General features: G+C 61.4%; 7 protein-coding genes across 20 annotated transcripts; 6 read left to right on the top strand and 1 right to left on the bottom strand.

Annotated features, from left to right (window-relative positions):
• Positions 1-406: 406 nt before the first annotated feature.
• On the top strand, positions 407-17,780 carry ING5 (inhibitor of growth family member 5). Of its 2 annotated transcripts, none has more exons than XM_027966759.2 (8): positions 407-472; positions 2,582-2,653; positions 7,772-7,938; positions 9,273-9,384; positions 9,547-9,640; positions 12,095-12,230; positions 13,004-13,065; positions 14,705-17,780. In XM_027966759.2, the coding sequence occupies exons 1-8, from the start codon at positions 436-438 to the stop codon at positions 14,745-14,747; spliced, it is 723 nt and encodes a 240-aa protein (XP_027822560.1). In that variant the 5' UTR covers positions 407-435; the 3' UTR covers positions 14,748-17,780. The 2 variants fall into 2 exon arrangements, with proteins under 2 accessions (XP_027822560.1, XP_027822568.1); XM_027966767.3 differs by lacking the exon at positions 407-472 and adding an exon at positions 726-1,294.
• On the top strand, positions 9,648-10,554 carry LOC132657729 (serine/arginine repetitive matrix protein 1-like). The gene is made up of 2 exons (XM_060398283.1): positions 9,648-9,741; positions 9,774-10,554. The coding sequence occupies exons 1-2, from the start codon at positions 9,693-9,695 to the stop codon at positions 10,331-10,333; spliced, it is 609 nt and encodes a 202-aa protein (XP_060254266.1). The 5' UTR covers positions 9,648-9,692; the 3' UTR covers positions 10,334-10,554.
• A 967-nt stretch (positions 17,781-18,747) lies between the features above and the next one.
• On the top strand, positions 18,748-45,605 carry D2HGDH (D-2-hydroxyglutarate dehydrogenase). 11 transcript variants are annotated; one of them, XM_042239191.2, is made up of 11 exons: positions 18,748-19,105; positions 19,215-19,815; positions 21,690-22,057; positions 26,292-26,349; positions 27,626-27,765; positions 28,448-28,641; positions 30,045-30,213; positions 31,994-32,137; positions 33,327-33,469; positions 35,536-35,701; positions 44,522-45,605. In XM_042239191.2, exons 3-11 carry the CDS (start codon positions 21,700-21,702, stop codon positions 44,779-44,781), a joined length of 1,632 nt encoding a protein of 543 aa, XP_042095125.1. In that variant the 5' UTR covers positions 18,748-19,105; positions 19,215-19,815; positions 21,690-21,699; the 3' UTR covers positions 44,782-45,605. The 11 variants fall into 11 exon arrangements, with proteins under 11 accessions (XP_042095125.1, XP_042095142.1, XP_060254215.1 ...); XM_042239208.2 differs by lacking the exon at positions 19,215-19,815 and having other exon boundaries at positions 18,748-19,037; XM_060398232.1 differs by lacking the exon at positions 19,215-19,815.
• A 4,740-nt stretch (positions 45,606-50,345) lies between these two features.
• Positions 50,346-72,723, top strand: GAL3ST2 (galactose-3-O-sulfotransferase 2). Its single transcript, XM_042239236.2, has 5 exons — positions 50,346-51,566; positions 52,082-52,457; positions 68,148-68,234; positions 69,295-69,559; positions 70,121-72,723. The coding sequence occupies exons 2-5, from the start codon at positions 52,429-52,431 to the stop codon at positions 70,937-70,939; spliced, it is 1,200 nt and encodes a 399-aa protein (XP_042095170.1). The 5' UTR covers positions 50,346-51,566; positions 52,082-52,428; the 3' UTR covers positions 70,940-72,723.
• A 2,320-nt stretch (positions 72,724-75,043) lies between these two features.
• NEU4 (neuraminidase 4) lies at positions 75,044-79,367 on the top strand. Its single transcript, XM_027964177.2, has 3 exons — positions 75,044-77,197; positions 77,278-77,533; positions 78,330-79,367. Exons 1-3 carry the CDS (start codon positions 76,997-76,999, stop codon positions 79,295-79,297), a joined length of 1,425 nt encoding a protein of 474 aa, XP_027819978.1. The 5' UTR covers positions 75,044-76,996; the 3' UTR covers positions 79,298-79,367.
• Positions 79,368-87,903: 8,536 nt separating this feature from the next.
• On the bottom strand, positions 87,904-97,265 carry PDCD1 (programmed cell death 1). 3 transcript variants are annotated; one of them, XM_027964169.3, is made up of 5 exons: positions 97,146-97,265; positions 90,390-90,752; positions 89,910-90,071; positions 89,121-89,155; positions 87,904-88,922 (listed from the first exon to the last, which is right to left on the bottom strand). In XM_027964169.3, exons 1-5 carry the CDS (start codon positions 97,219-97,221, stop codon positions 88,707-88,709), a joined length of 852 nt encoding a protein of 283 aa, XP_027819970.1. In that variant the 5' UTR covers positions 97,222-97,265; the 3' UTR covers positions 87,904-88,706. The 3 variants fall into 3 exon arrangements, with proteins under 3 accessions (XP_027819970.1, XP_042095112.1, XP_042095108.1); XM_042239178.2 differs by lacking the exon at positions 97,146-97,265 and adding an exon at positions 94,199-96,068 and having other exon boundaries at positions 87,904-88,919; XM_042239174.2 differs by lacking the exon at positions 97,146-97,265 and adding an exon at positions 94,199-96,066.
• A 3,832-nt stretch (positions 97,266-101,097) lies between these two features.
• On the top strand, positions 101,098-108,299 carry RTP5 (receptor transporter protein 5 (putative)). Its single transcript, XM_042239135.2, is given in 6 exon segments — positions 101,098-105,335; positions 106,444-107,116; positions 107,119-107,270; positions 107,272-107,318; positions 107,320-108,013; positions 108,015-108,299. Coding segments are annotated over 6 exon segments (2,043 nt in total). The 5' UTR covers positions 101,098-105,143.
• Positions 108,300-121,896: the final 13,597 nt, after the last annotated feature.

The following is a 121,896-nucleotide window of genomic DNA, read 5'->3' as shown; positions in this document are numbered from 1 at the left end:
AGCAAGACGATCGCAGGCCCGCGCCTCCGGGAGTGGGGGAGCTGTACATCTCCGTACAGCCTGAGTTTGTATAACGCAGGTAAAGCTGGCAAAACAGTGAACGCGTTCCCCCTTTTACATGTCTGCCTGGGGTTTAGCACGCCGGCCCCCGCCCCGGAAGTCGCCCCCCCCCAGGCGCTAGGCGCGCTCCCGGGCCCCCCGGCCGAGCACCAGGCCCCCCGGCCGAGCACCAGGCCCGCCCGCCCGCCAGGGCCGCCCAGCCCGCCCAGCCCCCGCGCGAGGTCGCGCGCGGCCCGGCCGGAAGCCGAGGCGGGGGCCCCGCCCGGCCGGCGCCCAATCAGCGCGCGCGGCTCATTAATAGTGACTAGCCGGCCCCGCCCCCGGCCCTCGCGGCGCCGCCGCCCGCGCAGACCCGGAGCGCGGCCGCGGACGAAGATGGCGACCGCCATGTACTTGGAGCACTACCTGGACAGTAAGCGCCCCGCGCGCCGCCCCAGCCCGCCGCCCGCGCCCCGCCGCCCCTGCCGCGCTTCCCCGAGCGCCGGGCTCCGCGCGCGGGCCCCGGGGCACGCGGGGGCGGCGGGGTGGCCGGGCGGCGGCGGGGGCGGCGGGGGCGCGCGGGGCGGGCGGGGCGGCGAGGGAGGGGCGCGGGGCGGGCGGCGCGGGCCCCGCCGGCACGGCCGCGCCAATTCCAGGTGCGTCACGGCGGGGCGGGGCCGGCGCCAAGGGGCGGGGCCCGCGCGGCCGGCGCCGCCTTCCAGGCGACCACGCCCACCTTCCTGCAGGCCCCGCCCTCCCCGCCCTTGAACACGGCCTCCTGGGCGGGGCCCCGCCCCTTATCGGCTGGGCTCCGCTCTCTTCCCTGTCGGACCCGCCCCCTCTGGTCAGGCCCCGCCCCTCCGAGCCCCGCCCCGCCTTGGGGGCGGGACTGGCCCACCAAGATGGTTGAGTCCCAATCGCCTGGGACTCTGGGTCGGGTTTGGGGGGCCCAGGGCCTCGGAGTTCGGTGTTCTGTGCCTGCTTGTGATGTGACTTAGCTTGTGCCTCAGTTCCAGGCCTCATTTCATGCATTTGCGAGGCATGCAGGCGCAGAGGGTCACTGAGGGTACCGGTCCGAGCCCAGGGGCTGGGGGCGCTACTTACTGGCCGGGGTTAGGGTGTTCAAGGCAGGGGTCATCGTCGTGGCCAGATGTCCCGACGCATTGCACATGTTGCCCTCTCTGCAGAACTCCTGAGCGGGTGGCTTTTTTCCTCCACATTTCACAGAGCAGGTGATGCCGCCTGCAGAAGCCAGGTAGCTTGTTAAGGTCTCTTGCTGGAGAGCGGCGATCCCGCGTGGGAGTCCTTCGTCCTGACTCCTGTCTGGCCTCCGCTGGGGCATGGCCTGGGGAGGGTGGGGCTGGTGGGTGTTGGGCCCCGTGGCTCTAGAGCACTGTGCTGTACTGGGGATCACAGCCCCCAGACCCTCACCTGAGGGTGTTGAGAGTAGGGATTGAACCTCTGCTCTGGGGAAGACTGTGGTGATCCGCAGGGGATCACCTAGTCCTGGCCCAGCCTGAGCACAGGTCCTGGGTGGGAGAGCACCCAGGTGCCTGTAGGGGGGGCACTGTGGCTTGTCCTCTTTCCTGGTGCTTGCCTGGTGGGGCCCAGGAGGAGAGTCCGAGGAATATGATCCTGGCCTTTGCGGGCACCCGTGTGAAGGCTTGGGGACAGAAGCCCCTGCTCACTCCCTAAGCACCTGCTGTGCACCAGGAATTTTCCTGGGACATGCTCTCAGATGGGACACAGGAGTTTAAAGGTCATGAAGGAGTCTAGCATGTCTCAGAGTGCAGGGGTACTGCTGCAGTAGGAACCCCGGGGGGGCGGGGTCCCACAGAGAGGCTCTGAGGGGTCCGCTCGGTGTCTGCTGAGCCAGGGCGCCATGGGGCTTAAGCACCAGCTTTGTTTGATGAGAGGGGCCCATCCTGGCTGCAGGCAGGGGCCGGGCTTGGCCCAGACCAGGAGCCTGGCAGTGGGGACAGGAGACCAGTGTGGTGCAGGGTCCTCCCTGTGCTGTCCTTCCTGGTCTGTTTAATTTTAAATAAACTCTCATAAAATGGGAAACTCAGTCCGTCTGTGGTACTGGCCCCATTTCAGGTGCTCAAGTAGCCCAGAACACGTGGCCAGTGCCTCTGTGTTGGGCAGCTCCATCTTTGCATCACGTTCCCCCACACAGCCCCGGTTGGTACTTCCCCATGCCCCAAGTTCAGAGTAGAGTTGGAGGAGGACCCTGGGGTTTGGGCTGGTTCGCTGTGACGGGGTGTCTGCAAGGGAGGAGTGGCCTGGGGTCTGGGGTGGGAGAGGCGCATGGGCACCCTCTGTCCTCTGTTTGAATCTAACTTCTTGAGTTTCTGACAAGTGCTCAAACACGTCAGCTTGTACCAGGGTGTGTTCAGTGTTTAGAGCACGTCGCTGGGAAAAGATACCCTGATTCTTCTTGTTTCCAAACCCTAGCAAACAGAAGCTAGAGTGGGCTTACCCCTTGTGGCCTTGAGCTGTGAGGCTGGAAAGGTGAGCTTTTGTCCTGCTGTGTCTGTTTCAGGTATCGAGAACCTTCCCTGTGAGCTTCAGAGGAACTTCCAGCTGATGCGAGAGCTGGACCAGAGGACAGAAGGTGGGTGCAGGCCTTTCAGTGCAGCCAGGGTGGGGAGAGCAGCTCCCCAAGGCAGGACCCTGGGGGTGGTGCTGCGCTTCCAGGTACCTGGGGCAGAGGTGCTGCGGGCATGGGGTGACGTCTCAGAGTGCCAAGTCTGTGCAATCAAACTGAGTGCCTGGTGCTCCTGCGTTTCGTCTTTATGACCCTCATCCCCTCCTTGCAGTTAAAGTATTTGTTAGCTTCTCTTTAAAAGATTTTCCCTTTTCACACTCTGTGTGTAGTTTACACCCTGCTTTTGGGTCTTTTGGTGTTAACTCCTTATTTCTGAGCACCTCGTTTTTGCTGCATTTCTTTATTTCCTTTTGGTTTTAGACTTTAGCTGTTCAGTTATTTCAGAAAGTGAAGACTGACGTCTTTGGTTGCGCCCAGCCAGCTCATGTGCACACAGCTCCTTCCCGCCATCTCCTGGGTGTTGTGGGCCAGAGTTCACACTGTCCTGATGTCGTGTCCGTCAGGGCCCCTGTGTCGGTAGCTGGCCGCCTGCTGTGCGCATGTGGCCTGCTTGGCCTGACTTCCTCTCGGCGTCTCTCACTGCTCTGCTGGTTGGTTTGTCTTCCATGCTCCCTGGTGCGCGGCGCCAGGCACCTGCCAGCCCTCTGTGTGCCCTCCGCGGGGGCCGCCGGAGCGCGCCAGCTGGCCTGCCGTGCACACCCCAGGCCTCCCTCTCCCGCGGCTGCTCTTCCGTGTGGGGCCCTGTTTGCTAGGCTGTTAAGCGTGCCGCGTCTTGATTTGCCCTTTGTTTCAGGGGAGCCTTAAAGGGTAGAGGGGAGGGTGAATAATGTTGCGTGTCTGAAACCGCAGCAGTGAGCAGTTGGCTGGGTGTAGAACCCCAGGTTGACCTGCGCTTCCCCCCAAGCGCGGCAGCTGTTCTGCATCGTCCGCCAGCTTCCGCGCTGCTACTGAGAAGGCCGCTAGCATTCGGATTCCGGATCCTTTGAAAATGTGATCTTTATTTCCACTTTCCTATTTAGAAGCTTTTAGGCTTTCTCTTTATCTGTGAGGTTTTACGTTTGATGATGATGTGCTTAGGCGTGGACACTTTTATCACATGTTGTGTTGGGCACATATTTTGTGAGATTGGAATAACTGTGGTTTTTGACTGAGGTACAGCTTTCTGACTAGTGAATACAGAGACCTGTTTTATTGTGAGATAGACCACTTATATTCAGAAATAAGCATTCAGTTCAGCTCAGTCACTCAATCGTGTCAGACTCTTTGCGACCCCATGGACTGCAGCACGCCAGGCCTCCCTGTCCGTCACCAACTGCCGGAGTTTACTCAAACTCACACCCATCGAGTTGGTGATGCCATCCACCCATCTCATCCTCCGTCGTCCCCTTCTCCTCCTGCCTTCAATCTTTCCCAGCAGCAGGGTGTTTTCCAATGAGTCAGCTCTTCCCATCAGGTGGCCAAAGTATTGGAGTTTCACCTTCAACATCAGTCCTTCCAATGAACACTCAGGACTGATCTCCTTTAGAATGGACTGGTTGGATCTCCTTGTAGTCCAAGGAACTCTCAAGAGTCCTCTCCAACACCACAGTTCAGAAGCATCAGTTCTTCTGTGCTCAGCTTTCTTTATAGTCCAACTCTCACATCCATACATGACCACTGGAAAAACCATAGCCTTGACTAGATGGACCTTTGTTGGTGAAGTAATGTCTCTGCTCTTTAATATGCTGTCTAGATTGGTCATAACTTTCCTTCCAAGGAATAAGCGTCTTTTAATTTCATGGCTGCAGTCACCATCCATAATGATTTTGGAGCCCCAAGAAATAAATCTGCCACTGTTTCTCTATCTATTTGCCATGAAGTGATGGGACCAGACGCCATGATCTTGGTTTTCTGAATGTTGAGCTTTAAGCCAACTTTTCCACTCTCCTCTCTCACTTTGATCAACAGGCTTTTTAGTTCCTCTTCACTTTCTACCATAAGGGTGGTATCATCTGCATATATGAGGTTATTGATATTTTTCCGGCAATCTTGATTCCAGCTTGTGTTTCTTCCAGTCCAGCGTTTCTCATGATGCACCCTGCATATCAGTTAAATAAGCAGTGTGACAATATACAGCCTTGACGTACTCCTTTTCCTATTTGGAACCAGTCTGTTGTTCCATGTCCACTTCTAACTGTTGCTTCCTGACCTGCATATAGGTTTCTCAAGAGGCAGGTCAGGTGGTCTGTATTCCCATCTCTTTCAGAATTTTCCAGTTTGTTGTGAGCCACATAGTCAAAGGCTTTGGCATAGTCAATAAAGCAGAAATAGATGTTTTTCTGGAACTCTCTTGCTTTTCTGGTGATCCAGCGGATGCTGCCAAGTTGATCTCTGGTTCCTCTGCCTTTTCTAAAACCAGCTTGAACATCTGGAAGTTCACGGTTCACGTATTGCTGAAGCCTGGCTTGGAGAATTTGGAGCATTACTTTACTAGCGTGTGAGATGAGTGCAATTGTGCGGTAGTTTGAGAATTCTCTAGCATTACCTTTCTTTGGAATTGGAATGAAAACTGACCTTTTCCAGTCCTGTGGCCACTGCTGAGTTTCTAAATTTGCTGGCATATTGAGTGCAGCACTTTCACAGCATCATCTTTCAGGATTTGAAACAGCTCCACTGGAATTCCATCACCTCCACTAGCTTTGTTCATAGTGATGCTTCCTAAGGCCCACTTGACTTCACATTCCAGGATGTCTGGCTCTAGGTGAGTGATCACATCATCATGATTATCTGGGTCATGAAGATCTTTTTCGTACAGTTCTGTGTATTCTTGCCACCTCTTCTTAATATCTTCTGCTTCTGTTAGGTCCATACCATTTTTGTCCTTTATTGACCCCAACTTTGCATGAAATGTTCCCTTGGTATCTCTTATTTTCTTGAAGAGATCTCTCATCTTTCCCATTCTGTTGTTTTCCTCTGTTTCTTTACACTGATCACTGAGGAAGGCTTTCTCATCTCTCCTTGCTTTTCAAAGGAACTCTGCATTCAAATGGGTATATCTTTCCTTTTCTTCTTTATTTTTCACTTCTCTTCTTTTCAAAGCTATTTGTAAGGCCTCCTCAGACAGCCATTTTGCTTTTTTGCATTTCTTTTTCTTGGGGATGGTCTTGATTCCTGTCTCCTGTACAATGTCACGAACCTCCGTCCATAGTTCATCATGCACTCTATCAGATCTAGTCTCTTAAATCTATTTCTCATTTCTACTGTATAATCGTAAGGGATTTGATTTAGGTCATACCTGAATGGTCTAGTGGTTTTCCCACTTTCTTCAATTTAAGTCTGAATTTGACAATAAGGAGTTCATGATCTGAGCCACAGTCAGCTCCCAGTCTTGTTTTTGCTGACTATACAGAGCTTCTCCATTTTTGGCTGCAAAGAATATAATCAGTCTGATTTCGGTGTTGACCATCTGGTGATGTCCATGTGTAGAGTCTTCTCTTGTGTTGTTGGAAGAGGTTATTTGCTATGACCAGTACGTTCTCTTGGAAAAACTCTCTTAGCCTTTGCCCTGCTTCATTCCGCATTCCAAGACCAAATTTGCCCATTACTCAAGGTGTTCCTTGACTTCCTACTTTTGCATTCTAGTCCTCTATAATGAAAAGGACATCTTTTGGGGGTATTAGTTCTAGAAGGTCTTGTGGGTCTTCATAGAACCGTTCAACTTCAGCTTCTTCAGCATTACTGGTTGGGGCATAGACTTGGATTATCGTGATACTGAATGGTTTGCCTTGGAAATGAACAGAGATCATTCTCTCATTTTTGAGATTGCATCCAGGTACTGCATTTCGGACTCTTTTGTTGACCATGATGGCTACTCCATTTTTTCTGAGAGATTCCTGTCCGCAGTAGTAGATATAATGGTCATCTGAGTTAAATTCACCCATTCCAGTCCATTTTAGTTCGCTGATTCCTAGAATGTCGACGTTCACTCTTGCCATCTCCTGTTTGACGGCTTCCAATTTGCCTTGATTCATGGACCTAACGTTCCAGGTTCCTGTACAATATTGCTCTTTACAGCATCCGACCTTGCTTCTATCACCAGTCATATCCACAGCTGGGTATTGTTTTTGCTTTGGCTCCATTTTTTTCGTTCTTTCCAGAGTTATTTCTCCACTGACCTCCAGTAGCATATTGGGCACCTACCGACCTGGGGAGTTCCTCTTTCAGTGTCCTATCATTTTGACTTTTCATACTGTTCATGGGGTTCTCAAGGCAAGAATTCCGAAGTGGTGTAAACATTTATAAATTGCTTAGCAAATAATACCCAGAGACCCTTTCCCCAGAGGGACAAATAGGGCCCCTGGTGCCCAGGGCCTGTGAGACTCCTGAGCAGGCCCCCTTCCGGTGAGGAGTGCACCCTGGATATCACCTGCAAGAGTGGCCTTTTCATCCTTCTAAACTGAAGCATTAACGGCTGCGTCTGTTTCCACCCTTAACGACAATGGGATCGTCACGTGGGGTGTGTTTTCCTTGCGTCAGTGGGGTTGGCTGGTGTCGCCATGTCTTCTTACTGCTGGGTAGCGCTAAGGGTCGGGCACGCTGAGCGACTTCCCTTTCACTTCTTACTTTCATGCATTGGAGAAGGAAATGGCAACCCACCCAGTGTCTTTGCCTGGAGAATTCCAGGGACAGGGGAGCCTAGTGGGCTGCCGTCTGTGGGGTTGCACAGAGTCGGACACGACTGAAGCGACTTAGCAGCAGCAGCGCTCTGTTCTGTGAGTGGGCCGCAGCCTGTTTGTTTTATCTTGGATGTTTGAGTTGCTTCTTGTTATCTGTAGTTATGACTGTTTCCCCGTGTGTATCCAGAGAGTAGCATGCTGGTCATAGGTGAGGTGAGCACGTCATCTATTCAAACGGGGACTCCTGCGAGCCCAGGGAGGCGCAGGGAGCCCCTGCTGGCGCGCGTCGTCCGCGCTGTCCTGGGCACGCTGCCCCGGCGGGGGTGTCTGCCTGTGGCCCGCCACAGGCGGCCAGCTCGAGCCAACCACCTCTTTGCTGGAGCTTGTCATCGTCAGGCTTTATTGGTTGCGGGTCTGGTGAGCTTGTCCCGGATCGCCCGCGGGGAACAGCTCTTCATCCGTTTCTCAGATAAGAAAGCTGAGATTGACATCCTGGCCGCGGAGTACATCTCCACCGTGAAGACGCTTTCCTCGGACCAGCGCGTGGAGCACCTGCAGAAGATCCAGAGCGCCTACAACAAGTGCAAGGAGTACAGCGACGACAAGGTGCAGCTGGCCATGCAGACCTACGAGATGGTGAGCGGGCGCCCCGGCCCGCGCGGCGGGGAGCCGGGGAGCGGGCGGCCCAGGCGGCGGGGAGCCGGGGAGCGGGGCCGCCCCAGGCCCGCGTGGCGGGGAGAGCTGGTGAGTGGGGCCGCCCCACGCGCCGGGGAAGGCTGCCCCGGGCGGCAGGGCAGGCAGAGGCCAGGCTGGGGCGGAGCGGTGCGGCTCGCAAAGGTGCGCCGTGGAGGGGTCCTCCCCCTGGGAGCCTTAGCGCAGCCTCGCGTTCTGTGCCCTTCGGCTTGTTCCCTTACGTGTGTGTATATACATTTGCTGTTCGTTTTTATCAGCTTTCCGTGAGGCCCTAGAGCTCGTTCTGGCCACCTCCCTCTCAGGTCTGCCTCACTTGAGGCTCACGAAGTGGCTCACATGGGGTTCTGTCTGAGGTGCCCCATCCTCACCTCCCGTAGGAAGACAATAGTGATTTATTAAAGCCCGAATTCGGTTGTGTTTGAGAAAGAAGCCTCTCAAAGGAGAGCTTAATGCTTATGTTTGGGGTTTTGATGCTCTAAAGCAGTAAGTCCTTTGAGTAAGCATCCTGTCTTCCTGAGAGTTAGGTGCGATAAGCATCCTTAAGGCAGTCCTGTTTTCTCTTTGATGTATAATGAAGGTGAGGACTCTGGTTCACTCGCAGGAGGGGCCGTGTGGCTCCTGCTTGGGAAGCTGCTGCAGGGGGTGTTGGGTGCCTGTCAGTGCCAGCAGGCGCTTTTCTTGTGATGTCCCTGCAGCTGCTCAGCAAGAGCATCCCCTCCCGTGTTATCCTGTGTGGTCACGGGTGATGTCCCACCTCTTTCTCCTTCCTTCCAGCTCCATCCGGAACCTAAAACTTAAGTCATTTTCTACTTAAGGACCTGTGCGCTCTTCACATTTTACGTTAAGATTCAGTATCTAGTGTACTCAGCCCTTACTCCACGTCTCACAGCTGTTTCTCATCCCTTCAAGCTTTTCTCCCCAGTAGGCTTTATTCTCAGAGAAGGCAGTGGCACCCCACTCCAGTACTCTTGCCTGGAAAATCCCATGGACGGAGGAGTCTGGTGGGCTGCAGTCCATGAGGTCGCACAGAGTTGGACACGACTGAAGTAACTTAGCAGCAGCAGCAGCAGGCTTTATTCTGTTGATGGGTCATATGTGGAGAAAAAAGACCTTTGCATCAACTAGGAAATAGTGGGCCTTGTTCTAGCAGAGCTTCTTTAACTCAGGACTCACCCGAGAGCAGACGGCACTCTCTGGCTGGCGCTGGGAGCGTCTGTGATCCCCAGGGCGTTTGGCCCCGAGAGCCACGTGGACTGTGTGATTGTCCTTCCATGCAGGTGGACAAGCACATCCGGAGGCTGGATGCAGACCTGGCTCGCTTTGAGGCGGACCTGAAGGACAAGCTAGAGGGCAGCGACTTTGAGAGCGCTGGAGGACGGGGGCTAAAAAGCAAGTCCTAATTTTTCTTCGTTTTGTTACTGTTAACCACGGAGTTTTGAAGAAGTCTGTCTGATACATGTGTTAGGAATATCACGGTAAATACCATGTTTGGGTGAACCTTGTCCTGCTTCAGGAAGTCTGTGAACAAAGTTGAGGTCTTTCTTGTTTCAGAAGGCCGAGGTCAGAAAGAAAAGAGGGGCTCCAGGGGTCGCGGCAGGAGGACCTCAGAAGATGACACCCCAAAAAAGAAGAAGCATAAAGGAGGGTGAGAGGTGCTCATTTTCTTTTTCCCCAGAGAACGTTTGTGTTTGCTCAGGATGACAACACCAGTCACTGCTGAGGCTGCAGATGTGCTCACCTGTGCAGGTGCGCCGTGGCCCCTCCCCTCACCTGTGCAGGTGTGCCGTGGCCCCTCCCCCTCACCTGTGCAGGTGCGCCGTGGCCCCTCCCCCTCACCTGCGCAGGTGTGCAGAGGCCCCTCCCCTCACCTGTGCAGGTGTACAGCGGCCCCTCCCCCTCACCTGTGCAGGTGTGCAGCGGCCCCTCCCCCTCACCTGTGCAGGTGCGCCGCGGCCCCTCCCCCTCACCTGTGCAGGTGCGCCGCGGCCCCTCCCCCTCACCTGTGCAGGTGCGCCGCGGCTCCTCCCCCTCACCTGTGCAGGTGCGCCGTGGCCCCTCCCCCTCACCTGTGCAGGTGTGCCGCGGCCCCTCCCCCTCACATGTGCAGGTGTACAGCAGCCCCTCCCCTCACCTGTGCAGGTGCGCCGTGGCCCCTCCCCCTCACCTGTGCAGGTGTGCAGCGGCCCCTCCCATGTGCAGGTGCGCCATGGCCCCTCCCCCTCACCTGTGCAGGTGTGCAGCGGCCCCTCCCCTCACCTGTGCAGGTGTACAGCGGCCCCTCCCCCTCACCTGTGCAGGTGTGCAGCGGCCCCTCCCCTCATGTGTGCAGGTGTGCTGACCTGATATCCTTTTGAATTTGAGGTTACACATCCAAGGGTCACATAATACTGTAGCACGTATTTACTGAAAAAAAATCTACATGTAGGTGAAATCACACAGTTCAAACCCATGTTGCTCAAGGCTCAGCTGTTAATTTCACATACTGTGGTTTTTGTTCTAGAACATCATTTGACTCCTTTTTTTTTTCACAGAATTTAGTTAAACGTCTCCATACATGAACGTCTTAGTTATGCTTCTTTCATAACGTGTTTAAAGCCTTTCTTTGCTCATCGGAACCTCTGGTCTTCTTGCACTTGATGCTTTTTGTACACACCCCTCCTGGTTGGTGGTGTTTAGCCTCTTAAGTCGTGTCTGACTCTGCAACCCCATGGACTCTGCCCGCCAGGCTTTTCTGTCCATGGGGTTTCCCAGGCAAGAGCCTGCCGCCCAGGGGTCAAGCGTGTGTCCGCTGCACTGGCAGGCGGCTTCTTGGCCACTGGCCCAGCAGGAACGCCCTCCTGGCGGCCACTGCTGTGTTCTCGGTCCCTCAGGGCACACGGTTTGCTCCTCGTCTGACCTTGCGGGCGCACGCAGGTCGTGGAGAGGGCAGCGCCTGCGCGTCCCCGAAGGCTCGCCCTCGTGCGGTGCAGGTGGACGGAGCCGGGTGGGGGCTGGCGGGAAGGTGGTGAGGCAGGGAAGCCAGAGCGCCCATCTGCCGCCTGCGGGCGAGGCTCTCCTGCTCCTGCTCCCCTGGTTGGTCACGGGCCCTGGGAGAGGCTGGCTGGTTGGAGTCCAGGGGCTGGGCTCTGCAGCCTCTGTGTGGCGGTGTGCGGTAGATGGACCACGGGTGTGGCTGTGTGCGGGGCCCGTGGTGTCGGAGCGGCCCCGTGGGTGCGGGCCACGTTGAGGGGCTGGGGTGCAGCTGACTGGGGCACGGTGCCCAAGGAAGGGGCGAGCAGTCAGTCCCTCCGGGACCTGGATCCCTCCCGTTTACCCTGTTGGTGTGTTCACGTCGCCCGGTTGGCCGCTGCCTCTTAGCTTTCCCTTTGCTGCGTCCCTTGTGTGATGCGCCGTCTCTTTAGCAGATGAATATCTGAACGTGCCTGTAGTTTTTACCTGGGGGTAGGGGAGGGAGGATTTTCCTTCTGTGCTGATGGGAAGGTACTGTTTCACTCACTGAGCTCATGGGATTCTTTTAGAAGGCTGAAACCCAGGCGAGTCGAGTCCCCCCGAGCCCCTTCCCTCCCTGCAGCTGTGGTGCCGTGGGCAGCGGTCTCGGGGGTGGCCTGGGTGCTGTGGGGGCCTGGGGGTGGTGTGGACGGCCCTGGTCTGGCTGGGCTGCTCGGGGGCCCTGGGGCAACCGCCGGGTGCAGGGTGGTGGGCTACTTCCTGGGGCTGGCAGGTGAAGTGGCCCCGCGCACAGAGGGTGGCTCTGGTGCTGCTTGGTTCCCGAGAGGCAGAGCCCAGGGGAGGCTGGGACAGGGATGCTGCGGTTCTGAGCTGAAGGTGCTGGTGGAGTCAGGCGGTGGGTGGGGCTGCAGGGCTGCACGGATACCGGGTGTCCGCGTGGGCTCGGGGGTGCTCTCGGGTGTTGCTGGGCGCCCACGTGGTGCCGTCGGCCTTGGGGCAGGGGCGGGGCTGGAGCAGGCCTGCTTCTGGGGGACTGCTCTGGACTTGTGGTGAACGCCTGCCCCACACCGGCCTGCGCCGTTGTGCCGCGCCCTTGCCGGGCGCTGTCGCAGGCAGTTTGTCCCCAACCCCCCACCCATCACCCCTGCAGGTCGGAGTTCACCGACACCATCCTGTCTGTGCACCCCTCCGACGTGCTGGACATGCCCGTGGACCCGAATGAGCCCACCTACTGCCTGTGCCACCAGGTGTCCTACGGGGAGATGATCGGCTGTGACAACCCAGACGTGAGTGCGGGCTGGGCTGGGCCGGGCTGGGTGGCGGGCGGGCGGGCGGGCAGCACTGACCGCCGCCTCTGGACAAGAGCGCGGGCCGTGGGCCAGGCTGGGCTGGGCGGCACTGACCGCCTCCTCTGGACGGGAGTGTGGGGCAGGTGGGCAGCAGGTGGGCAGCACTCACCGCCTCCTCTGGACGGGAGTGCGGGGCAGGTGGGCAGCAGGTGGGCAGCGCTCACTGCCTCCTCTGGACAGGAGGGCTGGGCGGCGGGTGGGCAGCGCTCACCACCTCCTCTGGACAGGTGTGTGGGGCAGGTGGGCAGCGGGCGGGCAGCGCTCACCGCCTCCTCTGGACAGGAGTGTGGGGCAGGTGGGCAGCGGGTGGGCAGCGCTCACCGCCTCCTCTGGACGGGAGGGCTGGGCGGTGGGCAGGCAGCGCTCACCGCCTCCTCTGGACGGGAGTGCGGGGCAGGTGGGCAGCGGGCGGGCAGCGCTCACCGCCTCCTCTGGACGGGAGTGCGGGGCAGGTGGGCAGCGGGCGGGCAGCGCTCACCGCCTCCTCTGGACGGGAGGGCTGGGCGGTGGGCAGCGGGCGGGCAGCGCTCACCGCCTCCCTGGACGGGAGTGCGGGGCAGGTGGGCAGTGGGCGGGCAGCGCTCACCGCCTCCTCTGGACGGGAGTGCGGGGCAGGTGGGCAGCGGGCGGGCAGCGCTCACCGCCTCCTCTGGACGGGAGGGCTGGGCGGTGGGCGGGCAGCGCTGACCGCCTGCTCCCTCTCCCTGCAGTGCCCCATCGAGTGGTTCCACTTTGCCTGTGTGGATCTCACCACGAAGCCCAAAGGAAAATGGTCAGTATGGCGCCGGCCTTGCTTGTGGGCTGGGCGGGGGGACTGCCTGCTGCGCCCATCCTGGTGCCCGGGGCTGAGCTGCAGAGGGGCAGCTGCCCACCTCACTGGGTCGTGTCGGTCATCACCCCTGTGTGACAGTGACCTCGAGTCACGTGGGTTTAAGCCGCTTCCACGCGGCTGTTTCTCAGTGGTGAACACCACAGCACCGTGAGCTCCCTGGTGGGCAGAACCCGTGGGTGCGGGACGGGTGTGAGGAGCCGGGGGTGGGGCGGCTGGCTGAAAGTTCCTGTGATTTTCGACTCTTAAATACTGGTGCCCTGATCCCCTCCTTGTGCAAGCTGGGCTTTCCTCCGGCAGCAGCTGCTCTCGTTCTCGAGGGAGGCCGAGGTGACTGTGGGTCTAGACAAGGCACAGAGGACTCTCCCTGGGGAAGCTCTGATGGCAGCTGAGGGCCAGGCTCGGGCTGGGCGCCCCTGGAGCCCGGGTCCTCTGTCCCGGGGAGGTGCGGGCGGCTGCAGCTCTGCTGTGCGAGAGAGCCTGGTCCTGCTGGCTGTGCCGAGCGAAGGCCTAGGGACGCTGTCCTCCGCGCGTCCGCGCATGCCTGCCTCCCTCCAGCAGCACCCTGTGTGGACCCGGAGCGTGGGCCGTCCGAGGGACCGTCCGTGTCATCTGCCTGCAGTGGACGGCCAGGCAGGGGGTGCGGGCGCGCCTCAGAGCCACGTGTGGCGTCCACCCGGCTGGGCCCTGGCAGGCAGAGCCGGTGGAACCTGGTGGCCCGGGGCAGGCTCAGTGTGGGATGGGGTGGGGTCCTGTGCTGAGCTCCCCAGGAAGAAGGGTGAGAGGGCTGGCCCTGGGGCGGGAGGCAGGGAGGGCGACTTGGGTTTGATTTTGCACGTGGTGGGTTTGAGTTGTTTGCAGGACTTTGCTGGTAGGCGCTAGAGTATTGTTCCCTTCTGTGTAGGCGAATGCGCGCCCCACTGGGTGCAGGGAGCAGGACAGGCGGGGCGGGGCGGGGCGGGGCCGGGCCCAGCCACCAACCGCCTGATGCTTGGCCTCCCTGTCTCCCTTCAGAGGGGGCAGAGTGCAGGCTGCTTCCCAGCTGGTCTGTGACCCTCAGTGCAGCGAGGCTCCTGGCCCCCCACCCCGGGGCTGGTGGGCTGTGCTCAGGCCCTGGACCAAGCGCTGGGAGCCGGGGGTCGGGCGGCTGCATCGCAGGTGCATCAGCCGTTCCCTGGGAGGGGCCTCGGGAAGCTGCGTGCCCAGGGCCATGGGGCCGCTGAGCCCACTGGGGAGGGCGGGGGTCTGCGCCTGCCTGGTGGGGCTGCCTGGCACCTGCAGCTTGCTTCCCGTGTGCTCCTGGGGCGACGTCCTCGCACAGGGAGTGCCGGTGCGCTCGGGTGACGGGAGTGCTTGGGTGTGCACGCCGCTGCGCTCGCTGCCTCGGGTCTTCCCCGGCCTCAGCGCGTCGGGCGGACCTTCCCCCACGGCAGGGCTGCGCCGTCTGCGTCTGGGTCTCGTCTGCGTCTGGGTCTCGTGCCGGCACCGGCACCGTGGCTGCAGTGTCCCGCTGTGCCGGGACACTGGGAGGGGCCTGGCCTCCTGCCTCCCGGGGCCCCTGACGGTGCCTTTCTGGTCGCAGGTTCTGTCCGCGCTGTGTTCAGGAGAGGAGGAAGAAGAAGTAAGGCTGGGCGGACACTGGACCGGAAGAGCGAGCTGACGGATTCCCTCGTTCATGTTGCAATATTTTACATTCATTTTAAAACTACCTTGTTCCCCACGATATTTAATAACTCAATGGCCAGTTGTCATTCTGGATGTTTCCTCGAAAAGACGAGACGCCACCTGAGCCCTGTTGCACAGAGAAGCAGTCTTAGGGGACTTGCCTCACGACTGATCTCGTGACTTTCGCACAGACCCCAGGCCCTGCGCGTGGTGGCCAGCCGCCGGCCCCGGGCTCCGTGGGTGCGTGGCTGGTGCGCTGCCGTCACATTGCATCTGGAGCTGTGAGCCCTGGCGTCTGGCTGGCTTCCTGGGGCGGCTCGCCGAGGCCCCGGTGGCCACCGCGGGCACCTCTGAGCCTTGCTGGGAGCCCAGGACGCGCCTGGAAGCGCCAGCTCTCCCCGGGGGCTCCGCCTCGATGTGTACTGCCTTCGCGTTTGAACTGCCTGTTCCCTCCGTGAGGGGTTTTCTTTCCGGAGTAAACGATTCTCCACTAGCAAACGGGCTGTCGGTGCCGTGACCGGTATGGATAAGAGACGGCCCAGCAGAAGGGCCGATGGTCCGTTTCTCCGGGAATTCTGACTGTACTGTGAAGATGAGTTGTGGTAGCATGAAGATGGTGGTCTGTGTGAGTATGAGGTGAGCCCAGGTGCCGGGAGCTGGCCTGAGACCTGCTATCTCGCACGGCAGGCCAGCTGCTTAGACTGGGGAGTGACAATTATGTGATGTGATTTCTGAGCCTCCCGTGCCGCAGGAGCAGTTCTGGGTGAAGCGAGGAAACCTGCATGTCTTTCCTCCCCAATCGGCACATGGTCTTGAACGCGCCTTGCTGGTCACAGTAGGGGTGGTCCAGGCGTGGACGCCTCCCGTGGCTTCTGCAGGCGCCCTCTCCCCTGAGGCCGTCCAGGCGCGCATTGGGAAGGCAGCGGGCACAGCGGCTCTGCCTCAGGCCCGGAGTCCGCGACACAGACTGGAGGCCCAGCTTCCCGGCGTGGACGAAGCGCGTCCTGTCTATGAGGAGGGCCATCGACAGGAACCCACCTGCTCCCCCCTGACGGCCGCCCGTCCTGTGCGCTCCCAAGAGAGGAGACGGTGGGCAGGAGCTGCAGAGGCCGCGTCCTGTGGGGCCGCTGCCCGTGGGTCAGCTACCATCCGGCAGGTGACGGGGGGCTGCCCTGGGTCCGCATCCGAGCGCCCTGCGTCTGACCCTGTCCTCACCAGAGGGAGCTGGGAGACTGCAGGCGGTCTGTGCAGCGTGCGGCCCCTGGGGCTCCCGTGGGCCGGCGCGGGGTCTGGCCGCGGCTGCCCCTCGGCCCCAGGCTCATCCAGGCCATGCGGCGTTCCTGAGGAAGGGGCCGCTGGCACCCTCAGCCTCTGCCTCAGCCAGAAACCCTGGGGGGTTGGTGTTTAGCGACTTAGGTTTTTGTTAGCACGGATGTTTAAAGATTATGGGGAGTAAACTGTGGGAAGGCTTTTGCTTTTCACTCCTTTTTGCGTTTTCGTGGAGAAGATAGGTAAGTATAGGACGTTTGTGGTCATTCCTCACAAGCTCATTTCATCTTCGACCCGTTCACAGCACTGTTCCCACGGGAGGGGGGATTTGTGGACGCAGCTGGACGGCGGTCCTGAGCCTCAGCGGGGTGCCCGCCGCCCCGGCTGCTCCCCAGGAGGGTGACTGGCTTCCCTGCCGGAGGCTTTCGTTTAAAGTTGGATGGTGTCACCCTGCTTGTCACCGGTAACATGCCATCCATGGACCTTTTTTGCAAAGTTTCTGTGCTTATGTTTCCAGCGTTTACTTTTGCTGGTTACAGTAATATCACCAAAACAACATGCACGTAGCTTTGGAGAAAACGGAAAACACGAGCAGAACAGAGAGCATCCCTGGAACGTGTTTGGGCCCTGGCTGAATGCCTCCTGACCATGCGGCTGCCCGCGAGGCGGAAGACGCTGGGGAGGCCCTGTGGCGGGGAGCGCCCGGCCCGCAGGGTCGGCGGGAGCCCGCGCTGCTCGCCCCTCGCCCGCCACCCCCGTCAGGATGAGACGTTCGCTGGTCTTGGGCACCGGCGGCAGGCGGCCACTGCCGTGGCATTGCTGAGCCAGCGAGGGTGCGGGCCCCCAGGGTCCTCTTCCGGGTCTGCCTGTGCGGGAAGGGGCTTCTTGTGCGGAGAAGGGGCGCCGCCCGTTGCCACTGGTGCTCGTATCCGTCAGCAGTGGTTGAAACATCCTTGTTTTCCTGCAGGAGAGCACGCGCTGCGCTAGAAGGGGCAGGTGTTAAGCCGCGCCCCCGCCTCTGCGGCGGAGTTCGAGGGGCTCGCGGCTGGCACACGAGGCCTGTGACCGTTCCTGCCGTGGGCTGGGCCCCTGAGCAGGCGGACACGACCCTGGTGCTGTCGCGGCCTCCTGAGCCGGGCGGCCCCCGTCTACCCCGAGGCGGCAGCCGCCGGGACGCAGCCCCTGGGCAGTTGCGGGGGTGTGTGGGACACTGGCCAGCCGTGCGTCAGTCCTGCCTTCTGTCCCGTCGCCGGCAGCCCTTGGCGAGGACTGCTTCAAGCAATAACACTGTCCAAAGAGCAGCTTCCACGTGTGCCCACAGCCAGGGACTGCCCTGTGCGGGGCTGGCACGCTTAGGGTTTCAGGCTTTCCTCAGCTTTTTGTGAACGGTGAGGTTGATCTTCATTACCTGTGCCGAGAGGGATTTTAAAATGGGAAGTCTAAGAAAAGCGTTCTCATTCAGGAGAGAGTTCTGTGATGTGTCCTCCCCGCTAGTATGTATTTGTGGTATTCATCTTACCACATCTCATCCAAAAAGACGATGCAGCTTTAACCTGAATGTTACATTGTGTTTTCAAGGAATTGTTATTGATGTTCTCTTTGTAAAAGAAAGAAATATTGTAAATCTTTTTATCAAATAATGTAAAGATGTATATCTGTATTTTTGGATCATGTTATAGATGATGGATATATTGTTTAACAAATAAAGTATTTTTTGGAACAAACATTTGAGAACTCATCCTTTCTGGAAATAAGACTTCAGTGTCGTGTCGAGAGCTGGGACTGGATGCTGTGTGGACTCTTGAAGGGGGCGTGCAGTGGGCAGAGTGGGTGAGTCCCACCAGGGGCCTGGGTGGGATCCTGGGTCTCAGCTGTCTCATGGAGTCAGAAGGCGGTCCCAAGCTCACGAGAAAGACATGTTTTTAGTGAGGGCACTGGGGGTCGCTTCCTAGGGGCATAAAGTGCCTCCTCTGGAACAGAAGCTTTGCCTTCTAGACCTGCTTGGGTGCCAAGGCTCTGAGGAAACTAAACCTCTCTGAGGACATCCTTGACGAGTGCTAACAGTTAGTGTCCAGAAAGCCAGCTCCGTCAACCACGGTGAAAGCATGGCTGGGCACCCATTTTCAGATGACGCCCCGTTCCCAGACTTAGCTCCTTGCTGGAAGGGAGACTGGCTCTGGAGGAGGGCCTGTGACCTGCCTCTGCCCACACTGTCCCCCATGTGCCCCAGTGGTGCCTGCCTGGGAGGAGGAGGAGGCCAGGCGCTTTGCCACAGGAGTGGGGAGCTCAGGTGCATTGCTGCGGGTTCCCAGGGGCCAGGATGCCACTGGTCTGTGGTCAGAGTGAGGCCTGTGGCGATCGGGTAATAAGGTGACATTGGATGGCTGTCCAGGTCCCTCTGGTTATCTTCCCAGTGTCTGTGTCATTCAGATAGATGGACTTGACCACTGGCAGGATGGCCACGTCGACCTGTGGAGCGAGGACTGTCACAGTAGGAAGGGCCAGGGGGAAGTCTCTCGAGTGTTCTCTCCCTGCCAGGGCGTAACCCAAAGGCGGGGTGCGTCCTAGCGTGCCCCCACTGACTCACTGTGAAGAGGCAGGCAGATCTTAGGGAAGAAGGTTTACTGGAGGTGGTGAGGCCCCCGCTGCAGCTGCTGTTCCTGATAAGGCATCCTTACCAGAGCGGAAGTCGCACTCCTGGCGGGTGGCAGGTGGCAGGTGGCTGGTTGTGCATCCAGTCCTCGCTTGTACTCTCTGCCAATCTGCAGGGACCACCTGGATCTCTGTTCTACTTGGCAGAACCTGCGGCACGCCTTCCCAACCCGGCCTTGGGCCATGTACACACTCTGTCGTGCCCTCCGCTAGGGGTCATCATCTTAGTGTCCCACAGAACGCCCCTCCTGTCTGCCGCATCGAGGACTCTGGAGCTGGTGAGCCAGACATGTCCTGGAGCTGCCTCGGGAGGACACAGGGGCCAGAAGGTGAGAAGAGAACTCTGCTCTGGGTACCAGTGACTGTGTCAGCCATCAAAGGGTACATGGAAACCACTGTGAGTACTGTAACCATTTAATGGAAGATATCCAAGGGCTGAAGAAGCAAAAAGGGACATTGAGGTAGCAATAATTGGAGGAAGCAAGTTGAGTCTGTGGATTTGACAGCTTGGAGGAGGCGTGCTGACTGGGATTCAGAGGAGGAGGAGGAGGCCAGCTGGCTGCATGGCTGCCTTGGGTACCTCAGCCCTAGGAGCGCTGGGAAGAGGAGCTCCACGGAGCTGGGGCTCAGATGTCTGCGGAGACCTGCTGCTCAGCCTCTGCTGGCGCACCCGGGGGAGGGGGAGGCAGCTGGGAGCTGGCCGCTGGGTGGCTGGGGCGGGGAACACCTGTCAGGCCGGGAGCCCCCCCAGCCTGGTGCCCCAGATGGCAGAGCCCAACGGGCCCACAGAGCAGATACCCTGGAGCCATGGGTGGCAAACTGGCACCGGGCGGGCACGACCTGGAGGGGCTGGAGGAGGCGGCAGTCCCGAGAGGCGGACTCTGCGTCCCCCGGGGCGGAGCGGGTGGGGGTGGTCCGGGCCTTCCTGAAGCGGGATCGCCACCGGGCGCAGATCCTAGGGCCCCTCACTTGGGGCACTGGGGTTCTCAAGCGCTTCGGGGCGCCCTCGGGCTCTGCCTGCAGACTCGCAGGGGTGTCTGCCCTTCTGCCAGGGGCGGGGCGAGGGGACCGGGGCCCTGCGTGCCAGCGTTCCCCGAAGCTGAGAGGGTGAGTCACGGTCCTCTGGGGACCCTTTAGGAGGACAGAGTGACGCCCTGGGTCAGGCGGGATGTACACGCGCGCCCCTTCCTCGTGGAAGGGGTGGGAGGCTGTGCAGGGACCACGCTAGGCAGTGCCAACGCGGCGAAAGGCCCGCGGTGCTCGCGGGGGAAGCGGGAGGAAGCCGGGCCTCACGGCGAAAGGGGCGGGGCCCCGGGTGGGCCGAGTCCGGGCAGGGGGCGGGGCAGTGGGGCGGACGGAGCCGGCAGCAGGGGCGGGGCCCGGGGGCGGGGTCCCCGAGGGCTTCCGGCGCAGGCGCAGTCCCGCTCCGCCCCGCCCTCTCCCCACGGCGGCGCGAAGCCTGCGGCGGGGACGCGGACGTGAGTGCGTGCGGACGTGAGTGCGTGCGCGCGTCCGCGCGGGGTCTCGGCGGAGGGGCTGAGGGCCGCGGGCCGGGGGCGGCGGAGGCGCGCGGTCGCGGGGCGGCGGGCGCCCGCGGGGCCCTCGGATCCCGCCGCCCGGGCCGATCCGGTCACGCGATCGCGCAGGCTGCGCGCCGCGGGCCTTCCGGACGAGCCTGGGTGAGCGCGCGCGCGGGGCGCCGGCGCTTGGTCGTCGCCCCCTGGCTGGGGCGGCCGCTCCTGGCCCCCGGTGGCCCCCTAACGGCCGTGACCCCAGGCGCCCGGCCCCCGGCGGGAGTCCGGCCCCGAGCCGGCTGCTTACCTGCCGTGCGCAGCCCTAAACAGGGGGGAGTTGGCCTCCGCGCCTCCGTTAAGCCTCACCCCCGCTGGTGCGGCGCCTGCTGCCTCCAGGCACCCGGGGCTCTGGTCGTGTCCGCAGGGTCACGCGGACGCGTGGCCCCGCGCGAGGGCGCTGCCCCTCGAGCCGCCCAGGTGGTCTGAGCGCCAGGTGAGCTGGAAGCAACCAGAACACCGGTGCTCCACCCCGCTCCCCTCCCGGGGGGTTTCCTGGCGAGTTGCGCACTCCCGGGTCCCCACGACGGGGGCCCAGAGGAGCTTCTCCTGCCCCGCGCTTTTTGTGAGCTTGTAGCATATCCGCAAACATGAGGTTATCATTTTAACCACTTGTTCCCTGGTGGCTCTGTCGTAAAGAACCCAGCTGCGCATCCAGGAGACCCTGGCTCACTCCCTGGGTCAGGAAGATTCCAGGGAGAAGGAAGTGGCAGCCCTCTCAAGTATTCTTGCCTGGGCGATCCTAGGGACGGAGGAGCCTGGCTGGTCTCAGAGTCGACGCCACTGAGCGAGTAAACCACCACCTTCATGCGCAGGCGCGCTCAGCCGTGTCCAGCTCTGCGACCCCAGTCTGTGAGCTGTAGCCTGCTGGGCTCTTCTGTCCAAGGACTTCTCCAGGCAAGAATACTGGAGCAAGTTGCCATTTCCTTCTCCAAAGGATCTTCCCGACCCAGGGATTGAACCCGCATTTTTTGCATGGCAGGCGGGCTCCTTACTAGCTGAGTTACCAGGGAAATGGCATCTGCCCCTCACAGCACCGTAACTGCTCGTTCCTTGTGAAGGAAGAGGGGCTGAGAGGGAGGCGTGGTTGTTGCAGATGTTAAACCTAACACAGGGGTGGGGGTGGGGTGGCCTAAGCCAGGGGTGTGTGTCTCGTGACTTGTCAGGGGGGGTCACGCCTGCCGGGGGCCATGCTGCGTCAGCTGAAGGCCTCGTGTCCTTGGTGCCCACCCAGCCCGCCTCTTCCGGGTGGTCTGAACCTCACTCTGCCCCTGCAGCCGTGGAAGCCAGTGTGCGTCTCTGGGCCCTTGAGGGGCTGGGGCCCTGCTGAGCTGCCTCCCCCGCTGCAGGTGCTCCCCTTGTGTCTGCTCCGAGCTGTTCCAGAGTCAGGTCCACTCACTTACTTTGTAGGGCAGGAGTGATGATGCCCCCTCTGGTGCCCAGGTGGCCTGCGTGGCTCTTCTGCTGGCGGGCAGCCTGCATTCAAGGAGCCTCCGTGCGACAGAGGATGTGGGTGGGGCCGTCCAGGATCCCTGGGCTGGGCGGCCCGCGAGGGGCCTGGGGCACCAGCCCCCTGGCTCCACGAGGCAGCTGCTTGGCCTCCTCCCGCGCTCCTGAAGTGACGCTGACCCCAGAGCGCTACCCTGTGCGGCGGCTGCCCTTCTCCGTGGTGTCTGAGGACGACCTGGCCGCCCTGGAGCAAGTTGTCCCTGGCAGGGTCATCACAGACCCGGAGGAGCTTGAGGCTCCCAACTTGGACTGGCTGAGGACTGTCCGAGGTGAGTGAGGGTCTGTTCACACTTCATGCTTGGGTTGAGGAACAGCCTGGGATTCCACGCGGCCAGCGGTGAGCACTGGGTGCAGGAGCTCCGGGCGGCGTCACAGACGCTTTTCTGACGCAGGACATCTGCAAATTAAGATAAAACGGCTGACCGCCCCCCTGCCCCCCCAGCTGCTCTGAGGGGTGTGTGTGTTAACTGCTACTCACTTCCTCGCAAGGCGTCAGTTCAGTTCAGTTGTGTCTGACTCTTTGCGACCCCATTGACTGCGGCACACCAGCCTCCCTGTTCATCACCAACTCCCGGAGTTTACTCAGACTCATTTCCACTGAGTCGATAATGCCATCCAACCATCTCATCCTCTGTCATCCCCTTCTCTTCCTGCCTTCAATCTTTCCCAGCCTCAGGGTCGTTTCCAGTGAGTCAGTTCTTCGCATCCGGTGGCCAAAGTATCAGAGTTTCAGCTTCAGTGTCAGTCCTTCCAATGAATATTCAGGACTGATTTCCTTTAGGATGGACTGGTTGGATCTCCTTGCAGTTCAAGGGACTCTCAAGAGTCTTCTCCAACACCACAGTTCAAAACCGTCAATTCTTCGGCACTCAGCTCTCTTTATAGTCCCCAGCTCTCACGTCCGTACATGACCACTGGAAAACCATAGCCTTGACTGCTGCTGCTGCTGCTAAGTCACTTCAGTTGTGTCCGACTCTGTGTGACCCCATAGACGGCAGCCCACCAGGCTCCCCCATCCCTGGGATTCTCCAGGCAAAAACACTGGAGTGGATTGCCATTTTCTTCTCCAGTGCATGAAAGGGAAAAGTGAGTGAAGTCGCTTCTGTCATGTCCGACTCTTAGCAACCCCCTGGACTGCAGCCCACCAGGCTCCTCTGTCCATGGGATTCTCCAGCCTTGACTAGACGGACCTTTGTTGGCAAAGTAATGTTTGCTTTTTAATATGCTGTCTAGGTTGGTCATAGCTTTTCTCCCAAGGAGCAAACGTCATTTAATTTCATGGCTGCCGCCCAAGGCCTGGGCTAATGTATAGCGAGGAACCGCAAACTGGGCTCGAACGACTGGAGTGTCTCCTCTCTAGTCTCAGCTGTGGGTAGGACTCCCTCTAGTGGGGGGTCCTTCCTGCCTCTTCCAGCTCCTGGGGCTCCAGGCGACCTTGACGTGTGGCGTCTTCTGGCCCTTGTCCCCCTCACACAGCCTCTCCTTATATTTCCCTCTCTGTCCTCTTATGAGGCCACTGTCCTTGGATTGGGGTACCACCGTCATCAGGATGATCTCAAGTTTAGGTCCTTAATTATATCTGTACGGACCCTTTCTCCAAGGAAGGTCATGTTCGTGGGTTCTGGGGGTGGAGTTTCTACACGTCTTTTGGGGGGCCTGTTGTCCCCTCTGCAGCTCGCTTGGGCAGGATGCGGGCCCTGCAAGATGGCCTGGCCGCCCACACCTCCCACACCAGCTTGGAGATTCTTCTGGACTCAGCTTGCCTTCTTAATAGCAGGTTTCCTAAGGCCCTGTGTTGTCTTCCCTGGTGCTCAGATGGTGAAGAATCCGCCTGCAATGCAGGAGACCCAGGTTTGATCCCTGGGTCAGGAAGGTCCCCTGGAGAAGGGAATGGCAACCCACTCCAGTATTCTTGCCTGGAAAGCCCATGGACAGAGGAGCCTGGCGGGCTACAGTCCATGGGGTCACAAAGAGTTGGACACGACTGAGCGACTAACACTTCCACTTTTGTGTTGTCTCTTGAAGTGATTTCAGAGGTCATGTGACCTACTTAGTTACAAAAACCAACAGTGTTTCTGCTGCATATTAAGAAGATATGGTGGGGAGGGAGGTGGGAGGGGGTTCATGTTTGGGAACGCATGTAAGAATTAAAGATTTTAAAATTAAAAAAAAAAAAAAGAAGATATGGAAGAGAAGCAGCTTACCACCCAACGCCATGTTTAAGCCTGAACTGCCAGGACGCGCTGGGCGCCCAGGTCCTCAGGCTGGGCCCGGAGCCAGCGCAGCCAGGCTGAAGGCGAGCCCTGGCGGGTGTGCTGGGCTCTCGGCTCAGGCACGGCGGGGCCGTGAGGGCGGCAGGAAAGCTGAGCGAGGCTCCAGACCAGAGTGCAGCGTCAGGAGCAAGTGCAACTGGGCGTGGGCGCAGGTGACGGGCCGGCCCTGCCCCGTGGGGAGGCTGGAGGCGGTGGACGCCTGTCTGCTGGGCTTCTCTACCAGGGTGCCCTTGAGGAAGGTGCCCAGGCCTGCCCCACCCTCATGGGCAGCCCCGCCCCGCCCCGCCCAGAGCCCCCAGCCTAGCCGCAGGGCCATGTGGTGTCTCTGATACCGAGACAGGAGGGACGTCCCTGAGGAACGTGGGGGCCCGCAGTCCTGTGGGCAGTGTGGATGCTGGGCACAGCCTGTTCTGCGGGCCACTTGGCTCGAGAAGGTGGCTCTGAGTCCTGGAGCAGAAAATCTCAGCGGCCTGATCAGCAGGCTCCTGCCGAGGACGGGGCAGGAGGTGCCCGCTCTGCAAGGTCCTGTGGGAGCAGCCCCGAGGCGGTGGGTGCCGACCCCGAGGTGCCGTGTGCTGACCCCCAAGTGATGTGTGCTGACCCCTAGGAGGTGTGTGCTGACCCCGAGGTGCCGTGCGCTGACCCCCTAGGCGGTGTGTGCTGACCCCTAGGAGGTGTGTGCTGACCCTGAGTGGTGGGTGCTGACCCCGAGGCAGTGTACGCTGACCCCGAGGCGGTGTGTGCTGACCCCAAGTGGTGTGTGCTGGGGGACCAAGAGCCAGGAGCAATGCTGTGTTTGTGTGTGGGATGAGGGTGCCTGGGTGAGGCCCTGAGGTGAGGAGGGTGCCTCCCTTTCCTCAAGCCCAGAGGCACCTTGAGTGAGAGAGGGGGCTGCAGTGGAAGCAAAGCAGAGGCAGGAAGGCTCAGCAGCGGTGGGAGCAGCTGCTCCAGGGACAGTGGGCAGACAGCCTCCGGGAGGGACGGCAGGGGGACGGTCCCTGAAGTCAGGCCCTTGGAGCCCTGGGGATGTTCCTGGCAGGTGGCGCGCAGGGTGAGGAGGGCTGGATCAAGGGTGGCCCGCCTGTGAGCACAGCAGGGTGTTCGGAGGGGAAGGGAGGCTGCAGTGGGGGGTGGGGCGGTGGTGGGGGGGGGGGTGGGGGGTGATGGTGGCAGTGGCACCCTGACCCTGTGTGGCTGGCCCTTCTGCCTGCCCCCTTGCCAGCCTCTCCAGGCTGGACGTCCCTTCCCTCCAGTCCTGGGGGCTTCTCCAGAGTTGGCCTCTGATGGCTTCTGCCCTGGGCTTTGCTCTCTTTGTAGCCCCCCCTTATTAACACATCGGACCATTTTCTTATCTTTTCCCCATTAGAGAGGTAATCCCTAGGGCAGGAGAACTTTGCTTTTCTCTCTGTGCCTGGGCCTGGGCACACGGTGGGAGCTCAGGTATGAGAAGCACGAGTGAATGAAACCAACAGGAGCCTCGCGGATAACCAGGGTCCCTGCACTCGGCCGCCCGGAAGGATCTGGAGGCCTGCCGGCCAGGCGCCTGGGCAGACGCGGTTCATTTGATGAAAAGCAAACGAGACATGGCTTTCATAATAAGAAAGTAAGCTAGAAACTACAGTCCAATCTCAGAGCACCGTAAAAGTCAGTGACGCAGCAGGAAACGTGCAAGACAGCCTCCTGCTCTCCTGCAGCCTCTTAGCTGCTTAAAGCACTTTCCGCAAAACTGAGCATAGAGAGAAACTTGATTGTCTTGGAGGCAGTGGTCAGGAATGCCGACAGATAAGGCCGCGACCGGGCATCAAGTAACTCGTGATAACCAAGCACTGAGAGTCCACAGCCTGCACTGCTGTGGACAGATAGCCAAGATGATAAACACGCAAGGTGGGGAAGGCCCCTTCCTGGAGCAGGAGGTGGGTTCATGAGTGCAGGTGAATGGGTGCGTTCAGAAGCTGAAGCTCGCGGGGGTCGGCTCGCAGGGCGCCGGATGTTCACGTGGCCTCAGGTGTTGCCACACGATACAGGTTCCTTCCCGGGGAAACCCAGTCACTTGCAGTGGAGAGGACTCCGGGCTCCTGCCACTGAGGTCCCCAGGCCCAGCTCCAGCCCACGGGCTGCCCAGGCGGGCCCCCCTCCTCAGCGAGTCAGGCTCTAGGCGGGGAGGCTGGCAGGCGGGCTTCCCCAGGAGGCGGGATGCCCCTCCTAGGTGGCCGTGGCTTCTGTCCCACAGGCTCCAGCAAGGTGCTGCTGAGGCCGCGGACGACCCAGGAGGTGGCACACATCCTCAGGTAGGCGCCCTGCCCGCCCCACTGCCTCCTCACCAGCGGGGCAGAGAGCACGCGGGCGGGAGGGCGGGGCGACGGGAGGGCAGGCAGAGCAGGAGACAGAGGGGCCGAGCAGGCTGAGCAGAGCTGCGGCCTCCAGGGGGCGCCGGGCAGCCTCGACACCCAGGGCAGCAGTGGGCGCAGGCCTTTTCTTGAAAAACGCCTGCTTTGAAGTTTTCTATCTCTGTACGCTCGTGTTTACTATAGAAAAATTGGAAAACATAGAAAGCCATCAAGAAAAAAAAATTGCAAAAGCAAAATTTTCCTCTCCAAATATAACCGCCGATGACATTTTGGTTTGCCAGCTCAGCGCTTTCTTGCGTGTGTGGTGTGTGTGTGTGTGTGTGTGTGTGTGTGTGTGTGTGTGTGTGTGTGTGTGTGTGTGTGTGTGTGTGTGTGTGTGTGTGTGTGTGTGTGTGTGTGTGTGTGTGTGTGTGTGTGTGTGTGTGTGTGTGTGGGCTGTTAAGCATCATCACATTGTATCTCCCACGTCACGGCCTTTTCCTTCCATGTGGCGATGCCCGTGGTCTGATTCCTATTCCACGCCACTGTTGATGCGTGGAAGGTGAGTGCCCGAGAGTGCTCTGTCCCCGCCGCCCGTGGAGGTGTGTGCGGGGCCCCAGGACACCTGGCGCTGCTCCGACTGAGCTGCGGCTGGAGGCTGGCTGCCTGGCAGGTGGCTCACGTGACGCACGTGGGCAGCCTGCCCCGGGGTGGGGGCCCCAGTGCCCAGATCTTGACCCATCAGGGCCCGGTCCCTTCAGGTCCTCGCTCAGTAGGAGGCTGGCTGGGGACGAGGTGCTGCTGGTGACTCTGGCCTGCCTCTGAAGGGCAATGGGCAGGGGAGGGGTGGGCAGCCCAGGATAAAGGGGAGCAGAGATGCAGGGTGGGGGGCGGGAGGGGCCCTGAGTGTCCAGGGCTGCAGCTGTCGAGATGAACAGGCAGGGCGGCAGCGGACGCTCTGTCTGCGCTCGGAGAAGCAGCCTCGGGGTAGCCCAGGCCTCGTCTGTGACCTGGGAAGACCATGACCGCCTGTTCCCCCCGCGGTTTGCGGGGTCACTTGCCCCTCAGACTCCTGTTGTGTGTGGGGATGGAGGAGGCACCCCCTTGAGGCTGTGGCAGGAAGTGGCTTGGCTCGGTGGTGGGAGAGGCTGGGGTCCCGTGGCCCTGATGGCGTCCTCCCCGGGTGCTGGTGTGGGAGTCAGAGGCAGCCCTGACCCTGGTCCTCGGCGTGTCCCAGGTACTGTCATGAGCGGAACCTGGCCGTGAACCCCCAGGGGGGCAACACAGGCATGGTGGGCGGCAGCACGCCGGTCTTTGACGAGATCATCCTGTCCACCGCCCTCATGAACCAGGTCCTCAGCTTCCATGACGTGTCGGGTAAGGCCGGCTGCCCCCAGGACTTCCCTCTCGGCCGCTGGGCTGGGCTGGGCTGGGCTGGGGAGGGGGGCCCAGGTCCGGGGTGGGGGGACAAGCAGGCACCCAGGCCCCTTGCACCTTGGGGCGACTTAGACCTTGGACTTGAGCTGCTCTGCGGCCCCTCCCAGCCACGCCGACCCTCCCTGAGGCCTGCGGGGTGTATAAGGGGCTCCACAGTTTCGAAGCTCCAGGCCCCACAACTGTGTGGGTGCCTCTCGGGCAGGACCCCTGGGCCGAGCATGCTCTCTGGCCAGGGCACCTGGACACTGGGGGGCTGGGCAGAGCCCCAGGATCCACCCACTCAATGCCAGCAGAATCTCCAACCCAGATTGTCTCCAGACTTGTCACATGTCCCCTGGGGCAGAATCCCACCCGCACTTGAGGGCTCTAGCCTTGTAGGAACCCCTCTTCACTGCTCCCTTGCGTGAGCCTGTGTGTGTGAGCCCTGTTCCCTCCCCTCCGTGGCCTCACTGGCCTTTCCTCTTTTCCCATAAAGCCATCTTCTAGGGGAGGGATGAGGGACACCCGTTTTCCTCCTCACCCTGGTTCCTGGATGGGCAGATGCCCCTCCCAGGGTTTTTGGCGTGCTGGGCCCCCTGGGCTGAGCCTGACGGCCCCCATGGGGGCTCTGCTTGCTCGGCAGGGGTCCTGGTCTGCCAGGCGGGGTGTGTTTTGGAGGCGCTGAGCCAGTACGTGGAGGAGCGGGGCTTCATCATGCCTTTGGACCTTGGGGCGAAGGGCAGCTGCCACATTGGGGGGAATGTGGCTACCAACGCAGGCGGCCTGCGGTTCCTGCGATACGGCTCCCTGCGGGGGACAGTCCTGGGCCTGGAAGTGGTGAGCTGGGGACACTTGCCGCCAGGCGCTGGCCCTGCTTCCGGGGACCTGGCCGGACCTGCTCTGGCTCCCGGGTTGGTCCCAGGGGCCTGGCCTTTCCCAGTGGTCGGCATGCAGGTCTCTGGTGAGACCCCCTGGCTCAGAGGTCAGGTGCACCCTTGCTCCCATACACGGGCACCCAGGGTGCTGCAGGCCCAGCCTTGGTGCCACCTTCTCGGGCCTCAGGTGGGCAGCGAGGCCACCTCAGGGTGCAGCCTGGTTTCCCCTGGGCCTCACCCGGGCCGTGGGGGTTACACGCAGCACCCCGCTCTCTGGCTTCCCACGAAGCGACGATGCACCTCCTGCCCCAACAAAGGGCTGCTGTGGGGGCTGTTCCCCTGAGCAGGTTCCCGGGTGGTGGCATTCCGCCCGCCAGCTCCCCGGGGGCTCATGCCGCCACAGCTCCAGGGCTTTTCTAAAGCGTGGCCCCTGTGTTTGCCCACGGAGGGCGGGGGGCCGCTCCTGTCTGGTGAGCCGTGGGCCCCTGAGCTGCTCTCTGGCTGCAGGCTGCTTCATCGCAAGTCTCCTGCTGGCTTCTGCACACTGTGCCGCTAAGCTTCTGACTAAATTCACCAGAGAGAGCATGACTGAGGCGCCTGTGGGTGAGGAGTGCAGGGATGGGCACTGGTGCACTGCCTTTCCCTGCCTTCCTGCACCCCGGGTGCTCCCTGCTCCACCCGGGTGCTCCCTGCCTTCCTGCACCCCGGGTGCTCCCTGCTGCTCCACCCGGGTGCTCCCTGCTGCTCCACCTGGGTGCTCCCTGCTCCACCTGAGTTCTCCCTGCTCCACCCGAGTGCTCCCTGCTCCACCCGAGTGCTCCCTGCCTTCCTGCACCCCGGGTGCTCCCTGCTCCACCTGGGTGCTCCCTGCTCCACCTGAGTGGGTGCTCCCTGCCTTCCTGCACCCCGGGTGCTCCCTGCTCCACCCGGGTGCTCCCTGCTCCACCCGGGTGCTCCCTGCTCCACCCGGGTGCTCCCTGCCTTCCTGCACCCCGGGTGCTCCCTGCCTTCCTGCACCTCGGGTGCTCCCTGCTCCACCGAAGTGCTCCCTGCTCCACCTGTGTGCTCCCTGCTTTCCTGCACCCCAGGTGCTCCCTGCCTTCCTGCACCCCGGGTGCTCCCTGCCTTCCTGCACCCCGGGTGCTCCCTGCTCCACCCGAGGTGCTCCCCGCCCCATCTAGGTGTTCCCCACTCAACCCAAGGTGTCCCCCCCCATCCTGGTGCTCCCTGCTCTGCCCCAGGTGCTCTCCACCCTGCCCTGGGTGCTCCCCCGCCCCCCTCCTCTGCCCCAGGGCTCGCTCTCGGTGCACAGGGTGGGTTGGCCACCCCAGGGCAGCGTGGGGCCAGTGCTGACGCCATCTCTAGGTGCTGGCCGACGGAGCCGTCCTGAACTGCCTCACGTCTCTGCGGAAGGACAACACGGGCTACGACCTGAAGCAGCTCTTCATTGGGTCAGAGGGCACCCTGGGGGTCATCACGGCCGTGTCCATCCTGTGTCCACCCAAGCCCAGCGCTGTGAACGTGGCCTTCCTCGGTAGGCGCCCTCCCCCAGCCTCCGGGGGATTCTTGGGCAGCACTGCCTGCAGCCATGCAGGCCGCCCCTCCCGTTCCTCCCGCCTCTCCCTCTCCCCATGGGCCGGGACCTGGCCTTGGTGCCAAGGTGGGGTCTGGACCGGGCACGCTTTATTCTGTAAAAGGACTGGGGCTTCCTGCGTCTCATCCACCCGGTGTTTGTTATCCTTAAATAACAGCTTATGCTGTAGGGTAAAGACCAAAAGGAAGCCAAACCAAAAGAAGATAAATCAGGAGAGCCGGGTTTGATCCCTGGGTTGGGACGATCCGCTGGAGGAGGGCATGGCAGCCCACTCCAGTGTTCTTGCCTGGAGGATCCCAGGGACAGAGGAGCCTGGCAGGGTGCGGTCCCTGGGGTCACACAGAGTCGGATGCGAGTGAATGACCTTCCTTCCCTCTCACTCACTCATGCCGGAAGGTTCGCAGGGAGGCAGCGTTTGGTGCCAGGTCCAGGGCCGGGTCCGTTCATCTCAGGGCCCTTAGTCCACCTGGTGGGGCCAGCAGCTCACCACCATCTCTGCAGGCGCGTCGGGGCCCCCTCCAGCCGCGCGGCTCCTCGACTCCCCTGCCCCGAGTCCCCCTCCTGCCCCGTCCCCATCCACCTGCGCCAGGCCCCGGCCCCGGCCCCGCGACCTTGTCGTCCTGATGCCTTCTGTCCCGCTGGTCGTCACTGTAATTCCACGTTTGCCATCCGGCGTCGGGCTTTCCTGGCCCCGCGCCGTGAACACATCCTGGTTGCTCCGTCACAGACGCCTGGGGCTGTGAGTCCCTGCTGAGTCCACGTGAGTCCATGCGTGTCTGTCTGGCACGTCTCCCTCCTCCCCTTTCCTGGAAGGCGGCCCCGGCGTCTGGTGTCTCCGTCCTGTGGGAGCGGCGCTCCTCGCAGCTCCGGTGGTGGGTTGGCGTCCCCTGCGGCCGCCCTGAGGGGCTGTTTCTCTTTCTTTGGCCGATGCAGAGATTTCCTCTTTTACTTTGGTCTCTTATGGGTTCCAGTATGTCTCCTGTGAGAGTGCGTTTCTTTCTTTCTGGAGCTTCCTAAGCGCCCCACTTCCAGAAGCTTCCCTCCACCCCGTCCTCAGCAGCCGCCCAGCCCTCTCTCCTCCCAGCACGGTGATGAGACGCACGAGGGGACCTTTCAGGCTGTCAGTCTCCATGTGTTGTAACCGCGCGGCTTTTCCTCCAGTCCCGCTCTGTGTTGCATTCTGGAAGCTTCCCTCCGATCTGTCTCCAGTTCGTTCAGCTCCCTTTGCTGGGGTTCACAGGCCGCCCCTGGCTGCTCCTTGGCCCCACAGGGTGGGTCCCACCCCCACCCACCCCCACCCCCACCCCCACCCCCTGACCATCCTCCCTGCCCTTCCCAGGACCCCTCAGGGCCTCCTCATCCCTGCCAGGAAGGGCCGAGCTTACCCCCGTGCCCACCAGGTCTTCTTGGCCCGCCCCGCCTGCCCGCACATCGACGTCCGTGCTCTGCCTTGGGCGCCTGGCAGCCAGCCCCGGGTGCTGGGGCGCCGCGGAGAGCTGGGGGCCGGGAAACGTGCCCTGAATGCTTGCGGGACCCGGGGTGTCAGAGACACAGCCGAGTTGCTTCCCGAGGGGCCCATTTCTTCCCGCGTGTTTGCGACTTTCCAAGTGGCCGTTGGCCGGGCGGGTTGGTTTTGCTGCTTGAAGGGCGGCTCGGGTGGCCCGTGGAGGCCCCGTGTCTGCCTGCCAGTCTGCCTGCTCCCTCACCGTACCTGTTGCAGGCTGCCCGGGCTTTGCCGAAGTGCTGCAGACCTTCCGTACCTGCAGGGCGATGCTGGGCGAGATCCTGTCTGCGTTTGAGTTCATGGATGCTGAGTGCATGAAGCTGGTCAGGCTCCACCTCGGTCTCTCCTGCCCCGTGCAAGGTACTGCCCCTGCCTGCCTGTGGGCAGTGCCCGCCTCAACCTTTTGCGCCATTTGGCATGTGGGCTGATGGAAGGTGCCAGGCCTCCAGCCCATCCGTGGAGTGGAGGGGGCAGGAGGCGCGGCGGTTCTGGCCTCCCCGTCGCTGTTGAGGGCAGGGCTCTCCCTGAGATCCCTTCCCCGGCGGAGCTGGGTCAGATGCTGGCAGTTGTGCCGGAGCCCCGGGGTCTCTGGAACAGCCGGACGCAGTCAGGACCCTCCGCCAGCTCCTCAACTGGGAGAAGTGTCCCCCCAAAATGTGCCAGCCCCCAGAGCTCAGCCAGCTCCTTCCAATTTAGCTGACGAGCTTGTCACGCCTGGTTCTTAAGTCCACGCGATGTGTGCGTCTGGGTAAACCCGCACAGCTGCAGGTCCTGGCATTCTCCCTCCTGAAAACGACCAGAGGAAGCAGCCCTGGTCTCACCCCAGGCCACCCTCACGGAACCGCAGCCCTCAACAAGGGCACTGCTTTTCCCCGTTCTGGAGGCTGCAAGCCCAGGACCAGGGCTCCACGGGGGCTGGGTGAAGTGGGGGCCCTCACGTGGCATCTTCTCTATGTGTGAGGGCCTGGAAAAGTGGAGGGTCCCTTGGGGTGGGGTGGGAAGGTCCCTGGGTGGGAGGGGATTTCTCTAATGGGATGGAGGGCCCCTGGGGGCATAGAGGTCCCCTGGGGGTTTTGAGGGCCCCTGGGGGTGTTAAGGGCCCCTGGGGGTATGGAGGGTCCGTGGGGGGTGTGGAGGGTCCGTGGAGGTGTTGACAGCCCCTGGGGGGTGTGGAGGCCCCTGGGGCATGGAGGGTCCCTGGAGGGTGTGGAGGGTCCCTGGGGGTGTGGAGGGCCCCTGTATGCACAGAGGGCCCCCGAGGAGTCATCCACCACAGCAGGCAGCACACCTCCACTCAACCTGCGGTTTGATGAGAGGAGCCCCGCCCTCCACTGCACGATCCCGGGCCCCAGCATTCCGGCTCTGCCTTGTCTCCTGGGGGCACTGTTTCTCTTACAGTGAAGGACCTGTCTTTAGCCACAGTAGCTGGTGGCTGCTCTGTGGGTGACCCCAGCATGTCGGGAGGTGCTGGAGCTCCCTGGCCCCAGCGGTCCCGCCCCGGCCTTCCTCTGACCGCCTCCCCCTGCTCACCCTGCCTTTGCGCTTCCAGAAAGCCCCTTCTACGTCCTCATTGAGACGGCGGGCTCCGGGCCGGGGCATGACGCTGAAAAGCTGGGCTGCTTCCTGGAGCAGGTGCTGGATTCAGGGCTGGTGACCGACGGGACCCTGGGCAGCGACGAGAGGAGGATCAAGGTGGGCGCTAAAGTGAGAGGGGCTGTGGCCGGGGACCCACCTGCCGGCTGCCTCACTGAAACATACTTGGTGTCTGGGCCTGTGGACAGGGGGCGGCTGGGCAGGGCGTGGGGGGCTCCCTGGGAGGGGCTTCACCAGAGGGTGAGGAAGGTGGGCCTGGCGTGGAGGAGGCTGCTATCACCGTGTGGGCGTGGGAGCTGGGGGGCCACGGTCACCGTCCAGGGACCTGGGGCCTCGGGGGCTGCTACCCATCCTGTTCCCACCTGGCCCTCTGGTCTGGGTGCCTCGGAGCCGAGGCCCTCACCTCCTGACACAGGGTTTCAGTCCTGCTCCTAGTGACCCCCCCCTTCCTGTCCTTCCTGTGAGGCTGGGCTTGCTGGGCTGAGTCCTGGGGGTGGGGGGGATGGGGGAGATGGGGGCTGAGTCCTGGAGGGGGTGGGGGCTGAGTCCTGGGGGGGGTGCGGCTGAGTCCTGGAGTGATTGGGCCTGTGTCCTGGGGGAGATGGGGGCTCAGTCCTGGGGGCGGATGGGAGCTCAGTCCTGGGGGAGATGGGGCCTGTGTCCTGGGGGGGATGGGGGCTCAGTCCTGGGGGAGATGGGAGCTCAGTCCTGGGGGAGATGGGGCCTGTGTCCTGGGGGGGATGGGGGCTCAGTCCTGGGGGAGATGGGAGCTGGGAGCTCAGTCCTGGGGGAGATGGGGCCTGTGTCCTGGGGGGGGTGGGAGCTCAGTCCTGGGGGAGATGGGGCCTGTGTCCTGGGGGGGATGGGGGCTCAGTCCTGGGGGAGATGGGGCCTGTGTCCTGGGGGGGATAGGGCTGAGACCTGGGCTATGTCCTCCTCTCCCCACCAGGGCCCAGTGCTGGGGCTTGCCTCCCATGCTTCCCTTGTTTCCCACTAAACGCACTTGCCTGGGAATGAGGAACCTCTGGGCCTCAGGCCTGAGAGCCGGGCCCTGCCCGCTCTGGGCACAGGGCCCACGTCTTCTGATGGAGGGCCCAGGTCCAGCGGCCCCGGCTCCGTCTGGGTGCATCGAGCTCCAGGCTGCTGTGTGGGGCGGGCGGAGCTAGAGCAGGGCTCCTGGGCTGTCTGCCGGGGGAGGGGTCCCACCCCAGGGTCACCCCGCCTACCTTGATGCCCCGTTCTCAAGCGTTGGTGTCCAGGGCCCTGGTGGAGACACGGGGTGGGGGTCGGGGGTGTTTGAGCCTGGATGGGTTACGGAGCAGTGTTAGCTGTGCAGGTGCACAGAGGTGTTGCAGACGGAACGTTCTAGAGAGACTGGGTTCTAGAGAGACTGGGTTTGGAGCGGTGGGCGAGGTGGGTGGACAAGGGGCCTGCAGCTCTGTGGCCGTGCTGGGACATGAGGGCTTGAGGAGGCCGCACAGGGCGGGCGGGGCTGCTGGGCTCAGGCCGGGCATGTGGCCAGGCCCCAGGCATGGGAGGAGCGTCAGGTCACGATGAAGTTTGGGGCGCCCAGGCGTGGGAAGGGCGTGACCCACAGTGCTGAGCAACTGGGGAAACGCAGACGCCCAGTGGGTATCCCGTGCTGGCGAGGAACTGTTCCTTACTCAGGGGTGATTATTGCACCGTGGGCTTGTTAAAAAAGAAGTGAAGAAAATGATGTTTTCCCTTACCCAGAAAGCTGCCTCGCCTCGAGGTTTCCTGAGACATGGAGGTGGGACGTGGAGGATGGGGGGTGATGAGACGGGACAAGCCTGGGGACCCCCTCCCGGGCCATCTGTGACGAGACAGGACATCGTGGGGCGCTGGGAAGGGCGTGCGGCCGTGCTGAGGTCTCTGCCTGTGTCCCCGAGCTCCCCCCGCCCTGCCGGTCCTGAAATCACAGGGTCAGCACTAATTGTCCCCGAGGGGCCCTGGGTGTCTGCCCTCAGGGGCCTGCCTGGCCACGTCTGGGGTCCCCGTCTAGTGTCCCCGTCTAGTGTGGGTTCTCGGAAGCCGTGCCCTTGTCATGGCGTGGGATGTTTTTGTCACCTGAGGGTTCCCTCCCGACCCTGGGGTTACCCCGCAGCCCTGCCCGCTCGGGATAACGGTGCCCGTACCCCCTCCAGATGCTGTGGGCACTCAGGGAGCGGATCACCGAGGCCCTGAGCCGTGACGGCTACGTGTACAAGTACGACCTCTCGCTGCCCCTGGACAGGCTCTACGACCTCGTGGGTGACTTGCGTGCCCGGCTCGGCCCGAGTGCCAAGCACGTGGTGGGCTACGGCCACCTGGGTGAGCACAGCCCGCGGGATCGGGGGCGTGCCTGGGGCGTCCCGAGAAGGCCTGCTCGGGAAGGCCCGCCCTGGGAGCGCGGGCTTGGGGCTTGGCTGGGGCGGGGGCCCGGCCTGATCACGGGGATCTCCTGTTTGAGGATGAGCTCTGACCCAGCCCTCCCTCCAGATGAAAGGGTCTTAAAGCTATTTCCGGTCATTATTGTGTGCAGAAGAGTCACGCTTGTAAGTTATTGATTCACAGGAAGGAGCAATTTCATCCCCCTCGATTTTCAGCAGCCTTTGGGACCGGGTGTCCCAAAGCCCCATCTGTTCACAGGTGTGGGGGTGACTTCTGCCTGGGGCCTCCGCTGTCCTTTCCATAGGGTGGGCTCAGTTCTGCCTCCCGGGACTGTATGTGGGGGCCCTGAATGCATCACGTGGAGGAATTCCACTCTGGAAATTGAGCGTGATTGCGGATTTGCTGAATGCTCTTTCTGCGTCTGCTCGGGTGCCGGGCTCTGGTTTCCCGTTAGCCCCCAGGGCTCATCTCTCTGGACCTGGGGGCGAGTGGGTCTGTGTGTCCGGGTCAGCCCAGCGTGACCGGGACCCCTCTATGTCTTGTCTGACCCGTTTACTGACCCCGTGGAGGAGCTGCTCCATCCTGCCCTATCAGGTTCCCTTTGTCTGTCCAGGCTGGAGGTTGGTCTCAGAGTCATAAAGCGACCTGGGGGCCGTCTCTGGAAGCATCTGGCGGGCCGAGATCACCTCCTCTTTGAGCATTCAGTAGCTTGCACGTGAAGGTGCTTGGGCCTGAAGTTTTTGGTGGGGAACTTTTTTTAGGCGATGGACTGCAAAGCACTTTCTTTCATAACTTCAGGACTCTCCCAGCTTACCTTTTCTTCAGAATCGACTTTGTTCTTTTTTTTCCGGCCTTTTGTCCGTCTCTTCTAAGATCCTGAGTGTTCTGGCCTTGCGTTGTTCTTATTATCCTTTGTGCCGTGTCCAGCACTTGCGGAGGGGGACCGTCTAAGTCCGGATTTGGATGGTTTCTTCTCTATGTACAGCCCAAAGGTTGTGAGTTTTATCTGGGACTGTACTGAGAGCTCTAGGCAGGGAGCAGGCTCTCGGACGGTGCAGAGGGGCTGCTCCCGGAGGCAGAGGAGCAGCCAGGATACATGGGAGCGTTGTGCTGGGGCAGAAAAGCCCGTGAGTCAGACATCACAGTTACTGCTCCTCACAAGCAGGCGTGCCAGGGTGTTGGGGAGACGCGGGCGTCTGGGCCGGGAGAGCCCCATTCCGCGTGGCTCTCAGCTGTCTCAGGCCAGGGTGCGTCCTGGCTTCCTCACAGGGCTGTGGGCGCAGGGGCTGGTGGCTGGGCCTCCGTGACTGGGAGAGAGGACGGCCGCAGGGGCTGGCCGAGGGCCCGGGTGACTGGGAGAGAGGGGCGGCCCCGTCCACACCGTTCTCTCTTGCTCGGGTGCTTGTTGATGTTGCAGTCTCTCCACGGTCAGCGCTGGGCCTTGCTGGTCTTTTCCATTGTAGCTTTTGTGTTTGGTGCTTTTCTCTTCTCCACCTTCAGGCGTCGCTGCTGCTTTTCTTACTATAGCTAAACACGTAGCTCGCTGATTTTCAGCCTTTCTGCTCTTCAGCGTATTTAAATTTCCCTCTGTGTAAGCACACAGGTTGTGTTTGCTGGTTTTAAAAAGTACCTATTTCTTGCCTCCTCAGACTTGGCAGCATCCAGGAGCGCCCACAGGAGTCACGAGGCCCAGACCCGGCTCCAGGCCGTTGTGTCCTGTGACCGAGGCACTGGCCCTGCATGCCCGGTACTTCCGCCCGCTCGGCATCTGCGCCCCTGGGCGCTCGATGCCACCCCTCTGCAGGGGAGTGGGTCGGGGATGCAGGGTGCCTCCCTCTGTCCCGTCGCTGCCACTGGCCGGGGGCGCCCCCTGTCTGAGGGCGCTCTCGTCTTCTTTCTGTTCTGAACGCTTTCTGATTTCCCTCGTCATTGCTCCTCTGACCTACGAGGTGGACAGAACTGTGTATTTTAACTTCCAAACGTGCGGGAGTTTTCCACCCACTTGAAGGCCGTGGGCTTGCTGTTGACCGTGCGGTGGATGGGGGACTGGGTGGAGAGCGCCGCGGGTGGAAGTATCGTCCCTGCCCAGGGCACCGCCAGTCTCCCCAGCCATTTGCCGGGTGCTGAGAGCAGACCCTCTGGATCCAGCCTGCCCTCTGCGCCGCCGGCGGCCGGAGCCCGCTCGGCTGTCAGCTGCTGAGCGAGCCCCCTGCCCCTGCAGTGAGGCTGGGCCCCCTTCTGGTGCCTCGGCTGCTTCTGAAGGTGGAGACTCTGTTCGATGCCGAGAGGCCGGCCTCTGTGCACCAGTGCCAGATCGAATCTCAGAGGCAGAGTTGGGGCAAAGTAATAAAAAATAGATTCATTGCTCTGCCAGGCCGGGGTGGCACGGTGGGCTCCTGCCCCTGAACTGTGTCCCAAGCTGGGAGGATCTGGTGAGGAGTTTATGGGGACAGCGCAGGGCAGGGTTGATGATAGGGACCAGGGTGTGAGCAGGACCTGTACTCCCCTAGCCTGGTGGATGATAGGGACCAGGGTGTGAGCAGGACCTGCACTCCCCTAGCCTGGTGGATGATAGGGACCAGGGTGTGAGCGGGGCCTGCACTCCCCTAGCCTGGTGGATGATAGGGACCAGGGTGTGAGCGGGGCCTGCACTCCCCTAGCCTGGTGGATGATAGGGACCAGGGTGTGAGCGGGGCCTGCATTCCTTTAGCCTGGCCTCAGGTGTCTCCTGAGCTTCTCCAGATTAGCAAACAGGGATCCTCTGTGGAATGAAGAACCTGACAGCTTCCACCTACAGGGGCGCTTAGGTCTGCAAAGCTCAAAGATACTGTCAAATGCGTCCCTTGAGTTGCAGCTGAAACCACGTACCTCAGGTTTGGACTGGAACCCATGTGGTGGGGGCAGGGAGTCGAGCCCAGGAAAAATCCACGGTCTTTTTTTCTTGTCTTTTTAAATTTCTTTCCATGTGCTATGTGACTTTGGGTTTCCCCACTGGCTCAGCGATAAAGAGTCTGCCTGCAGTCCAGGAGCGGCAGGAGCCTCAGGTTTGATCCCTGGGTCGGGAAGACCCCCTGGAGGATGGCCTGGCAACCCACTCCAGCATTCTCGCCTGGAGAATCCCAGGGACAGAGGAGCAAGCTAAATATAGTCCATGGAGTCGCAAAGAGTCAGGCACGGCTGAGCCGCTGAGCAGCAGCGTGCGTGTGGCGCTGAGACGCCACGGGTTCGCTTTGGGCCCCTCTAGGCTTTCACTGCTGGGTGGGCTCCCGCCAGGTGTGGGGAGTGGGCTTCTCTCGTTGCAGAGCACAACTCTAAGGGCGCCTCTAGAGCACACAGGCTCAGGAGCTGCCGTGCTTAGTTGCCCTGCAGTGTGCGGAACCTTCTGGGGCCAGGGATCAAGCCCATGTCCCCTGCGTTGGCAGGCAGAGTCTTAACCCCTGGGCCACTGGGGAAGTCCACCCATGGTCTTTTAACTAAGGTCGCACACCTGGTCTCAGGACTTAATGACGCTCAGGTTCTTGATGTCTCGTGGCAGAAAGGATGCAATGAGAGACAGAACGGTCGGAAAGACGCGGGTTCGTTTAGAGAGGGGCGCGCTGCACAGTGTGGGCCATCTCAGAAGGGGAGAGTCCCCCATCTGTGGGGCAGCCAGTAATCTCACAAGCTAACCAGTGGGAGGGTTATCCCAGCTGTTTCAGGGGAGAGGCGGAGGCTTCCAGGAAGTGGATCACGGCCGACTTCTTGGTCTCTGTGGGCCGCCCTTGGACCTGTCGTGCTGGGACGAGTGCTGACGTGTTGCGATGATGTGTACCGAGGCCCAAGGTCTAGTAGAGGCTGACTCGTAGCCATCTTGGGCCCAGCTGGCGCTGATTGTTAGGCCGTCTCATTCTTTTCAAGGCCGCGCCCGTGCCCTGCCCCTGCTGCTCTGCTGTTCTTGCCTGCTCCTCCCTGTCTCTGGACCCCTCCCCTCCCTGATTAGCAACCGTTCCAGTCTGCCCTTTGGAGCTCAGGGAAGGTCGTGGTCGAACAGAGAGACCCCACAGGGTGCTGCTCATTTTCAGGTAGTTCGACTTGTGGGGCATTTTAGCAAAGAACAGTACCTCTTTGGAGACAGCATGGATGAAGGAAGAGGACGGATGTTCAGGGGCAAATTGTGGGAAGGTTTATAAACACGCAGGAAACTGGCGGACACGAGTCTCATGTAGGCCAAGCCCGGAGCTGCCCCGGGTGGCGGCCCTGCCCTTGCTGGGGCCTGGGGACACCTTCACACAGTCTCGTCCTGTTTCCACGTGGGTGGAGGGCAGGGGGCTGTTCTGTGTCTCTTTCTCCTCAGTTACCTTCAGCTCAAAATAACCCTTATGCCAAAGCGGCCCGCCTTGAGGTGGCGTATTTTGCTGCCCTTCATTCGCAGAGACTGTGCAGTGACCTGGGTCGGCCTCGCTTTCGGCCTCTATTTGTCCCTTGTTTCTTCTGGTTTTTTTTTTGCTCTGAATTGTTACCTTCTTTGCCAGCAAAGGTCCGTCTAGTCAAGGCTATGGTTTTCCTGTGGTCATGTATGGATGTGAGAGTTGGACTGTGAAGAAGGCTGAGTGCCGAAGAATTGATGCTTTTGAAGTGTGGTGTTGGAGAAGACTCTTGAGAGTCCCTTGGACTGCAAGGAGATCCAGCCAGTCCATTCTGAAGGAGATCAGCCCTGGGATTTCTTTGGAAGGAATGATGCTAAAGCTGAAACTCCAGTACTTTGGCCACCTCATGAGAAGAGTTGACTCATTGGAAAAGACTCTGATGCTGGGAAGGATTGGGGGCAGGAGGAGAGGGGGACGACAGAGGATGAGATGGCTGGATGGCATCACTGACTCGATGGACATGAGTTTGAGTGAACTCCGGGAGATGGGGATGGACAGGGAGGCCTGGCGTGCTGCAGTCCATGGGGTCGCAAAGAGCTGGACACGACTGAGCGACTGAACTGAACTGAACGGAATTACCTTCTTTTGGTTGGTGCTTCATCTCATAGAGTTTGTTTCCATTTACTAACGAGAAATATGCCTGTCTGTTCTTTAGCAGTATCCCTAGAACTGGATCTTTATCAGGGTGGTGGTGGTGCTGTTAAGTCGCTTAGCTGTGTCTGACTCTTTGTGACCCCCTGGACTGTAACATGCCGGACTTCTCTGTCCTCCACTGTTTTCTGGAGTTTACTCAAATTTGTCGGGAGCCGCGTTAGGCATTACTGACAAAATGGAGGCATGGTCCCAACCCCCTCTCTTTGTCCTGCAGGCACGGACCCAGCATGAAGGAGTTAGGCCTTGTGATTTTGACTTGTTTTTTCCTCTCCTTGGTTGAGTTGACTGAAAAGGAATATTAAGGTGCTTATTGTTCTTGAGGGGAGTATGAGAAGGTACAAAGCCTTCTGCAGCTGTGCTCAGAAAATAATCCATAAAGTTAGTCATTGACATTTGTTCAAGGACTTTTACAAAAGAGTGTTCCAGGATGAGCACATAGGCCACAGCTTGAGGCCACGGGAAGGATTGCTATCTGAAGCCTGTTTGTGAGGAAAATGTTTATGGCAGAGGAGTTTACTGTGTTTAGGGCTTAGAAATAATTAAAATAGTTAGAAGTTGAAGGTTTAAGGAATGTTGTAATGTTCGCATGTTTTACTGTAGCTTATAGAGGGTAGGGATTTTAGAGAAACTATAGCTAGAAGCCTTTTTAAGAGATAGTGAGCTCAGGATGTCAGGGGTTAAACAGGAGTTAGAAAGATGAGAAATAAACTGAGGAGGGTAGCGTGAGTTACAGTGTGATCACAAGGTAACTGTAGGACAATAGGAGGTGGGTAATAGATGGTAAAGCTGATTCCGGGAGAATTGCTGAAGCAGGAACTCTGTTTGAAGGGCAGCAGTCATTTACGGAGATAATAAATCTGGGTGAGGGGGATCTGAAAATGTCAAACCTCTGACCTAATGTTTTTGTAAAAGCATAAAAGAGAATCTTAAACTTGAAATAAGCAGGCAGTCCAAGAAAACTGAGAGGTTGTGTCGTTTCTCGCTGACACCACTCACCCCTTGAGGTTGAATCCCTGGCTACTGGAGCTGGACTCCGGCACAAACCCATGTCCTCTGAGTCGGTGACGCCATCCAGCCACCTCATCCTCTGTTGCCCCCTCTCCTCCTGCCTTCAGTCTTTCCCAGCATCAGGGTCTTTTCCAGTGAGTCAGCTCTTCTCATCAGGTAGTCAAAGGATTGGAGTTTCAGCTTCAGCATCAGTCCTTCCAGTGAATACTCAGGACTGATTTCCTTTAGGATGGACTGGTTGGATCTCCTTGCAGTCCCAGGGACTCTGAAGCGTCTTCTCCAGCAGCACAGTTTGAAAGCATCAATTCTTCAGCGCTCAGTTTTCTTTAGGGTCCAGCTCTGCCGTGTGTACATGACAACTGGAAAAACCAGAGCTTTGACTGTGGGGACATTTGTCAGCAACGTGACCTCTGATCTCTAATACACTGTCCATATTTGTCATAACTTCCTTCCAAGGAGCAAGCATCTTTCAGTGTTATGGTGCGTCACCATCTGCCATGATTTTGGAGCCCCCCTGAAATAAAGTCTGCCCGTTTCCACTGTTCCCCCTTCTATTGGCCATGAAGTGATGCGGCCGGACGCCATGGTCTCACTGAGCCTCAAGCCACTACTTCAGTCTCCTCTTTGACCCTCATCAAGAGGCTCTTCAGTTCCTCTTCACTTTCTGCCATCAGAATGGTATCGTCTGCATGTCTGAGGCTGTTGATATTTCTTCTGGCAAAGTTATCAGGGTGTCCTACCTTAAAAGCGGTGGAGATTGATCAGTATCATGACCCTCTCTCCAAACAGGGTGGCGGCCTGTGTGTCGGCTTGGCTGGGCGGTGTGCCCAGCTGCTTGGTCAGACGTCAGTCTGGATATTGTGAAGACAGTTTTAAGATGAGATTAGCATTTATCCACAGACCTTGAGTGAAGCACGTCACCCTCCCCATGTGGGATGGTCTCACCTGATCAGCTGAAGGCCCGGGCCACAGGACACGGACGTCCCCAATGGAAGAGGCCTTTGGACCGGAATTGCAGCCTCAGCTCGTCTCTGGGTGTCCACTTGCTGGTCGGCCCTGTGGATGCTGGGCTAACCATGTCCCCACAATCATCTGGGCCAGTTCCTTAGAGTCAGCTCTCTGTCCCCCACCGCCAGGACACCGCTGTTCCCCTGAGAGCCTGGGCCTGGGGCCTGCCCCTTGGGTGCCGTCACCCGCTCCTGGTTGCTGTGTCTGGAGTGTGCCCCAGCACCGTGATGCTCCCCAGCCCTGGTGGTGGTGCTGTTGTTACCGCCGTGTGAGACCGTGTCTGACCAGACTCAGCCACACTGCGGGTCCGTCTCTTACCTGGTGTCACAGCCCTGCCTTCGGAGCTTCCTGTGGTCTGGGGAGGCAGGTGGCAGCGCGCCGCGGGTTTTCTTGGCCTGAACGTGTCTGCACTCTGCTGTTGAGTGGCTTCTCCGCAGTGAACTGTGAGACTCTGGTCTGACAGTCCCGCTCTCTGCAGAGTGCAGGTGTCGTGGGGCCAGCGGTGCTCCACGGAGAGAAGTCCGCTCTAAGATCTGTCCCTAGTCCTGGGGTTCCTCGGCTCCTCTCAGCGCTGTCCAGCTGGGTCAGTGTCTGTCAGCTGGAGCCTGTGGGCTCTGCCTCCGGACGCCGCTCCCCTGTTGTCTCTGCGGACACCGTCTCCCCGCCCTCCGGGGCGTCCCCCGTGGGCTCACGGCGCATCCCCTCTCCCGTCTGCGGCCCCAGGCCTCTGCGGGCTTGTCTGCTTTGCATCCCGCTGCATCTCTCTCTGGTCGTTGACATTTCAGTGACCTTCTTTTTCGTTTCTAGAAGATCGACCTGGCTGTTTAAAAGCTCTCTCTGGTCCGTGTCTCATACGTTTTCTCTTGTGTTTCTTTAAGCACATGAGCCGTTCATCTTCTTTTCGGGAGTCGCTGCGTCACAGGCCCTCGTGGGTCTTGCCTTCATGGCTTCCTTTCTGCGTGTTTGTGATGTTTGTCTTAGGCTTTGTGTGGCGTGTGTGTGTCTCAGGCTGTTATCTGGGGGGATTACTGGAGGCTGAGTTGGAGGCAGTTTGCGTGTGCAAGGCGTGGGGAGGGCCCCGGGGCCGTGTGGCTCCCCCAGGCCCTGAAGGGGCTGCTGGTGTCGGCGAGGATCAGAGGAGCCCAGCTTCGCTCTCTGCAGGGCTTCCCTTGTTTCCAGAGCCTTCACCCCGGCTGTGTTGCGGGAACCACGTTTGGTGGGAGACAGGTCCCTGGTTTGCTCCCTACATTTGACAGACGTGCATGGAGGAGGGGGCATAGAAGTCTCAGGTCGTAGGGTCAGTGGTCCAAGGTCACTGGGTCAGAGGCTGCAGGTCACCCGGTCAGTGGCCTCCTGGGTGCTGGGGGACCTGGGTCTGTGGCGGCCTCAGTGGTCCAGCTGGGCTCACGCAGGTTGGGCAGATGTTTGTCTCAGGCGGGGGCCCTCGGGGAGGGGGGGCTGTGCGGGTGGGGTGGGGAGCTGCGGAGAACTCAGAGAGAAACCTGTGTGCAGCCGGGGGCACTGCAGCCCCCGGAGCAGGGGAGTGACCACCCCAGGTCAGCGGCCAGTGGTGTGAAGGGCGGCAGGGTGGGGCAGGGGGCTCTTGGGAGTGGGGGCCTCGGGGAGGAGAGGGCCTCAAGGGGCCGAGGAGGCCCTGCTGACCTGTGCATGCCTGCCCCTCCAGGGGATGGCAACCTGCACCTCAATGTGACGGCCGAGACCTTCAGCGCATCCCTGCTGGGCGCCCTGGAGCCCTACGTGTATGAGTGGACGGCGGGGCAGCGGGGCAGTGTTAGCGCCGAGCACGGCCTGGGCTTCAAGAAGAAGGACGTTCTCGGCTACAGCAAGCCCCCCGAGGCACTGCAGCTCATGCGGCAGCTCAAGGCCCTCCTGGACCCTAAGGGCATCCTGAACCCCTACAAGATGCTGCCCACCCACGCCTGACGGCCCCCTGCAGCCAGACTGGGGGGCCTCCATCTGGTCTTGGTGTTGCCCGTGGGGTGGCCCCGCAGAGCCTTCAGCAGGCTGGATGACTGGCCGCTTGGTCCAGGGGGCCAGAGCTCAAAGCCCAGGCCACACGGCTCTCTTGGCAGGAGTCTCCCAGAGCCCCGCTGTTCTATTGGGTGGACAGAGAGCTGTCCATCCACTATGCCTGCCTGCTGGACAGACATGCCATCCCTCCGCAGGTCCTGGACAGGCTGGGTGGGCGCATGGTTCTGCCTACTCGGGGTCAGCCAGGTCACCCCTGGTTGCCTGTGGCCCGTGGGATCCTGCCTTGTGGGGTACATCCCTGAGAGGGCAGTCGTCCCACTGGTCCCCCACTTGGTGCAAGCCTCTGAGGGGCCTCAGGCAGAGGGGACGAGCTCCACATGGGTGACGGGGCAGAGGCGGGTCCATTCGCGCTCTGACCAGCAGAGCCGAGACATCAAGCAGTTTCTGGACGACAGCTGGTCCCCTTTGAGCCAGAGGAACAGGCGTGCCCACCCTGGGTATGCTGCGTCCCTGTTTGCTAGAAGGCCCAGAGGTTCAGAAGCCAGCCACCTGTTTCCCGCACTTGCTGTGACGCGTCCATGGAGATGTCTTTCCGGTTCTGCTCTGACCACAAACGTCAGTAGCGCCGGGTGAGAAGCCCCGCCAGCCACAGGCATCCTGTCACCCCAAGCGGGTGCTCCCCTGGGGCAGCTGCTGGGGCTTGGAGACAGTCTGAGAGGCTGCACTCGCCTTCTTTCTGGTGCCGTGAGCTTCTAATAAAAGTGTATTAACCAGCATCCTCTCCTCCCTTTTGTTCCTAGGAAAGTGGCCTCACAAGCTGGGTGGAGGGCCCGTATACTGCGTTCTTGAGCGCTGGAAATTCAAGGCCCTGGGGCCTGACCACCCATGTGTGGGGGCATCCCTGCCCCAGCCCCTGGCCCCACACCATGTCCCCCGTCCTGCGCTGTGTGGCTGGGAGGCCCGCCTCATCGGGCCCTGAGGTGTGGCCTCTCGTGGCTTCCTAAAGCTGCCAGAGGCGGTCAGGTCTGTTTGCAGTGTGCAGTGGGGCCTTTGTGGTGCAGGGAGGCTTCCCATAAGAAGTGTTAGGGCTCAGCATGTTTATTTTAGAGAATTAAAGTAAAATGCATAAATTATTAGAAGGCTTAACAATTGGAGGCATTTTCTGCTATAGCAACAGTGGGGCTTTGAGAAGGAGGCTTAGTGACTGGGGGTGGGAGGGAGCAATGGCAGGGGAAACCCCTGCTTCCTTGCAGGACAAAGCTGGCCCACCAGAACGTCAAAAAGTGAAGCAGCAACCACTGGCCCTGCAGTTTGCCACTGCGGCTCACCCTGCAGTGTTGACCTGTGCACACGCACGGCACGCGGGCACACATGGCAGTGAGCCGCTCTCCCAGGCCAGGCACGGAGCACTGTGCAGCTGGGCTCGGTCAGCGGCTGCTCGCTGGCTGTGCGCCTGTTGAGGAGGAGGCGAGCGGGGCCCTTGAGGCCCTTGGGGGAGCGGAGGGGACAGAGGACAGCTCACTGCTGCTCCCAAGTAAGGACGCTGACCCTCGGACGCCACTTCCAACAGAACCTTCCTGCGTGGAGACCGTGGCTGGGACTCACTTTGCGGAGGGTCGGAGGTGGGGTCTGGCGGGGAGGAGGCGTCGTCTGTGCTTCTAGAGGGTTTGCCTGCTTTCTCTGCTGGGAGCAGGTGCAGTCGTATCATTAAACCTGGGCGCGCCAGGCACAGGCTGACTCGGGCCCCACAGCTCTGCTGGGCTGGACGGCCGAGTCAGCCCTGGGCTGCAGCCTGCCCTCAGCTGGCTCCAAAGGGGCCATGAGCCCAGCCCTCAGTGCCACGGCTGGCTGGAGGCCCCCTGCTTGGTCAGGGCCCCCTGGCTGTGGAAGGGGTACATCCTAGGGGAGATGGGTGTTCTCCTTGGGGGGGGGTCTTGGCTCAGCAAGACTTCAGGGCACTGGCCAGGGGCCTCTGTCCAGGCCCCAGGCCCCGAGAGGTATCAGGTGACCTGTGAGAGCCTTCCTGGACTGGGGGCTCTGGGCCACCCAGGGGCTCTGGGGCCCTCCTGCCTTGCTGGCCCTGGTGGTGGGCTCCGTCCCCTTCCCGCCGTCCAGGGCTCGGCCCACGGCCCACGGGGCTGCCTGAGCGCCTTGGGGCTGGTCTCTGGTCCTCCGCCTCCAGCGGGCGGCCCTGCAGCTCAGCCTCTGACTCTGGAAGCCGGGCTGCAGCCTGGTATTTCCCACCTGTTTCAGGGTTGGGACGGGGGGCGCAGGCGGCTGACACCCCAGTGGAGGAGGTGGCAGAGGCTGCACCCTGGGAGGCAGGCTCGCATCAGGCGTTTCCTGCTGGGGCAACCCCGAGAGTGGGGGGCATGATGAAGGTGAGGATGACCCCGAGGGTGGGGGCATGATGAAGGCGGGGGCAACCCCGAGAGTGGGGGGCATGATGAAGGTGAGGATGACCCCGAGGGTGGGGGTGGCAAGAGTGGGGGTCTTGTTCCTGGGCTCACAGCTGCTGGGGTGGGGGCTGCTGTCCTCTCTGCCCACCCACCCAGCTAGTGACGGTTCACGTCTGCCTGTGAGCCCCTGACTCCGCTGTGCTTTGGAGTGTCTCAGTGGACAGTGTCTTGGAGTCAGTGAAACAAGAGGGAGGGCGCCAGGCAGGCTGGACTGCAAGAGGCCCGCCTTCCAGACCAGATGGGAGCCCTGTGTCTAGCAGGAGAGACCCCCCACACCGTGATTTCCCCGGGATAATCCCCTGAGGTGCCTGGGAGGGCTTGAGAGTGTATTGTGTTTGGATTAGAGAAAGCTGATTTTCACCTTAAAACATCTAAGCTGCAACCTGAGAAGAGGTTATGTAAGAGGAGGGCCCGCTGGAGGGGCCCGGGGTGGTGAGGAAGGGGCTGCAGACAGCCCCCCGGGCGGGAGGAAGCTGCAGGCAGTGGTGGGAGCTGCTGGAGAGCCTGGGGATGCGAGAATGTCCCACTGCTCAGCCCCTGGGATGGGGTGCGCCAGGGCGGGAGGCACCCTGCCCAGGCCTGCAGGGGGCAGAGTCCCCATCCTGTAAGCTGGACTTGAGTTCCGGAGCCCAGAGGCTCGGGGGGAGACTGGTGGCCTCGTGGCCCTGCAGGTGGGTGACCTGAGCGTGTCCATCAGGATGCTGACCCCAGAAGGGTGCAGGTGGCCCTGACCCCAGACCTCACTCACGCTAGATGCTGGCCCCGGCCTGCCCCGCTACCCGTCTCTTCCCTGACCTCCGCCAGGACCAGGGATGGCGGCCCCACCAGCCCCACTGCTGCCTGGCCCACGGCCTGCCGTCCTAGGCTCCATGCACCTCAGACCCCGCGGGCCGAGAGGACAGGCTGAGTTTCCTCCCGTTCACCGGCGGTGGGGACGTGGCCCCTTCTGGGACAGTCTCCCTGGTGAATGCCCTCGGGACGGCCCTTGCTGACTCCTGCTCCCCCAGGGAGCCTCGGCCCTCCTTGCTGCGGGCAGGTCCGTCCTGTCAGGCTTCCTGAGCGGCTACTGCAGGGGCGTGTGAGAAAGCGGCTGCAGGCATCCCTGGAGGGCCTGTCTCCCCGGGGCCTCTTCCCCTCCCTTCTCCCCAGAGGTGGTCTGGGCGTCCCGTGGGGCAGCCGCCGTGGTCAGCTGTGTCCCTTGGTCTCTGGGCAGGGTGAGCAGCAGCCGGCTCCACGGCCCGGGTGTCGGGGCAGTGAGGGAGCAGGGCGGGTGGTCCCAGGGTGGCCGGCTGGTGGCTGCCGGGTCCTCTGTAGGCCCTGGACTCAGAGGCGGAGGGTGGGGCAGGGGTGGGGGGGCCACCCTGCGTGTGACCTGAGCCGGAGGGGCTGCCGGTGGTCAGCTGCCCGGCCCTGGGCTGGTGAGGGGGGTTCATCCGCGATCTCTAGACCGGAGGCCCCCATCTGCCAGCCCCCTACCCCCGTTCAGGGGGGAGCCCAGGGGTGGAGCCGCACTCTCAGGCTGCCCTCCTGGCCCGTCCCCAGTGCTGCCCATCCCACAGGGCCCACGCCTGCCGCCCAGCGAGAGTGTGGGCAGCCCTGGTGGGCAGAGCCCTGCGGGGTTAAACTGCCCCTCGCAGGAGGGGAGCGGATCCCAGGGCTGGGGCACGCCCTCAGCCCAGAGGCAACCACCGGCCCTCGGGCGCGGCTCTGCCGGCCTCGCCAACGCACCTCCTCCCACGCTTTGCTGGATCTTCTTGGAGTCCCATCGAGCCCCGGGGCCCTGCGGGGTGAGCAGGAGCCCCCAGACCCGGGCCTCACAGGGGCTCCCGCCTTGACTGCCGAGCCCGGGCAGCCCCTGCCTGTGTCCCCAGTCCCCGGGCTCTGTGTCCCATTTTGGGTGCCAGCCTAGATCCGAGCTGGGGCCGCAGCGAGGGCCCCTGGGCTGCCCACCTTGACCTGCTCCTAGCGCTCGGATCTGGGTGCTGGGACCCCAGCTGGGGTGCAAGGCAACACCCCCTCCCCCGATCTGTGGGTGTAGGGGCAGGAGAGGGGGTAGGTGGGGAGAGAGCGTTCCCTTGAAAGGTGGGGCCAGCCTGAGCCTTCAGGCAAGGAATGCGGAGGCCGCTGGGCGTGTGAGCGGGAGACGCCCCCACCAGCAGCACTGTGGCCTCGGGACGTGGGAGGAGGTGAGCAGGACACAGCGGGCATCTGGGCCTCCGGGGCCGCTGGATGCTCCGGGTGATGAGGGCTGTGGCCGCCGGGCCAAGGCCTCTGACGCTGGCAAGGCCAGGCCGTGGGGACCCAGGGCAGCACGGCTGTCCCCCATCCAGGCCCGCAGAGTGGGCGCTAGGGCCTGGGCAGCAGCTCTGTCTGCAGGGTGGCCTCCGGTTCTGCCTGCAGGGTCGCTGGCACAGGGCAGATGGCACACGGAGATGCCCGCCTCTGCAGGGGCCCCTGTGGCCCCCGAACCAGAGCTCCCAGGCCTGCAGGGCAGCCCAGGGCTGTGCTGCCCGGGGACCCCTGTCCCGTCCTGGAGGCCAGAGACAGGCCACCTAAGGAGACCGAGAGCCCAGTCACGGGTGGGAGGCTCACAGGACCCAAGATGGGCTCCTGATGACGGGAGGCCAGGAAGGGGGACGCGGGGCTCCTAGCCGTCCTCTGGACCCTGACCCTGAGGGGCTGTGATGGGGGCGGGGCACTCAGTGAAGGCACCTGGGGGAGTTCGCAGAAGCTGCGAGCGGGCGGGTTGGGGTGATGGAGGGTCTCTCTGGTGCAGACAGGCCAGTCCCCACCCGTTGCTGTGGGGGCTCCGTTTGCTCCGGAGAAAGGAGGCCCAAGTCCCCACTGTCCTGCAAGGCAAACACCCAGCCCCCACACCCCAGTTCCCCAGTCCCCAGCCCCGCAAGGTCATCACCTACCCCTAGCCCCCCAGGGCTGTGCCCCCAGCCCCAGCCCCCAGCCTCCAGCCCTCCCCTCACAGCGGCCAGGTCGGGCTTGCATGTGGCAGCGTCCGCTCCCTGCCCCATCCGGCTCCCCATCCAGGCTACTCGCCGGCATCTCCCCTCCCGGAGGCCCCTCCTGCCCTGGCCCTGTGGCCCATCCTCGCCCTCCTAGCGGCTCCTGACAGCTGACCTCCGAGACGCCCTGATTTTGGCCAGGCCCGTGGTCCACTGCTCCTCTCTGCTGCCGGCCGTGCTGGCAGGACCTGCTGGGGGCCCCTCCTTTGACAGCAGACGCTGACCACCGTGGCTCTGGGGCCCAGCAGCCTCGCTGTGAACTGGGGGTGCAGCCGTTGATCTGTCTGGTGCCTGGCCGCCCTCACCTGGAGCCAACACCCCAAGACCATCTGTGTCCCCGCAGGTGAGGCCCCAGGGGACTCTCAGGGTCTCTGCTCAGCAGCCCGTCCCCCAGGTCCATCAGTGAGCATCTGGGGTGCGTTTGGAGGAGAGCAAACATTTGCAGCAACAACGAAGCCTGAGGCCCGGCGGGTAGGAGAGTGGGGGGCCTGCCCCGAGACCTCCTCATGTGTGGCCCTTAGAGTTACCCACCCCTGGCCAGAGGTGGGGCTCCTCACCCCAGGGGTGCTCAGGGAGGTTTCTTGTTCCCCTGGAGCCACGTGCTGCCTTGCTGTGGGAGGAATGGGCCTCTGAAGCCAGAGCTGGTGATGGCTGTTTACCTGCCCAGCCCTGACCCAGAAGAGCCGGGCAGACAGCTGCCTTCTGGCCCAGCGAGGGCCCTGAGAAAGTCAAGGAGTCCCGCAGGCCCGCACCATGGGGAGGACCAGCCGCCCAGTCAACCGGGGCCTCCTGTGCCAGGAGGGGGCCGCGCCAGGACCCCAGGGACAGAGGGCGGCTGCAGGCGGACGATGCCCTGCCTCCTGACCTTGGGCTGGGCTGTGTGGCTCCGTTGGCGTGAGGTATGCTGGGCGGTCTGTCAGGTGAGACGAGCACGTACTTGACCCCGTGAGTCCTGGCAGCCGCACCCTGGAGCCTTCAGGGGGTTTGGGTGCTGCAGGTGGGGCTCACCCGGGAGGTCGGGGCTGGGAGCACAGTGCCTCCGTCTCTTTTCACCCCCCACCCCCTGCAGATATGAGGTACATGGTGCGGGCCCCAGCTCCCCCAAGGAAGGCCCTCCCAGAACCCCCGCTGGGCAGGGAGCAGGGCCCCAGCCTTCTCCCCACCCTTTCAGCTGAGCATCTTTTTTCCTCGGGTGCAGGCTCCCTGAACTCTGCCCCCGCCCCCCAAACTCTGCTGTGTCCGAGGCGCCATCGGAGAGAAGGTGAGTGTGCCCCCGAGGCCTCTCCACCAGCTCACCAGAAAGGCCTGGGAGGGTTCTGAGCACACGCCTGCACGTCTGCCCTTCTGCCCACCCACCACGATGGGTCAGACCGGGCTGGGGAAGGGCCTGTGGACAGGCAGCTCCAAAGTGCCTGGCCACGGTGGCAGCCCCCGCACCCACGTGCAAAGACCGCGGGCTGGCCGGAGCTGGGGTGCCTCACGGTGCAGTGAGGAATTCTGGCTTTCCCTATGGACCTAACATTTGGTTAAAATGCTGCAAATATTTCTCTCGGTCTGCTGTCTTTGAATTGTATTTATTTATTTCCAAAAGAAAGAAGTGTACTTACATGGAGTAAAATCTAAATTTAAAATTTTATAGCGCAGTGTCCTCTTTTGAAAGTTCTTTTCCAGCCCAAGGTGTGAATAACAGCCAAGTTTTCTCCTGGGGTGAAGGCTTTGAGGAGGAAAAGGAGGAAAGCCGTTGACTTTGGCTCCTGCTTTCTTTCTTGTCCTCAGAGCCGCCCACCGACCCTCAGCAAGATCTGCATCTTGCCCTGAGTTCTGGACCCGGAGGCCTTGTCGCCGCCCACAGCTCCCTGCAGGCCCCCTGGGCTGACCTCCCCGCACCGGGGCAGGGTGAGCGGGCGCAGGCTCGTGGGCATGTGCCAGGCGCCGGCCTCTTCCGGGAAGGCCTTGACTCGGGCGCGGGTGCAGACTGTGGGTGAAGGGTGCGGCCGCACCCCAGGCTGGCAGGTGCGCGCCTCGAGTTCCTACCCTGCCCAGTGTCACACCCTGCCGGCGCCTGCCCTGCAGCCACCCGCCCAAGTGGGGCAAGGGGCCAGGCCGGATCGCCACCCGCCAGCATGCTGTCCTCTTTGGGGGGCTTGCAGAGGTAAGTGGGGGCTGTGCCATCACAGGGGCCAAATTCCTTCTTCAGTCCTGGGGGCCTGAGCGCCTGATGGACCAAGTCCTCCTGGGGCATCGCCCTGAACCGGGCATTTGCTCTGAGTCCACCCTCATGGGCTTCATTTCAGGCAGTGGGGAGCCCCCCTCTCCTGCCCGGCCGGCCTTGTCCCGGGCCTGCTGGGTGGTTCGGGTGAGAGGAATGTGGGCAGAGGAGACGGGCGTCTGGCGTCTGGGTCGGAGGCCTGGGTGGGCGGCTGCTGGGGTCGGGCTCTGCTGGCCGCAGTCCTGTGGTCGCCTTCTGGGAGGCTGGCCGTGCCCCCGCCCAGCTCCCGCACTCCAGCCCAGTCACCCGTCTGTGCAGCTTAGGGTGCTGGCTGGGCCCCGAGCCCTAGAGCCCACCCATGCTGCGGAGGTCAGGAGGGGAGGGGCGTGGCGCCTGCAAGTGCCCCCCGTCCTCTCCTGGCCCACGGGGGGTGTTGTGCCTCCACCACCGCTCCTTGCGGGCGGGGGGGCATGACCAGCCTCTTCCCTGGAGGGCCAGCTGGGGGGTGTTGCTCCGCTATCTGGGGTCCAGCCCGGGTCCTGCGGGCTGTGCCAGCCCTGATGGAAGGGTGGGTCCCGTGGGGGCTGCTGGGACACACGGCCCGGCCCGCCGCTGTGCTTGTCCCAGACTTGCGGGTGCAGCGCAGACCTCAGGGAGGAGGGCAGTGTGCAGGCTCACACTCGGCGGCCCTGAAGGCCCAGTACCTTGGGTCGGTTTTCTGTGACTTGGGGGAACGCCTGGGGCCCATGTTGCCAGGTCAGCGCCCTGGGCCTGTGGGTAGACAGGCTGGCTGCCGCCCAGGACAAGGCACCTGCCGGCTCGGCCTTGCAGCACATCTGGGCACCATGGGAACCGAGGGGACGGGCATGGGCCGGGGGCATCCAGGGGTCCACAGGGAGGAAGCCTCCCTGGCATGGGCCGGGGAGCTCAGGGGTCCACGGGGACAGAGGGGATGAGCGTGGGCCGGGAAGCCCAGGGGTCCACGGGGACGAGAGGGGACGGGCGTGGGCCGGGGGAGCCCAGTGGCTTGTTTGGCTAGATGGGCCGCCTGGAGCAGAGACCAGACCTCTTCCACTAGGCAGGGTGAGGGGTCTGGGTGAGGCTCCTGGCCTGAGATGCTGGGGCATCAGTCTCCCTGACTGTATGGGAGCTATTGTATGGTCCCTCAACTCCACACCTTGGCTTCAGGTCTTTGGAAACTTGTGTTTCTGGTTGTTTGAGGTCAGCTTCTCGGGACAAAAATCTGGCGGGCTGGGACCAGGGAGTGGCTGTGGGGAGCCATGTGATCCTAGGGGCTGTGTGACCCAGAGAAGGCTGTGACCCCATGGAGGCCGGGTGACCCCGTGAGGGCTGTGTGAACCATAGAAGGCTGTGGTCCCTTGGGGGCTGGGTGACCCCATGGGGACTGGGTGACCCTGTGGAGGCTGGGTGACCCCGTGGGAGGCTGTGTGACCCCGTGCAGCTGTGTGATCTGTGGGGGACTGTGTGGACCCTTGAGGGGCTGTGTGCCCCCCTGTGGGGGCTGTGTGACCCCCTGTGGGGGCTGTGTGACCCCGTGGAGACTATGTGATCTGTGGGGGGCTGTGTGGACCCTGTGGGGGGCTGTGTGACTCTCCTGGCCTCAGGCCCGCTCTTAGGGAGGCTACAGAGCACACGCAGGAGTGCAGGCGGGGAGGGGACGGGGCAGGGCATCTGGCAGCGCTCTGCTGGTGCACAGCTGCGGCGGCCACGTGTGGGCTGGATGGGGGCCAGAAAGAGTCCAGAGGGGGCCAGCCAGGACGCCTGCAGTGTGCTTTTCAGTGGACAAGGGGACGCTTTGGCCTGAGCATGAGGTGCCGGAGGCAGGATGGCAACTGAATGATGAGGAAGAGTGGACCTGTTTCCATGGTGACCTGGGGGAAGACAGCACGCAGCGTCGCTGTCTGGGACACACTGGGATCTCCGCGTGCTGTGTCTGTCTGAAACATCTCCCCGCAGCCATACTGCCTCCCGCACGCTCAGATGCTGTCTTGTCTGCTCTAGTCTGTGTTTATTCTTGGCCAGTCTGTATCCGGTGGCGCAGTGGTAAAGAATCCGCCTCCAGTGCAGGGGGGTCCAGAAACCCGGGTTCGATCCCTGGGTCGAGAAGATCCCCTGGAGGAGGAAATGGCAACCCACTCCAGTGTTCTTGCCTGGGAAATCCCACGGACAGAGGAGCCTGGTGGGCGACAGTCTACGGGGTCACAAAGAGTTGGACACGAGTTAGCGGCTAAACAGGTCTAAGCTGATTGACTCTGCATCTGCTCTATCCTAGTCTATGCCTACGCTTTCCTCTCTGTTCCATTGGGTTCTGTTTCACACTGCTCTCTAAGAGTGCTGGCTGCAACCTCCAGCCCTCATCGTGTGACCCGCTGAACTGACTTCAAGGCAAATGCGGTGCCACCCGGAGGGGAGGAAGCACCCCCAGGTTGGGGGAAGGACTCAGAGGGCCCTGTTGGCGTTGGGTGGGGACGTGGGCCACCCTGCGCTCTCCTCATATCAGCCATCTTGTAAGCAGCCCCCAGAGACCTGGCTGCACCAGGCCATGCTGACCTGTTCTCGGGCTCAGTGTCCCGCCTGGTGACGCCCCGCCCCACCAGGGGCTGCGCCCAGCTGGACAGCTGTGGGGCTGGGAGGCCCTGGCCGCCTCTTGCTCCCGGGTCTTGGCTGCGGCATCTCGGTTCCCCTCCTGGAAAGTGGCACAGCAGCTTCCTGGGGGGTGCCGTCTCAGGACAGTGTTGAGGGAGTAGAGGCGGAAGTTGCGAGGTTCTTCCGGCCAGCCTCAGATTCCAGCCAAAGCAAGGCCCCGCCAGGCCCGATTCGGTGGGCGGTGACAGGTGGGGACTGGGTGGTGGGCAGGCGTCTTGGCCACGTTTCTTCTCTTGCGCCCTGCAGGGAGCGACAGAGTGACGTTCCTTTCTGTTTTAGCAGGATCCCCTGGGTGGGGGGTGCCCCCACTCTTTCCCTCTATTTGGGGGATGTTGAGTTTGGGCATCTGGGCCCCGTCCCTGCTTCTTTTTGGTTCGATCTTGGTACGGATGGCGGTGTGCCCTGGACTCACTGGACGACGGCCTCACCCATGCTGATCACAGGGTCCCCAGTCCCAAGGAGACCTCCAGCAGCCCTGTGCCAGGCCTGCTGCTGGTGCATCTGGGGGTGGGGGGTGGGGACCAGGGCCAGCACCTCCTTGTTCTTCTCAAGCAGCTGAGCCAGGGCAGGGGGGCAGGGCCTGGTTTCCTGAGGAGGCAGCCTTCCTGGCCAAGGGCTTATCTGTGAGGAGGGAGCCCTGAGCCACTGTTCAGTCTTGTCCTTGGCTGCTGCTATTAAATGCTGCCACTGTGCCCACCCCCTTGGCTTGGCCCCACGCCCAGTAGGGCACTTGGGGCTAAACAAGGGCCAGTTGAAGGAATGACGGATGGACAGGCCAGTGGCGGCCTCTGTGGGCGTCTTTACCGGCCGCTTTGGGTCCTGCGCAGCAGCCCTGGATTGGGCCCTGGGATCAGCCAGGGGAGATGAGCGCTTACCTCACCCAAGGTTCTCTGCCAGTCGTGCGGAGCTGATGTCACCGTGAAGGAGCTCAGTGCTTCTCAAGATGAGCGGATGCGAGGCTTGGGTTCATAGAGCCGGGCTCTGAAGCTATCTATGCAGAGACCGATTCCACCAGTTTACTGGAGCACAGAGTGTTCTGTTTCAGGGAGTGTCAAAGTCAACAGCTGCAGCCATACAGGATTCCATTCCCGAAGGCAGATGGCAAATGCCTGGGACCCTGTCTCCCTGCCGGGCAGAACAGCCCTCCTGTTGACAGCCCCAGGGGTGGCCCCCTGAGCGCCCCTGAGTCCCGCTGGCGCCGCCCGGCCCATCCCACACCCACACCCCGCGGACCCCGTGGGTGATGGGACCAGAGGGTGTTCTGCAAAGCAAGAGCCTCTCCTTAGAAAGGAGGCATTTCTCTGAAGACATTATTTTTCTTGGGCAGCTGTTGTTGCCACCAAAAACCTTGGATTCTCTGCCCACCGAAGCCAAATAAAAAATTACAGAGACAGAGTTTGGAGGAAATAGAAAGGTGGCTTTAATCCTCAACCGGCGAGGGCAGACAGAACAGAACAGGCTAGTGCCTCGAGGCGCGTGCCCTCCTCCGCAAGGAGTCGGGGGCCCCTCTAGGTGAGGGCTCGAAGCTGGAGTGCCGATGGGACGAGGACGTCAGGCTCTTGTATCCGTCTTCCTCCCGCCTTGTTTCGGAGGCAGTCGTAGGCTGGCGTCAGGTTGTTGGGTCCATCGCCTTTTGTGTACTGTACCGCGGCCTTCTTTCTGAATGCAAAAAAGGAGAAAATCTACAAGGGGTGGTCGGCAGAGAGAGAGTGCAGTAACGGTGAGCACCAGAGATAGGAAGTGCTCCATAGAGGTAAAACATGATAGGTGCAGAAATAGCTCATGCAGTCAGAGGGTGAAAAGCAGCCTTAGTTACAGATACAGGTTGTTGCAGCTCAGTAGCTCAGGCGTGTCCAACTCTCTGCCACCCCGTGAACCGCAGCACGCCAGGCCTCCTTGTCCTTCACCAACTCCCAGAGTTTACTCAAACTCATGTCCATTGAGTCGGTGATGCCATCCAACCATCTCCTCCTCTGTCGTCCCCTTCTCCTCCCGCCTTCAATTTTTCCCAGGATCAGGGTCTTTTCCAGTGAGTCAGCTCTTCGCACAAGGTGGCCAGAGTATTGGAGCTTCAGCTTCAGCATTAGTCCTTCCAGTGAATATTCAGGACTGATTTCCTTTAGGATTGACTGGTTGGATCTCCTTGTGGTCCAAAGGACTCTCAAGAGTCTTCTCCAACACAACAGTTCAAAAGCATCAATTCTTTGACGCTCAGCCTTCTTTATGGTCTAACTCTCACATTCATATCCGACTAATGGAAAAACCATAGGTTTGACTATAAGGACCTTTGTGGGCAAAGTAATGACTCTGCTTTTTAACATACTGTCTAGGTTTGTTATAGCTATTCTTCCAAGGAACAAAAATCTTTTAATTTCATCACCATCCACAGTGATTTTAGAGCCCAAGAAAATAAAGTCTCTCACTGTTTCCATTGTTTTCCCATCTGGTTGCCATGAAGTGATGGGCCTAGATGCCAAGATCTTAGTTTTTTGAATGGTGACTGCAGATTAGGAAGAAAGTGAAAGCTAGGAGTGATCAGCCCTGCTCACTGTTCTCTGCATCTTTGTTCTCAGGGAAGGAAGGAAAGCCTCATTCCTCTTTTCTCCTTTTCGCTGCAATTCTGTGGAGAACTGGTTCCCTTAAGGCCAAAGGGGCTACTGTAAACGTGTAGCAGAAATTTCCAAGAAGTCCTCAGTACGGCTCCTCTGAAGGGGCAGCAAACACCCAGTGTTTGCTGAAGGGAGCTTTATGTGTCAGAACAAAGTCAGGCCGGGGGCAGACTGAGGGGAAGAGCCGGGCGGTTAACGTCCCAGGAGGACCTCATCCAGCAGGGGTTAAACTCTAACTATATGGACGATAATCCCTGTGCAAAGTAAACAGCCAGTGGGGACTTGCGTGTGACTCCGGGAGCCTGAAGCCAGCGCTCCGTGACGGCCCGGAGGGCGGGATGGGGAAGCGGGCGGCAGGGAGGTTCACGAGGGAGGGGACGTGTGTACCCCGTGGCTGATTCATGTTGCTGTGTGGCGAAACCAACACTGTAAAGCAATTATCCTCCAATTAAGAAAAAGGAACCCACCGCTCAGGCTCCAGTGACAAGCTGCCTTCCCTGGAGGGTCTCGTGAGCTCTGCACATGTGACTCCACGGCGGTGTGGGAACCCCGTGACCGCAGCGTGGCCTTCCAGAAGTGCATCCCTTTGGGGCTTGGGGGAGGTGTGCAGTGAGCAGACCCCAGGGCCCAGCCCCTGGGCTGCCGCACCGTCTCCCACTGCCTCTGCGGCCGCCCTCCTGGGGCCCACAGGCCGAGACTGCAGGCTGACATGGGCATCCTCTCCCGGCAGCGCCGCCCTGTGTGTGAGCATTCTACCCTTGGTCCACCATAGTCCTGAGCTTACGGAGACTCAGCCTGTCCACCTGCTGGTTCCCGGGAGTCTCTCTCAGGCGGATCTCAAGTCCTTCGTCAGGAGGACTTGAGGGAGCGTTAGGCAGCTGGGGGTTGGAGAAGCTCACATCATGTCTAAAACCCAGGTATGGAAGCAGATACAAATGGGGAGCAGGGGACTCCCCCGACAGTCCAGTGGTGAAGAATCCACCTTCCAAAGCAGGGGACTCGGGTTTGATCCCTGGATGGGGAACCAAGAACCCCATATACCGCGACTGAAGGTCTTGCGTGACACAGCTGCTGAGCCGTGCTCTGTAACATGAGACCCCACGTCCGCAACTAAGACCTGATGAGGCCAAGTAGGTAAATATGAAAAGACGTGGAGGGAGGGCCAAGCACGTGCCGCAATGGCTTGACCTTAACGGGGTGTGTGTGGAGAGCAGAAAGTGATGGCAGGGGCTCAAATTCTCCCAGCTTGTGTCTGAGACTAGGCTCTGGTGCAAGAGAGGAGATAGGAAGCAGTAGGAAGAGGGTCATTGAGAAGCTGTGATCACTCACCTAGAGCCAGACATCCTGGAATGCAAAGTCAAGAGGGCCTTAGAAAGCATCACTACGAATAAAGCTAGTGGAGGTGATGGAATTCCAGCTGAGCTGTTTCAAATCCTAAAAGATGATGCTGTGAAAGTGCTGCACTCAATATGCCAGCAAATTTGGACAACTCGGCAGTGGCCACAGGACTGGAAAAAGGTCAGTTTTCATTCCAATCCCAAAGAAGGGCAATACCAAAGAATGCTCAAACTACCACACAATTGCACTCATCTCACACGCTAGCAACTAATGCTCAAAATTCTCTCAAGCCAGGCTTCAACCATATGTGACCCGTGAACTTCCAGATGTTCAACTGTATTTGGAAAAGGCAGAGGCACCAGAGATCAAATTGCCAACATCCACTGGACAATAGAAAAAGCAAGAGAGTTCCAGAAAAACATCCACTTCTGCTTTATTGACTATGCCAAAGCCTTTGACTTGTGGATCACAACAAACTGTGGAAAATTCTTCAGGAGATGAGAATACCAGACCACCTTACCCGCCTCCAGAGAAACCTGTTCAAAATTGGGAAAGAAGTACGTCAAGGCTGTATATTGTCACCATGTTTATTTAATTTATATGTAGGGTACATCATGCAAAATGCTGAACTGGATGAAGCACAAGCTGGAATCAAGATTGTTAGGAGAAATATCAATAACCTCAGATATGCAGATGATACCATTCTAATGGCCGAAAGTGAAGAGGAAGTAAAGAGCCTCTTGGTGAAGGTGAAAGAGGAGAGTGAAAAAGCTGGCTTAAAACTCGTATTAGAAAAACTAAGATCATGGCATCTGGTCCCATCACTTCATGGGAAACAGATGGGAAAACAATGGAAGCAGTGACTGACTTTATTTTCTTGGGCTCCAAAATCCTGTGGAGAGTGGCTGTGCCATAAAATTAAAAGACGCTTTGCCGGGGTCCAGCCCCGGTAGATCCAGGGTGATTCGAAGGTGGGGGGACGGAGTCGGCGTCTTTGGAAAAATACATATTTAATCACAGATATAGAGAGATTAGAAATGGATAGTGTAGTAGGAAGATTAGTGGAGAAAAAGAGGCTGAATAACTTGGATTACGTGGAATAGCATCCATGCTCCAGATGGGAATTCAGCCAGAAAAACGGGAATAAGAAAGAAGCGACATGGGGGAATCAGTCTTTCCGGAAACTGATCCGATTTCTTTATTTTTGGGTTTGCTTATATACCTTTTGTTACACATAGGGATGAATACAGAGTCACGCGGGGGTCAGCAGTCCTGACCTTTATCAAAATCAGGTGCTTCACATAAATGTATAAAAAAAGGTACATCATCTTCTGGCCATGAGTGAGACCTGCTGACATTTTATGATCCTTTCTTTCTGATAACCAAAAAAACTTATTTCTTCCAAGGGTGTTTTTCTTAAACCAGGCACCACCCTCCAAATAAAGTTACATTCCTATAGGGTGAGGGTGTAGTGAGTTACAATCAAGAAAGGAATTTATTTAACCCAAGGTTAACATGATTAATCTTAAAGGTTAATACTTATTTCTCCTATATGTTAGTTATATTCATTATAAGTGTAGGGAACATGGAGATTTAGCAGCAAACATCAGCCCAACAAATGAAAACCCTTTCACCAATGCTCCCCTTAAGATCTATTTAGTCTTAAGATATGATAAAGTTACATTCTTACATAGCAAGGACACAGTGATTTATAACAAAGTACAGTGATCTATTACAAAAGAGAAAATCCATTAACTCAAAAAGTCTAGTATTGCTAATATCAAAAACTACTATATTTCCTTTGCTATATTCCAAATACATTGATTAATATATTCCCAGGTGCCTAAGGATATAGAGGCCTGGCAGCAATCATTGACTCAACAAGAAGAAAAAGTCCTATGCTAATTAAGACTCTCAAAATACTCCAAAACTCTGTGCTGTTTATGGTTGAGAGGTAGTAAACAATCATGTGGCAGGAGTATGGATAATCCTGTCACACAAGCTAGTCTGTCAGCAGAGAGGTTTGACCTGAGACAGCTTTGTCCCACCCAGAGCAGGGAATTAGCAGCAATTATTGACACAACAGATGAAGAGACCCTTCACCAAATAATTCCTAACCAACCCACTATACTAATAATTTTAACTCCCCCAAAGAATTTGCCTTTAGTAAGTCTAAAACATCTTGTGCCTCTCAGGTTGGGAGGCTGTAAACAATCACCTGTGGCCGGACAAACCTATACAGGTGGGCTAGATAACCTTCAGAGGGGTCCGTAAGCTGAAACACTCTTGTCACGCCCAGGAATTTTTATCGCCTTGGAGCTGCATATTTACTCCTTCTCCGAGAGAAACGGTTATGGGGGAGAGCCCCCCGTAAAGTCAGAGGTGTAGGTGAGAGCATAAAACAGACTCTGGTTTTGGGGTTAATGCTCGGGAACAGGGGGTTTCCTGAGGCTTGATCACGCCTTTGCGTATGCCAAGCCTCCTTCCTCATGACCTTTGCCATGGGCGGAGTTCCTCACGCTGGCTCCCGGCAACGCTTGCTCCTTGGAAGAAACTCTATGACAAACCTAGGCACCATATAAAAAAGCAGAGACATCACTTTGTGAACAAAAGTGTGTATAGTCAAACTATGGTTTTCCCAGTAGTCGTGTATGGATGTGAAAGTTGGACCATAAAGGAGGCTGAGCACAGAATTCACGCTTTCAAATTGTGGTGCTGGAGAGTCCCTTGGACGGCAAGGAGATAAAACCAGTCCATCCTAAAGGAAATCGGTCCTGAATATTCACTGGAAGGACTGATGCTGAAGCTGAAGCTCTAATACTTTGGTCACCTGATGAGAAGGGTCTATTGATTAGAAAAGACCCTGATGCTGGGAAAGATTGAGGGCAGGAGGAGAAGGGGACGACAGAGGATGCGATGCTTGGATGGAGTCACCAACTCAACAGATATGCGTTTCCGTACCCTCCGGGAGACGGTGAAGGACAGGGAAGCCTGGCGTGCTGCGGTCCATTTCTTCGCAGAGCTGGGTATGACTGAGCGACTGAACACCCCCTAAGTGTGGCGCCAGAGTTGGCCACGTGGATGTGAACTCGGAGAGTTTCCAGCTGTGTCCACTGAAAAGACCCAGCAACTGACAGCTTCCCAGAGCAGTGAGCACCCCCAGCCCCCAGGCTGTGGTCCCTAAAGGCCATTTCTTTTCTTTTTTTTAAAGCCTGTTTCTTTCCAACGAGACCTGGGGCATCTTGGCGATGAGGCTGGGCACAGGCCAGCAGGCAGGTGTACAGGGCGAGCCGGGCAGTGCCCCATCACAGCAGATGGCAGAACGCTAGCGTTTGGCTACAAGAGGCATGTACAGTGGCTGGAACTGGCTGGATACAAGGCACATTTTTTTTAAACAAGGCTTTTTCTACTCTAGTGATAAGGACCAAGAAATGAAATGTGAACTCATTTACAATGGCAATAAAAACTGGAGATTGAGGTAAACACAAGGGGCCCAGGACTGAGGTAATGAAAATGACGAAACACTATTAAAACCCTGGAGAGAAAACAGCCCCTGGGCGCAGGGACCCGGCACTGCCCCACGGAGGAGACCCTGGGCCCAGATCCACCCAGCGCCCCTCCCGGAGCAGCCCCGGACCCCCTGCCCCTCCCTGCGAGGGGCTGCCGGTGTTCACCGCTCTGAGCAGTTTCCTCCAATGGACGGAGCCGGCTGGGAGTCCCGCGTGGCGGCCTGTCCATGGGCGGCCGGCCGCCCGCTGCCGCTGACGGAGGGCATCAGGCGCCCTCCCTTCCTAGCACCCGGCAGGCCCCTGCTCCCTGACACCGTGTAGAATTGTCCTGTTATTACCGTATGATGTGCTTCCATGGGAAGCTGAGAACTGAATTCTGAGTTAGAAACTCTTTGGGGGAAGACGTGAAGCTTCAAGACTTTGGCTCGGGGTCCGGCCATCTCCTTGCCCCAGAGCAGAGTGGGGGGTGGGGACCTGCAGCCTGCTTGGGGCCAGGGGGCCGGAGGCGTCTCACGGGGCAGCCCTGCAGCCAGTGTGAGTCCACTGCTGAGTTTCCGTCTGGGGGGCGTCGAGAGGTTCCTGCGAGGCCGGGGTCTGGCCTTCCTGCTGTCCCGCGTGGAACAGCTCCATCCCGCCCCGATGGAGCAGCTGTGCTCTGCCCTTTCCTCCCGGGCTCCTCCCCTGCGTGCCCCCTTCTTGTCACACTCCCCTTCCCTGCAGAGCCCTGTGGAGAGGCCCCACAGGGCCATTCAGGAAGCTCCCTCCGGGCTCTGCCCCATGGGCCAGGCTCCAAGCACAGGCGCGCCATCCGGCTCCTCTCACCTGGGACCTGACCGCCCCACTGAGCGGCCCCCTGTCCCCTCCAGCCCCATCGGGCCCTCCACTCCCCCCGGAGGCCTTCCTGGTCCCAGCCACTGCCGCCCCAAGTTGCTGGAGCCCAAGGAACTGGCTGCCCTGGGGGCATAGGCCACGTGGAGACATGGGGCCCAGAGGTCCCAGGAGGGACCTTCTCCTCCTTCAGATGCAGGGACACCTGGAACTCACCCTCCGACCTCGGATCCACCTGAGGGGAGGCCTCGGAGCCAGCCCTGACACCAGCAGGGGGCGGGTGATGAGGACGGTGTGTGTGTGGGGGGAAGGGCCGTGAGCCTCGGAACCAACCCGGGAAGGGCAGTCGTGAAGCCCCCAGGCGCCTGGGGGCAGGTGGTCGGAGCTGGTCTGTCCTGGAGAGGTGTCTGGCTGGGCTGCTCCTTCTGGGAGCTCAGAGCAAGGCCGAGGGGAGCACACGCAGGCCTGCCTGGGCGCCTTGCTCCCCCGAGAGGTCAGGATGCTGAGCTGTCAGCGTCTCTCCCGTGCTGGGCTGGTCGGGCTGTGTGCTGGGTCCTGGGGGCAGGGGTCTCAGCAGAGGCCACAGAGCCCCACCTCCCCGACGTGTAGGGGGTGGTATTCCAGCTGAGTAAGGGGTCCCGGTGGTCCCCTGCCTGGCAGCACCCAGGGGCCTGCCTGCTGGAAAATCAGGGCCAAAGCACCTGGATGCGAGCGGGTGCCCACACTGTACACAGGCTGCCATGAACACCTGGAAACAACCCGGGCCCCAGGATCAGGACAAAACGGGCCTGCAGGCTGGGCCCTCTGGATTCCGGGCCACGGCCGGGCTGCAGGCGAGAAGCTCACTTGTATTTCAGAGATGTGCCTGCCTCCATGGGCAAACCTAGCGAGGCCCAGGTTGCAGCCCACTGTTTCCACGGATTTGCACAAACACAGTTGAGGCTGACAGCCGCCACCTTCTCCTTGTGCCCCCCCAGGACAGAGGCTGTAAACACTAAATGAAGCTTTCCCAGCACTCCCTTGCAGCTGGGGGCAGGGGGACCATGTGACCGCATTGTGGCCAAGAAGATGGAGGAGGAGGTGTGTTAGAGGCTTCTAAAAGGCTTTTGGTTCCTTATTATGGCTGGTCCTGTCCCTTCTACTTTCTTGCTGATGCAAATGCTTATGTGATGTGTGGAGCTTGGCAGCCTCATTGTGACTATCAGGCCACGAGGATGGGGAGAGAGACGTCAGCTTTCTCAGTGTGGCGGGGCTGAGTCTGCAGAGCCAGCAGCTTCCCTCCCAAGCCTCTAGGTGGGTGAGGGGAGTCTGCCGCTGCTTTCTGGCCCCTGCAGCTGAGGTTCCACGTGACGTGGGCTTTTACTGTGTTGCTGTGCAGCTGCCCAGCTGTGTCTGACTCTGTGACCCCGTGGACTGCAGCACGCCAGGCCTTTTGATGCTGATGTGTGGATGCGTGTCCTGGCCCTGGCAACTCCTTGAGCTCCGGACTCCTTCTTCAGCCACTGCCGGGCACCTCCTCTTGGTGTCTCAGGACGTTTCACATTCAACAGATTTGCTTCCGGTCTTGTTCCCACCCCATGGTTTCTCCTCCCTCTGCACCCCATGCCAACTCAAACCAGGTCTGCGGTGGCAGGTGGGATGTGTGCTTGGCCTCACTGACTCACTCAGCACACATGAGCCGAGCACCGTGCGCGTGCCAGCTGTCTTTCCAGAACCCGAGGCACTTACCCTATGGTGGGCAGAGCTGTGTGCTCAGTCCAACTCAGACCCCATTGACTATAGCCCGCCAGGCACCTCTGTCCATGAGTATCCTCCAGGCAAGAATACTGGAGTGGGTTGAGGAAATGGCAACTCACTCCAGTATTCTTGCCTGGAGAATTCATGGACAGAGGAGCGACTGTCACCTCCAGGGGACCTTCCCAACCCAGGGATCAAACCCAGGTCTCCCGCGATGTAGGAGGATTCTTGACTGGCCCAGCCACCAGGGAAGCCCACTGGGTAGTACAGACTGCAAAGGGACCAACGCGATCGGGACAGCCTCAGGGGGTAGGGGTGAGCTGCAGGGAGGCTGGGAGACCCCTTGCCCACAGCCCGGAGAAGCGGGAGGCAGCTCGTGCAGAAACTGGGTTAGACAGTCTGTGGCTGAAGCCTCGTGAGTGCAGAGGTCCTGGGGCTGGTGTTTGAGGAACAGGAGGAAGTGGAATGGCTGGAGGGCAGGGGTGGAGCGGGGGGCCTGGGGACTGGCTGGGAAGACTTGCACTTTCCTGAAGGGTTTAGCATAGGAGGCTCTTCAATTATGGGATTTAATCAAGGGTTTGAGCTTGTTGATTAGATTGACTAATCAACAGCAATGTTCAAGCTGGTTTTAGAAAAGGCAGAGGAACCAGAGATCAAATTGCCAACATCCGCTGGATCATGGAAAAAGCAAGAGAGTTCCGGAAAATCATCTATTTCTGCTTTATTGACTATGCCAAAGCCTTTGACTGTGTGGATCACAAGAAACTGTGGAAAATTCTGAAAGAGATGGGAATACCAGACCACTTAACCTGCCTCTTGAGAAATCTGTATGCAGGTCAGGAAGCAACAGTTAGAACTGGACATGGAACAACAGACTGGTTCCAAGTAGGAAAAGGAGTATGTCAAGGCTGTATATTGTCACCCTGCTTATTTAACTTCTATGCAGAGTACATCATGAGAAACACTGGGCTGGAAGAAACACAAGCTGGAATCAAGATTGCCGGGAGAAATATCAATAACCTCAGATATGCAGATGACACCACCCTTATGGCAGAAAGTGAAGAGGAGCTAAAAAGCCTCTTGATGAAAGTGAAAGTGGAGAGTGAAAAAGTTGGCCTAAAGCTCAACATTCAGAAAACCAAGATCATGGTATCCGGTCCCATCACTTCATGGGAAATAGATGGGAAACAGTGGAAACAGGGTCAGACTTTATTTTTGGGGGCTCCAAAATCACTGCAGATGGTGACTGTAGCCATGAAATTAAAAGATGCTTACTCCTTGGAAGAAAAGTTATGACCAACCTAGATAGCATATTCAAAAGCAGAGACATTACTTTGCCGACCAAGGTCCGTCTAGTCAAGGCTATGGTTTTTCCTGTGATCATGCATGGATGTGAGAGTTGGACTGTGAAGAAGGCTGAGCGCTGAAGAGTTGATGCTTTTGAACTGTGGTGTTGGAGAAGACTCTTGAGAGTCCCTTGGACTGCAAGGAGATCCAACCAGTCCCTTCTGAAGGAGATCAACCCTGGGGTTTCTTTGGAAGGAATGATGCTGAAGCTGAAACTCCAGTACTTTGGCCACCTCATGCGAAGAGTTGACTCATTGGAAAAGACTCTGATGCTGGGAGGGATTGGGGGCAGGAGGAGAAGGGGATGACAGAGGATGAGATGGCTGGATGGCATCACTGACTCGATGGATGTGAGTCTGAGTGAACTCCGGGAGATGGTGATGGACAGGGAGGCCTGGCGTGCTGCAATTCATGGGTTTGCAAAGAGTCGGACACAACTGAGCGACTGAACTGAACTGAACTTGAGCTTGTTGAAAGAAAGTGAAAGTGTCAGTCGCCCAGTTGTGTCCAACTTCTTGTGACCCCAGGGACTGTAGCCTGCCAGGCTCTTCCATCCATGGGCTTCTCCAGGAAACAATGGAGTGGGCTGCCACGCCCTCCTCCAGGGGATCTTCCTGACCCGGGGATCGAACCTTCATTGCACGTGGATTCTTTACCGTCTGAGCCACCAAGAAAGACTTTGAGCACATTGGGTTTTTAATAAAAGGGTCTTTTGGGCTGCTGGGGTGGAATGAACCACGGGGCAGGGACACAGGAGGGGGTAACCAGGCCACCAGGGTTTGGGAGCTGTGCGGATCAGGACAGAAGATGGGGGGAGGGAAACGGGACGAGAGCAGGTGAAGAAGCCAGTGTCCCTGGGGGCGGGCTGGGTTTGGAGGGCGGCATTGGAGCCAGTCTGGACCTTGGAGGCTGCGATGCCTGTGGACACCCCAGCGGGGGTTTGGGGCTAGCCCAGGCTGGGGTGTAAGTCTGGGGCAGCCTGCAGATGGTGACCAGAGCTGACACTGGCTGGGCCTCCTCCCCCTTCTCAGTACAAAGAGGCCCTCCAGGCGGAGCAGCGCAGGGAGCCCCTCATGGCTGAGCTGCTGCAGCCTCTGTCCAGGGATGGCGGGACAGCGAGCTCCTGCCTGTCTCTCCTGACCTGCTCGCTGCCCCTCCCTCGTGTGTTCTCGCCCAGAAGCCCTGCCTGCACCATCTCAGCTCCTGCACCGAGGCGGGCCCCCCTGCCCTCATGGGCCCTGGGCTGGGACTCAGAGGTCTCAATCAGGCCCGTCTCCAGGGGCCCCTGCTCAGGGTTGGGGGTCCGCAGACATGTTTTCACCTTTGACCGCCCCCCCAGGAGGGGGTCCCCCTCTTGGCTTCTCCCAGCTTCTGAGTAGTGGACAGTGCAGGGGGGCCAAGTGGGGGTGGTGTCTGATGACTCAGGCCCATCTTGGGCTCTGCCCCCACCCCAGGGCCCCATGGGCCAGTGCACAATAGATGCTGGACACAAACTGTCATGTGGATGCCGGGGAGGTGGAGCGGGTAGGGAAGGGGGTGAGCAGCAGAGGCTCCTCCCGGGCCCTGGACTCAGTGCTGAAGGGGTCCTCTGCCCACAGGTGCTTCTGGGCCGTGCTCCTCCTCCTGGCCCTGGCTGTGCTCCTGCTGGCCGGCGTCATGCACGTGGACGTCGGGCTGTTCATGCCGTGAGTCCTCCACTGGGTGGCCTGAGGTCTGGGCACTGCCCTCTCCCCGAGCAGTACTGGGACCCCAGCGTGCCCCACTCCGGGTGGCACCCAGCCCTGCCTGTGACTGTGGTAGGCCACGCCTCCCTTCCAGGCCTCAGCCTCTCCTCTGCAATGGAGGAGGGGCTCTTCCTGTGGTCACCCAGGGGCCTCCCAGTATCTGCCGTGGGCAGTAAGCTGCCCAGAACTCCAGGCAGGGATATGGGAGGGTTGAATCTGGGTCAGGTTGGGGGTGCCCTGGGCAGAGCTGCTGTGTGCAGAGGGTGACTGGGAGGCAGACCTCCTGGTGGTCTGTAGGTCAGGACCCCTGCTCCCCTGCTGGTTGGTGGTATGGCCTCTGTGAAGCCCAGGGTCCTCCTGATGGCTACCCAGCCCCAGTGGTTTAACCTGGCTGGTGGGAGGGCCCTCCAGCCCAAGGCCTGGCTGATCTCCACAGGAGGGGAGGAGTGTTAAAGCTCCTGGGTATCCTTGCCTACCCCTCAGGCCTGGCACTAACCTCTGGACCCTGTCCCCACCATCCTGGGTCACTCTCACCAGCCCTGTTTTGGGATCTTGTGTTGGGGCAGGGTGGCACCTGTAGCTCCAGGCTCATGTCCACAACTGGGTGGGTGCCACTCTGAGATCACAGGAGTGAGCACCAGTGTCCAGTCTTGCCCGGCAGAGTCAGCCCATCTCAGCATGAGGGGCCAGCCAAGCACTGCTGGCCATATGGCCTGGGTTACAGGGCAGAGCCAAGCAGGAGGTTGGGAAGCAGAGGGGTGCAGGGCCTGGGAGAGCAGCCTGCAGTGCGGAGGGCAGGTGGTGCCACCGCTGGAAGGACACAGCCAGGGCGGGGTCTCAGGTGAGGGGCACAGTGACGGGGCTGGGCTGGGGTGTTGCCAGCTCAGGGAGTGTGGGTCGGGGAAGCGTGGACGGGGCAGAGGCTTTGCGGGCCTCCAGGCTCAGGGGTAGCGGGGCTGGGATCTCTCCGGCTGGGCAAGCGCGAGGATCCCTGGCCCACGGCGCTGCGCTCTTCCCCCAGCCAACTCGGGGACCAGGCTGATGGGCCTCCCGTCACCAACGTCATGTTTCTTAAGACGCACAAGACGGCCAGCAGCACGGTGCTCAACATCCTCTTCCGCTTCGCCGAGACGCACAACCTGTCGGCGGCGCTGCCCGCCGGCGGCCGCTTCCACCTCGGCTACCCCTGGCTCTTCTTGGCGCGCTACGTGGAGGGCGTAGAGCAGGGCGGGCCCGGGAGGCGCTTCAACATCATGTGCAACCACCTGAGGTTCAACCCGCCAGAGGTGTGTGGGGCGGGGCCCTGGGGGCGGGGCCCTGGGGGCGGGGCCCTGGGGGCGGGGCCCTGGGGGCGGGGTCCCAGGGCTCCGGGGGCGTTGCTCTCCCAGTCCGCAGCGGGCACCCGGCGTCTGCCGCCCTCTCCCTCTTCTTCGCCTCCTCCTGGGTCTAGACCCACCAGCTCGTCCCTCCGCAGGCCCTTTTCACGTGTTCACAGCTCCTTCTCTGGGTCATTCGGGTCTTAGCTTAGAGGGCATCTCCTCCCGGGGGCTTCTCTGACCTCTTCCCCAAAGGCTTAGCGTGGGTGACGGGGAAGAGTAATCGGGGCCGGGGCGTGGGCAGGCTCAGGGGCTTTCGGGTCGTTCTGGATACTGGTTGGTGCCGGGTGGCAGGCAGAGGAGCCGGGTGGCCTGCGCTGGATGCAGGAGACTGGGTTTCGGGGGCGGGGGCCGGGGGCAGGCTCAGGTGTGCTGCGGGGTGGGGGCAAGGGAGGAGGCACCACCTGCTCCGGGACCACTCCCGAAGGAGCCCAGAGGGTCACCAGCCCTTCCCGTTCTGTCTCCCAACAGGTGCAGAAAGTCATGCCCAACGACACCTTCTACTTTTCCATCCTCAGAAACCCCGTCTTCCAGCTGGAATCCTCCTTCGTCTACTACAAGAGCCACGTCCCCGCCTTCAGGAAGGTCTCCAGCCTGGAAGCCTTCTTGGCCTCGCCGTGGACCTACTACAACCAGAGCCTGGGCCTGAGGAACGCCTACGCCCGGAACAGCATGTGGTTCGACCTGGGTTTCGACAATGACGCGCCGCCGGAGGAGGGCTACGTGCGCGCGCGCCTGCTCGACGTGGAGCGGCGCTTCCAGCTGCTGCTCATCGCGGAGCATTTCGACGAGTCCATGGTGCTGCTCCGGCGCCTGCTGCGCTGGCGGCTCGACGACGTGGTGGCCTTCAGGCTCAACTCGCGCAGCCAGCACAGCGTCACCAGCTTGTCGCCCGCAGGCCGGGAGCGCGCCAAGCACTGGTGCGCCCTGGACTGGCACCTCTACCAGCACTTCAACCGCACCTTCTGGGCCCGGCTGCGCGCAGAGCTGAGCCCGCGGCGTCTGCGCTCCGAGGTGGCTCAGCTGCGCGAGCGGCGGCGCGAGCTGGCGGTCCTGTGTCTACAGGACAGCGAGCCCAAGAACCAGTCGCAGATCACCGATCTCCGACTGCGCCCCTACCAGTCGGGCAGGGCCGACATCCTGGGCTACAACCTCAGGCCGGGCCTGGACCACCAGACGCTGCAGATGTGTCGGAGGATGGTTATGCCTGAGCTCCAGTACATGGCCCACCTGTACACTCTGCAGTTCCCCGACAAACCCCCCAAGAACCTCACCTTCCTGGAGGCCTAGAGGGGTGGCACCGGGGACTCTGGCTGGGCCGTCTCCTGTTGTCCCTGGAAGGCCTGGGCGCCGTCTTAGCCTCCGAGGGGTCTTCTGGGGGCACCTGGGGTACCCAGGCCTTGCCAGACCACCAGCCCTCAGGGCAAAGACTCCAGTGAAGAGACCACCCATGATCCATCCTCTCGGAGGTGACCTCTCTGCTGAGGGCCCGAAGTATAGGACACCACTCACCTGGACTGAGGATGTGAGCCTGCTCATCAGAGTCATCCGATAGAAGCCTCTTATGAGGTGGGAAAGTGAGGAATCTTCATCAGAAGAAAGGGGTCTGGAGCTCAGAGCGGCTCCCCTGCTTTGCCAGCCGTGGGGACATGGCTCTGGTCACTGAGACGCTGTCAGCGCCCCACGCTCTGGAGGTGGGCTTGGGGACCTGGGTTTGGAAGGGTCTGGAATGCTCAGTTTCCCATCTTTGGCTGTATGAGCCTTATTTCCAAGTGAAGAACGGTTTTGGATGGAGAAATGTCACAACTGCTTCCAAGGCAAATGGTTTAGCCGGAGCACAGGTTGAAGGCCTGTACTGCAGCTCTGAGCTGCGACAAACTGCCCCCAAAAGATGAGCGGAGGAGACCTGCCGGAGAGCTGGGAGGGGACGGCTGTACTCTTGGTTGCCTTGGAGACAGCACTGGATGAAACCCCAGAGGAGGGTGGCTTCCAGGCCCCCTTCTTGTGGTTTGTGCGGAGGGAGTGAGGATGCCTGCCTGGCAGGACATGATCCCTGGCTGTTTGGGGGCCCAGTGGTTAGTGGGGTGCACACACCCAGAACCATGTGCCCTATGCCTGAGAAAAGTGGGCTACCTGGAGCACCCAAGAAACAGAGCCGCTCTTTCACACTCAGCTGAGACGCTCAGCCTGGCCTGTCCATCTGGCTCTGGGGTCCCCTTCCTTTCACGTGGGGCCTTCAGCCTGGAGGACCCCGGCACCTGCTCAGGTGCTCCTGGGTCCGGACATGTCCACACTTTCCAGGGGAATCAGCACTTCAAAGAGAAGGTGAACTCTCACCCTCAGAACAGGCAGCAGCTCACTTGGACACAATTTAATGGAGGGACTTTATGAAGAATGAATTTTCAGTAAGAATATGGGATATACTGCAGCAAATTTGAGAATCAGATCAGAGATCAGATCAGTCGCTCAGTTGTGTCCGACTCTTTGCGACCCCATGAATCGCAGCATGCCAGGCCTCCCTGTCCATCACCATCTCCCGGAGCTCACTCAGACTCACGTCCATCGAGTCTGTGATGCCATCCAGCCATCTCATCCTCCGTCGTCCCCTTCTCCTCCTGACCCCAGTCCCTCCCAGCATCAGAGTCTTTTCCAATGAGTCCCCTCTTCTCATGAGGTGGCCAAAGTACTGGAGTTTCAGCTTCAGCATCATTCCTTCCAAAGAAATCCCAGGGCTGATCTCCTTCAGAAGGGACTGGTTGGATCTCCTTGCAGTCCAAGGGACCCTCAAGAGTCTTCTCCAACACCACAGTTCAAACGCATCCATTCTTTGGCACTCAGCCTTCTTCACAGTCCAACTCTCACATCCATACGTGACCACAGGAAAAACCATAGCCTTGACTAGACGGACCTTAGTCAGCAAAGTAATGTCTCTATTTTTGAATATACTGTCTAGGTTGGTCATAACTTTTCTTCCAAGGAGTAAGCATCTTTTAATTTCATGGCTGCAGTCACCATCTGCAGTGATTTTGGAGCCCCCAAAAATAAAGTCTGACCCTGTTTCCACTGTTTCTCCATCTATTTGCCATGAAGTGATGGGACCAGATGCCATGATCTTCGTTTTCTGAATGTTGAGTTTTAAGCCAACTTTTTCACTCTCCTCTTTCACTTTCATCAAGAGGCTTTTTAGCTCCTCTTCACTTTCTGCCATAAGGGTGGTGTCATCTGCATATCTGAGGTTATTGATATTTCTCCCGGCAGTCTTGATTCCAGCTTGTGTTAAATGACAATATTTAGAAACAGAAAAAAAATGAACAGAGTCCATGCAGGATGGACCAGAGATCCTGGTTGGCAGGAAACGCCCCCTCCCCCCACCCCTCCCCCGCCCCCTGGGAGGTTCCTCCATCCTCCACCCAGAGGAAAATGCAGAGAGGGAAATAGTGAGGGAGAGAGGAGACAGGGCATCAGATCCCGGATGAGCCGACCTGACAGGAGTCCGGGAGGGGTGTACGGGCTGTGGATGAGAGCCGACGGCCAAACAAAGGATGGGAAAATGACCCTGATTTAAAGAAAGCCTCGAGCCTCCCTGGTGGTCCAGTGGTAAAACCTGCCAATTCAGGGTTAGATCCCTGACCCGGGAGGACCCCATGTGCCACAGGACGGCTAAACCTGGGCGCTCCAGCTACTGAGCCTGCGCTCTAGAGCCGGGGGCTGCAACTGCAGAGCTTGCAGGCCGCGGCTGCCAGAGCCTGCGGCCCCCACACTGGTGCTCTGCGAGAAGCATGGCCGCTGTGATGGAACCCGTGCGCTGCATTGGAGAGTGGCTCGTGCAGCAGTGGAGACCCAGCACAGACAGACATAAACAAATAATAAATGAAGACAGATATCAAAAAGGTCCAGTGCAGCCAAAAATAAATAAACTAAACTAAAAGTAAAGACTCAAATCCCATCACTGCCCTGAGCCTCAGGCAAATCTGCCAACTGCCGGAGAAAACACGATCCCTGCTCAGCTGATGTGAGCAAGCGAGTAAATCTAGGATAAGCAGAAAGCGTGGAGGCCTCTCAATACCGAGGGAGCCGGCTGTCTCTGGCGAGCCGGTGTCAGACCGTTACTGCTGCCCAGATGGCTGGGACCGTGCAAGTGGGCTGTTCTCAGCTGCATGGTAACCGAGAGCACGAAGCTGCCGTGGAGAGTCAGTGGCGGTTACTCTTGTCTTTGAGGTTGGCAGGAGTGTCAACTGGCACGGTCTTTTTGGAGGGAAAATTGGGGGTATTTATCACAAGGTGAAGTGCATGTAGTTTGTAGCAGACAACTTTGAGAACGATCCGTCTGCTTGTCTGTCCAGAAGAGTCTTTAACGTGCAGAGTCTGATGCGGCCAATAAAGCTGGAGGCCCGGACTCTGTGGGTCTCCTTTCCGAAGGGGCTGTAGCCGCATGTTGTTGGAGGCGGGGTTGGTGGGGGGGCTGCAGCTGACTGGGGTGGGTGTGCAGGGGAAGCTGGGGTGAGACAGTGGTTTTTCAAGGGAAGCAGGTTCTTATGCAAGATCTCCATGTTTTAAAAAAGCGGACACTAACTAAAACATTAAAATGCCTGAGAGAGGGACCAGGGTGTGTGTGTGTGTGTGTGTGTGTGTGTGTGTGTGTGTGTGTGTGTAGGCCCCCAGGGGTGGGGGCCTCCTTCCATGGCCCGCAAGTGCCCTGCCCCGTGGGGCTGCCCGACGGGCTTTGGAGAGGCTTGGAGGCCCGTGTCCCTGAGCCTGGGTTCTCTGAGGGAGCTGGCCCTCCCTTCCAGTTTGGATGGGCTCTAGAGACTCTGGGCCGTGCTAACCCTCCCTTCACACCTGTCTTCCCCTTTCTGCTCACCGCAGACCCTTGGGCTTTTATGTGGGCGCTGGCTGCCCGCTGGGGACATCCTGGGGCCCCCGGAGTGGGCAGAATGGTGTGTGCCAGGTCTTAGCCCGCTCTGCGGAGGGGCCCCTCCTCCAGCTGTGGGGGCCTGGCTCTGGTGAGCCGCCATGGCCGTGGCGGGTAGAAGGCAGCCCAGACACGGGGCAGGACGGGTAGCCCAGTGAGGGCCAAAGGGCCAGGCACCCTGGGTGCCGGGGGCGGGGATGAAGGACCACAGAGCACTCACTCGCCTCCTCATGGGAGGCGTCTCTGGGCCTCCACACCGAGCCCCCCAGGAAGGTCAGCTGTAGCCCTGCATGGCCTTGTTGGAGGATGAGCGCCCAGGGGGAGGCCAGTCAGTCAGCAGAGGGGGGCCCCGGGCATCCTTGTCCTGACGCGGGCCCTTTCGCCTCCCGCCCCATCTCTGCTGTGCCAAAGCCACACAGCTGGTGGGACGGTCCTGGGCCCTGACGCAGCCCTGGGCCGCGGCCAGCACCCGGCTCCTGGCCACACAGCAGGCTCTGTCTCCCCGGGAGCGGGTTGGAGAGGCAGGCGCTCCTGCGGCCACCCCACGACTGCTCTGCTGTCCCGGTGAGCCCCTCTCTGTGCACCTCTACCCGGCCCCTGGGGCTCGGGACCTGCTCCTCTTTGGGGTGGGGGCAATGGGCTTGTGGATGAGGTTCCTCTCTCACGGGAAGACTTCCTGAGGGCCCCGGGGTAGGTTTAGAGGATGGGATGGGTGTCGACTGCATGTCGGGGCCCAGGGAGCATTGCTGCTCACGTGGCCTGGAGGCGACGCTCCAGCAGGCAGGAGTGTCTATAGTTGAGGCCTCGCCCTGGACAGGGCACGGGACACCTGGGTTAGGCCGGAGACCCATCCTGAGGGGACAGCCAGGTCTGCATGTCTAGAGTGCAAAGGGCCTGTGACCTCCTGTGAATGTGTCATTGCCGGCAGGCCCACAGGACCAGTGTGCTAGCCTGGAGGGTGTGGGCAGGGGTCCGGGCTGGCTCGAGCTCCAGGGCGGGGCCCAGGCAGGACTGGCTGCGGGACTGCAGTGCGGGCCCTGCCTGGACGCAGGGACCCCCAGGGGCTCCCAGACTGTCTTGGAGGTCGCTTCTCCTCCCCAGGCCTTGCCTCCCCCTCTGTGATGCGTCGCCCCTGGGGAGGTCCATGCTGGGGTGGGTGGATGGGTGCTGTCTCCCCTGAACCCTGGGGCACAGCCATCCTGGTGCAGCCAAGCGCCTGGAGCCCGCTACACTGGCCCAACGGAGCAGGCCGTGAGCTGGAGGGCCTGCTCTCCTGCCTAGATTGAGTGGCCCCCCGAGACTCTGGGGCTCTGCAGGGACCCAGGGCCTGGCCCGGGCGCGGGGGCCCTGGGTGCCCTGCAGCACCACCGGCTCTGTGCAGGGGGCGCACTGGCCAGCGGGCCTTTGGACCGTCCATTCCCGCTGCCTGGGCCCGCAGTGGGGGCGGGGCCCGCGCCTCGTGCTTCTGCTGGCATCGGCTCCGCGGGGTCCCCAGGGGAGAGAATGTCCCCTTGTGTCCATGCAGCCTGCCGGGCACGCGGCACCGGCACCTGCTTCCTGCTGGGGCACAATCGCCCTTTGGATGCCGAGCGGGGTGGCCCGGGGCTTCCAGGACGCAGGAAGCCGCTCCTCTGGCACCGCCCCCAGGCGGGGGGTGGGCGGGCCTGGAGTGAGGCGGGGTCTGCAGGGCTCAGTGGGGCGCGGGGCGGGGTCTGCAGGGCTCAGTGGGGGCGGGGCGGGGCCGGCCGTGAACCTCCCAGGGGCAGGCGGTCCTGGGCAGAGGTGAACCGGAGCGGAAGTGTGTGTCTGCCTGGGGGATCTCAGGCATGGAAGTGTGTGCCTTCGTCCTGGTTGCCCCACTCTCCATCCCGACTGTGTCCTTGGATGCGCCGGCCTCGCTGTGCCGGGACTACCTCGCCTCAGCACCCGGCCTGGTCACCGCTGTGTGTCTGGCTCTCAGGCCTCCACTGTTCAGGCACTCCTCGCTCCCGTCGCAGCCTCGGGACCCCTCTGTGCTGCGGGGAGGGGAGCGGACTCAGTCCTGTCCCTGGATACAGCCGGGGCCCCCCAGCTCTGTGCAGGAGGCCAGATCCTGTGTAGCCCAGGGCAGCCCACCCGAGGCCCCACCCGAGGCCCCGCCCTCGCGAGCCTCCCTCAGATGCATCCTCCTGGGAGGGGGGCAGCCCCCGCAAAGGCTGCCCAGGCCACGCTGGGAAGACATTTGAGCTGCAGTCGTCGGGGAGGGGTTGTCCTGGACTGGGGAGGGGGGGCGTGAGGGGCCTGGGACAGGGTGGTCTCTGGGGTGGGCACGGGAAGGTGAGTGGGACCCCGGCACCCGCAGAAAACCCTCACCCATCTGGAGGGACCAGCAGGTAGCCTGGAGGAATGCCTGCCGCTGACCCGCTGACGCAGGGTCCTCGCCCCGCCCGCAGAGCATGGGGACCCCGCGTGTCCCCGCGCGGACCGTCCTCTTCCAGCGCGAGCGCACCGGCCTGACCTACCGCGTGCCCGCGCTGCTGCTCGTGACCCCCGGGCCCTCCCTGCTGGCCTTCGCAGAGCAGAGGCTCAGCCCCGACGACGCCCACGCCCACCGTCTGGTGCAGAGGACCGGCGCGCTGGCCGGGGGCTCCGTGCAGGTGAGCGCGCTGGGGGGCGGGTTCGGGGACCGAGCGGACGGATGTGAGACGCGGGGCTGAGGCTCGGCCCCTCCCCGCAGTGGGGCGCCCCGCGCGTGCTGGGGACGGCGGCCCTGGACGAGCACCGCTCCATGAACCCCTGCCCCGTGCACGATGAGCGCACGGCCACGGTCTTCCTCTTCTTCATCGCCGTGCGTGGCCGCACCCCCGAGGCCGCGCAGATCGCCGCGGGCAGGAACGCCGCGCGCCTCTGCTGCGTGACCAGCCGGGACGCGGGGCGCAGCTGGGGCGGCGCGCGGGACCTCACGGCGGAGGCGGTGGGCAGCGCTGAGCAGGGTAGGTGGGCGCGGCCGGGCCTGCCAAGGGGCGAGGGGCGGGGCGTCTGAGCCGGGATGGGGCGGAGTGTGCATCCGGGGCAGGTGGCGGGTATCGGGCTGGAGGATCCGCCTCGCCCCGCTCCCAGCCCCAGCGCCGCCGTCCGGCCCTGCCTTCCCGAGCCTCTGCCAGCGCACCGAGCCTGCTGGCCCCAAGCCCCGGACGGTCACTCTTTCACCCCTTCCTCCTCGGCGCCCCCCCGCCCCCACCCCGCCCGCCTAGGGTTGCAGCGGGTGGGTTGGCTTGACCCCAGAGCTTTCATGTCTTCTTGCTGTGGGTTCCCTGAGGGCTGACCACCCACTGCCCTCTGGGGCCAACCTGCCCTTGGCTTGTGGGTGCTGACCCAGAGGTCACTCACACTCTGGCAGGTGGGAGCTCTCTGCTGGTGTGGACCCCACCCCAGGGGACTCGATCCCATTGTTAGGAGGGGCTGCTCAGACCTTTCAGCCCTCAGCTGCCCCTCTGCCTGGGCATACTGGGTCACCGGGCACCACCAGTGGCCATGCATCCGTGCTCGGGGACCGGCTGAGAGCCCAGCCCGGGGCCGCCTCGGCTTGCAGCTCCTGCTGACGACCCGAGAGGCTTGTCCAGCCTGGGGGAGGGGCCCGGAGGAGCGGAGGGTGGGGGCTTCCTCCCGAGCTGTCCCCTAATGAGGGGCCCTGGCCCCCGACCCTCCCCGTCCCGCGGGGTGGTGGTGCCGCCTGCCTGCGGCCACAGCTGCCCCCTCCTGGGTGACCCGGGCCCCTCCTTCCTGCAGACTGGGCCACGTTTGCCGTGGGGCCCGGCCACGGTGTGCAGTTGCGCTCTGGCCGTCTGCTGGTGCCGGCCTACACCTACCACGTGGTCCGGCGGGAGTGCTTCGGCCGGATCTGCAGGACCCGCCCCCAGTCCTTCGCCTTCTACAGCGACGACCACGGCCGCACCTGGCAGCGTGGGGGCCTCGTGCCCAGCCTGCGCTCGGGCGAGTGCCAGCTGGCCGCGGTGGACGGCGGGCGGGCCGGCGGCGTCCTCTACTGCAACGCTCGGAGCCCCCTGGGCAGCCGCGTGCAGGCCCTCAGCGTCGACGAGGGCACCTCCTTCCTGCCCGGGGAGCTGGTGCCTGCCCTGGCCGAGACTGCCCGGGGCTGTCAGGGCAGCATCGTGGGCTTCCCGGCCCCGCCCGCCAGTGGGTGGGGGGATGAGGGGCGGTCCGCGGGCACCAGCAACCCCCTCTGCCTTCCACGCCTCTGTCCTGGGGCCGGGGAGGCCCCAGAGGAGGGCACTGGAGACACCGGTGGGGGCGGGGGCCTGGGTGGGATGGAGGGCTGTGGCGACGGCCCCGGGGAGCCTGGTGAGAACTGGGGCTCCTGGGCCTCAGCGCTCCCGGGACCCCCTGCAGCCTTGTCGCAGAGCCCCACGTGGTTGCTCTACTCCCACCCGGTGGGGCGCAGGGCTCGGCTCCACATGGGCATCCGCCTGAGCCGGTCCCCGCTGGACCCCCACAGCTGGACGGAGCCCTGGGTCATTCACCAGGGCCCCAGTGGCTACTCGGACCTGGCGTCCATCGGGCCTGCCCCTGGGGGCGCGCCGACCTTCGCCTGTCTGTTCGAGAGTGGGGCCAGGGTCTCCTACGAGGAGATCTCTTTCTGCCTGTTTTCCCTGCAGGAGGTCCTGGAGAACGTGAGGCGGGGCAGGGTGCACCCCGGGCCTGGAGACAAGCCTGCGGGGCGCTGCCAGCCCTCCTGATGAACCCCTGGCTGGGTTCGGCCCTGGTGCCCAGCAGGGGCAGGGCGGAGGGCAGGGCGGTGGGCGCTGGGAGGCGGAGGGCAGGGCGGTGGGCGCTGGGAGGCGGAGGGCAGGGCGGTGGGCGCTGGGAGGTGGAGGGCAGGGCGGTGGGCGCTGGGAGGCGGAGGGCAGGGCGGAGGGCAGGGCGGTGGGCGCTGGGAGGCGGAGGGCAGGGCGGAGGGCAGGGCGGTGGGCGCTGGGAGGCGGAGGGCAGGGCGGAGGGCAGGGCGGAGGGCAGGGCGGTGGGCCCTGGGAGGCGGTGGGCGCTGGGAGGCGGGGGCACAGGTCCCGTGGGCAGGGGGCTGCCCCCGGGTGACCCGCGCAGGCCCCCTCCCAAGGCTGTCCGCGGGCTGGGGGCCTGGGGTGGGAGGGGGCACGGGGATCCTAGTGGAGCACACGGGGCTCGGTTGTCGGTACGGCCTTCCTCTAGCCTTGCTTGGCTCACGACTTTCTGGCTTATGAGCGAGAAATAAAGGGATTCTGCGTCACTTTCCACTTTCACGCATTGGAGAAGGAAATGGCAACCCACTCCAGTGTTCTTGCCTGGAGGATCCCAGGGACGGGGGAGCCTGGTGGGCTGCCGTCTATGGGGTTGCACAGAGTCGGACACAACTGAAGCGACTTAGCAGAAGCAGCAGCAGCAGCAGCGTGTCTGTCCAGGGTCGTCTCTCCTCAGTTCTTTCTACTTCAAAGCCTGGGGAGGGTCCCCAGGGCTCTAGACACCCCTGATCCCATTGCGAAGTCTGCCCGCAGTTGCCAAACTCCCCTGAGCCGGCCAGCCGTGGGGCCGGGGCCGGAGGAGGAAACGCCCCAGAGCTGCCTGGAGGGGCAGGGGCAGCTGCCTGGAGGGGCGGGGGACGGGGGCAGCTGCCCACCCCAGCTGGGTCCCTGCCCAGCACCTTTTTGGTTCCTCTTGTTTGTAACATCTTTCTTTCTGGTTATAGAAATAAAATACACCCCTAGAAAACTTGGGAAAACAAAAAGTGATGCACGCAGATTCCCTTGCTCACTCACAACTATGATGATCTTTTTGGCATTTCTTGAAGAAACTCTTTTTGCAAAGTGAGACTTCATTTTAGCTTGCCGTTCACTACCCTCCCCGTCGGCCAGGTTTCAGGCCCGGACGTCCCGTGAGGAGGGCCCTGCAGGGACCTTCTGGGTTGGCCGGTTTCCCTGGTGGCCAGTCGCACACGGTGAGCACCTCTGGGGCATCCTTTACCTCCTTAGCCCGGCTTCTGGGCAGCATGAACGTCTCGCACTCTCTTTCCAACACTGGGGGTGTCCAGGAAGCCTCGGGGCAGCAGAGGGCCCAAGGGTCCCCAGGAAACTCAGGACAGCCAGTCCCTTGGGAGCCAGGAGCCCCCCCCCCATTGCTGCCTTCACTGTCAGCCCCCTGCAGGGGCCGCCCCCTTTCTGGGGTCACACTTAGGCTCCAGGCAGTGGTGGGATGGGGGCCCTGAGCGTGTGCATCCGGGGGCCCCCTGGAAGGACACCCCTTCTACCTCCTGCTGCTTTGGGGCAGTGGCTTGAGGCCCCTTTTCCGTCTTCAGGTTTAAGCTCCAGAAACCAGCACGGAGGGCAGGTGGGGCTCTCCGGAGGCCCAGAGGTCACAGGTGCATGTGGCTGGTGTCCTGCATTACCCTCTGCACTGATTTGTGCCCCTGGAGCCCCCAAATCCTCAGCTTGTGACTTGTTTGGCAGCAGGGGGGTGTGTGCAGATGCAGCTGAGATCAGGACTGAGAGGGGGCCAGCAGGAGCAAGCGTCTTCATGGAGGGAGAGGACAGTTGGGGGAGCACCCTCACGGGGGGAGAGGATGGTCGGGGAGCACCTTCACGGAGGGAGAGGATGGTTGGGGAGCACCCTCACGGAGGGAGAGGACAGTCGGGGGAGCCTCCTTACAGGGGGAGAGGACGGTCGGGGCAGCACCATCACGGGGAGAGGACAGTCGGGGGAGCACCCTCAGGGGGAAGAGGATGGTCGGGGGAGCACCCTCGGGGGGGAAGAGGACAGTCAGGGGAGCACCCTCAGTGGGGGAGAGGACGGTCGGGGGAGCCCTGTGGGGATGATGCCGGGACTGAGGCAGCCTGGCACACATGCTCGGATGCCCAGAGCCCCCAGCAGTAGGGGGCAGGGGGACCCTCCTTGAAGCCTCGAGAGGGAGCACATCTCTGGGCCACCTGATGGGGGGCTCCAGAACTGGGGTGACTGACACCCGCTGCTCGTGTGAAGCCACTGCCGTCCCGCCGGGGTGCTCTGGGCCGGCCCCGACTGTCACACCTCTGAGTCTCGGCCCAGTGTCCCAGCTGGTCCCTCAGGCACATGGCCAGCCTCCTTCTGGGTGAGCCCTCCACCCACGCACGCCAGCCAGGGCAAGAGGCCTCTCAAGCCGGCAGAGCTGGCCTTACTGACCCGGCCGTCCTGGAGCGGTGGCCCCCTTTGCTGGCGCCGTCCTGGCTCTCTGAGGTCCAAGCTGTTGCTGCGGGCCTGGGTTAGGGCGCAACACCCTCGGGCAGGGAGACAGGCCATGGGGAGCGTCCCTGGGCTCAGGACGGCCGGGCCCCCCCAAAGCTCCCTCTGCACTGAGGCTTGTGCCGCCTGAGCCCGGTCCGTCTGGTGCCCGGGGCTTGAGGCCCCTGTTGTCAGGCTGCTCATCTGGGCCAGGCTCGCCCTGCTCTCTGGGCCTGGGTCCCGCTGTCGGCTTGCAGGGGGTCGTGCGGGGCCTTGGCCCTGCTTGCGGATCTGGGTGACTGTCCCGGGGTAGTGCCCTGCTCCCCGTTCCCCGGGGCCCCCAGTCCTAGGAGTTGCCCCTCTGCCCCCTGCCCACTGTCCTGCACCCCGAGGCTGCTCCAGCCTAGGCCCCTCGGGATGGCCGTGTGCTCTGCTGGCCGCCTCCTTCCTCCACCAGACTCGATGGACCTGCCCCTGGGCCGTCCCCAGCTCCGTCGTGGCCGTGGGGCGGCCCCGGGCTTCTGGTGCAGACTGTCTGTCTTGTCATGTTCTTCCGGTGTTATTCCTTCCGTTTCGCTTCCTGATCTCACTGGACTGGCAGGACCTCCAACCTGAAATAGGCATAAGGTCCGGCAGACAGGATCCGGGCTCCCCCAGCTGTCAGCGTCCTCACCTCGGAACCTGTGAGCTCTGTGACAAAGGGGCCCCGCGACCGAGACTAAGAGCCTTGAGATGGGGATTACCCTGGGTTGACGGGGGTGCTGGCTGTTACCCCAGGGTTCTGAGAAGGAGGGTGGGGGTCGGAGGGGCAGCAGGCCTGTGGCGCTGGGTCTGCAGACGGAGGCTGGCTGTGGAGCCGGGGCTGCAGTGGCCCCTGGGACCTGGGAAAAGCCACGAGCAGATTTCCTCCTGGGGCCTCCAGGAGGATGGACGGAGGACACTCCGTCTCTGCCCAGCGGGACCCAGAGCTGTGCTGCTGTGGGCTCGTCCCAGCGGCCTCAGGAAGCCCGGACAGGCACTGGCTGGGTGCCTGGTTCCACTGCAGCGCTTCTGGGGCCCCTGCTCGCAGACGCGCCTGGCTCTCCTGTGTGTGCTTCTCCTCGTTTCCTGTCTCTGCGCTGCATTCCCGGTAGTTTCTCCTGACTTTTCTTCCAGCTCACTGGTTCCATCTCTGCTGGGATTAACTGGCTGGAAGCTACTGCCTCCGCCCCTTCGGTTGGGCTTCCCTGGTGGCTCAGATGATAATGAATCCGCCTGCCGTGCAGGAGACCCAGGTTCCATCGTTGGCTTGGGAAGATTCTCTGGAGAAGGGAAAGGCTACCCACTCCTGTATTCTTGCCGCGGACTGAGGAGCCTGGCGGGTCGCAGAGTCGGGCCCAGCAGAATGCCTGTGTGTCTGCCTTCTCTGCTCCCTCCCCTGCCCTGTCTCTGTCTCTCTCCTTCCTGTCTCCTCTCTGTCTCCCTCTGTCTTTCTGGACTCCAGGGCTGTGCTCCTTTTCCGTGTGTGCACAGAGGGGAAAGGAGAAAAGGTCTGCAAGCTTTCCCGTGTGTTTCATGCTCTGTATGTTCCGTTCCATTTAATAAAATCAAACCGCCTGTGAAGTGGGTACTATTTCCATTTTCCAGATGTGGAAATTGAGGCTCAGCGGCTTGTGATGACCTCACAGGTTGGGGTAGATACCAGCTTGCCGTCCATTTGGTGGTTCCCACATAGTTCTTTTTTGAATGTTTTCCACTGCGTGCGATTAAAGCAATTTCAATGGCCACAAGTGCATGTTTTAATCAGTCAACTCAGAGTCTCTCCCCACCCCTTTCTGCCCTTAAGATGAGAGCAGCCCGCTCTCCTCCTGAGGCTCACAAAGGAGGGAGTAAACTGGAAGATCACAGAGGTGTTTCTCTTTGTACCCGACTGGAGTGGTTTCGTGTCTGTGGTCCGGTAGCTGACGGCCCTCGCGCAGGCGTTGGGCTGGGCCGTGTGCCTGCGCACGGGGCCTGCCCCTGCGGTCTGGTGCTGGTGCGGGGCCGCTTCCCTCAGCCCTGCACCTCCATCCTGCGTCCGTTTCCTGTGGAGCCCAGACAGCAGCACAGACTCACACCCTGCTCGAGCGTTCCCAGTGCTGGCTCTCCAGGTTCAAGAGCAGGGCCATGCCCGGGGCCAGCCCGATTCCTGCTAGGGATGTGCGGGGGGGGGGGGGGGGCAATCACACGTTGCTGTGATTATTATTGCTGCTGCAGAGCACCGCTCTGAACATCTGTCTTTATAAACCGAGACCCTCATTTCTGCAGGATGGGTTCTCAACTGTGGGGGTAACTGAGCAGAAATCTCCATAGTTTTTTATTTTAATGGATAACAGCAGACTATTTTCTTAAAAGGATCGGTGGTTCACATGCTGTTCCTGCAAGTGAGAAGGGTGTTGTCTAGCACACTCTTTTCCTTGTTCCCGTTAGGTGGGCACACAGTGGCCCACCCTGCCCTTCCCAGGCAACCGTGACCTTGTGCTTGCCGTTGTCCCTGCGTGGATCCGTGGGGGAGGGAGCGTACGCCTTCCCTTCCGTCTCCTCTGCAGGCCCCCCTCCACCACGCCTGGGGGGAGGCCGGGAAGCAGTCTCTGGCCAAGCCCCCAGACTCTGCATCTTTCTAAACGGAGACCATCCCCCACTCCCTGACACTAACTCCCCCGCTTCTCCCCACCTGTTGGCACCTCCTGATGTGCTTTCTGTCTTCACGGTTTGGCTGCTCTGAGCACTGCAGGTAAGCGGGTTGCAGGTGTCCATCCCCTTCCGTCTGGCCCACGTCACTGAGCATTGTGTCCTCAGGGTCCATCCACAGTTAGCGCGGCTCAGAACTTCCTTCGTGCTTTCGCTGAATAGTACTCTGTTGTGTGGACGGGCCACACTCTGTTTATCCTTCATCAGTCGGGACACCTGGGTTGCTTCCATCTTGTGGCTACTGCGGACAGTGCTGCTGTGAATGTGGGTGGACAGAATTTAAAATTAATTTATATTTTAAACGACTAAATAATAGAATTTGATAGTTGGTTTTTGGAATTTGGACTGATGTAAAAACATAAAAACAGAAGACAGTCGTGCATTTTGCCACTGTGGGTGGGGGGACAGTGGTTCAGCTGCACCTAAGGCAGGGACCCCAAAGGGGACCCCCTCCCGTGCCCAGACCACGCCCTCAGGTCGGCCACACGTTGCCCGAAGGACCAGCAGAAGCTGAGTCTGGGGGGCTGGGGCCCTGGCTGGGTTAGTTAAGGGGCCTGGGGGGCTGGTGTGTGGCTCCTGGGCCAGTGGATAGGCCACCAGGGGCTGGCGTCTCTGGGGCAGTCGAGAGGCTGGGGGCCAGCGGCCTGTATGTGTGGTCAGCGCCATCGGGGCCTCTTCCTGCCCGAGGAGAGGGCTGCTGAGTGCCTCCTGATGCTCAGACGACCGGGCCTGAGGTGCGGGGCTGGGGGGTGACACGTCAGAGGCGGCCTTGACCTGCGGCGGGCGCAGTGTGCCCCAGACCACAGTGGGGGGGCTCAGGGATCACAAACATGGGCCCCCCCCCCCCCCGTCAGCAATGGGGCAGACCATCTGGGTGGAGGTACAGGGCCGCAGGGAGGGTCCCCACATTCTGAAGCCTCCAAACACGTAGGTACCTCGCCCAGACTGCAGGCACTTCCCTCCACCCACACGGGACCGCAGACCGCAGGGGTCTCCCTCCGTCCACATGGGACTGCAGACCGCAGTGGCCTCCGTCCACACCTGACCACAGGCCGCAGGGCCTTGGTCCACTGAGGCTGAAGGCCCAGGCCCCGCCCCTACAGCAGCCCCGCCTCAGTGGCCTAAGCTGGGTTCCCCTGGAGACCCTCAGCCACAGCCCCACCCTTTGCCAGCAGGCCCCGGGGGACCTGGGGCTCCTCTGCTGAAGTGTCTGGCGCGCCCCCAGCCCCGAAGACTGGGTCAGGAGGGCGCAGGTGGAGGGGGCAGGGGGGGCTGAGGGAGAAGGGAGGGGGGTGGGGAGAGGGGCGTGGGGAGGGAGGGGCGGGGGTGTCCTGCCCGGAGGTCTCCAGCGGGGGGGGGGCGGGGAGCCCCGAGGCGCACCCCCCGCTCCCCGCCCCGCGGCTCAGGAGCCGCGCAGACGCTGCTGCAGGGACAGGCCCGCTGGGCCGCGTGGGTGGGGGTGGGCGCGGTGCCGGGCGCCGGGGCAAGCGGGGACGGAAAAAGTGAGTGGGGCGCGGGGCCGCGTTACGGGAAGGCGGATGCGCAGCGCCGAGCGCCGCTCTCGGTCTCGCAGAGCTGGGCGAGGCTGCCAGGCGCCGGCTCTGCCCGCCCGCGGCCGGGCCACTTCCGGCCCCCTGCTGCCCGCTCTTTTGTCTTTGAAATCTTTCTTGCATCAGTATGAACGCGTGGTCTTTAATCCTGCTCAGCGTGTGTGAATCAGGGAGATGTTCGGTGTGCACTGTGGCGTCTCTGACGCTCGAGCGGCCCCCACGGTCCTGACCCGACTCCAGCCTGCCCTGCACCGTGGCCTGGGTCCCGCTGCACACGGTGGCCCAGAGCCAGTTCGCCCAGAGCCCAGGCCTGGGGGCCTCTGCCGCCCCACCGCCTGCCCTCAGCACGGTGAACCCCTGGGGCTTCCGTTCCTGTCAGCCCACCCCCCCGGCCCGGGTGTCAACTGAAGGGCACACTCCACTAACCGCTGAATAGCCCGCGACACCAGGGCCTCTTCCCGGCACAGTTGCCTGGGGTGTGAGCACACTCTCCGTGTTGGCTGGTTCGCAGGTGTGGCTGTGACCTGCAGTTTCTGGTTCTGAGTGAAAACCAGCATCCTCTCCGTGTGTGCACGTGTGTACATGTGACGCGTGGCTGGTGTGTGCGTGTCGTTTGCTCCCCTACTTTCCCCTGCGTCTCTGACCTTGCTGTCTCCTGTAACTGGAGTATTAGCCTCCCGCGTGATATTTAAACACTGCCCCCGGTGTGCTGGTGAGGAGGCTTCTCCCAGGCTGCAGGGTTTCCCCCAGTTTGCACTTGAATTTCCCCATCTTCTCCTCCCGGCACCTTGGGAAGCCATCGCCACCCTCCCTGTGAAGTTCTGGCAGGTTTTCCTCCTGCGTCCAGCGGGGCTGGGACTGGTGGGAGCCCGGGCGAGCGAGACAGCCCACCCTAAGGCCTCCTAGGCCACCTGACAGCGCCCGCAGCTCCTCGTGGGCCCTGTTGCTGGCCCCTCGTGCGCTGACGCCGCTGCGCCCAGGACCCCGAGTTTCAGAGCTGATGATGCCGCTCCTCTTTCACTTTCCGTTCCGGGGTTTCTCCGCTGCTACTCGCCTGTTTGTTTTCCAGCCTTACGGTTGTAGACATGTGGGTCTTACTGGGATCGTGTTAAATGCGGAGGAACTGACGTCTCAGCGCCACGCCTGTGCCCCGCGCTGCCCTTGCGGCTTCGCGCTTTTCTCGTGAAAGCTGCGCCTGGCTGCTCCCGTCGGCGGAATGTTCTCTACCCCTGTTTCCTCAGAGTGGTTCTCGCTGGGTGTATGAAAGCCGTTTATCTCTGGATGTTAACGTCACAGCTGCCACAGACTAGGTTCTACCGTTGCTGGAGCAGTTTCCCCACAGAACCTGCCGGGTTCTCCAGGCGAAGCTTCCCAGGCAGTGTTCCTGCTGGGGTCCTGGCCTGGTTTCTCCCCCCCGCCCGGGGCAGTCCAGGGGCGGCAGGCACAGGGTGTGGGCTCGAGAGGCCTCTGTGCTCTGGGCACAGGGTTGGGGTGTCTGTCCTGTTGGTCAGGGTCATCCCCTGCCATATGGAATGGACTGGAGCCGCCTGCTGGCTTCACGTGGGGCCTGTGGGGCTGCAGCAGGACATTCAGGCCCAGCGGCTTGGTTGGGGGCGTGCGGGGGGCAGGCTGATGGCATGGGGTCGGGGGCAGGGCCCTGGAGGCTGGAGGGGGTGCTGGGGGAGGGCTTTCAGCTCCTGCAGTGTGAGTGTGGGGGTCGGGCCTGGGAGGCCAGTGTGCTCCTGGGTAGTGAGGCAGTGGGGAGGGAGGCGCTGTGTCCTCCACCTTCCGGCGCGTCTACAGCCCTGCCCAGCCCCTCTCCACTCCTCCCCCAACAGCAAGCAGGGAAACTCCGGGCCTTTCCTGGAGTGTTCTCACTCTTTAATTACAGTGTAACAGAGTAGGGCGGGCGTGTGGACCCCTGCATGGGACGCATGCCCCCCACCCAGGCCGAGCTGACCCTGGCCACACGGCCGGAGTGCCTGTGCAGGCCTCAGGAGGGGACCTGCCCAGCACCCTGGGGGGAGCCTGGCTGAGACCCCCTGAGTAGCACCGTAAATGGGAGTCCAGGAGGTGTGCAGATGCATGGAGACCCTGCGCCCCCAGGAGGGTTTCGGCGGCCGGTTGCAGCTCTGGGCCAGCTCCCTCCTTTGCTTGTTTGCTGAGCTGCACGAGGGCCTGGCGTGTTTGCAGGCGGAGGGCCCACCGCTGCCCTGGCTCTCTCCGGGCCTGGGGGAGCCAGAGGCCCTGGGGAGCCCTGACCTCATGCACGTCCCCACGCGCCCCTCAAGGGACCCATGCTGGGTCTACCGGCTTGCGCCACAGCAGTCTCCAGGCCCCAGGATCCCCTGGGAGGCAGTGGGTGTGTATAAGGGTGGCTCCAGGCATCACAGTCCAGGGCTGGGCCTGGGGTCCTGGGCGAGGCTCTCTCCCTTGCCCTTAGGGACAGTGATGCTTCCTGCCCCTGGATTGCTGCAAGCCTTGAAAGGGGAGCCAGGCAGGGCTGGCGGGTGCTGGCAGGTGCCGGGAGGTCCCTGTGGGCCGGGCTCGAGCCCTCGGTGGCCCACCCTTCTCCTCTCCACCACACGTCTCTCCAGGGAACGCGGCCAGCCCTGGCTCTGGGCAGAGGGTCTGAAGGACTCTGCCCAGCTGGTGAAGCCGGTCAGAGGGGCCAGGAGCAGTGTCCATCCTCGGTCCTCAGTGGCCAGGGCCCCTGCGGGCTGTCGGCAGACGCCCTGCGGCCTGGGAAGACAATGGTGGCGTACTCTGTCTGCTCGGGGACGCAGGGAGCCGCGGGCTCTGGGGTCTTCTCCCGCCACTGGAAGTCCAGCTCCCCGTAGTCCACCGTGACAGCCGGCACAGAGGGGGAGCCCTCCTTCTAGGGGAGAGAGGGAGGGATGGTCATCGGTCTCCGAGGGTGGACACGTGTGTGCATGCCTGCGAGCGCACACACCCCCCCTCCTGGAACAGGCACTGATGTTGGGTGAGGGGCGTGGCTGTTCTGAGGCTGCCCGGCCCCGAGTGCGGCTCCGCCCGGTTGACCAGTTGACCGTGGTGCAAAGGGAAGGACACTCACCGGAAGCTGGTCTTGGCTCCTGCAGGCGCAGCCCCCTGCAGAGAAGTACTCGAGTCAGGGAGGCCCAGGGCCCTGCAGTCGTGAGCTGGGGCTTCGGGGGTCCCTGGGCCCCGGGAAAGGCGCTGGGTCCTCCGGCCTCCCCATCAGTCCCCAGAGCCCCCTTGGGACCTGAGCTGTCTGAGCCCCAGCGCCCAGCAGGCTCCTGGGCGTCCTGTGCGGCTCAGCCCAGCGGCCCTCCCCCGGCCGCCGCCAGGAGCACAGTGGGCACGCCGCCAGTGGTCCCCGCACGTTCCCCCACACATCTGAGGGAGGGAGGCGCGGTCCCCTGGCGCGATGGCGCCCACGCGGGCGCGTCACTGCGGCTGTCACCTCGGGTGCCTGGTGGTTACAGGAGCTCAGTGCCCTGGCTGTTACAGGAGCTCAGTGCCCTGGCTGTTACAGGAGCTCAGTGCCCTGGCTGTTACAGGAGCTCAGTGCCCTGGCGGTTACAGGAGCTCAGTGCCCTGGCGGTTACAGGAGCTCAGTGCCCTGGCGGTTACAGGAGCTCAGTGCCCTGGCTGTTACAGGAGCTCAGTGCCCTGGCTGAGGTCCAGCCTGGGTGACGGCCATGGTCGGGGCCATCTTCCCTCCCCCGCTCCCCGAGAGCAGGCCCAGCGGAGGGGTTTCCGAGGGGACCCCCGGCCCTGGAGGCCCAGTCCAGATCCTCCCTGATGGGGGACACAGAGGGGATAGGATTGGGGCAGGAGGCGAGGGAGGGGGCAAGGGGCAGTGCCTTCGGGGACCCATCACCTCGAGTGGCCCCGAGGAAGACTGCGGCCAGGACCCAGATCAGCAGCAGCAGCAGCAGGACCCCCAGAATGAAGCTTGTGACGCCGATGACCAGGCTCTGCATCTGGCCCTCAGGCCTGGGCTGGGGGCTGGGGTGCTCCGTGGGCGGCTCCAGGACCCCCTCTGCAGGGCCGGAGGACAGGGGTCAGAGCCGGGGACCCAGCAGTCGGCTCCTCCAAGTCCCAGGCCCTCACACGCGGTCTCCAAGCCTGCCCCTGGGCAGGGCTTCCAAGCACAAGGTCACCCCCAGAGGCCCCACTGCCAGCCCCCTTCCTCAAGGACAGTGGGCCTGGGGGTGCTTCCAGCCGTGGAGGGCGAGGACGGGGGTCACCGTGGTCCTGGGAGTGGGATGCAGGCCCAGCACAGAGCCTGGCGACCCGAGACCACCCTGCCCCGGTGGCTCCCACCCCAGCCCCGTGCAAGGGCCTCCGGCGCCCACACCTGTCACCCTGAGCTCCGCTGGGTGGCTCTCGTTGATCTGCGTCCGGGGTGGCAGGTAGATGGCCCCGCAGAAGTAGGCGCCGCTGTCGTTGCGCTGGGCGGCCACGATGCTCATGTGGAACTGCTGCCCGCCGGGCAGCGGCGTGACGCGGAAGCGCCGGTCTCGTCCGGGCTGGCTGCGGTCCTCGGGGAAGGCAGCCAGTTTGTCCGTCTGGTTGCTGGGGCTCATGCGGTACCAGTTGAGGACGAAGTGTTCCTCCGGCTTACTGGAGAAGCTGCAGGTGAAGGTGGCGTTCGCCCCCTCGGGCACGACCAGCCGGGCGGGAGAGAAGGTGAGGGCGCTCCAGGGCCTGCTGGAGGCCTCTGTGGGGAGAGCGGGCGTGAGGTGGGCAGGGACAGCCCCCGGCCCCGGCCCCTCACCTTCCCTCAGCCCCACTAACGAGGAGGCTCCGCCACGTGCTTCTGCCCCCATGCCCTGCTCGCCCCCGCGGACAGGGTGCTTGCCCCGGGGGACAGGACGCTCGCCCTCGGGGACAAGGCGCTCGCCCCCGGGGGACAGGGCGGTCACCCCCGGGGGACAGGGCGGTCGCCCCCGGGGACAGGGCGGTCGCCCCCTGGGACAGCGCGCTGGCCCCCAGGGACAGGGCGCTTGCCCCCCGGGACAGCGTGCTCCCCCCACTGGACAGCGTGCTAGTCCCCAGGGACAGGACGCTCGCCCCGGGGGACAGCGTGCTCCCCCTGGGGACAGGGTGCTCGCCCCCCGGGACAGCGTGCTCCCCCCACTGGACAGCGTGCTAGTCCCCGGGGACAGGACACTCACCCCGGGGGACAGGACGCTCGCCCCGGGGACAGGACGCTCGCCCTGGGGGACAGGACGCTCGGCCCGGGGGACAGGACGCTCACCTCTCACCAACAGCTCCATGGTGGGACTCTGTCCTCTGACTGTACTGACCTGGGGCCTCTGACCTCCAGGCCCTCATTTCTGCCCCCTCCCAAGGTGGTAAGGGCCTCCACCCTCTCCCTTGCTGAATCCCAGTTGCCGGTCCCTGCAAGTCTGAGCTGCACGGTCCCAGCTCCAGCACCCTGGGTCCTGCCTGCTCTGAGTGGGTGCCGGGGGTGGGTAACCGCTGGGGGCGTCCCGTGGAGGGGGACAAGCTCCATCTCAGGACAGGCTCATTGTTGGCATCTCCCACCCCACGGTGGGCACTGCTGACCAGGCGGTGAGCGAGAGACGCTCTGTATGTTCTGCCGCAACTCGGGGACTGTGCTCAGAGGCCAGCCGGGCCGCCGCTCATCTGAGGATGGGTCTGAGCTCTGCCTGCACGCCCCCATCCAGGCCCGCCACAGCCTGCCAGGGCCCACCCCGGGGGCGCCACACCACGTTCAGGGGCCTGCTTGCTGACACACGCGTACATGTGTGCCCTCACAGGCTCACACCCGCCCGCTGGCTGGGCGGGGGGATGACACCCCTCCTGGGAGATATCCGTTGCACCCCCCCTCGGAGTTGAGGCGGCCGTGGTGCCCCTTCCGCAAGGAGGGGCCGTGTGGCTGGAGGGTGCAGGGTGGCCCCTGAGCTGCACATCGGGCCCTGAGAGCCACAGCAGGGAGCGGCAGGCCTGCGGCTGCCCAGTCTGGACCCAGCTCTCGGTCTGCGGACAGCCGCCCCAGCGCCCCTCCCCGCCAGTGCCCCTCCAGGCGGCTCCTCGCTTCTTTGGAGGACCCCCCCACCCAGCCCCACTGCTTTATGTACAAGCTGAGCACAGATTCGGCCAAAGCCGTGCGGTGGTGGTGGTGGTGTACGGAGCCAAGAACGCTGGTTCTGGTTCTGCTGGCCCAGCCCATCCCTGCCCTGCACGTGGCCCCTGGTCGGTGCTCCCTGACTCCCACCCGCGGCGAGCCTGAGTCTGGGGCTTCATGGACACCCCAGACTGTGCCCCCACCCGCCGCACCCACGCCACTTCTGGTCCCACCTGCCGAGGCCTTGAGTGAGCCCGCTCCCGCGTGGCACCCCCAGCAGGCCCCCTGCTCTGAGCCCCCGTGTGGACATTTGTTGGCGGGCCCTGTGTCTGGGGAGGAGGGGCCTGCCCGCCTTCAGGTCAGGCCCTCAGCAGCACCCCCGGCCTGAATCGGTCACCATCTGTGACCTTTTGTGGGGCCTCATGGTGTCGGAGCTGAATGAGCTGGACCCTGGGCTGCTAGCCTTGTCTCTACACAGCTGCCCTCGGCCTGCTCAGGCCCTGGGACGGCAGGTCCCTGCTGGTGGCCGACAAAGCCCTGCTCCGTCTGGACCCTGCGAACCCCTGCCGCCTCTCAGCCCCTCCTCCAGCGCAACGCTACCTCCTCCCAGATGCCCACTCTGCTCCTACCGGGCCTCACACTGTGGCTGGAGGCCGGGGCTGGAGGCCGCCGGGCCTGAGGCCTGGCCAAGGGTGGTGCCTGCAAGGCAGTGATCGTGGGCAGCCCATCCCCTCTGGGTGCTCAGGACCGAGCTCCGACGGGGCGCTCGCCTCCCACGGCCTTGGCTGTCAGGGGCCCCGGGGGCCGGGCCGGGATGTGGGGTCACAGAGCGGACCCTCATGGGGTACCCCGCGGCCCCCAGAGGGAGAAAGATGGGCTCCTCCGAGCAAGAGTCCAGAAAAGGCGCAGAGCAGATGGAGAACAGGGCGGGAGCCTGGGGCGGCGGACCGCTGAGGGGCCTGGGTCCTGCGATGCACGAGGCCCTGTTCAGCCTTGGCCTGTGAGGCGGTACCGAGCTTCCTCCCGAGTCCGGGGCGGGGGGCCTCACTTTATCTCTGCGGTAGGAACGCCTGTGAAGTCAGCTCTTATCGTTTATGAATTGAACATTTAAATGTTGGCTATTTCTGTAGCAATAGAATGCCAACGAGGGGCCCCAGGCCTTTTTTTCCTCTTTGAGAAGAGGGTTGAGGAGCAAGCTGAGCCCCCAGCAGGGTCAGTGGGGAGAGACCCTGGGGGAGACTGGGTGCGGGGTGGGGTGTGAGCCTCGAGGAGGGCTCCGAGTGCCCTCAGAGACTGCGTCTCACAGCTGCCGTCTGAGGCTTGATGTGGGCAACACCCACCTGCGGTGCTGAAAGCACTGCTCGTGGGTTGTGGGGTCCCTGCCTTGGGTCTCCAGTTCATCCCAAAGGGAAGGGTGTGCCTTTCTCTCCTTTGCAGTGGGCCCGGAGGGAGTGGCCCCATAGTGGGGTCCCCAACAGGTGCCCCAAGAAGGGTCAGCATGTCTGTGACCTCCTACAAGTGAAGGACAGTCACGCCCTTCCTGGGTCCTTCAGAAATGCCCACACCTGCAGGACAGCCCAAAACAGGAGCTCGGGGCTGCATCAGACCAGAGAGCGCCTGCGCAGCAAAGGGCACCATCGAAAGCTGAAGAGGCAGCCTAGCGAACGGGAGAACATGCTTGCAGATCATACATCTGATAAGGGGTTAATATCCAGAGCATATAAAAAATTCTTAAAACAATAGCAAAAAAACAAACAATCTGATTAAAAACTGGGCAGAGGACCTGAGGAGACATCTTCCCCAAGAAGACGTGCAGGTGGGTCACAGGGACATGGGAAGGTGCTCAGCGTCACTGATCAGCAGGAATCGGGACTGCACAGAACCCACAGCGAGCTGGCCTCTCGCACCTGCCGGAGCGGCCGTCATCGAAAAGGCTAGAGATGGCAAGTGGCGGAGAGGATGCGGAGAGAACTGGAAACCGGTGCGAGGTATGAAGGCTCCCTAGAAACTAAACATAGGACTACCACGCGATCCACCAATTTCACTTGGTTTTATGTGAAGGAAACACTCACTTGGAAGACACACCTCCATGTTCATAGCAGCATCGTTTTCAGCAGCCGAGATGTGGACGCAAGCTAAGTGCCCGTGCACAGAGGAATGGATAAAGAAGATACGGTCCATTCAAACAACGGGATTCTACTCGGCCACAAAAGAGAGTGAAATATTGTCACTTGCGACAACATGGATGGGCCTGGAGAATATTATACTCAGTGAAGTAAGTTGCACAGAGAAAGACAAATGCTACTTGATTTTACTTATATGTGGAATCTAAAAAGCAAAGAAACAAACAAAAACCCCCAAACAAAGCAAGATAAAACCCGAGCTCGTGGGTATGAAGAGCAGACAGAAATTTGCCAGAGGCGCGTGTTCAGTCGCTTCAGGCATGTGACTCCGTGCACCCCACGGACTGTGGCCCGCCAGACGCCTCTGTCCATGGGATCTCCCAGGCAGGAATACTGGAGTGGGCTGCCATTTCCTCCTCCAGAGGACCTCCCAACCCAGGGACGGAACCAGCGTCTCCTGTGTCTCCTGCGTTGGTAGGGGGTCCTTTGCCACTGCGCCACCGGGGTCGGCCTTTGCCAGAGGCTGAGGTGGGGGGATGGGTGCAGACAGTCAAAATGTACAAGCTTCCAGGTATAACAGGTCCTTGGCGTGTGGTCTGCAGCATGGGGCTAGGGCTAATAATACTGTGCTGCATATTTGAGAGTAGCTAGGAGAGTAGATCTTGAAAGTCCTCCTTACAAGAAAACACTGGTGCCTGTATGTGCTGATGATGTTAGCCAGACCCACTCTGATGACCGTTTTGGAATATATACAAGGGTGAAATCATTACGTGGTATGCCCGAAATGAATATGATGAGGCAGGCCAATTATACCTCAAAACATCATAATTCTGAGGATTTCCATATCGGAAATGAAATAGAGATTTGATTACAAAAAGAAGAGAAGAATGCCAGGCCCGACAAAGCCAGAGAGAGGGAGCCCTGCCGAGGTCCGAGGAGGCGGGGTCCTTGACTCAGCTCATCTGGGAATGGGCCAGGCAGAGGGCAGGCTCGGGACGCAGGGGCGTCTGAACAGTGGGCCTGCAGCAGGGCCACCGCCCTGGGCCTTAGGGGTGTCTGTGACTGCTGTGTGTGGACCGAGAGGGCTGTGGGCTGTGCCAGCCCCGGACCCAGGCGTTCAGCAGCCCCCCAGAATGCGGCCCTATGGGAAACGGGGTCTTTGCTGGCAGGATTGGTCGAGATGAGGGGTTGGTCTGTGGCCCCTAACGTGCTGTGCCTGTGTCCTTCCTGGGGAAAAGACATGGACAGGCCTGCACACGGAGCACGTCGTGTGACATGGAGCAGAGCTGGGGTGATGCGTCCACAGGCCGAGGGACACCCAGCATCCCTACCACTGCCCGGGGCTGGGAGGGGCCTCAGGCGGAGAGGACCCTGCGACCCCGAGGACCCTCTGACTTCCCGCCTCCAGAGCCGCTGGCCCACAGGCTTCTGAGGTCCACGTGGCCAGCCTGCGGCGGAGTCGCCACGGCAGCCCCAGCACACTGACCCAGGGTCGCCAGTTGGCCACTCTGGGTGCAGGGTGTTCACCGCTGTGTTTTTGTACTTTTTCTGTATCTTTCAAATACTTTTCAAGATTGTAAGTTGAAAAAAATAAAGAATCTGACTTAGAAAAAGCATGTCATAGGCAGAGCCAGACAGTTCTTACAAGGTGGAATTCTCATGACACTATACAGTAGGCATTTCATCCCCAAGCTGCAGGTGGGAAAGTTTCCGCTAAGAGCAGTTAAGGGAGCTGTCCCAAGCCCCCCAGCGCCGACCCCTCTAACGTTCTGATCCGTCCTTCCTTTGGGAAGGGACCCTGGAGGGGAGCAGGTCACCGGAGGCAAGTCACCCCCACCCCAGCCTCAGCCCTTCTCCCCGGATGACACACAGCCCGTCCCCACCCCTCCCAACGCCGTGCCTGGACCCCCAGGCCTCCCCACGGGGCGCCTTGTGACTACAGGCTCCTGGACCGCTGCCCACAGCCTTGAGTTTTGCTCTGTCCACGTTGAGCAAGTCCAGGGGAGGAAGGAGAGCAAGTAGGTCCGGCTGCCCCACTCTGCTGGCCAGGCCCGGGCCGGGCACAGACGCCTGAGGGGCTCTGGGCACTAGAGTCGAGGACAGGTGGCCAAGGGGTCAGGGCCGCCCCCCCTCACCGTGGCCCTTCCAAGGCCCTGGCCCCCAGAGTCCAGTGAGGTCCAGAGGAATGGCCCTAGGGCCGACTGGGAGCCCCCTTCCCTGGTGTTCCCCTCCGGTAGGACCTGGCACGGCAGCTGAGGGCAAGGGGAGCCAGGAGGGGCGCCTCCCTGACCACAAGTCTCTGGCCATGGGCCTGCAGGGCCTCCCGGGGAACACCCTGTGTAGGGCGCTGGGGCCAGGCCACTTCTGGAAGCCCTGCAGATGCTCCTGGCCCTGTGCCCCAGGGCGCCTTGTCACAGACCTAGTGGGGCACGGCCCAGGCCCACGAGGGGATGGGGGTGAGTGGGCGTTACTGGAGCCGGGGCCCCGCTGACAGAAACACCGTTAGGCCGTCCAGCCTGTGCCCTCACGGAAACGGCCAGTCTGTTTTCCCGCAGGAAAACACAGGTGGGCCCGGGGTCTGGGGCTCTGGCAGACCAGCGCTGTCATCCTACAGGGAGGACGTGAGCCCGCCCGTCCCTCAGGGCTCCCAGCAAGAGCAGGGCCTTCCTGCCTGCTCCCCAGGGGGACGGGGCCCACCCCTCGGCGAGGACAGGGCCCACCCCGGGCGAGGACGGCAGGTGAGCAGTCGGAGCCCAGAGAGGGCCCCTTACCAGTCCCAGGCCACCCAGCACCCTGCTGGGAGCCGTGCTGGGCCTCGGGGGCCGGTCCCACCCGCCGGAGATTGCGAGGGGGGGCCTGGCCCTGACCCCGCACCGCCCAGCCCCGGCCCACCTACCTAGGAGCCATCCTGGCCAGCAGCCCAGCTGCAGCACGGCCCAGACGAGTGGCCACGGCGCCCGCGGGGTCCCCATGCCCAGGGCGCCCGCCCGCCGGCATGCCGCTCACAGCCTCCACTGCCGCAGGAGAGGAGAGGAAGCTGTCCCGGGCGGGCGGAGGGCCCCGCCCCCAGCCCACCCCCTCTTCCTGGTGGGAGAGACACGCGCTGCACAGAGACAGACAGAGGGGAGAGGAGCGGAGACACAGGCAGGGGGAGGAGGAGGCGGGCCTGCCCCCCTGGCCCGGGGAGGCTCTCGGCTCTTGCTGTGTTCCTGCCCCTTCCTGAAGCCGGGAGCCCCCTGGGCAGAGGGAGGGTCTTCTGTGCCCCCTCCCCTGGCCAGCCCTGCCCTCTCTGGGCCCAGGTCCCAGTGTCAGCATGCTTGAACCACTGCCTGTTGGAGCCGCTCTGCTGGGCGCAGCGAGTGCGGGGCGGGCCCCTGCCTTGCCAGACCTCCCTGATGGTGGTGGGCAACCTTCCTGATGGCGGTGGGTGGCGAGGCTCCGGGCTCTTTCCTCCAGGCGCACCTGCGACCCGCGTCTCCCGTCCTACCCAGGGCGCTGGGCCCCTCCCCACACCCTCGGTGGTCCTGCTGGGCTTGCGTGGATGGGGGGCTTTCGGGCTGGCTCTCAGGAGGCCCCAGGCAGTGGGGGGGGGGGGCTCACTTCCACCTCTTTCCTCCTGCAGAAGCTTCCTGAGCCTGTCGGTGCTGGGGGTGGTCCTGGGGTTTCCAGGAGCCTCGCCTGGCCACCTAGCCCCGATGTTTGTGAAGTCACTGGGTCATTCACCACATTTCGCGCTAAGCATTTTGTTCTAATGAATGGAAAACAGGAAAAACGAAACTGCTGATATTAGCGGTGCGGTGCGTAGGTCTCGTCAGCTAAGATGACAGAGACAGAAACTGCCTGACAGCTGGCGCTCAGCCCCGGCTCTGACACCGGGGTTTGCTGTGAAGGGAAAACATTAAAGAAAACTGAGACGGTGGAAAAAGAGCATCAAAGACACTATCTCTGGCGAAGCAGGGCGCTGGGTGGAGGAGGCTCCGCGGGGAACAGAGGGCCACTCCCAGGCGCCAGCCCCGGAGGAGGCTGCGGGGGCAGCGTGGAGGGTGGGACGGGTCCCTGCTGACCCTGGCCCTGGGGGCACGTGGGCGCTCACAGCGGCCCGAGGCTCTGTGTGGGGCGCGCTGTGTCTCCTGAGGACCAGGCTGCAGCGGGGTGTGTGGGGAGCACTCTGTCCCCTGAGGATGAGGGTGCAGTGGGCTGTGCGAGGAGTGGGGTGCTGTCAGACCCTTGGGCCTCCTCACCACTTTCCCTTCCGCTCCACCTGTGAGAGCCCGGATGGTGCTTCCTTCCCTCTTGCCCCACTTCCCTTCCTCCCCTCCTCCTGGTGGTCCCTCCCTCCCAGCCTCTTGACCCCTTCTCTCACGGATGCCCCAGGGCGGTGGGGCCGGGGGGATGGCCCAGACTCGGCAGGCTGAAAGGGGCCCTTGACTGCAGGAGGGGTGGGGTGGAAGGGGACCGAGGGATGAAGGGGCACAGACACTGGAGGCACAGAGTGGGTACCCGGAGCCTGGGGAGGGCAAGACCAGCAGGACAACTGGGCCAGAGCCTGGGGAGGGGCCCCGGCAAGTGAGGGCAGGGGCGGGAATCCCAGGGCCTCTGTGTGCCGTCCCCACAGGCCAGCTCCCTCTGTGTATCAACAAGCTGTCCCCACACACACCCCGTCCAAACACTCTGTCCCCCACCGTCTCCCCCATCGTCCACCCGTACGGCTCCCCACACTGTTCCATCCCCACACAGCGCGCCCGCAGACCATCTCCCACACACCGTCCCCTCACACTGTCCCCACACACCGCCCCCCCACTCCATCCCCACCCTTCTGGGGACAGCGCAGGCTCCCTGGGTGGAGGGAGGGCCGCTTAGGCCCCGTCTGCCCCTCCCTGCAGCCGCTGGCTGGCCTGCCTCTGGGCTCCTGTCCTGGCCTCACCCCCTCAGGTGTGGGCCAGTTCCGTCGGGCTCGCCGCGGGCTGACGGTCCCTGACCGCACACGTGCCCCTCTCACAAGCCCGGGGTCGGCTGGGACGTAAGGCCCCCCGGGCCCCCGTGCGTGGGGCCTCCGGGGAGGCGGTCCCTGCAGGGGCTCCAGGCGCGACGGGGGCAGGGCCGGGCCCGCACGAGGGCCGGAGCTTCTCAGGGACGGCATCTCGCTCAGCCGCCCGCTGGCGCGCCAGGGCTGCCGCGGCTGCGCCCGCCGAGGGGTGCGGCGGCCCTGCTTGCTCCCGCCCGGCCTGCCTCCTGCCCCGAGGGACCCCCGCGCCTGAGAGCCACTCCCAGCGCTCTGCCCTCCCACCCTGCGCCCACCCTCCAGCGTCTGCACTGTCTCCACAAAGTGCACAGCGGGGGGCCCGTGCGGCAGACCCCGCGGACAGTGGTCCGCACGCCCATGTGCCCCCCTGAGCGCCCCGCTGCGCCCCGTGGCGGGTGGGCTCGCTCGGCTCTTCTCTGCGGAGGCCCGCCTGGGCAGATCCAGCTGGGCGTCCGGCAGGGAGCAGCCGGCGGGCAGGGCCTGGCAAGCTGCCCTGGTCCGCGCAGCCCCTGGTGCCGCGGGGTGTGTGCTGCGCTGGCAGGTCTGTGGCTGCCGGCTGCTTCCTGCTAGACCGACCCGCAGAAGCCCAGGGGCCAGCAGTGAAGGAAGCGAAAGGGCCCACAGGGTTCTCAGCGAGGCGGGCGCTGGGCTCCCATCTTTCGGCCCTGACGAGAGGGGGCCTGCGGCTTCCAAGCTGCGCCTGGCCTGGCTGAGGTGACGCTGGAGGAGGACAGCGGTGGAGGGAAAGTGGGGAAGAGGGGATCCCCGAGCTCCTGAGAGGCCGCTGGCGTTGGAGGGATGTTTCCATCAGGGGCAAAACACAGGAAGCAGGGGGGTCTCCTGAAACTGCTTCTGGGGGGCCAGAGGATGGTGATGTCAGCGACCCCTGACCCACACTTGGAAGGGGAAATGATGCCCCAAACCAGGAGGGTGGTGAGTTCACAGCCATTCTGAGGTTGGAACAGGAAATGGTTAATAGTGTTTGCAAATAAAAACTTTCTGCTCTATCCTGTTTTTGAAGCATTTCCCAGAAGTTAAAAAAGAATACCGAATTTATCTGCCCAATGTAAGAATCAAACTGAAAAATGAAGAAGAAATATTTTCATCATTTATTATGCACAAGAGTAAAGACAGCTGGGGTATCTGCTCACGTGGTGGGTCCCCGTCATTTCTGAAACTGCTAGAATGCTGTTAGGAGTTTACGTGCAGATTTATGTTTTAAAATTCCCAGAATGTGTGTCTGTGCGTATGTGCCCGTGTTTTGTATGGGTGTGGGCATGCATGTGTTCACGGGCAGGCACGTGTGTGGTGTGTGTGTTTGCGTGTGTACAGGTGCCCGCATGAGTGTGCTTTGTGTGTGGTGTGTTTGTGCATAGGCTTGTGCTCATGTGTGGGTCGGGCTGTGCAGGTGTGTGCGGCGGTTTGCATGTACATGTGCGGAGTGCAGCTCTGTGTGTGCTGTGTGTCACAGGTGAGTGTGTGCAGTGCTCACAGGCGTGTGTGTGCCTGTGTGCACCCTGGCCTCTCTTGCTGGCCAGTCGCCCAGGCGGCTGAGGGGCAGCCCCCAAGTTCTGGAGGCAGGCCAGCCGGCGCGGATGCGGAGGCGCCAGCCCCTGGACGGGCCGGCCTTGCCTCCAGGGCTGGGGTGCTCTCAGTCAGAGGCGCCCCGCCCGCCGCCCGGGTCCCTTGTCCTTTTCCGCTGTTGCTCGATGTCCTGGCTCCTGTGGGGTCTGGGGGAGGTGCCAGCCCCTTGCTTGGCAGCAGCTGGGCTGGGTGCTGAGACTTGGACGTTGGGAAACACCGTAGGGATGGAACAGCTGGGCGGGGCCGCGGCGGCTGCGCCCCCGTGTAGGCACCTTGACCCTGTGCTGGGGCTCGGGCCCTCGGGTGGGCTGTAGGGCCCAGGATTCAGGGAGCGCACCCGTCTGCAGAGGCCTGGGGGCAGGGCGGCCCGGCACGCACTGAGACAGACTCTGCCCCTGGCTGTCTTCCTGGTTGTCTGTCTGTCTGTCCTAACTCGTCTGCTGCCCACGCCCACGGTTGGTGGAGTAAAGCATCAGCTGGGGGGCCTCAGGCGGACCCTGTGGCCTCCGACCCTGAGCTGGCGGCCAGGTCTGTCGCATCCCTGCTGGGCTGTCTTGCCTCCTTCACTCCCACCCCTGCCCAAAGCGGAGTGTTGTCTGGCCCAGGCTCGGGGTGGGGGCTTCCGGGAGCCAGCCAGGTCCAGGTGGGGGCAGATGGGGGCTCACCTGGACTGCCGGAGGTCTGCTTTCTCACGCTCCACCGGAGGACCCCGTGTGGGTGCTCCCCCTGCGCCCTGGCTGGGGGGCGAGTATAGCTGAGGAGGAGGCCAGAGCGTGTCCACTGGGAGAGCGACCCTTGCTGCTTCCCTTGGGGGGTGATTGTGTGGAAAGGGTACCTGGTTTCCTGGTGCTTCTCTCCACCCCTGATCTGAGCTGGTCTGGAGTCGTCAGTGCCTTGAGGAGGCTGGTCCTAGGGCAGAGGGTGGAGGGTGGAGGGCGGAGGGCAGAGGGAGTGGCCGCTGACCCTGCTGTGGGAGCCTGTCCTTCAGTGGAAGGGCCTCTCCGGCCCCTCCTCCAGGCTAGACTCACACAGACCCCGGCTCCAGAACACGCCTCCCGTGTGGGGTGGTGCTGCCTTCTGCCTCGCCCCTCGTTTCTCTGCCAAGAAGAGGAGATGTTTATGGCTGATGGATCTGTTAGCGGACCCTGCAAGCAGCATTCGTGGGGGGCTGGGCTCATGGGTTTGGGGGGCAGATAAACGGGCAGCCAGATAAAGGTGTGTGAAGGCTGACTTCCCTGGCTTCTGCACCTCTGGGATAGGCTGAGGGGGTCCTGAGTGAAAGGTCAGAGTTGACTGGCTCCTCGCATCACCACCTGAAGGTTATTTTCTGGGACAGGGTGGTGAGTCACAATTGCTGGACTCTCCCCCAGAGTGAGGGTCAGCTGGTGGTCTCTGGAGAGGAGGGGCCTGTGGCTGGCCTGCGGTGGTCTGGTCTTGGCAGCATGAGGGGCCCACACCCAGCATAGGGCATGCACAGCGGGGGCCACTGTGCCTGGAGGGGCCATCGGGAGGGGGAGAGCTTGTACACAGCACAGCCCAGACTGACCAGCAAAACTCAGGATCTTAGAATTGCAATGATTGGCTGGGTGATGACCAAAAATTTCCCAGGAAAAGCTGCCCTAAGGTAACATATACAGATGACACCACCCTAAGGGCAGAGAGCGAAGAGGAACTAAAGAGCCTCTTGATGAGGGTGAAAGAAGAGAGTGAAGAAGCTGGCTTAAAACACAATATTCAAAAAAACTAAGATCATGGCATTCATTCCCATCACTTCATGGCAAACAGATGGGGAAAAAGTGGAAACAGTGACAGATTTTATTTTCTTGGGCTTCAAAATCACTGTGGATGGTGACTGCAGCCACGAAATTAAAAGATGCTTTCTCCTTGGAAGAAAAGCTATGACAAACCTATACCCCGTATTAAAAAGCAGACATATCACTTTGCAGACAAACGTTCATATAATTAAAGCTGCGGTTTTTCCAGTAGTCTCGTATAGATGTGAGAGTTGGACTACAAAGAAAGCTGAGCACTGAAGAATTGATGCTTTTTAACTATGGTGTTGGAGAAGACACTCGAGAGTCCCTTGGACAGCAAGGAGACCCAAACAGTCCATCCTAAAGGAGATCAGTCCTGAGTGTTCATTGGAAGGGCTGATGCTGAAGCTGAAGCCCCAATACTTTGGTCACTTGACGCAAAGAATCAACTCATTAGAAAAACCCCTGAAGCTGGGAAAGATTGAAGGCAGGAGAAGGGGACGGCAGAGGATCAGATGGTTGGATGGCATCACCGACTTGATGGGCATGAGTTTGAGCAAGCTCTGGGAGATGGTGAAGGACAGGGAAGCCTGGCGTGCTGCCGTCCGTGGGGTTACCAAGAGTTGGACATGACTGAGCGACTGAACAACATCAAAGATAACAGTGACTGCCAGAAGTTCCTTTCTCCCTAAAGAAGAAGCCCAGGGGTGCGTGGCCCTGAAGTGCTGTCAGGGCTCCGACGGCCCTCAAGGACCCAGGTCTCTCCTTGCTCCTTCCTCAGCAGTGGCTTCCATCTGCAAGGTCACCTCGTCGTCTAAGGCGGCTGCAGGAGTGCCAGCCATCACGTCATCATCTCTGCACTGGTGAGCAGAGAAGGTGAAAGTGGAGTGGGAAAATTAGGACTCTCCCTGGTTACCTGGTCCAATACTATGGAACCTGTCCTGAGGCACCTCCCAATACTTTCCTGCTCTATCTCACTCTCACACTTAGCTGCAAGGCAGACAGAGGTCACTCAATTGAAAGAGAGTTTGTTGAGAAACAAGCCACTTGACAGGGTCAGCTGTGGGCTGGACACAGACGAGGGAGAAAAATGGGAAGAAACTGTTCGGCATGAGGGGTGGAAGCAGAGTTGTGGGTGGGAGCCCCCTGTGGAGCCGAGCGGGCCTCATGCAGAGAGCACTCCCTGGTCAAAGGGCACATCAGGTTTGCATGTTGGAATTTCTGGGTGGCTCGGGGAGTGGACAGGCTGCAGGAACGCCCAGCCTGTGAGGCCCGCTCGCAGCAGCGACTCCGGAGCCTGGAGACAGCTGTCTGGCAGGTGGTGTGGCCCTCGGTGCGGGGCACAGAGCAGGCGGCCTGTCTGTGTGGACAGGCCCCGGGTGGGGAGGGGGGCCAGCGGCCCAGGCTCGGCGCCCAGGACCTCATTCCGGGAGGGGCCTGTGGAGGAGGCCAGCTCTGTGCCAGGAGCTGCCACAGCCTGGGGGAGTGCCTCTTCCCGTTGCCTGTGGGCGCTGGGGGCTCACTGGCCGCTGAGCACAGGCCCTCCCAGCCGACGTCTCTGTCTCCCTCGCTTGGCCAGAGCCTTTCCATCCTGTCAACACGCGCCCCCGTGTCAGGGCCTGGGCCCGCGGAGGAGGCTGCTGCCTTGGCTTTCTGGGTGCAGGCCCCTCCCCACCCTGCCTGACCAGCGGTGGTTCTGTCCTTGAGCCCGGCCACCTGCCGCACCGTCACCAGGCCCTGACCTGCTGTGGTGAGGTCTGCACACAGGACGGGGCAAGCTCACAGGCCGCGGGCTCCTCTTCCAGGAGGCTCCCTGGTGTCCCCGATGGGCTGCCCCGGCGGGAAAGGATGGGCTCCGGGGGCTGGGGGCATTCGGACATGTATGGGGGCCTGGCTCCTTCAGGTGCTGAGCTAAGAGCTTAGAGGCATTCGTGAAGCTGTGCATTGACTGTGTTTAAGGTATTTTAACATGAAGGTGACTTTCTAGCAAATAAAAAGTTTGGAGAAAAGTAATGGGAAAATTCACGGCACATGTTCAGCGAAGTTCCTCACAACTTTGCTCGTGATGGCAAACTTGGAATCGAGTTCACGGATCAAGGCCGGGCAGGCAGACTGCACCCCAGCTGCGGACCGGGCGACGCCAGACGCGCAGAAGCACGGGCCCGCGGCGTGCCGGGGGAGAGGAGCAAGCCCGCTGGCGAGGTGCTCCGTGTGATTCCCTGCAGGCACCGGAGACGTGTGGACATCAGCCCCACAGCGGGGACAATGGGCGGCTTTTATCATCGTGAATGTCGTCCTTTTTATTTGCCTGTTTCCAATTTTTCCTAAAACGAAAATCCACTGATTGCGTAATGAAAAATACTCGAAGGGATCGGAAGAAGAGGCCCATTTCTCATCTCTCTGAGACAAATCCAGTTGCCGTGGAGACTCGGTGGTTGTCAAGGTGGCGATTGACCAATGCTGGAGGCGGGTGGGTGCTCGCCTGGAGCCCAAGCCGGCGCAGCCCTCAGACCGCACTGCGGACCCAAACAGCATGGACGGGGCGGACGTGTGGGCCAAGACTTTGGCCCAGCTGATGGCCCAGGCGAAGCCCCAGGACAGCTGGGAGCTGGTCCCCCAGGAGAACCTGGCCTCAGGGCACCTGGACAGCAGTGGTTTCCAGTACTGGCTTCGGGGGTTCTCGAGGGGCAGCTGGGGGGCCTCCTGTGGGGTCCCGGGAGGCGGAGTGGGGGGGCGAAGTTGTCTCGCCACCAACCAGTGCTGGGTGTGGCCTTGGCCTTGAGGGAGGCAGGAGCGGGCGTGTGTCTGCCTGGCCTTGGCACCCAACAGGTGGGTGGGCGGGCCGGGAGCTCCCTGTCCCTTCTGGGCAGCAAGGGTGTTGGGGGAGCAGTATGTCCGTTACCTGCTCGCAGGTGAGCTGAGTCCCTGCCTGCTGGGCACCTCCAGGCCAGTCGGCGGCCCTGCCCAGGAAGGGCTGGTGGGAGCAGGGATGGCCGCCGGCCTGTGGCAGTCCTTGTTCACCGCAGCATCTCCTCGTTTCCATGGCAGCACGGCAGCTGGAGCAGGGTGGGTCTCTGCCTTGCCCTGCAGAGGGCCTGAGCGCATGGACCCGGAGGGCTTGGGCCCAAGAAGGAGGAGGCGGTCCTGGCGCGGGCTGTGGCCGAGCGGGGGCCACGTCGGGAGCCCCGGGGACCGTGGGTCCCCACGCGAGCCGTGCCCTCCCTCATGAGGACAGCCAGCGTCAGACAAGCAGCCACGGGCCAGACCGGCTGCGGGGTCTTCCAGGGGCCAGCTGGGAGGGCGCTGGTGGGAGACGGGTCCGTGTGGACCCCGTGGGCAGCTGTCCTTTGACACGGATGCCCCCGCTCCCCAGCGTCTGAAGCGCCGGGGGTCAAGGAGTGCGGTGAGAGGCTGGCTTTCCCAGGTGTCAGCAAGTGACAGCATCGGAGGCTCCTTCCCACCCATAACTGTCCCCTGGGGGAGCCGCTGCACACGGGCTGGACGAGCACCCTGAGCACTGGCTGGACGAGCACCCTGAGCACTGGCTGGTGTTTGGTTTCCACAGACACAGACACGCCAGCTGGAGGGACAGCCACTAGTACAGACCCACGTCTCCACATCCAGCCATGATGTGCCGCTTAATTAGCACATACAGGAGGAAGTTCTGTCCCAAGGACACCATTCGTGTCCAGGTGCTCCCCAGCCATGCGTGGCCAGAGGCTGCACGCAGGGGCGTGGGGGGTGGAAAGCCCACCATCAGGGGAAAGTCCGATGGGTCGGCTCGAGAATCACTCTGTTGGAGATGGGGACACAGAGCTTAGCCCCTGGAACAGCACCGTTGCACATGCAGGCTGGACACGCAGTCCCGGTGCGCTGGCCCAGGGCCTCAGGGCCACCCAGCCTCCCAGCCACCCCTCACGTCCAGGTCTCCCTGCACCCCCCACGGCCCCTCTCCTGGGGGACGGGCTCCCCAGGCCCTTTCTGCAGCCCCCTGCCCTACCCCCTGGGCACCACAGATGGCCCTCCCTCCCGTGGGGTCCTGGTGGTGTCTCCTAGGGGCGCTGAGACCCGCATCGCTGGGACGGAGCAGCAGCAGACGTAGCCCTGAGCCTGGAGGGGCCCAGGCAGCGCGCTTGGCCACCCGGGCCGTGCTGGGGCCAAAGGATGGAAGGCGTCCGCTTGGGCTCCGCAGGCTGTGGGGCCTCGGGGGCGCACAGGGCAGGCTCGGGCCGAGCCCTCGCCCACCAGCCTCTCTCCTCCGCAGGCTCCAGTGTGGCCGCTGCCAGTGGGGCTGGGCCTCGGCCCACGCGCACGTGCTCTTCCACCTGTGGCGGGACGAGGCCGGCCGGCACGGGCTGGTCAAGATGCGGGTCTGGGGCCAGCAGTGCCGGCTGTGCCCGCCCGGCGGGGCTGAGTGCCGCGTCAGCTTGCTGAACGTGTGGCTCTTCCTGGACAAGCTGGTGCGGTTCATCGCGCACAAGTGCTACGCGGAGGGTCCCGGCTCCGACCAGGGCCCGAGGTCTGCTTCGGGGAGCGCTGGGGGGCCTGCGCCCCGGGGCTTTGCTTCTTCCAGCAGCCGCCTGACCCCGCCTGAGGGCCCGAGGGCAGGAGCGCCGGCAGTGTGAAGGGCAGGTTCGCCCTGTGCTCCAGCGGCGGAGAGGAGCCCGCCCCCCGCCGGCAGGCAGCTGCGCGCGCTGGGCCGCGGGCTGGGGTCGACCGTCCGCGGGCTGCACTCCCGACGCCATCGCCCTTCCCCTGTACGTGGCCGACTTCATCAGGAGCCCCATGGCCGAGGGCAGGGACTTCTGTGGCCGGGCGGAGGAGGTCATCACCATCCCCTTCTGCCTCGGGCGCAGGGCCCGGGGGCTGGCGGCTGAGCCCGCAGGCGGCCAGCACGACACCGGCAGGGGCTCCCTCCACCTGCCCGCTAGCTCCAAGGCCACGTCCAAGGGCAGACGCTTCCCGGTGAACATCAAAGCCACCGTCTTCCACGGCAAGGGGCTCTTCCTCAGCGGCGCGAAGGCAACCACAGGCTTCATCTACAAAGGGCTCGGCTGCATCTCTGAACTTGACGAGGACGGGGACGAGGGCGAGGTTGAGAATGCCGACTGGGGCGCCCTGTCCGGCAGCACCAGGCTCGTCCCGGTCGGAGGCAGCCCATGGCCCATGACCTACATCGTCGGCCTCATGGACAGCGGGGAGGGCTTGGTCACCTTTCCCTCCTCCTTGGCTGATGTGCTCCTGGAAGACGCCGATGCGTTCAACCTGGTGTATGGCTCCCTCACCTTCCTGTTCATGTTCGCCTATGAGGGCAGAGTGGCGGCCTCCTCTGCCAGTGGCCCTGAAGACAAAGGGCAGGTGGCTGGCGGCGGTGGGCCTCCTGCCACGGGCCGTGAGCCCCTCCCCCGGGGCCGACGCGGGCGGCTGGGCACCCCTGGGCGAGGGCTCCATCACACTCCCCTTCTCTGTCTTTAGCATCATCCAAAGCAAGAGTTCCGGGCGCAAGGCCAGGGGCCCTTGAGGCAACGGCCCGGCGCCCCGGGGCTCGTCCAAGAAGCGGAAGCAGCCAGGGCCCTGGGCGTCCAGGTTCTGCCCCCCACCCCCGCCGCCCGGGGATGAGCGCTTCTGCTTCGAGCCTCCGAAGAGGCCTGAGTCTGGGTCTCGCTGGCCGTCTGCGTCCTCTGGATAAGGCACCTGAGCACGCTCAGCCCCGACCGCTCCCCGTGGGTATGAAGGGCGGTGCCTCCCGTCGCTCCCCTGGGGCCCCCCTCCAGGGGGGCTGCCCGGGTGCCCGGCGAGCAGCGACCCCCACCCCGGCTGCCCTGCTTGCGTGTTCCGTCTCCACGGTGAGTCCTGGTGTCGGGGAAGCTCACGCCGTGACCGTCCCCCGAGCTGACCGAGTGTGTCCCAGGCGCTCTGTGCGTGTCACACTCTAATAAAATAAGTTAAGAGGCAGCAGACACATGGTCTCCCGCTGAGCTGGGGTGTGCAGCGGAGGGCGGTGCGGCGCAGCGGCCAGCCGACCCCCGGGGTCCTGGTCCCCCAGGGGCCCTTTCCTGCGGTGCCGTTAGATCTCTGGACGGGACGCTCGGGCCGGCTCAGCGCAAGCTGTGGAGGGTGGGGAGACCAGCACCACCTCCTCAGGAAGATGAAAGCCCCCCTGGGTGTGGTTGGAGAGCCCCCCCCCAGGAGCTGAGGAGGCACCTTCCCCGAGTGAGGGGCAGCGGACTACCCAGCATTTTACCAGATTTTGTTCATGGTTCCCGGGACATCTTCATCCATAGCACTTTTCAAGAAGCGCCATCCTCTCGAGGTTCCCTGTGTCTACACCCTGGATTCCCATCTTCATGGCCCAGGATCCAGTTCTAAGCGGCAGGGGTGTTGGGCCATGTGGGTCCCAGGCATCAAGGGATGACCGTGGGCAGCTGGGCGGGGTCACCCTGTCCCTCCCCTCACACAGACTGGCCCCAGGGCCCTGGGGTCTGAGACTTGGCTCCCCGGTTGGATGGGAGGTTTGGGAAGGCTTGCCTCATAAGGAAGGGTAGGTGGCCAGACTCTCTGCTGCAGGGCCCTCTGTCCACAGGGCCCGGGGGGATCTGGGAGATTAGCCCTCAGGCTGACTCCAGGTGAGGGGGAAGGATGGGGAGGGGTCCCCACTGAGGGGCTGCCTGGATGGAGGGACAGGGGTGGGCTTCGACGTCAGCATCCTGCCCAAAGGGGCCCTATATGACACCAGAGCGCGGAAGGCTCCAGGCCACGTGCATGGCCACACGGCACCGGACCCGAGGCTTGACACTCACACAGCTGAGCAGAGCCGGCCAGAGAACCGTGGCCAGGCCCCCGCCATCTCTGACACACCAACCACTGGAACAGGACACAACTCCAGGGTTCTGTCTACACTGGGTGAGACCTCACTCCTAGGGCAGGACCCACCCTCCCACCCTCACAGTTCTGTCTACACTGACTGAGACCTCACTGCTAGGGCAGGACCCACCCTCCCACCCTCACAGTTCTGTCTACACTGGGGAGACCTCACTCCTAGGGCAGGTCCTGCCCTCCCGCCCTCCCAGTTCTGTCTACACTGACTGAGACCCCTCTCCTAGGGCAGGACCTGCCCTCCCACCCTCAGAGTTCTGTCTACACTGGGGAGACCTCACTCCTAGGGCAGGTCCTGCCCTCCCGCCCTCCCAGTTCTGTCTACACTGGGGAGACCCCTCTCCTAGGGCAGGACGCACCGCCCCCCTCCCCAGGAAGCAGCTGTTGAGGGGCTGTGGTGCCCATAGCGGTCCCCTCTGTCTTCAGACCTGTGGCCTCCCCTGGGGCAGCCCCCACTGAAGCGCTGGTCACCGCACCATTTCCAGCTTCTAGATAAACTGAAATTGTTTCTGAGATGCAAAGCTGTCCCTGGATGGCTCAGACTGGACAGGGCCGCAGCAGAGAACTTCAGGGCTGGCCACCGTCCCTGCGAATTCAACGAGCTTCCCTCTGGGCACCTGACTTAGGGGCTCGAGGCCCAGTCACCCTTGGTCCCGAGGGTCTGCGGCCGCTGCCTCTGGACCACCCCCTCCAGGGCAAGGGGCTCACATTGGCGCCCGGCTTCTGGGGTCTCCCGATGGTCATCCAGGCCCCCAGTGACCTTGCCCACCCCGACACTACTGGCCCGCGCTGTCGCCACAGTCCTGGGCATGCCGGACCCACAGAGACGCGTGTGCCCCCCGCCCTGCAGCCGCACCGGGACCTCTGCTCTGCCCTTCCCGCGGCCGCCGCCCGGGGATGCAGAGAAGGGGCTGTGGTTCCCTAACAGACCCTGGGCCTTCAGCGCCCCTCGCCCTGGGAACCGGCCAAGAGGAGTGTCCCCTCGGGTGTGACCGCACAGGAGGACCGTAGCCGAGAGCGCGGGGACCCCAGGGCCCTCCAGCGGGGTTGGGGGGACGCAGCACCGCGGAGGGCAGGGATCCAGCCGGCGCCGAGCTCCTCCGCATCCGCGGGCTCTCGGCTGCGCTACGGCCCCTCCCCAAGCCCGGCGGCCCCACCCCCGCCTCCTGCCCCCAGCGCCAGCCCCGCGCCCAGCGCAGGCCCCCCCCCAGCTCGGCCGCCCCCCGAGCCCGGCCGCCGCGCGGTCCTGCGCGCCCTCGTGTGGCCGCCAGCGGAAACCGCAACTCTGTGATGCCGGGAAGGTACTTGTTCAGTCGTGTCTGACTCTGCGATCCCATGGACTGCAGCACACCAGGCCTCCCTGTCCACCGCCAACTCCCGGAGTCCACCCAAACCCATGTCCCTTAAATCGGTGATGCCCTCCAACCATCTCATCCTCTGTCGTCCCCTTCTCCTCCTGTCCTCAATCTTTCCCAGGATCAGGGTCTTTTTCCAATGAGCCAGTTCTTCGCAACAGGTGGCCAAAGTATTGCAGCTTCAGCTTCAGTATCAGTCCTTCCAATGAATATTCAGGGTTTATTTCCTATAGGATGGACTGGTTAGATCTCCTTACAGTCCAAGGAACTCTCAAAAGTCCTCTCCAACACCACAGTTCAAAAGCATCCATTCTTTGGCACTCAACTTTCTTTATAGTTCAACTCTCACTTCCATACGTGACAACTGGAAAAATCATAGCCTTAAGATGGACCTTTGTTGGCAAAGTAATGTCTCTGCTTTTTAGTATGCTGTCTAGGTTGGTCATAACTTTTTTCCCAGGGAGCAAGCGTCTTTTAATTTCATGGCTGCAGTCACCATCTGCAGTGATTCTGGAGCCCAGAAAAATAGTCTGCCACTATTTCCATCCCCCGCCCCACTTCTATCTCCCATGAATAATGGGACTGGATGCCATCATCTTAGTTTTTTGAATGTTGAGTTTTAAGCCAGCTTTTTCATTCTCTTCTTTCAACCTCATCAAGGTGAGTTCCACTATTCCTCCTCACTTTCTGCCATAAGGGTGGTGTCATCTGCATAACTGAGGTTATTGCTATTTCTCCAGGCAATCTTGATTCCAGCTTGTGCTTCATCCAGCTTGGAATTTTGCACGATGTACTCTGCATATACATTAAATGAGCAGAGTGACGACATACAGCCTTCATGCGCTCCTTTTCCTATTTTGAACCAGTGTGTTGTTCTATATCCGATTCTAACTATTGCTTTGTGACCCACATACAGGTTTCTCAGGAGGCAGGTAAGGTGGTCTGGTATTCCCATCTCTTTAAGAATTTTTTCACAGTTTGCTGTGATCCACACAGTGAAAGGCTTTAGTGTAGTCAATGACGCAGAAATAGATGTTTTTCTGGAATTCCCTTGCTTTCTCTGTGATCCAGTGGATATTGGCAATAGGCTCTCTGGTTCCTCTGCCTTTTCTAAACCCAGCTTGTACATCTTAAAGTTCTTGGTTCACATACTGCTGAAGCCTAGATTGAAGGATTTTAAGCATTGCTTTGCTGGCGTGTGAAATGAGCGCAGTTGTAAGGTAGTCTGAACATTCTTTGGCGTTGCTCTTCTTTGGGAATGTGATGAAAACTGATCTTTTCCAGTCCTGTGGCCACTGCTGAGTTTTCCAAATTTGCTGGCATGTTGAGTGCAGCATTTTAACAGCATCAACTTTTAGGATTTGAAATAACTCAGCTGGAATTCCAGAAGGCACTGCTGTTACTTAACTGTTCACTGTTCAGTCAGCAGGTTCCTTAAAACCCAACAAACTCCACCCATTGTCAGTATCACCAGCATTAATTTTCATGAATAATATTGTTTTTTAGTTGCATCTGACTCTTGTGACCCTATGGTTTGAAACCTGCAGGCTCCTCTGTTCATGGGATTCTCTCAGCAAGAATACTGAAGTGAGTCGCCCTTTCCTCTTCTAGGGGATCTTCCCGACCCAGGGATCAAACCTGCCTGGCAGGGGCATTTTTTTACCACTTAACAAAGAGGTAAGCCCTCATGATAATTAAATTTCAGCTAATTATTTAATCACTCATTCAGAATTGGTTCAGGAACAGGAGGAGAGCCAGTGCACTTCGCCCCCCAGTACGGAGGCATGAGGGTTCTCTAGTGCGAGGTCAGGGCAGCCTCAGGCCGCAGACCCCAGTTAAAACCCCAGGGAGTCGGGGACTCACACCCAGGACAGCCTGCACCCGCCCCTGTGCAGAGTGAGCCACCAGATTGGGCCCAGTCAAATATCGCGGAGCAATCAATAGCTGCTTTTGTCTAGAAAGCCTCAGAGAGGCCTAAACGCAGACACGTTTTAAATGTAATTACTGTTAATTCATCCGAAGTTGGGGGATTCAAGGTGTGAACAGTTCCTTGGTTTCTTGCCCTCTAGGGCGAGGCCACAGGACACAGCAAGGGGCACACAAAGCCCCCCTCTCCTCAGGCTGTGTGGGCAGGTTCGGAGGGCCACACGCAGGCAGGGGCTTGGTTGGCTGGTGACCAGGAGTGCCTGTGCCCTCCTGAGGGTGGGTGAGGTGGAGCGTGTGGGTGACCCTCCCATGGACGAGGGCTGGGGAGGGTGATCTGGGGGATCTCCTGTCTCAGGACCTGCCCCGCAGGGAGCCGGTGGGCGGCTGGGCCCCTCCGGCCGCTGGAAGATTAGAGGACAGGCTTTCTGTCTGGGCCCCGCCCTCTTAGTGTGTGCAGAGCAGCTGCAGCAGCTCGCCCTCCTCAGGAGAGCCTTCCTTCCTGGGCTGGTGGGCCATGAGGACCCTGACTCACTTCATGTGTGTGGACCTGGATGTGTAAACTCACTAACGGGTGATAGGATGCGCAGCTCTGTCTCAAAAGCGGATGTACGTGAGCTTTCCCTTCTAACATTGGAACCATCCTCAGAGCTTCCCGAAGGTCTGTCTCTGGGGTTATAATCCTGAGCTTGGCTAGAATGACGTTTTCTCTTTCTTTCTGGGTTAACTATGGATTAATTTTCATCGACAATTAGGAACATGTCTGTTTCATAGTCCGCATGTTCTCATCAGCCAGGCAGTCTGGCACTGGTTTCTAGAAAGTCTAACAGCTCTGGTCAGAACCCGGCTGGTGAGTATGGGGTCCCCCTGCCACGTGGCCTTGAGTGGACTGGGCGGGACAGATGGCTTTTCCAGGAATTATCATCCAGATTTTCCAGTCTCTGAGGGCTGGGCTTGCTCCCGGGGCCCTCACAAGAACCACGCGTTCGGTGCGTGCAATTCGAACCGCTCCGTCCCTTTTCACTGTGAAAGGCACACGAATAACCCTGACTCCCGGGAACAAGGGCTCAGAACTGCTTCCGCTGTCTGCTCCCAGACGCCGCTGGGGCATCTGCTGAAGTCTGTTCTCTGGGTTATCATGCGGTATGCTTACCTCTACATAAAACAAAATGGGATTGGGGGTGTAGTCTTGGAGATATTGGGGGTTCAGTTCCAGACTGCGATAAACTGAATCACATGAGTTTTGTGGTTTCCTAGTGCAAATAAAAAGTGTGTGTACACCATAGTGTTGTCTATTAAGTGTGCAATAACATTGTGTCTGAAAAAAATGTACATACCTTAATTAAAAAGCACTTTTTTGCTAAAAAGTGCTAACCGGCGTCTGAGCCTGCTCTGCGGGTGGAAGGTCTGGCCTTGATGTTGCTGGCTGCCTACGGATCAGGGCGGTTCTTGCTGAAGACCGGGGTTTTAGAGCTGGACGACAGTCAGCATTGCCTCCCTGACGGACTTCTTTCACCAACGCTTTCTCTGTAGAAAGGGAAACCGCTGTAGCTGTTGACCCGCAGGAGAACTTCCTCCACGGTTGGAGCCCGTCCTCTCCAGCCCCTGCTGCTCTGTCTGCAGAGCGCAGGCACAGTGGATTTTCCGTGACCCTTGAGCCCCTAGGATTTCCAGGTGGCAAACGAGCGCTGGCTTCAGCTCCACGCCACGGGCTGTATTAGCCCCTAACGAGAGTCCGCCTGTCCTTTGAAGGCTGAAGCCAGGCCTTGTCTTCTCACTGTGAGAGTCCTAGATGGCGTCTTCCTCCAGTGGAAGGCTGTTTACGCCACATTAAAATCTGTCGTTCACGTGCCGCCCTCCCGAGGTCTCAGCTGGAGCTTCTGGAGAACCCGCCGCGGTCCCTATGGCTGCGCTCGCTGCTTGCCTTGCCCTTCTCTGTCATGGAGACGCTTCTTTCCTTCCACCTCATGAACAAGCTTCTGCTGCTCCACACTTCCCTCCTGCAGCTTCCTCGCTTCTCTCAGCTCTCGCAGACTCGAGGAGAGCTGGGGCCTTCTTGAGATTAGGCTTTGGTCAAAGGTGCTGCCGTCCATGAGGGTGCAAAGGCTTGGCGATGGAACAGCAACAGAGGGACGTGGTGGCCTGTCCGACCTGTCCAGCCCGCCGCGCCCTCCTCCAGACGCTCGTCTGCTCGCGGAGCAGCGCCGTCAGCTGCCTCTGTGCTCGCAGCCCGGCTACCCCTCTGGTGCAGGACGCCTCATTCTCACCATGTCTCGGCTTTCCACGTGCCTCCCCACTGAGCCTCTCCGTGTCCGAGTTCCGATGGGAAGTGGAGAGCTGTGGCTGCCCTTCACTCGAGCACGTGGAGGTTTCCGGGCTGGCTGACTGGCCTGGTTTCAGTGTTGCTTAGTCTCAGGGGAAAGGGAAGCCCAGGGAGGGGGCAGAGGAGGGAATGGCCGGGGGGGGGTCGGAGCGCACGCAGTTTGTGGACTGAGGTTGCCTCTGTTCGGATGCAGTTTGTAACTGAATTATGTTACTATTATAAACAATTAAAATAGAGACAGCAAAGATCACGGTCCCAGAGCACCGTGACCAGTGTGACAAGGATGAAGCAGGCACGCTCGCAAGCATGATGGAAACGCGACGCACACAGTGGGCAGACGCTGCTGGCCAGCGGCCCCGACAGAGGTGCTGGTTCAGGGTCCCCACAAGCCCTCACTCTAAACGTGCAGCACCTGGGAAGCACAGAAGACGACCTCTGCCAGTCACTCTTGAGAGGACACGTCTGCTCACCAAGTCGCCGAGTCTGCCTGCCTGTTTCCTGGGGCATTTCACTCCCATCCCAGCACGAGCCCCACCTGGAGCCCCGGCTAGCTGCAGGGGACATAGAGGAGGAGGGCATATGTGTCCTTCAAGCCCAAGTAAGCCACGAGCGAGACCCCTGAGATGCTTACTCTAGGAGAGGAGGAGAGCGGAGCACACGGAGGGAAGCGGGAGCCGGGACCCCCTGGCGCCACCGCCGCCCCGGTACTTCAGCGCCTCCTCCCTTTCTCCTCCCGTGCCCACCCTGGGCGACACTCCAGGGAGCAGACCACCCTCCCGAGGGTCCCCGGGACTCAGGGACGTGTGAGCCCTGGGGGGACTGTGCACCCCAGGGACCTGGGGTGGGACCTGGGGCAGCTCTGCTGGGCCAGGTCCCTCTCCTTGCCGAGTGTGTGGCAAGGAAAGGTGGGAGCTCCCTCCACACAGGACGTGGGGGCCTGACTTTCCTGGGGCTCTGCCCGCCCTCAGGCGCCCCCGTGGGGGTTGGTGGGGGGTTTGGGGCCCACACACCGCACATCCGGCTGCGGCACCTACGTCCCCTGACCTCAGTGGAAGGCCCACTGGCGCTGCCGGCTCCCTGGGGTCCAGGTGGGCAGACTGCCAACCCAGCCTGAGGCCACGGCTGAGCCCTTCTGCCTTGGAGGGGTCTTGGGGGCCGGGGGCAGGAGCTGGAGCTGGAGAGGGGGGCAGGTAGCAGGCGGGGAGACCCTGCGATCTCTGCGCTCTGGCCGCTCCCCCACTCCCAGGGCGTGGCCTGCAGGGTCCCCCCCCCCATTTCCCCCCGACTCCCGGCCCCGCCCTTGCCGGCCGCAGGCCCCTGCTCGGGGTAGGAGGGCGGGGAGAGCCGCGGCCGAGCCCCTGGGGGTCAGGAGCAGACGCAGCTGCTGCCCCCGTGGGGGGGACTCGGGGAGGGCCCTGCGCCCGCGAGCGCGGGCCTGGCCGCGGGTCCCCCAGGGGGCGGCCTCGGCCTGTGCGGAGCCGCCGGGGCGGGGGTCGGCTCCGGCCCCTGCCCTCAGCGCGTCCCTGGCCCGCGGGGGTGGCGCGCCTGTGCCGCCCACCGGGGCTGCTCCCGCTCGGCGCGCGGGGCGGGCCCACTCCCGAGAGGCTGCGGTCTCTGGCTGCCGGGCCCTCGGCCGCCGCGGGCGCACCTGACGGGGCTCGGGGGTCGGCGGAGAGGCTGGGCAGCGACTGGGGGCCGCAGGCCTCGCCTCGCCCCCGACCACGCTCGCCACCCGCTTCCAGCTCCTTGCTTTGGACCCGGGCTCCCGCCCCCAGCCCGCAGGAATCACTCACAGCGGCCGCCACAACTTCCCGGGTTTGGGCAGTGCCAGGCTCTTTATTTCTGCTAATTTTTCTTTAGTTTTTGAGAGGAGTCTCGTGCAACCAAAACAGGGCGCCGCTTAAGCACCGGAAGCCGTTTCATCGCTTTTATTGCGCGGCCGGGGGCACTGGACCCCTCGCCTTCTCATTGATCTCTGTTGGCCTTCCGGCTGTGCCCCGCGGGCGACTCTGTCGGCAGTCATTCACGACGAGCCTTAAGCCTCTGTCTGTTGCCGTCTCACACAGTTCAGAGCCTCACGGCAGTGTGACTCCAAGTGTGTGTCACGCCTATAAACTCGGCAACACAAGGCAGCCCCCATGCCAGGTTCCCGGAAGCGGATGCTGGCAGGGGTTTGGGGGGCTCGGGGGAGGGGAGGCTCAGGATTTGCTGGAGACGCACCGGGAGAGGGCTGGAGACAGCAGAGTTGGGCAGGATGGGGGCCCCCTGCGGCTGCCTCGGAAAGGCACCCCCTCGCTCCAGAGCCACGGGCTCGTCTCTGCGCACGTGCTCACTCCCCTTCCGCTCGAGGCGCCTTGTTGAACAAGCCCCCCAGGATTTTTTCCAAGTGGTACCCGGGGGTTGGGCATTGATCTTCCTTTATTTTGCCTTCTGTTCCGTGGTGGGATGATTCCAGTTCCTCTCCCTTTGGGCTCTCTTGCCTTTATCTGAAGTTAAGCCCATCAGTGCAGAGGTTGTGCTGTTTCCGTGGCGACTTTCGCTTGTGTTTGTCTCTGCTGGGGCCTTCCGAGGCTGCCTCTGTCCACCGTCTTCCGGGGGGCGTAGAGGGGTAAGGCCCCTCCCGTCAGGATGAGGCTCTGCTGACAGAACCCGGGGAGGCATGAGACACCCTTGGTGGGGACCCTGCGACAGTGCCTGCGGTCTCAGGATGATCTGGGCCGGCTCCGGGGGCCTCTCCAGTGATGCCCTGCCTTTTTAGGTATCATTCTGCCAGTGTCTTTCAAACCTGCAGCCGTGAAAAGCCCAGCCTGCACACATTGGCTGGGAGGGATTGGAGAAGACATGGCTGCAGGTGGGGGACTCGGGGGGGGGGGCGGGGGGTAGGCTGTGGCCTTAGTGCAGGGGGGCCTTAGTGCAGGGGGGCCCTCAGTGCAGGGGGGCCCTCAGTGTAGGGCTGGGGCCTTAGTGCAGTGACGGGGGCCTTAGTGAAGTGAGGGGGGCCCTAGTGCAGTGAAGGGGGCCTCAGTGCAGGGCCAGGGCCTCAGTGCAGGGATGGCCTTAGTGTGTGGGGGGCCTCAGCGCAGGGGGGGCCTCACAGGGCTGGGCCTGGGGCAAGTTGCACTGCTGGACCCACACGCACTGGCGTTGGCCGACTAGACCCTCTGAGGGTGATGAACCCACGTGGGTTGAGAAGCAGAGTCAGCCCCTCCCATGGGGTCTGTGAAGGCTGTTCCTCCCATGCCGGCCAGGGGTCCTGACCCATGCTCCTGTCCCTCGTCCTGGCCGCTCTGTTCTCTGCCTTCTTGTCCACAGTGGGGCTGCTTTGCTAGAGGTCCCCGAGTCCCCCCCACGTAGCACCCTGGTTCCCCGACCCTGGTTGAAACTAACCAGCGAGAGTCCTGGTGGGAGGGCAGGGCTTTGTTCTGGGTCCGTGCAGGGAGGTGGGCTGTGTCTTTAGACAGACACCCCCTACCTGGTGTTCGGAGCCTCAGCCCTGTTTGATCAAGTTCCAGCTTCTCTGCTTTTCTCTGTCTCCTGTCCTCGGCGCCCCCCTTGAAGGGCTCTGTTGCATCTCTTGGTGGGTGGGGGGCAGGTAGGCCCTCGGGACAGGGGAGGAGGGGTCTGTGCAGGTGGAGAGGGGTCCCTTGTGCTCGTGCTGTGGGAGAGGGCTGGGCTGAACCCGAGGGGAGGGTGCGGGAGGCTTGCCCGCCTGCCTGAGGGTCTCTGGCGCATTGTATCCTCTCCTGTTTGCATGTAGGAATAATCACTGTTGTTTATGGATTTTATGAAGTGAAGTGAAAGTTGCTCAGTCGTGTCTGACTCTGCAACCCCAGGGACTAGTCCATGGAATTATCAAGTCCATGGAATTATCCTTCTCCAGGGAATCTTCCCGACCCAGGGATGGAACCCAGGTCTCCCTCATTGCAGGCGGATTCTTTACCAGCTGAGCCACCAGGGAAGCCCGGGGGTTTTCTGAGACGTGCTTCTGATCGACTGCCCGTGAAGGGTGAAGTGTGTGTGACGCAGGCCTTGCCACCACTGATGCGCCCGCAGCCCTGCGGCCTCCGGGGAGGGGTGTCCAGGAGCTGAATCGGACCAGGCTGCCTCCCCTGTGTCCTCAGCGGGCATGCGGACATGCGGGCAGCCCCACGGCAAGAATAGTGGAGTGGATTGCCATTTCCTTCTCCAGGGGCTCTTCCTGACCCAGGGATTGAACCCGGCTCTCCTGCGTTGCAAGCAAATGCTTTACCTTCTGAGCCTAAGCTATGTTAGTGAAACTATGTATTTGCTTTAGAATCTGCCTTTCTTCAAATGGGTTCTGCCTAAGACTAACCTTTTTCTCAAACCTTGAGTTGATAGTGGCTCAGCAAACCAGTGCGTGTTACTCATGGAACTGTTAAACTATTTTAATGAAACTAAGTATTTGCTTGGAAATCTGCCTTTCTTCAAGATACATGTAAATTGTTTTACGGCTGAAGATGACTCCCCCTGTGCCATTCTATATCTCAAAATGCATGTTGTGGGAGAGGGACCCAGGGCAGCTGTTTCAGTCTTGAGGTGTTTCATTTATCTGACTAGCAGCTTGCTGCTGCTGCAGCAGCTAAGTCGCTTCAGTCGTGGCCGACTCAGTGCAACCCCATAGACAGCAGCCCACCAGGCTTCCCCATCCCTGGGATTCTCCAGACAAGAATACTGGAGTGGGTTGCCATGCCTTGCTAAAAGCTAGCAAGGGAACACTCTTTCTGTCCCCTTCTGATGACTATCACAGAAGCTTTCTCTATCTCTTTTATACTTCAACAAAACTTTGCTACACAAAAGCTCTGAGTTATTAAGCCTCGTCTCTGGCCCCAGATCCAAACCGTCTCCTCTGGAGGTCACCAGTCCTGGCTCAGCTTATGGCTCATGGCCGAAACCTTTCACCTCCCACTTTTTCCCCGCTTTATTGAGATATAATTAATATAGCAGGTTGTGTAAGCTTGCGGTGGTGATTTGATGCGTGCACATGTCATGAAATGATTCCACAGTAAGGTTAGCTACCATCCCCATCATCTCACATAGGTACTTGTTTTTTTTTTTTTTTTTTTTGTGGGGATAGCATTTAAGACCCACTCTCTCCACAGCTCCCAAGCACATGGTGCGGTCCTGTAAGTAGAGTCCCCAGGCTGGGTGTCAGTCCCAGAGGTTCTGAACTTAGAGCCAGAATTTATGTCCTTGGCCAACATGTCCCTGCTCCCCCACCCCCAGCAGCGGGCAACACGGTCGACTCTCTGTGCCCTTTCCCACCCGATCCGCATGCGAGTGAGGCCCTAGGGCGTCCGTCTTTCTCTAGCTGGCTTTGCTGTAGATGTGCAGTCTCTCAGTCGTGTCTGACTCTTTGTGACCCCGTGGACGGCAGCACTGCAGGCTTCCCTGTCCTTCACCCTCTCCTGGAGTTTGCTCAAACTCGTGTCCATTGAGTCGGTGGTGCCATCCAACCATCTCCTCGTCTGTCTGGCTTATTTCAGTTTAATGTTGTGAAGGTCCAGCCCTGTCATCACAAATGGCAGGATTTCCTTCTTGTGGCTGGAGAGTTCGCATGTGTATATGCCCGTCTTCGCTGCCCATTCATCTGCCTACAGACCCTTCGCTGCTCTGTGAATGGTGCTGCGGTACGCACAGGTGCAGGCGTCCCTCTGAGCCAGTCAGTGGCCCCTTCCTACAAGGACCCAGGTGCTGACGCTGGTCCTTCTGGAATGAGGCCCGTCTCAAGACCCCTGACTTAACTCCTTCTGAGAGGTCACTGGGTGTGCAGGTCACATGCTCACAGGCTTTGGGATTAGGACATGGACACCGAGGTGGGCACCTCCCACTGACCATGGCATGGATCAGGGGGCCTGAGCATTCTGCACAGAGTCTCTGTCTCTCCAGGAGAGAAAAGCCTGCTTACTGTGCTGGGTTGCGTCCTGGACCACAGCCTTCTCTCCATGGGGACCACTCGGCTGCAGCCCAGCCCTGTCGCTCACTGCTCCCTAGGTGGGGCCAGGGTGGGGCTGCCCCCAGACCCCACAGACTCTCGTCCTCTGCACAAGGGTGAGGCCTGCCCCTTCTCCTCACCCGGATGTGTCCGCAGATGCCCCTTGGGGTCTGGCCGAGGCCCCCTGTCTCCCCTGCCCAGTCCTGACAACCTCTTGCCTTCCAGGGCCCCCTGGCAAGCACCCTGGACCCCACTCTGATGGCCCCCTGTCTGCCCCTGGGGCCTGATGCCAAGGCCCTGGGACCCATTCCCTCCCAGGAACGGGGGCCCCACAAGGGCTCGCCCTGGACTGGGGTCCCAGAGGGAGTGCTGGCGGGGGAGGGCCACGTGGGTTGGCGGCTGCTGTGGGTTCAGGGTGGCTAGATGGAGCGCATCAGTCAGAGGCCGACCTCCCTCCTCCGGCCTGGGCGGAGGGGCCCACGGACCGCTCAGCTGTCCCAGGCGTGGGTCAGGGTCCCCCAGGGAGGAGAGGGACGGCAGAGCCCAGTGGACAATACTTGGGACCGGGGACACCAGAGCCCTGGGTGGGAGAAGTCCGTTGCCCCCCCGGGACCCGGCGCTCACCTCCCGGGGGCAGCGTGTCCCTTCAGACGGGCAGTCTCCCTGCCCTAAGCCTTTTCTATTGGGATGAAATTCATGCTCAGAAAGCGTGCGCCCCCAGGGCCCAGCTGAGGACTGCGTGTCGTGTAAACGCCACCCAAACAAGGCCCGGGGTGTCCCCACCCCACGTGGCCCCCGGGCTTCTTGGCGCCGGTTCCCTGCCCAGAGCGGACCAAGGTCCCGCGTCCGCCGGGAA

This window comes from Ovis aries, chromosome 1, assembly GCF_016772045.2.
Source record: "Ovis aries strain OAR_USU_Benz2616 breed Rambouillet chromosome 1, ARS-UI_Ramb_v3.0, whole genome shotgun sequence".
NCBI classification, from domain to species: Eukaryota; Metazoa; Chordata; class Mammalia; order Artiodactyla; family Bovidae; genus Ovis; species Ovis aries.
Note: the sequence above shows the minus strand (reverse complement) of the source record. Positions and strands in the feature narration are given on the sequence as shown.

Coding starts and splice junctions, on each gene's coding strand:
- ING5 (XM_027966759.2), top strand. CDS start 436: ATGGCGACCGCCATGTACTTGGAGCACTACCTGGACA. Junction 473..2,581: donor CTTGGAGCACTACCTGGACA/GTAAGCGCCCCG, acceptor TGTCTGTTTCAG/GTATCGAGAACCTTCCCTGT. Junction 7,939..9,272: donor CCATGCAGACCTACGAGATG/GTGAGCGGGCGC, acceptor CCTTCCATGCAG/GTGGACAAGCACATCCGGAG.
- LOC132657729 (XM_060398283.1), top strand. CDS start 9,693: ATGACAACACCAGTCACTGCTGAGGCTGCAGATGTGCTCACCTGTGCA. Junction 9,742..9,773: donor AGATGTGCTCACCTGTGCAG/GTGCGCCGTGGC, acceptor TCACCTGTGCAG/GTGTGCCGTGGCCCCTCCCC.
- NEU4 (XM_027964177.2), top strand. CDS start 76,997: ATGGGGACCCCGCGTGTCCCCGCGCGGACCGTCCTCTTCCAGCGCGAG. Junction 77,198..77,277: donor TGGCCGGGGGCTCCGTGCAG/GTGAGCGCGCTG, acceptor CCCTCCCCGCAG/TGGGGCGCCCCGCGCGTGCT. Junction 77,534..78,329: donor GGTGGGCAGCGCTGAGCAGG/GTAGGTGGGCGC, acceptor TCCTTCCTGCAG/ACTGGGCCACGTTTGCCGTG.
- GAL3ST2 (XM_042239236.2), top strand. CDS start 52,429: ATGCTGTCCTCTTTGGGGGGCTTGCAGAG. Junction 52,458..68,147: donor TCTTTGGGGGGCTTGCAGAG/GTAAGTGGGGGC, acceptor CTCTGCCCACAG/GTGCTTCTGGGCCGTGCTCC. Junction 69,560..70,120: donor TGAGGTTCAACCCGCCAGAG/GTGTGTGGGGCG, acceptor GTCTCCCAACAG/GTGCAGAAAGTCATGCCCAA.
- D2HGDH (XM_042239208.2), top strand. CDS start 21,700: ATGATGCCCCCTCTGGTGCCCAGGTGGCCTGCGTGGCTCTTCTGCTGG. Junction 26,350..27,625: donor GAGGTGGCACACATCCTCAG/GTAGGCGCCCTG, acceptor GGCGTGTCCCAG/GTACTGTCATGAGCGGAACC. Junction 32,138..33,326: donor TCTCTCCTGCCCCGTGCAAG/GTACTGCCCCTG, acceptor TTGCGCTTCCAG/AAAGCCCCTTCTACGTCCTC.
- PDCD1 (XM_042239174.2), bottom strand. CDS start 94,307: ATGGACCGTATCTTCTTTATCCATTCCTCTGTGCACGGGCACTTAGCT. Junction 90,072..90,389: donor AGCGGAGCTCAGGGTGACAG/GTGTGGGCGCCG, acceptor CCGGCCCTGCAG/AGGGGGTCCTGGAGCCGCCC. Junction 89,156..89,909: donor CTTCCTCGGGGCCACTCGAG/GTGATGGGTCCC, acceptor ACTTCTCTGCAG/GGGGCTGCGCCTGCAGGAGC.